At 41.3% G+C, this 106,992-nt stretch overlaps 2 protein-coding genes and 1 long non-coding RNA gene across 3 annotated transcripts; 2 read left to right on the forward strand and 1 right to left on the reverse strand.

Annotated features, from left to right (window-relative positions):
* Positions 1-1,027: 1,027 nt before the first annotated feature.
* Positions 1,028-66,288, forward strand: BAZ1A (bromodomain adjacent to zinc finger domain 1A). The gene is made up of 27 exons (XM_055797768.1): positions 1,028-1,180; positions 1,872-2,021; positions 9,282-9,560; positions 21,351-21,494; positions 27,582-27,680; positions 28,880-28,967; positions 30,704-30,838; positions 31,505-31,607; positions 34,255-34,421; positions 35,217-35,312; positions 37,145-37,283; positions 37,723-37,869; positions 40,297-40,392; positions 40,522-40,746; positions 41,412-41,577; positions 41,849-41,962; positions 43,148-43,272; positions 44,849-45,457; positions 48,271-48,434; positions 48,620-48,774; positions 51,119-51,267; positions 59,068-59,315; positions 59,435-59,661; positions 60,813-61,285; positions 62,399-62,544; positions 64,665-64,752; positions 65,297-66,288. The coding sequence occupies exons 2-27, from the start codon at positions 1,909-1,911 to the stop codon at positions 65,485-65,487; spliced, it is 4,686 nt and encodes a 1,561-aa protein (XP_055653743.1). The 5' UTR covers positions 1,028-1,180; positions 1,872-1,908; the 3' UTR covers positions 65,488-66,288.
* Positions 66,289-76,365: 10,077 nt separating this feature from the next.
* LOC114013977 (uncharacterized) lies at positions 76,366-79,851 on the reverse strand. Its single transcript, XR_003557293.2, has 2 exons — positions 78,991-79,851; positions 76,366-78,734 (listed from the first exon to the last, which is right to left on the reverse strand). It is a non-coding gene; the product is annotated as an uncharacterized LOC114013977 (long non-coding RNA).
* A 104-nt stretch (positions 79,852-79,955) lies between these two features.
* On the forward strand, positions 79,956-85,655 carry CFL2 (cofilin 2). The gene is made up of 4 exons (XM_055817530.1): positions 79,956-80,099; positions 81,503-81,810; positions 81,911-81,987; positions 82,079-85,655. Exons 1-4 carry the CDS (start codon positions 80,097-80,099, stop codon positions 82,189-82,191), a joined length of 501 nt encoding a protein of 166 aa, XP_055673505.1. The 5' UTR covers positions 79,956-80,096; the 3' UTR covers positions 82,192-85,655.
* Positions 85,656-106,992: the final 21,337 nt, after the last annotated feature.

A 106,992-nucleotide genomic window follows, 5' to 3' on the forward strand; every position in this document is an offset into this window, starting at 1 on the left:
CAACCTAATGCACAGGTGCAGGAAACAGCCCGGGACCTTCATTTGCAGGAGCAGCATTTTACATTGTAAACTTAAACTGTTTAGGTATCAGCCTTCAGATATTTTTCACCTCAGTAGTTGTGTGGAGTTTCTACAATTATTCTGTGGATTTTTCAACCAAGTGCTGGACCTCGTGGTGATGAACTCTAATGGATGTAGGCTTTCTGTGGTTTTATGTCTTCAAGCTGGCTAGCACTCTTAAGAACACAATTAAATTAACACCCCAGTTTTAATTACCAATGGCGCTGTAAAGGCATTAGTGTAAAAAAAAAAAAAAGTGGTGAAAAATTAATATAGTAGCAAAACTGTGTAGTGACATTTTCGGTGAACTGGGAAAAAATGAGGCGGTGCTAAGGGGCCCAGGTACAACTCTTACGCTCATCTTAATTGTGTGTCTAATCGCACTTTCAGCAAAATAGATCCGTGTGCCCCTGTTGTTCTGGTAGCTCCTCGGCTTCGGGGCTGTAACTGAGAGGGAAGCGTCCCCGGCACCACACTGTCAAACGGAGCGGCCGGGGGGAAGCGCCCCGCAGGAGCCGCGCCGGCCGCACCGCAGGGCAGGTACCGAGGGCAGCGATCGCTCCGGGATGGGGCTGCGGCTCTCCCAGGGGCTGGGGCGGGGGGGTCTCCCAGCTGGCTCGACGGCTGCTCGGCGCCGGTTTCGGAAGCGCCGGTAATGCCGCTGGCAGGAGGCGCGGGCGGGCAGCGCCGCACGCTGCAGGCTCGGCCGCCGTGCCGTGCCCTGCCCTGCCGTGCCGCCCGCACCCCGGCCCGGCCGGCAGCGCCGAGCGGAAAGAGCCGCCTTCCCGGCCGCGGCCAGCCGGCCTGGGCCCACCCCCCGCACCGGAGATCTCTTGCTGATAATTCAAAAATGGAGGATGCGCCCTCTCAGCCATTAATTAATAATGTAGCTCGCTGTCTTCCTGTGTGACACACGCTGGAAGGCACCGAGCGGCCAATAAAGATGTAGGGGAGAGCGGGGAAAGGCTCCTCCCCGCAGCTCTTCCTGATTGAGGGCTTGAAGAAGTAGATCAAAAACTTCCCAGGAGCCGGGGGGGGGCAGAGGAAAGGGAATAAACGCGGCGAGGGGGACCGCGCTGCGCACCGGCCCAGCGGCGAGGGCAGCCTGCGGCCGCACCAGGTGGGCAGGAGGGGAGGGAGCCCCCGCAGCGGCAGGCCGGAGGGCCGGCAGCCCCCGCGCCGCGGCCGCGCTGTCCCGCGGCGGCCGGGCCGGGCCGGGCCGGGGGGCGGCGCGGGGCGGGAAGGGCAGGGCGAGGACCCCCATTAGGCAGCGTCCCGGCAGGAAGGGAAGCAGGGAGGGAAGTGGTCGGCGCTGCCCCTCCTGGGTGTTTGCTTTGCGGGGAGGAGAAGGAGGAGGAGGAGGCGGGGGAGTGGAAGTTGCTGTCCGGCCCGGCGTGTGTGGGTCAGAGGCGGGGGAAGGGGGTGACCCGGGGGCAGGGGAGCCTGAGCAGACAAAGCGCGGCGGCGGCCGGGGTATCCCCGAGCGGAGCACGTTGCGCGGCTGGGGCGGGGGGGCGCCGCCCCCGCCCGGCGCTCGGCGTCATGGCCCCATTGTGAGGCAGAGGGAGGCGGAGGCGGGAGGAAGGATCCGCCGCTCGCTCCGCGCGCAGTTCCAGGCAGGCAGCGGCGCGTCAGCCACACAAAAGGCCGCCGCCGCTTTCTCCCGCTCCTTCTCCGGCTCCCCGGGAGGAGGGACACGCCGGGCCCGCTCCCTCCTCCCCGGCCCGGGGAGGGGGGGCGCTGCCCGCACTCGCTTACTCCCTCCCTCCGTATTTTTTTTTTTTTTTAATTTTTTTCCCTCCCCCTCGAAGCTGGTCCTGGGGCAGGAAGAGAGCGCGGAGCGGGGCGATGCCGCTGCTGCACCGAAAGCCCTTCGTGAGGGAGAAGCCCCCCGCCGACCTTCGGCCGGACGAGCGCGTTTTCTACTGCAGGGTCACTAACGAGATCTTCAGGGACTACGAGTAAGAGACAACCCCCGTGTCCGCGTCCCTCTGTCCGCCCTGACCCCCCCTCGCCTTCCGGCAGCGGGCAGCAGCGGTTTAACCCCCGAACGGCTGACACCTGGGCGGGCGGCAGGGGAGGGGATTCCCCGGCAGCACCGCGGGGAGCCCGGCCGGGGGGGGGGGGTGGCGCTGGCGCCGAGCCCGTGCCCTCCCGAGGGGGTGGGGGGAGAGGGCGGATCTCTCGCCCGGGGCAGGGGGAATCCCTGCCCCTCCTCGGCCAGGGTATCCCGCGGCCCCTCGCTTCGCGGTGGGAGCGGGGGGCCGGCTCCTTCCTCACACATACCCCCCCCCGCTCCCTCCGCTGTGTCGCCCCCGTCGGGGAAGTGAAAGTTGCCCGTGTGGGAGGCGGCGGGCGGTATTGAGCGGCTGCCGGGGCCCGGCTCTCCCCCCGCCCCCGTCGGCAGCCGCGTGTCGGCGGCGGACGGCACTAGGCCGCCCCGCGGAAGGGGCCGCGCCGGGCCCTGGTTGAGCCGGCGCCGCTGGGCAGCGGGGCCGCCCGGCTCGGCATGTGCCGGCCGCCCTTTTGTTGTGGTACCGGCCAGGCAGGGGGCGCCGCCGGCGCAGCCCGCCGGGCTCGGCCCGGCTCCCCGGCCGGCTCCCGCCGCCGTTAACCCCTTGTTGCCGGGCCGAGCGGCCGCGCCGCCCAGGGCCGCGCTCGCCCCGCCTCCGCGGGGAGCCGCCGGCTGACCCGGTTGGAAATGGCCGGCGGGCCCTGCCGCCCGGTAGCTCGGCCTGCGGCGGGGGGAAGCGCGGCCCCGGCGCGGGGGTCGCTGCACCTGTCCGGCGGGGTCCCGCCGCCCGGTCATCCCCTCCCCTCCCCGCCGGGCGGCACCACCGGCCGGTACACCCGAGGGGCACACCTGTGTCCGCAGGGTCTCCCTCTCCAGTGAGGTTTTTTCTCTCTCTTGCCGTCCCTTCCTTTTTTCTATATTTTTTTCCTTCTCCGTGTGTAAAAAGACCAGTGGAAATTACGAAATTGCCGTTAACCGTTGATAACGTATTGTACGGGTAGGTCCGAACTTGCTGCCGCGTACTTTATCACCGGTAAGAACAATGGACCGACGGTGCCGTTTTTCAAAAGCCGGTAACCGTCCGTGCTTGCACCCCCGGTCCCATCCAGCACCCCCCCGCCTGCAGGATGGCCCCACAGCCAAGCGGTCATTTTGGTTTGGGGGTTTTTTTTGTGTTCTTTTTTTTTTTTTTTTTTTTAAGACGTGCAGACTGGTGAGATTAAATCTGAAATAGTTTTCGTTTGCAGCATATGAAATTAGAGCACACCTTAATCTTTTTCGTGTTTAGACTTGTTTTTCTTACTCAAATGCACTTCACCTAATAAAATTGTAGAGAAGCTGGATTAGGTAACTTTGAAGGGTAATGCTTTGCGTTTCCTGGACGATCGGTTCTGGGGGAGAAGGGGGGGTGTTGAATATGTTGTTGGAAGTTTTGTAAGGAGTGTTTTCATTATAGGGTGTATAAGAACCTAACAAGCAAGAGCTGACAGCCTTCTGTTTCTATAGGAATTAAGTCACCCTCCCCCAGCTTCCAGTATTTTAAAAGCTGCTTTTCTGGTTACAATTATTATTATCACGTAATTAGATGACTCTCATGTATTTGTTGACACTGCACTGAAATACATTTCGGGTACGTGTACTCTTGCTAGAATTTCAGCATGAAAAGCATCCTTTTAAAACATCTTTTGCTCTCAAAGGTGAATATTTTGAGTACTCTGACAGGCTTATTTACACTGCAATGATGTTGACAGTAAGAAAAAGTATGAAAGACCAAATTCTGTATTTAACCAAAGGTGACAAATTAAGGGATAAATTTAGACTTGCATTCACACAGGCGATCCCTAGAAATGTCAGGGGGTGGTTACCTCAGAGGTCAGGGAATGTGGTATTTGGGAAGACTGCAGAAAACTCTCCTGTGCTTGTTTCTTGTGTATGTCGGGTGGGCTTTTTTGGGGGTTCGTTTTTTTTCTCTGTTTTCTAATTCTCAAAATTATTCTCAAATATGTTAATTTTAATTCAAAACCAGAAGTCTCTTTTTTGTTAGGTTGGGTAAAATTGATGCTTTGGATTGAAAAGTTTAGTATTTTTGTACTTAGCAAGGTGTTCTGGCACAGATGAGTAAGTTTAGATTAATGTTAGTTGTTTGTGGCATAATCTAATGGAGAACATAGGGTTGTCTTTAAGCAAGTTTTAAAGGTGCTCATTCTTGTCTCTCCTGGTGGCAAAGTGATTCTTCAAATGGCTAATGTCTTCTGAAAACATCATTTCTCATTTCTTTGCCTAAGCAAGGACAGTTAGATTAGTAGGGATAGGGAGGGCCCACTTTTTTAAAAAAAAAACTGTATTAGCTGTTTCATGAAAGAAAACCATTGTCTAAATCAGACTTCTCTGAATCTGCTTTTGCAATAGCAACTTAAATTTTTTGAGGGGAGAATTTGAAAATTAGTCTGAGTAGATAAGTGGGTTGTATAGATATGGTAACCTGAATTCACCCTCTTCCTCAACTATATGGACAACAAAGGGTTGAGACTTAAGTTGTTTGGCTTTTTTCTTGTTTTTTTTTGTAGGTTTCTTTGTTTGTTGTTGGTTTGTTTTTTTTTTTTTACAGAGCACAAACTTCGTGTTGAAAAGTTTCTTTCATGCCCATGGCAGCTTTAGCAGAGATTAATACAAACAGTACATTAGTAGTATTCTTCTCTATGTAAGAAGTCATTACGCTAACACAAGGAGAATTTGGCAAGACTAGTATTTTGTAAAGTGACTTTCTCGTTAAGGACGTATTTCCTCTTTAATCTGAAATACCATCACACAATTTTGTAACCCTTTAAGAAGGGGTGCAGTGAGGTGGCAGTGTTTGATTGTATTTATCAGGAGTAACAGGGACTGGGGGAACTGATGTTCTTCATGCTTGGCTGTACTTCTAGTTAGAGGGACAGACCAACAGTAAGAGTCTCTGGAGACATAGTAGGAGCAGGAAGAGCAAGTGCGAGGGTGCACAAGATGCATGGGATGCATGAGAAACACATTAAACCGGTGGGATGTTACCACCAGTTTTTGACACCTTGTCTGTGAAAGTTAATAGCTGATATAGATGTGCAGTGAAAGCTGCTATTAAAGTATGGGAAGTCTTGCTTGTGGAGACAGCTTGAAAAAGAAAATGATGAGTAGTATAGATACAGTGGTAGGAATGTTCCTCTTTCTAAGACACAGTGGGGGAAGAGTCAGTTTTGCATCTTCAAAACTTACTGAAACTTCTTTATAGATTGGCCTGTCTTGGTTTCAGTCAAAGAGAGGTCTGTTCAAAAGGCTTTTTAAAGTGTCCTTAGTTAAATATGTTTTGTTGAAGAGAAACTCATTACTTGAAATACATTGCTTAATGCGTAATTAGCCTGTAAATATTAAGGAATAGATGTCTCAGTTTTGTTTCTTTTGTGCATTATTTTTTAATATGTATTCTTGACCTCTTCTGGAGATGAGGTAGAGTATAAAAACACTTTTGTGATCCAGAATGGCAGAGTTGGTCTTCTGTGATTACCCTCCTACCATAGACTAAATAGATTATGTATTAGAGGCTCATAACGGCTTCAGGATTAAAAATGAGTTATTAAAAAATTAGCCATTCCATAGATTTGTTTTTTCATTTTTCCTCTCAAATTTTACTTACTTGTAAAATATGAGAAAGTAATGTCATTCTCCAATATAGAATTCTTCTATTTAAAAAACCACACACACCCAACCTGTTTTTAATATATGCTAAGAAGATGAATGAAAGTAAATAGTGTGAAATAAGCATGTTCCTGGAACACAATAAAAATACAGTAGCTCTTGGACTCGATGGGAATACTCGGTTAGTTCAAAAAAAAAGGCATCTGTCACTTCTAGTCTGGATTTTTATATCCATTACAAGTGCAGTCAGCGCAGAGATTGCAAGTAATTTATTTCTAGCTTCTGTTAATGAACTGCCTCTGATCACATACCTACCAAGTAGCCATATTAAACTACTTCTCAATGATTTGCTGATAATTTATTTAGCTGTTTACCTTACCTTGCATGGAAAACTAACTATATGATGTAAATGAAGAAAGACATCCAGCTGAGAAGTCATCATTAACGAGCTCCTTTTTTTAGTCCCTGCTGCTCAAGTAGCTGACCTGATGTGGACATCTTCACCAGAGTGCTGCAGTCCTGTTTGACTTCTCGCAGGCAGATTGGGACCATGCGAGTGAGCTCTGTGGATGTGTTTTGTATGAACTTCCTTCTCAATGTTGTCAAGAGTTACAGAGATCTTGAACCAGCGAGGAAGCCCCAGAGACTGTCATACCCTAGCCTAGATAAAGATGTGGATAAGATTTCATATGTAACTTAGCAGCAGATACACTTACTGTTGTGAATTTAAGTTGAATGTAGAATATGATCAAGTGCATTACTTAAAGAGAAGGGGTGTCGCTGCTGCTGCCATTCTCTAGGTTTGGTAGCTGTTGTGTCTGCTCTTTGTAAACCTTTTTGTGATAACTGATGTGTACCAGAGAGATACAGGGATGGAGAGTCCTACAAATAACATGTATTGCTATACTGTTGGGATTTTGTTTTCTCCTCCCTCTAAACCAAGTTAAAGTGAGATCGTTAAAACATCGCAATAAAACTGTGTTAACAGACTAAGCCACAGATGGTTTTGATGTGCTATAGGTAATGGCTAGCTAAAGACAAATAATGCTTTCAAACGCAAATGTAAATTTTTTCACGTAAATTTTTTTTCTTCCCTCGTAAGTTCATGGGGGGAAAATCCGCACAAAACAAAAGAAGAAATGAGGGAGAATGAAACTAGATACACAAACTACTCTTGTATGTAAATTGAAACATGTTTTCCTCAAACATGTTTCAGTTAAAGTAATCTTAGAAATTTGCATTTGTAATAATCATGGATTAAAAAATTTTAGAGAGGGTTTTGTGTTTGGTGGGTTGGTTTTGGGTTTTTTTGTTTTGTTCCTGTAAGTTCAATGCTGTTGCTTTAAATAGTATGACTGCCTGGTGTCCCCTCACAAAGAATAACAGCAGCTCTTAAAGGGACACTGTCAGCATCAACCTCAGCCTTTTCCTCCCTGTCTGCTCCCCCTGCCCCCCATTTTTTTCCTTTTTACTTTCATAATTTTTGAAAATTATTTTCTTGTACGTTTTACAATAACTCTTAGGGTGGTTTTCTCTTTCCTAGCTAAAGATGATTATCGAGAACCTCTTCGGTAAGTGAGACACAAAAATACATGTAGAGACACAGCTGCATGAAGATTTGAGTAAACATTTCTTTATCCATTGAAGTCAGTAAGACTGCTAAAAATTCTTGTGAATCTAATACAGAAGTATTGAAATGTAGGGCAGGAAGAGACCTGAAGAGATAATGTTTTATGTATTCCATCACCTTAAAAAAAACCCAAAACAAACAAAAACCCCCACAGATTTGTCTAATATATTCTTTAAAATGCTTAAGTAACTATTTTACACCTTAAAGATAGTGTTTCACTATGGTTGACAGCAAAAAAAAAAATACTGTCCTATGCACAAAGAATGACTGACAGCCATCCGTTCTTCATATATTGAATTAATTTCTGTCATTCTCTCTTTTGTTCTTCTCCTTTTCTTGTTTAGAGTAAGCAAACCCACATTATTGCTTATTACTTATGAGTGTTAGACCCATGTACTATCAAATATTTTAAGTAGATGCAGGTAACTTAAAAATCTGAATTTTTGTAGCCATTAAATATTATTCAGATAATATGTTTCTTCCTCTTCTGTCCTTTTCCCCTTCTTACAACTGATGTTCTTCCTAGAGCATCTCTCTCACACTCGGAGGAATCTTGTGGTCATACAGAAAGGATTATATGAGCCAGGACTCTCCATTGTCCTCAGTCTGGAATTTTCATTTACAAAATATTGTGGTTCATCTGTCCATCTGCAGTGAACATTGTCACCTGGATCAGTCTCTGATGCACATTTACCAACCTGAGTTTCCAGGGAGCCTGCAAAAAAAACCCTCTCAGAAGTGTGAACTGTCCAATTCTCTAACACCATTACTAGAAATTATTTGAATAGTTGTATCCTTTTGAAAATGGGAACACTGTGCAGTGTAAGGGGTTTTTTTTAAAGGCTGAAACTTCAGGTTTCTGGTGTAGCGTGCAGTGTTCAGAAAGTACTGTGTCTGCTTTGAAATAGCTATGTTGAACTGATACAAGGCAAAATAAAACTCAAGTTGTTGTGTTGTGTGTTCCATACTCATCAATACTACTCTTTTAAGATTTTTAAAGGAAAGAAAATAAAAATCCTTATCTGAAGTGGGGCATATTGAGAGATTGCTCTGCTGTCCAATCACTGCCCATAGTATATGATATGTTTTAACATGGTTTTGTGAGTAGCTACATAATCTACTTCATCTAGAAAGTGTTTTAACAAACCACTGTTTTTCTGATACCTGTCAAAAATTGACACATACTAGTGAAAGTGCTGCTTTCTTGATTCCAATGTAATAACTAGTAAGCAAGCAATAACAATGTGATTTTATCATTAATAGGAAATACAGGGAAGGAGGAGAATCGGTATTTACTAGCGGATCAAGGGAGGAGAAGAATCTGTAGGAAAAAATAGTTTAATGCTTTTACTGAGAGCAATGCAAACAGTGAAGGAATAAAAACTATTTAGAGATGTACTTGACATTAATTCTTTACCTCTCCCATCTTTTCATTTGTGAGCTAGGGCACTCAAATGCTGAAACTTACTCAAGTTGCAACATGTTTCTGTGATCTTAGGGTTATTTTATGTTTGTACAGTTTTTACACCCTCCTCTTGGCAAATATTTGTGGAAACGTGGGGGATGTGAGGAGGATATGACACCTATTAAACTCAGTGTGATTGTTCTTATGTATAAGGCTTCTTATATGTGAATATTTGTTTGCAGGACTTTTAGGTCTTGATGCTGTTACTGTAGTCTGTAGTGAGAGGAAACTTTGGTTTTACAATAGCTATGGCATGGTAAATTGCTAAAAGTTTTAAATAACCCTTGATTATCTATAGCCTGTATGGGAGTAGAGCTGCTTCTGCATTTCAGGCTTGTAAAAGGAATTCACTGCTGTACTAATTGTGAGCAAACTGAAAAAGTTAGTCAGAACTCAACCATTTTCTTTCTCTCCCCCCCCCCCCCGCCTCCCGCCTTCCTTTTCAGTGATTTTTTTGAACGCACCATTCTGTGCAACAGCCTTGTGTGGAGCTGTGCTGTCACAGGGAAACCAGGACTGACATATCAGGAAGCACTGGAATCGGAGAAGAAAGCCAGACATAATCTTCAAAGTTTTCCAGAGGCACTCATCATTCCAGTTCTCTACTTGGCCACCCTTACCCATCGCTCCCGACTTCATGAAATCTGTGATGAAATCTTTGCTTATGTCAAGGATCGGTATTTTGTTGGTGAAACAGTGGAAGTAGTTAGAAGTAATGGTGCAAGGTAAGTATATTTAAAAACAAATTATGTATTTGTTTGTTTGGTGTGAATGGTTTTTGTGTCTGCTTTTTTAAACTAAAAATCGGGAAAATAAACTCCATCAAACACAACTGAAGTGAGTTGTGATGCTTAAGCTAGTGATACTGTTACTGCTCCTTCCTACTTTAGTTAAGAGAGGGATTGTATTGCTGGGCTTGGTATCTCTTTCCTTAGTTTAGAAGCGGCTGTGGAGGCAGGACAGCTCTCTTGAGTCTTGACACTACAGTTTTTTTTGTGGATTTGCAAAGGCATGTCAGCCCCCTGGTGTGAGAAAGGCTGGTGGTTTGTAGAATGCGATTTAATGAGAAACTAGGGGAAGCTGTGACTTAAAAATCATATGAAAGTTTTGAGGAATCACGTAGAATGTAATTCATCACATGGTGTTTTGTGTACTTAGAATGGGTGAAGTGTTGAAAGCTTAAAGAATCAATGTAAGTTGGATTTTTGCTTTTTAGGTAGTTGGAAAAATTGTGACTTCATTCTTGGAGAAATTGGGAATTGTAAAATGTTTGCAATAGTTAATTATCTGGGGTTTAGTGTGATGGGTTTTTTCCCCACTGAGTTAGTGTCATGCTTATTCATACTGATGTATGCATGTTGCAAGTGTTTTTACCGTTATCTTAGACTGATTAAAAACTTGGAAGAGTTTTGAGCTTCAGATGCTTTCTTTCTCATATTATTGGTACATATGCTCTGTAGTATAAATAAGCTGGTTTACAACACATAGCTAGCTTGAGTCTGTCTTTAAAGCAGCTTGTGGGAGAGAACTGGGAAAGGTCTGTGTTTTGTCTAAGTAAGTTTGCCATTTCACCTAACTGAGGTTTAAAATGGGAACGTGTGCAGAATGTGCGCTACAGCCCTTGTGGGGTCGGTCACCTGTTGGGTTTTTTGTTGTTAGTTTGTGGGTTTGCTTTATTTTGTTTATTCAGAAGGAAGGTGCCAGCTTACACTGCAGAGTAGACAGGGCTTCTGTGGGTAGCCTGAGGTGTCTGTGCATAATCTGGTGTATGTTGCATGATGGGAGTGGGCTGGTTCAAAACTGTCATTGGAGAGCATAGTTACTTGGTGTGAGGTGTTTCTTTAGTGGCTGATCCAGACCTTATTTAAGGCAAACTTTGTACTACACCAGGAAGAAACATCTGTTTATGTGCTGCAGGAGATAAGTTGTAAGGAAATCTGTATGGGTATGTATATAAGGTCAGTGCTTAATAAAAAAGCTTTCCATCTCCTCCCTACTCTATTCCTTTCAACCAGCAAAGTCCCAGTCACAAAGCCAGGACAAGAACAACTTCAGTAGAGTTGCTGCTTTCTCTATAGAAAACCTATATCCAAAGTTCGTTTTCCATGTTTCTCATTTTTATACTTGTCTAATGACTAGACTCAGGTTGCAATTAGTATTATGGTCACTTTGCTTAAAGAATAAGATGTGGGGTTTTCTTCCTCTGCTTTGACTAGAAACCTTAATATTATGAATTGTCAGTGCAGTTCAGGTGTTGGTTTTCATTTACTGGATGAAATGCCTTTGTTTTCTGCCTTTGAAAGATACTGTCAGTTTCCAAACTAACAGCAAAAAGAATACTTCAGAAGAATGTTTCCCCCCCCCCCCCCCCCCCCCCAAGAACAACTTTCCTGCCTTTGTTACTTTTCTAAAACCTTTGCTAAAATATTTATGTATGTGCATGCTACATTGTCAAAGCTTAAATGAAATGTAGGCTTATATATGTGATAAATGCAAGTCTGTCTTGTTTCTTTTTCTTTTGAAATTCAGAATCCTTTTCACTCGTCTTTTTAGACGGTCATAAATCTGTTTTAAGTTTGCCCTAACAATTATTTCTACTTACCATGTAAGCTAAATTCTGTTCAGATAAAGTTGTGATATGATTCTACCTCATGAAGATAGCACTATCATTTTTTTTACCAGCATTTAATTCAGTCGTCTTGGTTATTCAGAGTTGTGTTGAGATACATATCTAACAATTTTGTGTTTCTTTCACAGATCAGTATATTAATAGGATATAAGCTAAACTTCTTAAGCATTTGGGGCGGGCTAGATACCATTCAAAAGGTTCAGATAAAATCTATTTCCATAAAAAAATAACCTGCTAGAGATAGTATGTTTGCAACTACGTAAGTATAACCTTGTGTCTGGTAAAATGAAGCATGAAAATTTTGCCTTAGCTGATTGTATGCTATTGATATTCTAGACAAATTTATAGCAGAGAGATAGCTCAGACTTCTAATACTAAAACAGTGCAAATAACATGGTAATGCAGGGGGATTTTAATACTTAGAGATACATAATTAAAGCATACAAAGTGGAAGGAGGTGAAGTATAGTTACTCTTCTGCCCAATTTACAGCTGACTTTGACCTGTATTTTGAAGTACTCTATTGGGGATTAAGTATACCCGCTCATGTTACTTGTAAATAACACAGCTGTTCAACAGAGCGATTTGCACGTTTGTCACGTGCAGCTACATTTTTGTGATCTTTTCTAGCAAAAATGATTACCGTCCACCTATAGTGTAATAGCATTCAATGAGACCAACAGAATTTGGCAGAGCATGATAACCCAGTTGTGTTGTGGTGGTGTGAAGTGTAAACTCTTCCACTGCATTTATGTATGAAGTTTTTGTACGTGCTATGTCAGCAGGATCATTTGTTATCTGAGCTCCATGCATTATTTAATGGGAAGCCTACAACTTAATGCATGTGTAACTGAGGGTTGCTCAAGCAATTTAAATATTGATATTTTGTAACACCTAACCTTGCACATGTAATATTCTTGTAGGATAGATTGCTTTGGTGCAGCTTTCTAGCTTTTGCACAAAGTAAATGGAAGGGAAGCCAAACACTAGAAAGATTAGCATGTAAACATGTAAATGTTTTTTATCTTGAGCACGTGAAGTAGTCTATAGTACTGTAAGCAATGGGAAGATGATCTAGAAAGAGTAAGAGGGCAAGTGATTTGTGCAGAGGCTAGGCAGAAGGTGATTTTTTTGAGATGGGTGGTTCTTGTATCCCAACCAGTCTGTTCTGATTGTTGCAGAATCTGATGCCCAGTTGCTTTTTCTGGTCTTATGTCCCTGTCAGGCTCTTCTGATTGCTAGTCTTTTGTTGTGCTGCTCAGTTTTGAATTTGGCTGCTTCCACCTTGTTGCTGAGGTCTGGTAGGAGGAACTCCAAGAGTTTGGGAGATACTCTTGTCTTTCTGTTGTTTTGGTATGTCTGTTGTCTTAACAGCCCTTATCAACCAGAAAGAAATTGCAGAGAAAGCCCCGCAGTGCCATGAAGTGGCTTTTTCAGGCACACTCTGAAAATTATGTGTGCAGTTTGGTAATCTAGTAGAAGCAACAAGGAGATAATTCTGCTTGCTCTTTAATTCATTTCAGATGATGTATTGATTAAAAATAGTCAGCTTTTTTTGGTTTGTATGTGTCCAGCTTTTCTGGCCAAACTGGGGCTGACTTTTCTCCAAAGTGGTAGCTTTGAAACATGAGGTGCTTGAATTCCCAGTTAAAGAACAGTTAAATTTACTTGTGTAAAAACATTTTCCTAGTACTGCCTTCATAGAAGACAATGTTAATTGAAACACTGGTCAAAAACATGATATAGACAGCAAACCTAATCTCAAATTAAGTTTAAGTTTGAATTGCCAAGGAATTGAAAACAGCCGATGCTGTAAGTACTGTTGTTTAGAATGTCACATTGCTATTTATGGAAAGTAATTTATTGAAAAAAGCATGGAAATGTTTTGAGATTTTGTTGGGGGAAAAAATCAGAGCAATATTTCACGTTAACCATGGTCAGTTAAGATGTAAAATAAGCAGCTAATGTTTTAGCTCACACTTTATGGAAGCACAGGAAAAGATGTTGGCCACATCACTGGAATTACTTCCTATATTTGCATTTCAGAACTGAAAGTTTAAAAACTGTAATGTACTGCTTGGCCTTTTGTTTTTCTGCAAGGAATAGCATCTTTTGCAGTAGCCTGTCCATTTGTTGCTGGTTTAGTACTGTGTTGTATTATTGGTATTTAAAACTTGTGAAATGGTTGGACTTGATGATCTTTTCCAACCTAAACAATTCTATGATCTTGGAATCTGAAGTCAGTTACCTGAAAAATAAAACTGTGTGGTGTGAAAGCTTACCTGGAATAACCTCAGTGAATGCCTCAGACACACCAAATAAAACTATCATCAGCCTAACTTGTTCAGCTGTTGGACTTGTGCTTTTCTGCTTGAGGTCAGCAGTGTGCTTTTTTTTTTAACAAAAAAAAAAAATCTAGTTTTTTCTTCCAACAAATTAAATTAAAGCACGTGTAAACAACCAATTGTGGTTTATCATCAGTGTTCTGAGTCTGGGTGCTATCACAAGTAATAATGGCTGTCTTTATTGGGGTATACAAGGGAGCAATCTGATAATTAGTTAATTTGTAAGCTTGCAGTATGACTTGAGGGAAGAGATCTGAGATTTTAGGTTGGACAACTCTACTAGCTCTTCAGCTCTTCCTCCTCTGCCCTTAAAAATAGCTTGTGTGATGATGCATCCCCTTCCCCATGGAGGATGGAGGGCAACCAGTTGTCAATCAGTTGGTACAAAACCTAATTAAAAAGTCAACAACCTGCAGAATAAAATAGGTTGCTTAAAGGCAACCTTCTTATAAGGAAGAAATCATACAGAATATGGCAGATATAAACAATGATTATCTTTTTTCATTTGATTTGACCACTAGATGACACCACTGCAAAAGAATACTTCCCTAATGTCTGTGAGCAAGCAATGCCAGAATGCTTTAAGAGAACATAGTGTTTCTAAAATGAACCTACTTGCAGAAGTAGTAGATGAAATTCTCTGTTAGGAAGATTGCTGCATCTGGTCATACATTAGGTATAGGTTAACATCCATTCTCCACTCTGAATATTGATGTTGACCATTGCCAGGTTGTAGGAAACATAAATAATCACAAAACAACCTTGTCTGTAAGTGAAACATCTTTTTTTAACTCACCAATTGTTTGGCTGGTGTCCCAGTGCTTTAGGATTGTTTGTAGTGGATTAACGACTGCATTAGGCCAATTAAAAGATTTGTATACTGTTTTCATCTCTGTAAGTCTTAACTGGGGCACAGGAAGTGTGTTGCTGGTCATGACTATGTATAGCTGATATGGAGTTAGGATGGCAGAAGATGATCCTTGTAAGAGATAAGGTTATAGCTAGTTTTCCAACATTTTCATTCAAACTGACAACAGGGTGTTACTTGCTTATTTATATAGTTGTCTTCTGAGCGCTAGGATAACTTAATGTAAGACCACTGGGTGCTAAAAGGTGAAGTGTCTTCCATGTTTAGATTTTAACGAGTTACAGTGAGTTTAAATTATTTTCTAGTCCACCAGTTTTCCCCTTTGATATATAGGCTTCAAAGCTGAATGGATGCAGAGGCACTGGAGCCAATGTCTATATAATCAAAAAGTTATAGTGTAGTGGGGTTTTTTTGTTTTGTTGTTTTTTGGTTGTGTGGTGGTCTGTTTTTTTTTGTTTGTAGTGGTAAGGCTTAAGCATAAGTTCCTGCATACAAAGAAAGTTTCCTATTTTATTTCACAAAGTGTATTTGAATTCCAGTAGCGAAGTTAGTGTGGTGCATATGAAATAGCATAGCTGACAGTACTGGAGAGTTTACCTATTCATAGAGCAAGTACAGTTTGCATTCTCCCAGCATTGCTGTTTAAGGATCAGTCTGCTCCTGGACTGGAAGAATCATGTTTAAGGAATTCGCTTTCCACTGCCCTGAAGTCCTTTGGGATATATTTGTATTTGTTGACTAATAAATATATTTGTATTTGTTTAATGGAATGATATGAGATGATGATAATCTGGGAGAGAACCTCCAACTCCTTTCTTATAGATTGTTGAACAGCTGTTACAACTATTTTTGGATGCTGCCAATCTCTGTTAGCTCTCATTTCTGTGTGAACTTTCTTCTTTTATAACCACAAATTTAAAGGTACAGGTTTTAGTTGGTTTGTTTTATAATTATATATTTCTTTAAAAATCAGTAAAATACTATGAACCGAAGGCTGGGCAATCAAAATTATGCTTATATTGCTGTTACTGTTAGTGCTGTCCTTAATTCCGCAGGAGACAGCTGATGCAGCTACTGTATATGTAGGGTTCTCTTGTCCTTAGCAAAGGACTGTAACTTGACAGACAAATGAAGATGTTAAAACTCAAAACCAGCAGCTCTTGCTGTAGTTAGGAAGCCATTACTTATGTGAAATTTTGTCTCCTTGTCGTGTGCTTTTGTTTTGTGTATACATTAAATTGTACTAGTTAGCTTAGTAAAAGATGTCATTTATTCCTTCAGATCTTGTCTTGCTTATACCTCGCTGATTACTTTCAAGTGTATGAGAACTGTTAGGGCAGGGATATGAGTTGCTGCACTCTACCTGACATTTACTTCTTAAAAACTTCGTAAAAGCTGACAAAACAGAATGAGGCTGTAGCATTTTGGTGGTACTTGGTACATGCTACTATAGCCTCTTGTATTACTCTTTTTGGGGTTTTCTGTATTCAACTAACTTTACATACTGTTAGAAAAGATGTGCTTTTTTAATTTTGGCATTTGAAAAACTTTGATTTGCACGTCTTTTAAAAACTAGATTTCCTTTTGCTTCTGACTCATTGATCATTGTTTTCTTTATGTTAAAGGTTGGCCTCAAAGTATTGCAATAGTCCTCCACTGCCCCATTTGAAACAGCCTTCTGTGTCCAAGGGATGTTTTTTTGCTTGTTTATTATAAAGCATACAGAGGCACATTTATAACTCATCTGGGCCTTCAAGGGATATTTTTTTTTTAACTTGAAATGAGGACATAGCAGAGTGCCAGACTATTATTTCTATCACAGTAGTTAGCACCAGCCAGATCAAAAGCTGTTGTGCAGAATGCTCAATCTAAGGGCAGTATAGAAGTGGTCTCTCCTCTCACAGCTTGTAACTCCAGCCTTGGTTGGATGGAAAGGCCTACTCAGTGTTTGGGAAGAACTTCTCCATGTAAGTGTAGGTGCCAATAATTGCAGGGTCGAGGTTTCTGCTTGGCATCCTGTGATGGCTGGTTTTGGTCTATCATGTAGTGGAGTGCAGCTTCTCTTTCTCTTCCTCAAATCGTGTTCTGCTTCAGCAGAGGTAGGTGGAGATAACCCGCTTGTCATGCAACTCGTAATAGTTTGTGTGCATGCCTTTGAGTTGCTGAGCTGAATGAAGGAGAAATTTGGCAAGTAAGTTGTACTAGCCTTTGTTCTGGGTTTTCCTGAATCATGCTGGTCTTGGGCAAGACTTGGTACATGCTTCAAACTCGCCAGCACTCCAACTTCCTTGTTAGTTGTGTGATTTCCCTGTAACAGACTTTCCTAGTATCCCAGTGTTCACTTGCCTAGATGTCACTTTTCAGTTAGGAAGGGTAAACTGCTGAAATCACTGGGCTACTCAAGAAATTGTAGTGTCTCAGGGACTCTAAATGAGGGAGGTCTTAGTACTTCTCCTTCCTTCTCTGCTTTAGTCTGTGGCCAGTATTTGCCTCTTGCACATGCTTTAGTTGTCACCAGATCCTTCAGTGCACTGTCTGAAGTAGCTGGTGTGACACGAACTTACCCAGCTTTTGTCGTGTTAATTTGTCTGGGGTTTTTTTTCTTTGTGTGTGTGTGTCAGGTAGTTGAATTCAATTTAATGGCAATCAATATAAAAAGTACTGAGTGCCAGATCTACAAAAGGCAAGCGCTGCACCAAGTATGTGGCTGGAAGGAGGAACGCAAGGGAAGATTTCCCCCTTTGGTGGTGTTGAACTGTTAAGACATCTCTGCATCTCATGGAACAGCAGCCTGAGGCTGCAGGTGCAGTTTGCTTTTGTATACCTTCAGCCTCCTGCTTCCTTACTGTTCTTCTGGAAGTGGCAAGGTTCAGGCTGACCTTTAAAAGTTTTCTGATAGGTGTGTTTAGCTGCTTTTGAAAGCACAGCCTAGAATCATTCTTCTAGAGAGAGAGAGACTGATGGAATTGGGTTTCTGGAGAAACTATGTCCTGTGCCACAGTCTCCAGTCGGTGTCTCTTGCCCTTAGATTGCTGGAATCAGTTATGTTCTTTCACCGGTGCAATTGATAGGCCCTACTCAAAATTCATGGAAATTAGTGGGAGATCTCAAGTGGTTGGGTTTTTTCATTTGAGATATTTGATAATATGCACTGGTATTTTAAAAAAATTACATTGGTAATATCTCCTATGGCTTTGTTTAGAACTTTTGGGTCCTGTGTTGTAGTTCTCTTTCTTCAAACCATCCCCTATTTAATCATACAGGCCATGCACCACTTCTTGGAATGTTTCACATAACATATGAGACCTCAGAGAGCTTGGTTTCTGAGCATAGCAGAAAATAAAGGTCTAAGCATAAAGGCCTTCCTTGAGACAGGTCAGAGGACCTGTACCCTGTTGTTGGTAGCAGCCTGTTGTGCAGAAAGTTTCGCAAAACTGTTAGTTATAGGGTAATCCCCTTGTAGGTTTACTGTTCTAGCTTTTGGCTGTCTGTGTCAGAGCTAGAGTTGCTGGGACGATTGTGTAAAAGTTCATGATGGCTCTGTTCTCAATGTCTGATCCTTTTCCGAATACTTTTGGGATTCACTTTGTGTGGCTGTAAGCTTTTCCGTAATGTTTGTTGTTGTTACTTGAAGAAAGTGTTTCCTGACTGACAGGGATATTAGGATACACATTTGTTTACTTCCTTGGTGCTGTCTTTTTAGACTGAGGTGCCCCCAGTTCTTCCTTCATGGGAAATGGTGAGTGCGCAAGGTATCCTTTTTAGAAAGTATTTCAAGTAGTGTGCTTCATTTGGGTATCTTGCTTCAGCTTTCACCTCTGCTGTTATGATATCTGCCTTATGATACAAAATAAGAGTTGTAATAAGTGAAACTCAGGGAATGATGAGGTTACTGAGAAGAGCAGATCTTCATTCGTGCTAGAAGCAGAGTCTTTGCCTCTCTTAGCCCAGGGAATTGGCTGTGACTAGCCATGACTTGACTGTAGTGGGGCTAAAAAAGGTCTTCATTCGTAGATTATTGGGTTTTTTTAATGCCAGAAGGAATGGTTGCATTGCTTTTAATCTCCTGTCAGTCAGTAATCATTGCATTTCATTGGATTATGCTTTTATTGAGCCAGGTAGTGCGTGTTTCACTTGATTACTTCCCCAAAGATTTCTGGTAATGATTTGAATGAAGAAATGGAGGATGGAGAATCACTTGCTTTCTGTGATAGCTTATTCCGTTAGTTATTCTAAAAAGGGAAAACAAACCCCAGGCAGCTGTATTGGGGATTTTACTACTTACTGAATTGAGTGTGTAGAATACATAATGCCTGTTCTTACAGCAGATGCGATACCCCGTTAATTACAGGGCTGTCTGATGGATAAACAGGTAAATTAAATGTTGGAAAAATACTCGGTAACTAAATATCCGAATCCTTTTGTCCAGGCAGATTGATTCGTGTGTGTGTGTTGGTCTGTTTTTTCAGGGCGTTGGGTGGTGTAGGTTGCGGTGTAGGCGTTGTGTGGCCGTCTCACTGCGATTACAAATACAGTGTGTATGTGCTCCCTCTAGTGGTCTGCAAATAGCAGATAAATCCTCGGTAAACAAGTGTCAGTAGCCCTAATCATTGGTGCTTTTGATTATTTTCCGTTAGAAATTAATTTTAAAGTGGTTTTTTAAATTGATTTGAACTTGTTTCAGATTATGAAATATATTTTCTAGCAAGAATTGGTATACTAAGAAGCCTGTCTTAGCAGGTGATCTTTGTTGGATTTAAACAGCCTAATCACACACATTTTGCCATGCAGTCAGCTCCGTATTATTTAGTATGAAGGGGAGGCTGTGATGTTCTGAATACTGGAAAATGAAGATACTGTAATGACAGTATCTTAGGACTCAGCTGGAGTCTGGGGCTGGGCCAGACCTTAATAAGCCTTGTTGGCCTTGGACTTAGTTTATGAACAGCCATTAGGCTCTGTCGCCATTACATACTTGGGTGCTCTTGGTTCTTTACATGGGGTCTGTTTAGGTTTGCACAGTTAATTAGCTTGGGCTCCACTGGCCAGGAAAATGTGTCTTCCTGCTCCAGACCAGCCAGCTTTGGGAACGAGGGCTGGCTGCACTGGAATGGCAGCTTGCCTGCAGTCAGTGAGTCCATTGGACTCAGACTGCCTCTGCATGCAGGCAGCTGGTGTCCCTGTGGACAATTAAGCATTAGTCATATTGTTTTCTTTAGGAATATATAAGGATGTTAATAAGTTTTTGGGGTTTTTTTAAATTTTCCTTTTTTTTTTGGTTTTCAAATAACATATCCTGTTGGAGCATCCTAGAGCGCTGTTCCTGTTGGAGAGAGACTTGCAGAGGACAGCTATGGGCACTAACTGGGTTACTGGTCCTAGCTAAATTCACAAGTGAATATGGCCTAGGATATTTTGTTCTCAACTTTTCTTCCTGTGCGCCCTAGTTTTTTACTACACACACACACACCCTCCTCAGTGTGTGCAAGTTTTGGATAGTACTGTCTGCTTGCAGAAAGCAGTGTGTGAGAGATATTTTGATATTGTTTCTTTTTTGCCAATGTTCAGTTCAGATAGAAGAACACTTAGAATTTGTCCTAAGAGAAAAGCTGTCGTTACAGTATCTTGGTTTTCCAATATTTGGAACATCACAGCCTCCCCTTCATACAAAATAATACGGAGCTGACTGCATGGCAGAATAGATTTGTTGGGGATTGTTTGTTTGTTTTTCTCTTAGGTGTGATGCCACACTAATACAAGTCCTGTGCTTCATGTATTCTCCAATTTATTCCTTTCAAGTGACAGCATTTGGTGTCCAGAGGAGAGAATTATTATGTGTTCTTTCTCCCCTGACCCTTTGAGCTTTTAATGGTAGTATGTGACAGCATCCATTGACTGCAATAGTTAATTTTCATGAAGCAGACAAGGCTTTAGGAGATCAAACTAAAAAATATGAACCACGGAATTCCAGAAAGGGGTGAAAGTGGTTAAGAACCAGCTACAATACAGTTACCCAGCATGAAGTGTTGATTAATTATACTTTTTAATATGTAGTTAATTCTGCCTTTTATAACTAGCATTCAGGATGGCACAGGGATAGACTTGTTTTGTCAATTGTGTGCATGCCAGATGGAGCGTTAATACGTGTCAGCAGATAAATGGGCCATTATTAAGATTAGATGCATAATGATCATTTCAGCCTTGTTTATTTAGGTCATTGACGGCAGTAGAAGATGATCTCTTATAAGTAAAAATACTTTTGGATCTGAAATTTTTTTTGCTTTTCCTAGACTGCTGTCAAATGTAAAGGGTTTGGTATCTAGTTAACTTAATATATTACTTTAACTTATTAGTTTACTTAAGTGGGAAATGAGAAAAAAAATTGACAACCACAAATAATTCTACCAGTGAGTTCATTTAGTGAATGTAGTGAATAGAGTCCTTAGTAGTGAAGCTGGTAGCTGCGTAAGCAGATTAATTTGTTTATTAGATAGAACTCATGAAATTAGTATTTTACCTTCTATTTCAGCGCAATGTGCTTAGGTATTTACTTATTTAGTAGGCAATACAATGTTCAGTTATAGATGTATTCTTAAAATAACATCAGCTACAACTTTAGACTCCAGGCGCTAGTGAAAGACTTTGACTATAATAAATGTCTGTGTTTTTTTCAGGTTGCCATGTAAGATTTTGGAAGTCATAGCTCCAGCGCATCACAACGGAATGGCAAACGGCCATGGTAGCGGTGCTGACGGAGACACAATTGTCATCAGTGACAGTGACGACTCAGAAACGCACAATAGCTCTGCACAAAATGGGTAAATGATACTTTTACAGTATAAAGCATTTGGGCTGAGTGGAAATGAAACTAAAGCAGACATGGCAGGGTCTGACCGAAACAAATGATTTGTATGGATTGTGAGTGTTCAGCCAGCTGAAGGTGACAAGCTGAATATTCACAGGTGCCAGTTACGCTATGTGTAAACCACCAGAGAACTGTGTGTTATGAGAAATGGAGTACCTACAGAATAATCATTGTTAATCTGTTTGGAATGACAGTGTTTCTGTTGAGAGATGGTGGAAGAGCAGGTATGCCTATCATTAGTCCTCTCTCTGCTGCAGAACCTGTGCTGCTATAGCTTGGAAAAGGCAGTCATATTCTGCATTTCTACAGTCTGGTACTACTTAGCATGATGTATTACTTCCATCATGGGACTCTGAGTTGAGAATGTTTTATAAGAGGACAAGCTCTTACAGGAACTCTCTGAAAAGTCGTTCTAGAGACATAATGTGTTTGTGTCCAAAATATAAAAATATACAAAGCTTTCTCATTGTGCCATGTGTCCATATAAATACATAGCATTGTATTTTATGGATTTGATTATGGTTTTAGGTGCGGTGAAATGTGTGTGTCTTGGTCTTAAGGAACTGTCTATAGGCTGGAGTAGCTTAATAATGTTGAATAAGAGAGCTTCTTGGCTATAATTGTGGTATTTAATTTGGAATATCCCTTTACCAACCAGTAACTGAGCTTATATATGCAGCTTATCTTAGCAGTATAATGAGAAGACAGATTTCTGTGCTTCACAAGCACAATGCTGATGGAAGAAAAGGTTTTGAAGATGGCCTGAATTTTGTATCTAGCAACATACAGGCTTTATGTGAACTGTTACTGAGTTGGAGATGTCACGTGGATGCAGAAGTTATTCTCATTGACTGCTTCATGAGATCTCCCATGTCCTGACATGCCTTCAATAACTAGGGTGGAGCTCCTCACTTGGCTAAGAAAAGAACAGGGGATAAATAATTTCTACAGTTCTCTGCTGTCTTTTGAAGGCAACGTCCAAGTTCTTCATGGAGAGTTCCTACATCTTTGAGAAAACAAACGCATTTTCTGTGTACGATGAGGCATATGGCATTTGAAAGGAGGTTATTCCTGGAATTATGCAAGTATGCACAAAGCTTGACTGTGGGATTGATCCTTTTATATTGCTGTCACTTCCATGTATGCAGAGCTGGTAGTAAGACTGAATCTTACACTCCCAGTCTGTGTTTTTTCCCAGCTGATTACTTATTTTGACAATGCAGAGAAGGGAGGGAAAATAATTTCTTTCTCTTAGAGAGATCTTGTGAGAATATAAAAATTTTTGAAGCACTGTTCTAGAGCATACCTAACTAAAACTTATGCTTGAATTGCAAACCTCTTACAGCTTTAAAATGCTTACTGAAAGTTTCAAGTCAGTCTTTTTATAGCAAGTGCAAGAGTGTAATACCATTTTGGTTAGTTTCTGGATGTATTCTGGGTATATGCAAACTTGGAAAGTATTACTTGCGGTACCTGTAAAACCTATCTGAAAGTAGAGCATTTTAATCATTTTTTTGTATTTTGGCATCTAAGATTCTTTATAGCCTTACTCATAACAATAAGAAACCCCACTGAACCGAATGACATTGTTTTGCAGCCCTAATCCTTCAGGGACTATATTTTGTTGTTTATGGAGAAACTTGAATGTGGAGAGTATGGATGTTATTCACCTTGGGACCAATGTCAAGTTGATATGCACAGAACTGCAGTTCTGCCTCCGTCTGCACACAAATCTCCAGGTTTTGAGACCCAGCCTTTGTGCAAAGCTGTAGTGCCGTTAAACAATGGTACAGCAGATGCTCAGTGTGCTTGTGAGAGAGGGGGAGGGGAGCACAGCACAGATTGATGGGCCATCTGCAAATATTTTTCCTAAAGAATCTGTAAGGCTAGAGAATCTTAACTGAAAATAGATGTCATTAGAGATCCCAACCTTTCTCTGACCCTACTCCTGTCTGTGTGAGGCAGAAATAGCCACGCGTTCTGTACAAGTGTTCCTGCTGACCTTTTTTATTGTATTCTGCAGTAAAAGCTGAGGTGGTACAGGGAGAAGGAGGCCAGCACACTCTTGCTCCTGCACTCCCTCAGAAAAACAGGCTGCCTTGTATAAGGCCTGGGTTACAACGTAAAAGGTAGCAATCTTCTGAGATCTTAAATTGTTGATGCTATGCCCTGGGACCCTCTGGTACTGGAGGATAGTGGTCATCATAGAACAGCAGTGTGCTAGACTTAGGGATTTGCACTAGCACTCAGCAGCAGATTGAAGATTGAGGGGCTTCTACTGCCAAATATATACAATATTAGCTGCAACTTAATTAATGGCATTCCTTCTGCCAGGGCTATGTGTAATGTGAACTATCAATGCTAGAAAAATTTTTTTGGGCTTGTTGGCTGGTTTGTGGCAGTAAATTTGGGTGCTTATTCAGTGTGAAGTATCATCTTTATTTTGGGGAAGGATTGATTGTTTCTGCAAATTTTGGGATGCAAGCAGAGCTAATAAAGCTTTTGGAAACAATGCCAGTAATACCTTACCATCCATATTTTTTGCTATCTTCAACCTAATTTTCTGCCTGTAGTTGGAGAAGAAATTATGAACAGGATATGTCAGAAAGTGTGGTCGTAGCTTGTCCTTAAAGCTATACTGTATGTTCAGTAGAACAAATCTTTCCTCATCTTTAATTCTTCTCTTTTGTTCTCTTCTTTCTTCCCCTCTCATCCCTCCGTCCCCTGAAGGTAATAACAATGATGGTAGGTCTTAGTCTACTTTGTATTGTAAGGAAAGACCAAAGTCCCGGATCAAAGGCAGCCTAAAATCTTCATCAAAAGGCTCAAAGTCAGGATTTTGTTGCAAAGTGCCATTGTCTTGTCCCTACAGCAGTATAACCAGTATGCTGTCAACAGTCTTGAGGTTGCTGTGTTTCCCTGTTGAAGTTCTAGATTGCAGAAAACATTTGCGGCTCCAAATGGGCAGTTTTAATTGTTTAGTATAGAGTAGCTTGTCAGTGGCCACCTTCAAAGGTGTGAAGAGGCCAGCTTTTCTATCAGGGTCAATATACCGACAGGTGACCTCTGAGTAAGGCTTGCACTGGAGCATGAGGCCAGAAGTGATTGTGTTACTTGGCTAGTATTCTTCAAGGGAGCTTTTTTCATTGCCAAACTTAGTCAAAGAGAAGAAGAAGCCACCGTCTCTTTTCTTGAAAAGCGGTACAGCATTCATTTTAGATGCATTCCTGATCCTCTTACCCTCGGTATTTTTTGTGAGATTTTTCTAGTTCTATTAGTCCCACAAGATATAAGTAGTTCCAGCAAGACTCAGACTAGATAGTTGTATCCTGGACAAGGTAACTCAAAAGGACACGATCTCAGAAGTTTTTCGGTAAAGCTACCTGAAGACCTTGTTGTCTGAATATAACACAGCAGGACTGTAAGCAGAAATTTATATCCAGGTCATGTGGTCACCATCTTGAAGTAATTGAAGGGCTGATGGAAGTAGTGTCTGTTGATGGTTCAGAATAACGTCGTTCAAAAAAATGCAAGACTCCGTCAGGTGCTAGGCACGTTTACCTGAGTGCAGTAGCAAGCAGTACAATATGGGTGAGTCAGTTCCAGTTTTCATCTGTTACAAGGTATTTTATATTCTTTCCTCTGGATCTGGGGTTCCGTTAGGGCTGTCCTGTGAAGGCTTGCTGTAGGAGATCTCTGCTGCACAATGGGTCTAACCTTTGCTAACTCTTCTGTGTTTTATATAATGCTTTATAAAGTGAAACATAAAAATTTACTACTTTTATGCCAAAGCAACTAGATAATGATATAATTTTTCAAGCCTTCTATGTGTACCAAATGACCTTTTTCTTCCTTTTCTGCACTAAGCAAAATTTTTAATTTAAATTTGGATTTATAGGGGAAGATTTCAGTAATATATTAACTTGGTTTCTGAGTTTCCAGTGAGTATCTTAAACAGAAGAAACTTCGTATGTTTGGAAATTAGATTGGGGCTATTACATGTGCTCCAGTGAAGGTGAGAGAAAGGTTTACTCAAACTGAAAAGTAAAGGTTAATGACAGAGGAGTGGATCATTTGATTATTCTTTGGACCCTGCTTTTAATTACAGACAGTATTGGAGCTTAGAATCTATTCAGAACGTATAAATAAGCTATCTGTGACCTTCTTCAGCTTGTTAGACTAAAGGGCTGGAAACACAGGGGTGTATGGTGAGGGAACAAGTCTGATTTGATACAGTGCAGAAATTCCTAGTGACAACCTTTATTACTTTAGCTTTCCTACCCCGAGACTGAAGATGAACATGGAAGACCAAGTCATGGTATGACCAAAACACAAAGCTGCTTTTAACAAACTTAAAATTGTAGGCAGAGATGTTAAAGTCTTTCCAGTGGGTATATGAATTCCTTTATCAAGTTTCTCTGTTTTGCTAATGTAATAAAAAGAACCCCACCCAGCTAGTCACATTTTTTTAATTAGTCTGAGTGACTCAGCTTGATACTTTAACTTGGATAGCATCATACAATGCAGAAAGTATATATATATATCATAGTGCATATCTGTAAGTCCAGTAGCTGTGTTGCTGTTTCCAAGTCTAAATCTTCTTTTCTGTCCCCTCATTTCTTTAACTACGTTGTAGGTAATTGTAAACTATTAATCATTGTAAACTATTTTTCTTCAGGAATTATTCTCATCTAAAATGACACTAACTGTGGATAAGTACTGTTTCTTTTACGCTTCACTTGTATTTGTTAATGTATGTATTATCGGACATCTGAACGGTGCATTTCTTATGGACTTCTATTTCACAGAGTTAGTAGGAAAAAATAAGAACCGGAGCAAATTTCACAGTCAGCAACCTTGCAAAGTACAGTCACTACATCTTGTGTGTGTTTTTCATAGGAGCAAAGAATAACAAGTGGTGTATTGATTTACTTTGTTCTGTCTCGGACTCCACCTTCAAGCATCGTGTAAATGCCAGAACGACTGACAATGATGATGAAAAAGTTATGAGTGAACTAGGAGATTTAGAGCTATGCATTTCATCTTCCCCTACTGATGAAACAAGACGACGGTTGAATTTTTTTCTGATAAAGCAATATAGCTTTTGATTACAAATTACCACTCTAGGAGAAGTTCTGTTGTTTAATAGCAAAATGCAACATTATTTAAAGAAAGTGTCGGTAGTTTAACTCTGTTCATGAACCCTGTCCAAAAATACACCACACTATTTAAAGTATATTGTCTGTAGCAGAAAGCCTCTCTTTTGTTTTTTAAAGGAGTTTTGGTAGCACACCAGACCTGGGTGGTTGTTCTCCTAGGAAAAGGTGTAAGAAAACAGTTACTGCTATGTTAAAATGGAAGAAATATTTGCTGTGGGGGGAAAAAAAATAATCTAGTTCTCTGTAGCTGATAGCTGTAAAAGGAAAGTACACTTTGGGAGGGAAGAACCCAGGTAACTCGATAAGCATTTATTTTAAAGTGTAGGTGCATTGCCTTACGATTCCTGTTATTTTAAGAATGTTGTTGGTGAAGATGCTCTTTCTAAACTGATAGTTGAAAGATATTCTGCCTGTCTTTTATTCATTTTGAGATGTGATCTGTAGCTCTGTGGCTACTATTTTTATTCATTCTATTTAACTTTTTTTACTCCATCCTCATCATATTTTCTCCTTTTTTCCTGCCTTCCTGTTGCCATCACTAGTACTGAGTATTAAGGTGATGTTTTTCTGAGGGAGAGAGATGTATCGTACTTGTCTCCCTCTTTGTTCTTCCTTCCCTTCTCATCTCCCATCTCCCTGCTAATAAAACCAACAGCCTTGATCCCTTGGAATTAGCTTTGATGCAGATTTAAATCTAGTGGCGGAAGATTTGGCAGAAGTTAATGGGTTCTCTTTGGTCCAATGGAAGTTACAGCCTGTATTAAGTATGGCTGGATATTTTCAAGAGGTCCATTGTGTATGCCTATAAATACATTAAGCATGTACAGTATAAGACTGTTTTGTGAATGCAGTTAACTCTTAAATTTTAAAAAAATTTTCAGGGAGAAGAAAGCCATAATTGATCCTTCTTTGTTCAAATACAAAGTCCAACCTGTTAAAGAACTGTATGAGACCGTTATCGTTAAAGCATCTCAACTAAGGTAAAAATGTGTATATGAAAGGTAAAATTGTACTTCATAACTGTGTGAGTCACTGTAAGATGTTTTTGATGTAAAATGACATTTTAAAATAGCAGAACTACTAATGAGAGGCACTGGAGCAAGATGCTGTATGCGGCAGGCTTTCTGTAGCGAGGGTTCCAAGCCTTACTACTGTTAACACAGATAACTCCTTACAAGTCTCTGCTTTCATTGGCATGCAGGTGAGACCTGCTGTTGCTTCTGATACCTGTGCCTACTGCTGTGACTGATGGAGTAGGTGGAAAAAAAGTTTGGGAACCCTATTCTATAATATTAATGAACTATTGGCATTGTGAGTGCTCCCTCTGTGTGGCAGCATTGCTGGTTTGAAAAGTTGGAGCAGACATTGGCAGTCAAACTGCTTGACTGCTTTAAAATGGAAAGCTGCAAAGAATTTTTGCTTCTTAAATAATGTAACTTTGTCTTGAATTTAGTTAAAACTTTTTTTTTTAGAGTAGATTTTGCATCAAAACTTCTTAAACTGGATACTTTGGGGAAAAAAAACACAACCCTTCAGTGATTTCAAGTCATTTAGTTCCAGCATGAATGGAGATTAGATTTTTCATTAACTACTCTTAGTCATTTTCTTCTTCCCATGAAGTGGTGCAGGTTCCCTGGGATGCCAGGAAGCATTTAGGGCCCACTGTCCTGCAGCGAGGAGTGCTGCAGCCTGACCAATCAGTGTGTGAATTCACCCCTCTCGCTTGTTCAGTGCCTTACCTCCCCATTTAGAGACGTGAATGCTGCTTTCCTGCTGTCCTTGTTTGCTTGTTTGTTTTTACCCTTCTCTGAAACAATCAGATTTCAGTTTTGTTCGGGGATTTTAAAAGCTACTGTGATAGAAAGGAACGTTTGGAGGATTTAGTGAGGATGAATAGGTTGTGGAGTTTGTGTGTGTATAGAAGAGGGCATACCAGGATCTTCAACACAAAAAATACAGGTGCATAAAACGACCGTTGGGGTTTCTTGTTCATAAGGAAACTTTTAATTGAATTGAGATTGCAAAGAACAGCTGCTCATTACAGTAGTAAGGGTGTAACTTACAACTGAGAAAATGGTCGAATCATATGATCTGTTACATGTGTTCTTGCACATATTGTCAGCTGTACTTAATTATTAAATATGTTAGTTGATAATGCTACCTTTCTTTCCTGATACAGCCGGAGGAAACATCTCTTTTCTCGTGATAGACTTAAACTTTTTCTGAAACAACACTGTGAACCACATGATGGAGTCATTAAAACTAAGGTAAATAAGAAGGAATAATTTGTGGGATAGAATTACTGACCCTACTCAGTCTTTTTTTTGCTGCTTTTTACTAGCTGCTCGGAGCTTCTTTTAAACTACTTGAAGATTAGCTTTTTGTAAGTATAGTATATTGAGTTAGTATTCGACTTTTCCAAAACAAAATGATGAATACTGCAACTTTTTCTTGTAAAAATAAGATTTTGTTAATTTGTAAACAAAATGGTAGTTTTTCTGTACGTGAAGCAGAATTAAATTCACTGAATTTCCCTTTAGCTACCAGTTTACAGAAGTCCCCAAAACAAAAATGGGAGCTTTTACCTAGAAAAATGTTAAAAATATACTGTGTTTTAATAATTGCTTAGTCTAATGCGAGTTGTTTTCATTCTTGAAGGTGTGTAGCTGGTATTTCAAAGACAAACTATTTTGTTTTGGTACAGTAAGTTAATATTATTCAGTTGTAATGCTTTTAGCTGGAAAATATTTTACTGTAGATTGAATTCAGTATCCTGTTCGTAAGTGGAACAGAGGTACTGAAGAGTTCATGTGGCTAGAATGGGCTTTTGATGAGGCCGTAGATGTTGAATATGTTTGTTTTTTTTTTTTTTCATCTTATGTGGAAAGATATGGTGATACTTCGTACAAGTTCAGACTAAAGTTCACATCTTAATCTGTGCAGGATAACTGAGAATTTCTGTTTCCTTGTGCTGAAGGAATTGAGCAGCTTTTCCCACACTGACCAAGTGGGCAGCAATTTCCCCTGCCTTGCTGTGCTGCAGGAAATCCTTGACTCTTCCACTGCCTGTTGCAGTCTTGACCCTGAAATCCTGCTTATCTTCATCTTGTTTTCAGAAAGTAGTGTGCTTGTTTATTATATTTTGTGTGTAAGGGGAATCCTGGTACAGCTGTGTAAAGGCTCTGAGAGAGGACAGTCTGGTCTCTGGAAGTTGTGGAAAATGACAAAGACAACTAATATCTCTATAAGTTCGTAACTTTCAAGTTTGTCTCTTTTAAAGAAATAGAAGAAAATAGAGCTGAAAGGGATAAACCACCTCCTTCCTTGGGCTTGTTAGCAATCATACCCTTGATGTGATGCGTGACACATGGGTCCAGTGTTTATTAGCAATGCGTCCTGGTACCTCAGGAAGATTGTTACAGTCTGTATATGCGTGCGTTGTCATTGTCTCTTTGGACTTTTTGTGGAGTGTCTCCTTGTTCCCTTGCTGATTGCATTTCAGTGGTTGTGTGAATATGTCCTGTTTGGGGTGTCTCCTTTGCATCCTCACCTGTATCACCTGGTAGGGCAGGCTTCCTTAAGTCACCAGACTGAGAGAGTCAACTTGCAAAGAAACTTTGACAATTCAGAATGAGAAAAGTCACAAATTTTCTCCTCTTCCAAAAGTGCTTAAATATGATAGAGAATTATATGATTCTTCAGTAAATTAATTTTCTGACTGACTTTCTGCCAAAAGTCCTTCTCGGCACATTTCACCAACTTGCTAGGAAGACTGTGTCCAGCTGTGTTTGCTAAAAGGCATCTAAAGAAATAAAATCTTGCCAAATGAGACCAAATTCTATTTTCAGATGTGTGACTTAGAGTATTTCAGAGTTCTCCTAAGCCAACCAGTTGTGGATGTACTTACTTTTATTGTCTTTTGTGAATTAATGATTAATTAGCTTATATTTATGAAGAGATAAGAATTTCACAATGAATATCTGTTTTCATCTTTCTTACTAAGGCAACATCAATTGCAAAATATAATCTAGCAGAACAAAATTTCTCCTACTTCTTTCCTGATGAGCCACCCACGTTTATCTTCAGTCCTGCAAGCAGACGGCGAGGGAGACCTCCAAAGAGGGCATCTACTAGTCTTGTAAGTAATAACATTTCTAATTTCAGATAAAGGCACATCAGTGTAGTCTTCTGTTTTCACTGAACTTTCAGAACAGTTGGAACACATAGTTGATGTGCTTTTTTTTTTTTCCTTAAGGATGAATTGGGGTATATTACATAACTATAAAGCAATCTAACAGCAATTAAGCTGGTAAAAGGGACCATACTTGATATGTTATCTTCCTATTTTTATCTATCTTATTTCTGTGATCCCACCAAGAAACTAGCTTTTTATTGTGTTGTGAAGGCATGCTTGTCCCTTCTGGGAATGATTAATAAATAACTTGCTGAAAAACTTTTTGATCTGTGCTCTTAGATATAATTACGTCACTTGCCCTCAGATACAGTTATATCATTTGCCTCTATTTAAACACAGCAAAGCTTAGTGCTCTAAACTACTTCATTTAAAAAGAAAACTGGAAGAAAAAGGTTTGTTTTTTCTACACCACACCACTGCTCAAAAATATTAGGCAGGATCTCTGAGTAATTACTATGTTTGTGGGAAACCCTTATAGCCTGTTTTTATTATTGTTTTAGGGAACAGTTGAAAAATTGGGACTATCTATTGCTGGTCATTTCATCATAGATATTATGTTCTTTTTTTTTTCTTTTCTTTTTTCCCCTCCGTCTCCAAATTGTGTATCAGGAGGATGATGTTACTACTAAACAAAATACCCAAGGAAGCAAAAGTAAAGTAGCAAAGGAAAAGACAAGGTTCCAGAAGCAAAAAGAAGATATGCAGGCTATGGGTAAGTTGAAGTTTAGTCCTGTTGACTAGTAGAACCAGTTTTTGCAGGTCTGAGTGCAGGCCATAATTAGAGTATTTTTGGGGTTGTACCTTTCAAAAGGAAAAGGTAATAAGAGTGCCCTGCCACCGCTGTACTGCAAAGTGCTCCTTTCAGTGGTTAGAACGGTTGTTTTCTCTTTATTTTTTCTTATTTTAAACTGGGGAAATATAGGAAGCTTGCAGTCCAGCTGTGTTGATTTCTCTTGGATAAGTAAAATCAAAATACATTTTTGCAGAAGTTTGGAGTGTAGGGTTATATTTAAATTTTACCAGCTGAAGGTATATCAGAACAAACATTTAACACAAATCAATCTATTGTATGATGGAAATCTGTAAATGGAAAAACTACCTCAAAACTTAAGAGAACTGCAATGCTTTCTAAACTGGTAATAATACCTAAGGAAATCTTGGGTCTTTCTGAAGATCTCTGTGTGTAGATATTTAGGGTACATCTAAATGTTCTGCAAGATTACTTACAGTATGTTTAACAAATTTTTCTAATTAAAAGAGAACAAATTACTTAAGAGGTCTTTATTTTTGATTGATTGAATTATTTTGGCTTAGTTTTGACCTGTTTCTGATCTATTTAAACTTGATTTCAAATGAAGTAAGGCAACCCACATGCCTTTTGTATGGGTTTAACTAGGTATGTTGTTGCTTCTTTTGAGGAGGCAAAGCTCAGACAAGGGTTGTAAGCACTGATAAGGAAAGGCTTTCATCTGTGGGAACATTTCAGTGAACTTTTGGTTTCTACCTCATTTCTATTATCGTAGAATGTTTGGGGATGGCAGGGACATCTGGAAATTACCTAGTCCAACATGTGCTTAAATAACTGCAAAGTTGTCTGAGGCTGCTAAGAACCTTTTCCTCCTAGGACATGGGGACACTGGAGTTTAACAGGCTCCATTGAACTTTTGTGTCCACTTTTCTGCACAACTAGCATTTATTTATGTGCTGGAAATTATGGCGCAGAACAAGGCAACAGAAGCTTTGATGTTGATCAGCTTCCTTTCTTGTGTGGTGTTAACTACAGCCTTTAGAAGGCTAGTTAAAACACATTATGGCTTAATTCTATCTTTGTGTTATCTTATTGCTCCCCAAAACCCAATGCCCTTGAAACATACAGTTACAAACAATGGAAGAACAATCAGCCTTGAGATAAGCTGTGTGACATGGAGATCCAAATGTGTTTATATTTTCTGCCACCTCATTAAAAAGCTGTCACAATGTGTTGATATTCAGAGTTTGTAAATGCTTTCTGTTCTTTCTGTTGAGGGGACAAAATGATGGTGAATGCATCAAATAAGTAAGAGTAACAATAAAAAAATACGGTGATGTCACACTTGTTCTGTGTGCTTGTTTGTGGCCCAGTGTTTGCCCATGATGATAAACTTTTTTAAAGATGCAGTTCTTTAATTTAATACCAGCAACATGTTATACTAGTTGTTTGAAAAGTATGATCCCATCCATATGACACTTAAAATTATACTCTCAAATATACTAATTAATGTAATCCAGTATGAATTTTACCTGTAAATAACGTTTGTTTAAATTGTCAATTACTGACTTTTGGAAAATCTCTTATGAAGAGCTGCAATAGTACTTTACTAATGATGTGAAAAGGTAGCAAAATACCAAGTACCTTGAAAAATCAACTTTCTCAGTATGTAGAATACTGGAGATCAGCTTCACTGCTTTTGTTTGCTGGGTGAGAGGCATTGCTGATATGTGTAGTAGCTATCTGTAAAAGCAATCTAGCCCATTTTCTGAATTTTATAGGAAATCGTAATCAAAATCTTTGAGTGCTATTCACTTGGTAATAAAAGTAAGGATCTTTTTTTCATTTTCTGCAGTTGTGATTCTAGCTTTCTTGTTTATTCAATTGAAATGGTAAGCCCCCGACCCCCTTCTATTTGTTAGCCTGTGTGTGGGTTGGCAGACATTGTCTGTCCACAGAAACTGGAACTCTGTATCCTGCTGTTTCTCTGCAGACAACTACAAAGAAATCTGGAACTCCTCAGGCAATAACATTTATTATCAATTAAAGTTCAGCTTAAACTGTGTAACAGAAGTAAAACTTGCACAAAACCCAATGAAATACTAAGTAGGTTTCCAATGTATTGACTTTTCTGTAATTCAGTAATAATTAAATATTTAAAGATCACTTACTTAAAGGCTTTTACTTCTACAAATATTTCATGATTATATGCCACACCTAGTTGTGACATGCTTTTATTAAGCAGTCATTATTAAATCTGTTGCTGTAATTATATGTGGTTGGAAGCAGTTCTCATCTTTGTATGTCACTTGATAGAAGCCAATAAACAAGTAATAAACATCTGTATACTCATAAAAACAGAGAAATCTGACTTTATTACAGTGATGACAACCTAATAAAACATGTATAATACTTAGGCTTAAAATTCTGATACTCTAAAGAACTTTCAAGTGATTGAATTTCTGGTTGGCATAGAAGCAATTCAGTCTTCATAACAATATCTTTTTCATATGGTAATTATAAAAAGATCAGTCTATTTAGCACAGTTTTCTTTCACAAAAAATTAATTTTATTTAAAATGACTTAGTTTTGTTTGTTTTTTCCTTTGTAGCTTTTGAAAAGGCTAAATTAAAACGAGAGAAGGCAAATGCTATAGAAGCCAAGAAAAAGGAGAAAGAAGATAAGGAAAAAAAGAGAGAAGAATTAAAGAAGATTGTGGAAGAAGAAAGAATGAAGAAGAAAGAAGAGAAAGAGAGACTCAAGATAGAAAAGGAAAAAGTAATGCATTTGCAGTATAGGGTTTCGTATAAATGGCTTTCTAGTTTACTTGTTTCTTAGTTGCTGTCTGCTTCAAGTTATTTTCCATTAACTGTTTTCATTCATAGAAATGCACTTTAGAAGAATAGGTAGTTAGTTACAGGGTATGATTATGGAATTGTATTTCTGGATAACGTTCTCTATATTATAATTTTAGTTCACAAAAAGTTCACTTTGAACTTACTTCTGAGGTAATGTGGTGGGTTTGGGGGTTTTTAGGTTTTTTTGTTTGTTTCTTTTTCCCAAAAATGCATGACAGTATTTGATTCGATAGTTGTCTTCTACTGAAGTGTTAAAGACGGTGTACTGCATCAGATTCACAGCATGTTAAATGGTTCTGGGTTTCCTGGTGGCTTCTCTTTGGATGGAAATTGCTAAATAACTTTTTGTCACTTTGATTTTATTCCAGTGTATTTTAGCACATCCACATCCACTATCTGTTTTGATGATCATCTTTTGTGGCTACCTTCATAAATACTCTTATTTTTAGATATTTTTTTCCTTGGCAACTTCCATTTAAAAAAACCACCACAACAAACAGAAAAAAGTGTCTAATCCAACAAAGTATCACCACAGTTTACTTCTAAACAATGTTGCCAATATCATCTAGTAATTTTTGTTTTGTACAAGATTATTTCATTCTAATAAGTATGTTTTATTTTTCAGTGTGATTGAAATAGGAAGTGGTGCAGTTCTAGAAAATAGAACAGGGTGATCTGACCATATCTTATATACAATTGTCACACCCTTTTTCAGGAAAGAGAGAAGCTGCGTGAAGAAAAAAGAAAATATGTGGAATACCTTAAACAATGGAGTAAACCTAGAGAAGACATGGAATGTGATGACCTTAAGGTATGGTTGAATTTGGACTAGTTCATGCTCTTAGTTTACAGGGTCGCCAAGCTAGGTTCCCTAACGCAGAGACAGATCTAGATCTGATCTAAATGCTAGGGGTTGTGATCGCCTGCGGTCATGTAATACTTCCCAGTGGTGATGCTAATAGGAACATCTGCATCTGCATTTTTTCACTCTCTAGAAAAACTTCACAGGCTGTTCGCAGTCTTAATGTGGAACAGATGTCTTTTTAAAGCACAGGCCTCACTGAATAGAGGGTATTGAGTATGCCTGAATTTTCTGTTAAATATGCAAGATGAGCTCACCTAGAATAAACCTGAGTTACTTAAAAGATCTGAGTACTGAGGAAACCAAATTTTTGGCTGCAAAAGGTAGAACGGACATTAGCTGCTTACTCCCTGTGGCATTCTTTTGATTTAAACTCTAGCAGTATCCTTGCTTAATGAGCATCTATCTTCCTGGATGATCCTGGAAACCTACAGAAATTAACTAGAGTTTACCTCCCAAAGAACGTAAATATTCTGAACAGCAATATAATGTGGCTGTACATAATGGAAGATTGTCTAGTGTTATACACTTATGTACACCTTATTATGATTGATTTTGGCAGGGGATAGTGAAAGAAGGCAAAATTGTCAGAAACACAAGGATGTGGGTTTATTTGAGGTACACTGAAACATGACAGACTCAAAGAGGACAAGCAGGAATAGAGGAGAGCGTTAAATGAATTGAAATGATAGCACCAGTTGGGAGGAATATGAGAATTGAATGTATTTGCAAGGAGAGCTGTATAGGCCATTGAAGATAGGAGTGAGAACTTAGCTGTGTATAGAAAGAGGGAAGAAACTCAAGAAAGGGAAGAGCATTGTCAAAACAAGAGGAAGCTAAGCAAAACAGTGCTGCTGTGTTTCAGCTGGAAAAGAAAAAGGGGAGGGGGAAGTGGTATCATCACTACAGTGAAAATTACCAAGAATATGAATAAAGACGAGTTTAGGTGAGGACTGCTTTTTAAAAGATGCCTTTAGAGGAAATGCATGAAATAACTTACTCTTTTCTTCTGAAAGCATAATATTTGGCATTCTTGTTAATGTGTTTGAACTACTGCCTTTGCGGTAAGGAGCCATCTTTCTCAAAATTGTTTGACTCCGCTATGAAACATGAAATGAAAGCAAATATTGAAGAGTTACATCAAGATACTAATTTGAAAGTCAAACTCAGTGTTAGATAGTGTCATCTGTGATTTGGAGGTGGTGTCTCTGTTAAGTGGTCTTGTTACATAGTTAGATCAGCTCCCCGTAACATGTCTTACAGCTATCATAACTGCCTTACCAATGCAAAAAACCAAATACCTGAGCGCTCACTCATTAGACGTGATCTTGCATATCCTAATATTAGATGGGTGTGTGTGAATGTGTTGGGGTTTTGTTTGCTTGTCTTAGCAAGCAATAATGAGTAACTTTTAAAAAATATGTTTATTTTTGCTTGTCTGGACAGTTCCAGCTTAAATTCAAAGCTCTTGTGAAATAATACAGGTTTAAAGGAAAAATCCTGACAATTGGTGGAACAAAGATACAAAATCATTCAACTTCATGAACATAAATAAACTTACCTAAAAAGACATGTCCAAGTTGTGTGCTTTTCCATTTTTAAAGTTAGTACTGCTGCAGTTACTACCATGAGAACTGATCGTGTCTTGCAGAACTATTTTCAGTAAAATGTAAAGAAACCAAATAGATGTACTCCTTAGAATCACAGACTGTTTGGTTTTAATCACTTGTGTACTCTGTAGAGACCAAATACAGTGTTAAGTTGTCCCATTTGTATTGCAGGAACTTCCTGTTCCAATGCCAGTGAAGACAAGACTTCCCCCTGAGATCTTTGGTGATGCTCTGATGGTTTTGGAGTTTTTATATGCTTTTGGAGAACTTTTTGATCTTCAAGATGAATTTCCTGAAGGAGTGACTTTAGGCAAGTTGTCATTTATGTGGCAAGGGGCCTCAATTTTGTGATGTCCCTTGTCCTAACAAACATCTTAAGTGCACCCAAGTACCAGTGTTACAAAATTTTCTGTGCAGCTTTAATATGTCAGTACTTACAAGTGCATATAAATCCAGTTTTCTTAGTCAACTCCTGCAGTGTTTATAAAATCAAAATTAATTTCAATGTAGAAGCTGTTAATCTGTTTGTTAAAATGTCTACTTGTACTTCACTGTTGCAGTTATATAGTAAATAACGTTCTTTTGTCAGCACTCTCTCTGATACAATCACCTTAGGAATATTTGCAGTAAATTATGGAAAAGTAACTTGATTATAATACCTGAAGGGAAAAAAAATGTTTTCATTCTTCAGTACATAATCGTTTTCCAGCTTTGCGGCAAAAGTGACGCTTCTTAAACTTTATTCACAGAAGTTTTAGAGGAAGCTCTTGTAGGAAATGACACTGAAGGCCCACTGTGTGAATTGCTGTTTTTCTTCCTGACTGCCATCTTTCAGGCAATGGCCGAAGAGGAAGAGGAAGTGGCCAAAGATCAAATAGCTGATGCTGAGACCAAAGGTCAGATCCTTAATTTTACTGCTGAAAAACTGAAATTCCACTGGAATTAACTTTAAACTGCATGATTTATGGCATTCCTTTGTTTAAACTTGTCTTATTATGTGTGGATATTGTATGTAAATGGACTTGCTTTTTCTCTTTTATCTGAAATTAAAGCTTTAAACTGAGCAGAGAGGGTGGGATCTGGGGGAAATGGAGAAAAAGCAAGCTCATTCTTACTACAATTGTATCCAGTGAAGCATAATAAGCTTTTAACAGCGCTGCTTATGTTTTGGAGGCAAGGGGAACTTGTCTTCACCTTCCTCCTCTTCCTTCAGCATGGTTAGATGTTTCTCCTGAGGGTCAGGAAAAGGCATTTTCTTAAGTCTTCTCAAAGGTCTTTAACTGTAGCTGTAAAAAAAGAATTCTGGACCTAACAAGATGAAAAACTAAAACTCCCCAGCATAGCTGTAACAGAGAACTCGGTATTCGTTGTCCTTGAAGACTTGGAAGTATGCATCCACAGCTCCTAGATACTACAATGTCTCTTTTTCCAGTAAAGGATCTCAAAGTCACTCTGCTTTTGGTCTTCACTCTAAGGCTGAAGTTGCCCATGTTTTCAAAGGCATTTGGTACACGCTAACCACTGATCAGAAGGAGGTGCCAGCTTTGTTCCAAACTTACGTGGTCCTGCGTTTGTGGACTGCCAAACTTGCTAACTAGTTAAAGGAGAAGCTTTGACTCTTCCTGCTAGTCTTTATTTCATTAGAGGTAGATAGGAACTTAAGAGCACTCCCTGTTTGAGGTCAAATGAATCTGTGAATCCTGTGGTGCCCCCTTAAGACCACCATGTGTGAGGTGTAGGAAGGTTCCGTTAAATCCTTCCTTGAAGACTGTGCCTATACTTATGATTAAGGTTAATGTCCAATCTATAAAATGTCTTTTATATAAACATGTGTGTTATCTTCAGCAATAGAGGCTGCTCTTGTTAGCTGAATAAAGTTACAGATTTGATACTGTGTTAACAAATTTAGACTGTATTTTAATCACTGTTGAAATTAGCCATTAGCTGTATCTTCTTAACTACTGAGAGCATTGCTTCGGCAATGTGCGCAAGGACTCCATTATCAGGTAATCATAGAAAAGTTGATTAGATTCTTTATTATTCATAGGACTGGTCAGAAAAAAGGTAATAAACTTTCACATTTTAATTTGACGATGTGGGGCTGGCAACTGCAAAAAACCCTGCCATTTCATTTCTGGTTTAGCAGAGCTGTGGGAAAGGCACTTCATCTATTATCTTTTACTTGCCTTGCGACTTCAGTTTCTTGTCACTCTTGTTTAGACATCTTCATTCCCATGAAATAATTACGTGATCTCAGCTTTGTAATCCTGACTAACCAAACTAGTAGTAGTCAGCACATTTGCTCACTTGAATTCTGTACAGGCAGTGTTCCTGCAACAGAAAACACCATGGGTGTGAGATTTTTCTGTGTCAAGTTCTTTCTCAAACAGTGTTACACAGATTACAGCAAGAGGGGAGGTACAGAGGTGAATTTTTGTAATGTCCAGGTGACAGTTTTTAAATGTCAGTTATCATGCAAGACTCTGTTGTGGATTTGCTTTTTATGTAGTCTTAGTTTGGATTTGTGGCTCTTTATTGACTTGGTGACTCTGTAACTGCTTAATGATTTGGACTTGAACAAAGTGGAATTGTTGAAACAGCATACAACGCTGAAAAAAATTCGACCAACCCTCTGGAGAAATACCTGTAAGTGCTAAGGAAACTTTTGGCTAAGAAATAGGAATTTTGCTGTTTCTGCCTCTCGCTGCCTTGCTTTCCTGGTCAGTTTGCTAATGTGTGATGTTCCTTATTAAGTGCAGATGCTTGTTTTGGTGAAATATGGTTTCTCTGTAATGCCTTAGTAATTGTATTTGTGCAGAACAGTAAGGCTATATCCAAGTTACAGATCAAAAGTATATGCTGAATGGTGATAACCAGTATCAAAATGTGTGATTGGTTCAGATGGTCTTTCCTAAAAGCAAAGTTATGATAGGAAATAACAGCTCATTTGAGGGAACAAAATATAAGTGTTCTTGCATTGTTACTTGTTTTCGCTTTCAAGCGTGTTTATGGATTTGGTTTTGCTGCCTCTCATGTTGCCGTTGTGCATGTTTTGTGCCTTGTGGTTGCTGTAACAGCTTATAGGGAGAACAGTGTATAGCATGTGGTGCATGTCCTTAGCTTTTAGTTGGATTTTTAGTTGCATTTAAAGTTATGTAAACTTCTAATTTGGATGTTGAATTGAGTTTTGAGTATATTGATGCTTTTGTAACTATCGGCCCTCTTTTTGCTTTGACTGCAGCTTTTGAAAAATAGCTTGCTTTCCTCCCCTCCACAGTACAAGTTTTAATTTGCACTAGAATAAAGTGTTTATTTCCTTAAAGATTTAACAGAGGCTTTGGATGAAGATGCAGACCCCACAAAATCTGCACTGTCTGCAGTTGCAACTTTGGCAGCTGCATGGCCCCAGTTACATCAGGGTATGTGTGGGTTTCACTTCTTTGTTTTGTTACTGTTCTTATTTTACTTGGTATTTTAAAGCAAATTTTTGATATTTATGTATGTTTAAATGTCTACATAAAATAACTGTTCATTCTTCTCAACTGTAGGCTGCAATTTGAAAAACTTGGATCTTGATAGCTGCACTCTTTCTGAGATTCTCAGACTTCACATTCTAGCGTCAGGTGCTGATGTAACATCAGCGAATGCAAAATACCGTTACCAGAAACGAGGAGGGTTTGATGCTACTGATGATGCTTGCATGGAGCTGAGATTAAGTAACCCTGGTCTCTTGAAGAAACTTTCAAGTACCTCAGTCTATGATTTGTTGCCAGGTAATAAAAGACAATAAATGTATGGGATGATTAGATTGCTCAAGTGATCAGTTTTGTAACCGCTTCAGATCAATTATGGTCAAAATTCACCGTATCATAGGATAATTTAGGTTGGAAAGGACCTTTGGAGATCAGCTATACCAACGCCCACCCCCTGTGCTTAGGCCCCCACAAGCAGGTCCCACCAGATAATGCCTAGCTCTGCAATCTCTTGTCATTACTTCTGAGTAGCTTTTTCCCATACGTTCCATTTTAAAAAATGCTAGTTTTACTTGCAAAAGGGGATCACTCGGAGAAGCATCTGAGTGTTTGATTTGGCCCCTGATTTTGTTGTTGTTGTGGTTTGGGTCTTTTGGTTGTTATTTGGAAATGGAGGAAAAAAAATTACTAAATGACTATCTACTGTTCCTTTATCTCTCTTTTGACTATAATATTGCATTTCAGTTCTTCCTGTGGTGCTAAATGTTAATACATTATAAATAAAGGTTCATGTCTCAGATCAAAGCAGGAATTACAGGAAATGCCTCTTTGTGAGTGCAGCTGGTGTACTACAAATGTTTGACTTTCACTTTTTCTCGAGTGAGTCTTCAGTCTGGACCGTTTAAGAGTAAGGATTATTTATCAGTTGTATAATGAAATCTAAATATTGGTCTGAATTTTATTAGGAGAAAAGATGAAGATCCTTCATGCCCTCTGTGGGAAACTTCTTACTCTCGTCTCCACTCGAGACTTCATTGAGGACTCCGTTGATGTGTTACGACAGGCAAAACAGGAGTTCAGAGAATTAAAGGCAGAACAGCATCGCAAAGAACGAGAGGCGGCAGCGGCAAGGTAAAACTAGGATATGGAAGGCTAAATTTTGTTGCTACAAATTATATTAATTCCTCAGTTGCAAAAGGCATGAGAGAAACAATAGTAATGCTTGTGTTGTATGCTGGTTTCTTGAGACCCTAGACAGGAGTGAAATTCACTGGGCTAAACGTTGTGCTTTCCTACGTTACTGTTCATTTTAGATGATGCAATAGTATAAAAGAGAAAAGATGTGTCTAGGTCAGATACTAGACTAATTGCAACTGGTTTTCTGTATCTCTCTCACTATTAGGATACGTAAGAGAAAAGAAGAAAGGTTAAAAGAACAAGAGTTAAAAATGAAAGAGAAACAAGAAAAGCTGAAGGAAGAGGAGCAAAGAAATCCTGCTGTAGAAGTATCTGTTGGGTATGATACCTGGTATTACTGTGATACATATGATACTGTGATGCATACTTTTAATTTATGTGGCCAGCCCTTATCTGTGTATTTTTTTCATTGACTGGACTATAATGTACGAAGGTATATTTTAAGTATATAGCCCTTAATGTTGATTTTATTTTTCTTCCTAGTGTTCTAGAATTACTTTATGAAAGTGATTTTTATTTTTGAAATCAATTTTTATTATATTCAGAATTCTGTTGAAAGCTTGACACTTTTACCTACTGACAAGAGAAACTTGCAACGTCTAGTTTGGGGTTTTCTGCCTTACTTTTTGTTGTGCATTGATTTCATATCTATGAACGTCTTCATAATAGACCATTCCAGTTTTTCTAATTTGAGGAATTAGCCTGATGTGAGGTAGATAATACTGGCCTCATATAACAGATCGTGAATCAAACTTAATAACAATTTTTAAAATTTTGTTCTATCCCAGGTGATTTCCATAAAATCAAGGTTTTTTTGTTTTATTAATAAAACTGTATGGTTTTAGGTGGTAAGGGTCATGCACATGTAGCTCTGTGTGATTCCAGGGAAAAAAAAAAAGGCAAAGAGTATATACAAACACTGTATCTTTACCTGCTTGAGGAAGGGAGTTAAACAAATCTGCTTGCAAAAGGTGAGCATGAGCCAAAGACAGATCTGTGCTATGTTTTTGAAACTATAATTGTGGGGAAAAAAAAGTTACACTGTAGTGGTTGCATGTAGTTCTGTAGGTTTTTAATTTACATTTTCTAGGTGAGGGAAAAAATGTGTAATAAGCATTTTATAAAGTGGCATACATTATGATGAGGAAACATTTTTATTTTTTGTCATGAAAAAAAATACAGGTCAGTAGAACTACCCTAAGATGTCTCCAAAAAGAATCTGATGATAGTAATGCTACTCAAATGAAGGAGTGAATTCCAAAGACCAGGTTTCAATCTTTAATATGGAACTTCCCATTTACGGTTTCTTCTGGGTTTTAATATATTCTGCAACTTATCTTTTTATTTGTAAAAAGCCTTACAGGTCTTTTACTAGCTTAAGTACTCCTGAGAGGAAAATACTGTTTGTGTTGAAGATGCCATATTCCAATGTGTATTTTTTTCATTCCATTCAGCTCTTAATACATGGTTGGTCAGTCACCTCTTGTTTATTTTATTGTGTTAGGGAGGAGGAACGGGAGGACCTTGATACTAGTACGGAGAGCAAAGAAATTGAACGTAAAGAGCAAGACATGGACACAGTGACAGAGGATGAAGAAGAGCTGGGACCAAACAAAAAGCGAGGAAGAGGTAATGCTGCAATTGTTTGTTCATTTGTGTACATATGTGCACACACACAAGCCTGCATGCACCCAGGAAGTTACTGGGGTTTACAGTAAATTTTCATGAAGTATCGATCTTTCCTGTAGTTTTCTTAAAGGAGAAGGGAAGAAAAACATTCCATACCCGAACATGATCATAATGGGCTACTCAGCACATTGAGCTGGCCTGGTGCAGTTGTAGTGGTCAGCTGTACATTCTTTCACACCGTTTCTTCTTGTCTTCCATGCTTGCTGTTTAGATTCCTCTTTTGTCTAAAAAAACCCAGGTTGTTGCCTGACAAACCATTGCATTTACGAGTAGTGTGTTCATGGAGTTGTAGGAGTCTCATCTACAAGGGTATATTGTGGGTTTGCTTCCTTTTATTAGGAAGCTGCAAAAACAGCATGTTTTTTTAAAAGAAAACGTTACATTGAGTGGTTGGGTTTAGTTTGGCTTTGTTAAAGCAGCAGCATGCCTTCTATACAAGAATGCAACCAGACAGCCTCAGAGTTAGTTCCCTCAGCTATGTGCTTGTAGGAGCTGTGGCGCAATAAATGGCATAGCCTGCTCTTAGTAACTAAACGTAGATACCACCACAGGAGGATGAATTGCTGATGGCTTTGGGCTGCTAGCTCATCTGTGCCTTTTTCCGGTGAAGGCTTTGTGCTAGCATCCGTGCCAATGGAAGTCCTGGATCGTTGTGGGCTTAAGGTTGCACACGGGTACAAAACTTGTAAACTTGTTCACTGTAGCTCTGTGATGGCAAAGCAATGAGATTTTAAACAGAATTTCAAGTTTCTCAGATGCCCATGTTTGAGACATGGTGACTGGAGGGCACACAATTCCTATAATTGGAGAAACTGAAGGTCATGCTGGATATCAGTAGAAATTGAGTGCTGACAGCATCTTGCACTGTTGTGTGTGTCAGCGACAGGTTGTACTTTTCTAGATGACTATCAGGACCTGATTCTTTAGTAAACTTAAGATGTGAACGGGAGTAGTTTCAGTTGGTACAAGTTGAGGGGAAAAAAAGTAGTGTATATATATTTAAAATAAACAGTAATTGATAACGTAACTAAGTTTGCAATAAAAGCTCTTACATAGGGATTCTGGTCTTGCTGGAGGTCTTTGAGGGGTTTAAGTTGATCATTTTGAGTATGATAAATTAAGCTGAAAACATAGTTTGTATTCAATAATGAATTTGCTAGATTTTTACTTTAGCAGGGTAAGGTACTTCCGTAACATACTTCTAAGTTCGTAAAATTTTGGTTTGTTTTTAGTGGTGTTAAAAATGACAGTGTCAGCAAATGAGACTTGCTCTAGTTTCTGCAAAGTGAAGGTACACTGAAGATGGCTACCCCTTTATCGAGGGAAGGGTGTTAATCACTTGAGTTTTTCTTTAATAAAACTCGTGTTGTTTCTTGACTGAGCTGATAGTCTTTGACAGTGTAAGTCGAGATAATTGGAAAAGGACAGAACCAAAACCTGCCCTTTACCCGAGTTTTTTGGTTAAAGAAAGAATTTATAAACATATTGCTATCATACTTCTTCCTTTAACTTTTAGGAAGGAGAGGGCAAAATGGATATAAAGAATTTACAAGACAAGAAGAAACTACTTGTGAAAAGAGCGAACCTCTTACTGCTGAAGACGAAGAAGCTTTAAAACAGGAGCAACAAAAGAAAGAGAAGGAACTGTTAGAAAAAATTCAGAATGCAACAGCCTGCACAAATATCACCCCGTTAGGTCGTGACCGTCTGTACCGACGCTACTGGATTTTCCCCTCTGTTCCTGGATTGTTTATAGAAGAGGACTATTCTGGTCTTACAGAAGACATGTTGTTGCCTCGAACCTCTTCCTTTCAGAATAGTGTACAGTCTTGCACAAATGAACCTCAGGTATTCAGTAAAACTGGAGAGTCTTTGAAATCTTCTGAATCTACCTCCAATATTGACCAAGATTCACATACCAGTGTTGTTGTAGAGGTGCCAAGGCCAGTATATAAACCAAACCGTTGGTGCTTTTACAATTCTCGGGAACAACTGGACCAACTTCTGGAGGCTCTCAATTCCCGAGGACATAGGGAGAGTGCCTTAAAAGAAACTCTTTTACAAGAGAAGAGTAGAATATATGAACAACTAAGCAGTTTTCCTGTGGAAAAATTCCATATTCCAGGTAAATGAAAGGTTCCTGGTCTTAGTTTGCTTCCACATCTGTTAACACTATATAATATTCTAGAAAGCTCTAGGTCTCACTTAATTCTAATTCCAAAGAAATAAGAATTTTTCTGAAGCATTGTTTCACTCTATGGAAAATAGGTTTGGTCTTTTCCTTTCTTCTTTTTTTTTTACCTTTGTTTTTTCTTGATGGATTTTTTGCTATTTTCTTGTGGTTTATGCTAAAAAAAGCAGTAATTTTTGTGTTATCTCACTGCTTAGTAAAAAGGGATTGGCTTTTAAACAAACGTCTTCAGGAAGTAATTTGAGCTTTGGGAGAAGATTAACTGGAGAATAAAGATTAGTATCTGCTGAAGGTAAATCATAGTATTGATCATCTGATGTCCTCATTTCCCGTATGATAAAAGCAAACACAAATTATGACACTGGAGACAGAAACATTGCAAAGGGAGGCAATTGCTAATACCTTGATTTCTGAGTAGGATGTATTTGTTCATAATGTTATAATGCATGAAATTGTTCAGAAGCCTTTACTGGGCTATTGTGAACAAAGGAATGATGGCATATTGCAGGGTCACACTAAAACCTTTGGGAGGAAAAAAGTAGTGTAGCTGTGTTGGTTGTTACGTGGCTTAACATCGGTGCAGTGGATTCTGTGATATCACTTTTTTTTTTTTTTTTTTCCTTTTTCTTCCTCTTTTGGCAGATGCTTGTTAGAGGAGGAGGAGACACCTGCAGAGCAGTATTGTTTTTTTATGGGTTTAAAATGTAGGAGTGTACTTAAAACCATCATAGACCTAGGATTTAGGGGGTTTCCCCTGTTCTCCTAGCTAAATATTTTGCCATTTATTGGCAATGTGTTAGCTCAAATCACTGATAATGTTCTGCTTACATAAGCTTGCATTCGGCTGTTTGTGGTGCGTTGGTGGGCAGAGGATGTTAACAGAATGAAACTCCCTAGGGTAATGTTTAAGAAATTGCATTTTGTTTTTAATTATGCCAAATTATCATAAGGATTTCAGCTTATCTGTATTGGGACAAGGGAGAATTATTCACAGCAGAGCTGTTTTACTGGAGAGAGTAGGCCAGGACATGCAGCAAACACATCAGATACTACTAAATTCATAACTGATCTATCATTTCTTTTGGTGGAAACTAGCACAGGACACAATTTCTGTATACTAATTACTTCTTTTGGAGGCCTTATGGCTATGTTTATGGTTTTTTGGTGAGAAAATACCACTTCCTGATATGTTAGTGTGTATGGTTCCTTATTTTCCTAGTTGCTGCACCTTTATCTGCGTTTTGTGTGTTGCTTTCTGTCCCGAAGCAACTTGATTTCCACAGTCGGAGATCTTTTTTTCTGTTAGAATTGTAGAATAACATCGATTTAATTTTTTTTAACAAAAAAAGCTTTGAACTTTACTTTAATAGAGACCAAGAAAATTCAAATGCAGTGGTTCAATACCAGTGCTGCCACCTCTGTGTGACACGCAGTGCGAAGTGGCCATGTGTAGCTGTACTTCGGAGGGAGCTGTACCGCTGTGGACTCCAGCGGCTGCCCTGCTGCCTTCACTCATATGACTTGTAGTACAAGTGCTCTGTGATTCTCTTGTACTATAGACCACCCCTCTCCCTTTTTCCAATTCCACTCAGAAGAGCGTGGAAATAAAATCATATGTGCTATTACTTGATTTTTATTCCAGTATCCATTCCCTCATCAATTATTTGCAAGGCAGTTGCTGCTCTTTCAGTTCTGCGAAAGAAGAAAATCTCATTCCTTCTTTTAAGTCGGAAAGTGTGTTTCCCACATCCAGACATCACAGTATGCTAGTATACGTTTTGAGAATATTTGCATAGTTACTTTTAGTTAGAGGGAGTTGTTCCTGCAATTGAGAGTGTCTTAGAAATTCATCCTGTGCTTCCTTAACAATAGCTTTATGGTAGTTTTTGAGTATCTCTGAGCTCTTGCATCTACCTTTTCGTCACTGTACTCATAGGATTTAAGTTAAATCCTGGGAACAGAAACATTTACCACCTATACAGATTTGCAAGCAGTAATTTAGGATCTGGGCGTACTTTCAGTTCTTTCCTGTGGCTTTTGAGCTTTTGTATGATTTTTGAGTTCTCTTATGAAGAGGTTTTTGCTTGACAGCCCATTGTCAGGTCTTCCCTTCTTTTTCATAAATCAACTTGCTGTCTTTTTCCTTTTTTCCCTGCCTTTAATTAGAGGACACAGTCGTCTAGTTTGTGCCTGTGTCATCTTATCTTTATCTGTGTTTTTTGTTTTGAAGTAAGATTTTTTTAAAAGGGATTATATCTTGTTAGGTTAGTTTATGTGATTGTTAGTTTCACATGCTTGTTTTCAGTGTTGCCATGATAAAGATCCATGCAGGAAAGAAAACTGAGGAGTTCTGTAGTGTCAGGGACATATTAAGTATGAAAAATACTAGAAATGTGACTCTTCTTTTTCTCCATGCACTTGTAGCAGAGAGTTGTTGAGTATCTACTACTTTAGAAAGCACTTTAAGACAAAATAATGATTTCTGAATTAGCAAGGATTTCTCATAGTGTGCGTTGGGATGAGTGGATTCTAGTCTATAGGTCTTGCCTTAAAAGTATGCTCCACTTGGTTGGATCAGATGTCTGAGTTGGCGTGGAGGTACTGGTGTTGGCACCTGTCACTACAGGGAGTTTTGCACCTCCCTGTGTGTGTAGCTTGTTATGCCCTGTACTAATTTTGTTCCCTCCACCAGCGGCTACTTTAAGGAACAAAGTCCACTAACACAAAGTTACTTGGTGTTCTTGCAGACAAACCTCAAAGTGACATCAGACCTCCTTCAGGACGGGGAAGGATGCAGAACGCCCACGATGGATCTCACGTATCTGCAGAGAAGCAGCTTGAACTGAGACTTAGAGACTTTCTTTTGGACATTGAAGACAGGATCTACCAAGGAACATTGGGGGCTATTAAGGTATTTGTGAATTGTAGAATACCTAAGAGCGTGGTGGTGCCGTCAAGTCTGTAACTTAAATGAGAACTCTTGCATGCTATGCGTGTTACTGAAAGCATAATTAAATTAAGTGTAGACAGTAATGGGCACTAAAAGTTTGTGGCCTTTGTTTCTTTAGAAACTTCAGATTTCTATGTTTGCTTCAGGTTACAGACAGACAGTCTTGGAGAGCAGCTTTAGAACATGGGCGGTATGAGTTTCTGAATGATGAAAACAAAGAAAATGGTATAATCAAAACTGTGAATGAAGAATCTGAAGAAATGGAAACAGATGATCAGGAGAAGTTTATTGTGAAAGACAGGTAAGAACTATGGTTTAAATAATGGCTCTTTCCAGTGAGTTTTATAGCAGTGCTCTGGTTTTTTAACCTTCAAAATTTTTTTTACTGTCAAATTCTTTGCAATAGTATTTAAGATCTGAGTTATAAAAAGTGAGATTTTTGCATTGGTTTATATTTTCTAAACTATTCTATTACCATACAAGACTTAAGACACCAATTTTTACAACTACTACTGTTCAGATAATGTTCACTTTGAGCAGTGTAGTTAATTATCAAATAAGGAATATGTGAATGCATTTTAAAATCATTTAAAACTCTGAGAAAAGTTAATCTGGCAATTTCTGTTTTGTTTTCCAGAAGGGCAAAAAAAAAATCCAAAACCAAAACACCCCACAAAACACATGTTGTGGAAAGAGTAGGAGTGCTTAAAAGGGAAAATGGTAATAGTAACAAATTGCTGGTTGAACTGGCCAGTGTGCCTCTTTATGAGTCACAGTAAGAACCATCAGTGCAACAGGCTGTGGTCTGGATTAACCTTTAGCAGTGCAGCAAAACACAGATATAATTTTGTAACTTTATGAAATCCTTCTGTAAAGCAAGCTGTGATGTCGTAGAAGAGAGGAAATGTCAAATCATATGCTGTTGCAGCTTTAATTGTTGGGTTTTGGATTTTTTTTAAAACAAATGTTTGCACAGATGTGGGATTCTGCAGGATATCAGTGTTTGTTCTAAGTCAGACTAGAAACTGAAGATTTCTAATAAGTAATTCTCAGAAGTTACGTTCTTTTCAGTGTATATAAAGACTTACCTTTAATAAATATTATATGTCTTCATAGGATGTGAATGTTGAAATATCACAGGAAAAAATTTCATTGGAAGTGATCATTGTACTGTCAGACTGCTTATGCATTCTGTGAGGTTTTGTACAATTAAGACTTATATGAAAGGGTGGACTCTTGAATGCTGTGTTAGATGTAGGAATTCAAAGTTCTTCAAGGTTTTTTCCCTTTTTATTTTAGTTTGCTGAATTAGTATTTTCATGTAAGACTGCTTTTTGGATCAGAGTTACTTAGTTGTGTGCAAAATGGATAAGGTCGTCCTTCTTTATGTTAATGACACAATTTAGAGACATTTGCTCTCTGAAAACCACAACATAGAAATATTCTGCTGTTTTAATTAAGCTAAAATTTATCTGTCTCCAGTTACCTTGGGCACTTGCTCCGTTGCCAGCTCTTAGTTCAACGGCAGAAGCTTGTTGCTTCATTATTATTTTTTTCCATTTGATACTGACTCCATCACAGTTTCTGAATAAAGTCTACTCTAATAAAGTCTTGCATATTAAAACAGACTATGGGATTCTGAAATCATGTGACAGATTGCTTTTGATGCTGGGCTTTTTATCCACCTCAGAGCGAGTGACATCTCATTAAGACCTTGGAGTCTGACTAGTGAAATGTAAATAACTATGCAGCTTTTTTCTGTTTGCTTTCAGGCTCTCAAAATGTGTGTGACTGCAAAATGTAATGAACACCTTTTAAGTGTGGAAAAAAAAGAACAGGGACAACCAAAAGCATTGCTCATTCACCAGAATAAAGCAGAATCCAGACAGTCTTAATTAGTTTTTTTTATACATATATATATATGTATACTCCAAGTAGAAATTGAATTTTATTTTCATTAGTGTGAGTTGCTTTCCTACACTATACTTAATGTTTGTGGTTCAGGAAGATGCACTGCACTGAAATGATTACTTAGTCTTCGGTCAAAGGCAGCTGTTTTATTGGAAACCTACCCTTCTCCGCCCGCCCCCCTTTCACAGGAAGAGTTAGTATTTTAGAAAAACCCTTCAAGGATGAGAACATACAAGTTAACAATTCTTGATTTAACATTAAAAAATTATTTTCTGGTTTTATTTCATTTATTTTCTTCTAAAAAAATCTTATTAAATATGGAGATAGTTGTAGTTGAACTTCTGCAGATGGAAGTATCCTAAAAGGCTACACCACCACTGGAAGTGTTCTCACTGAAGAGTTATTGGGACTATACTTTTCACAGAAATCTCTTCATAAACTTGCTGACAGGTGTTCCATCAAATCTTCTGGAAATCTTAATAATTGCATTGAAATTTGTCATCCACACTTCTTGAAGTTTAGATAACTGTGTTACCTAAAGATGATTTATCTAGATTAAGAAGAACTGGGATAACTAATCACACCTGTGCAGTATTTGTTCATGTCCATAGTCCATGCATATAAATAAAGTGAAAATAAAAAGATACTGTGGATGCAGACCTGTACAAATATCTATGGTGTTAAATTCTAAGTATGTTTTAAAAAAATAAAAATTTAATACATTTCTATTCTAGACTCGTTGGGTTAAAAACTGAAGCTCCAAGTGCTGCATCAACGAGTACAAGTACTCCTCAGCCAGTCAATAATGTGGTCCACTACTTGGCATCCGCACTGCTTCAAATAGAGCAAGGAATTGAGCGCAGGTTTCTCAAAGCACCTCTTGGTAAGCTTTCAGAATTGAAACTGTATGTCTCTTAATTTTGTGTAAGATTTTTGTAACAGACAAACACACACACACCCCAGAAAACCCTTACCCCAAACCCACTTGCTTCTTTTGTAAGGCTGGGTGGTTTTAGGGGGATGTGTTGAGGAAAAGGACAAATAACTAACCTCTTGCTATGTACCACTGTAAAATTAAAAAAAAATTAGATAGTCAGTTCACAAGGCCATGGATCGTGAGGAAATACTAATTTTTCTTATTCTGCATGCCCTCAATTGCATGTGTTAATTAGGTAACAGCATATTTAACTCTTAAATACATGCCTATTTAACCTGGATCATTGCAGTGCTCTTGTTTATGTGGCCCTACTAAGCACAGGGAGACAGGTTGTACTCTTAGGCAGAAATGAGTGAGCTTTCTGGGGAAATAACTCTGTAATTCAGCATTACTGTTGAGGCCAAGATATCATGCAACTATACAATAAGTTTTTTTCTGCTTGTTTAAGTTGTAAAAATGTATCCTCTTTTTTTATACTGTTCCTGTGAAAGCAATATAGGCCTGATTGATGCGGATCACCTTGTTCGCAAATAACAATATTTACAGTAAAGTATAGTAAAGATTTACGTTGGAAATTTTCAGATCCTCGGGTTTTGCATTTATGCTGTAAAACTTGGAAACAAAAGGTTACAAGAAAAATCTATACCAAAGCACGGTTATAGCTTGACTTTATCACATGTTTCTTCCTTGAATTCCTCTGACATGCTCCAAGGGTGAGAGGGGATCCAGAGTGCATTAAGTCTCACCTTGTTTTCTAGTGCTCCCTCAGATGTGGATTCCTTAGGATCCTTTTGCAATTCAAAACTGGCATTTTGTCTTGGGAGAACTGGGTGAAGGTGGTTCCTCCTTCCCTAGGCAGTTGTCTCGGCAGCTTGTCTCAGCCAAGCTTCCCTTCTGGGTGCTGCACTGAGGGCAAACCATGCTCAGCCAGACTGCTTTACTTCTCACCCGCAGGAGTGCAGCATGGCTTACCAGCGCAGCACGTGCTGGGGTCCTCCAGAGCATGAACTGCTATGCTATACGTCCTATTCAGTCCATATGCTTCACTGATAATGACTGCATACGAAATCCTTAGGCTCTGGCAGATTTTACTCAGTAGTTTAATATGGAAGTACAGGGTTTGGTGTATTAACACTAGATGTTAGTGCCCCATGGCACAGTCAGACTAAAACTGTTTCTGCATTTTGGCTGCTCCTGCGTGGAGTCTGGTGGCTGGATATCAGTTGCCACTGAAGATGAGTTTGAACTAGATTTTTGCCAGACTGACACGCAGGCACGGGTTCCCTTCCGCAATCGTTGTCAGTGCAATGACCTCTGGAAGAGGGAAGTGCAGCAAATGATTGAGATGAAAGGGGAGAACACAGGAGTAGCTTAAACTGCAGCTGTTTAAAAGCTTTACTCGGCTAAGTGTCTGATCAACAAAAGCATGTCTGCCTTTTCCACACCAAGCTTGTAATGGCTTATTTCTTGCTATATGGCTAGATTTACAACATGTGCATGGGACTAGCATTTGTCATATTTACTCTGCATGTGCAGGTTGTAAATACGTTGTGCAGTATAGGCCTCGGTTTCCAAATTTTCTCTGAGAGTATTTTGGCAAGAGCATCTCGCTGACAGCTGTGAGTTTACCATGGTGTGCCCATGTGCCCCTAAGGGTAAAAACATGCCTATTAGTAGGTTATGGCCATAGATCGGGTACCCTGACTGAAGTGAAAAGGACTAAAAGAAGAAAAGTATCCCTGAAGTACTGGAAAGAAAGTTTTTTAGCAATCCTCCTGTGTCTTTTTCCAGTGGTCCCAACTTTGCCGTAATCTAAGGATGGTTCGTGTTTTTCACTGATCTTTTGAATGATGGTGGAGTTTCTTGTTTGTTTTTAACTTGGGAATCCTGTTTTCCTTCAGATACTTTTTGTCACACAGCCTAAGCATATAGGGAAAGCAAAGTGATTCGCATGTCTTAAATTGCTTATGTTTGTTTACCATGCTGTGCCTGTGTGTATCTTCTGCTCTGAAAAATGGTACTGCTGTAAGATTAATGTACAGAATAACCTACATAGCTGAGGGAGTAGGAAGGATCCCAGGTGTCTCCGCTCTGGCTTAAAGCCCTAACCATTAAGCAACAGTGTCAGGTTCCCTCTTCCTTGCTTTACCTTTGGTGCCAAGTGTCTCGTGTTTTCAGTTACGTAATGGGCTGCTTTTAGCAGGAGACAAGTCTGAATGAAGGCAAGGTTTTAGTTTTGTCACTAGAGAGCTCTTGGAGAAGCCACAACTTTGAGTGGCTGCGTAGTAAAGAAAGCTTAAAACACATGCCTATTCACTGATGATTTTCTGACCAGTAGGCAATTAGTTATATGAAAGGTGCTCCAACTTTGCACCTTCCGATCATGTCCAGAAGTTCCTACTGCAAAGTGTCAAGGAAACCTGTGTATTTGAGAGGCATCTGGCAAACTCAGGCAGTTGAGAGGTCAAGCAGCAATTCTGGACGCAGCCCTTTCTGCATATAACTTTTCAGTGTTTCAGAAATGTTTAAGAAAACAGAGTGTAAAGTTTGCATAATCTTATATTCAGCATAAGCTCCCAGTCGGAAACTTGGGGATGCCTTTGCATACTATCGCACACAGCAAGTTCTGTTTCTTAGTTTGCAACCTGCATAGATACAACAGGCAAAGTTCTTTCCTTAGCTTGACAAGGAGGTGTTAGTAATGTTAATAAACCTTTTTAGTAAAACGTGGACACTGCTTCTTTCTTGGAGACTGCCTTGCATACAGAACTGATGTCCTCTTGGACTGACCCCTCTAGAAAGTGGTCTACAGTACTCTGATGATAGAAATTAGCTTTTGGGTTGTAACTACTGGGCTTTGGTTTGTGGGTTTTTTGTTTGCCTGTTCTTTTATAGATCATTGTATCTGTACACTCGGGTTTTTTCTAGCAGGAGTTTTTTTAATAGCTGCTCCAACTTTTTCATAGAACCATTCCCTAGACAAAATGCCTGCAATCTATTTCCAGTGTTAAACCTGAAAAACCCAACTTTTTAGGCTGATTTATTTACCACTGAAGTAAAAACACTGAAAGTTGAGCAAGTGCTTGGAATTCTGTTTTGGTAGCAGTACAGGGGAACGCTTTCAGTAAAAAAAGAGTACCCCTGCATTTCTGCTTTAAACCAAACTGAATGTGCTTTGTCATTATTTCAGTTGCTGCCTCCACTAGAGAGAGGTGTTTTTTCCCTCTCCTCTGCCCCCTCCCTGTGCTCTATTCCTATTATGGAATGGAGCCATACTTAACAATTTTTAGTTTTCACTCTATTTACAGCTTCTAGTGCTAAAGACAGCGCTGTGAAATTCACTGTAGTCACTGGCAAGTTTATCCCGGTGGCCTCCAGGGTGCAGAGCAGACAAAGGGGACCCAGCACAGCAATAAAAAGACCAGCTGCTCCTCTGCTCTGTTTTTGTTCCAGGGCTCTATCAGGCTGCCAAGAGCTTTGCTGGTGATTCTGATAAGTTTAGAGTTGAGGTGCATACCAAATATTCAAGTGGAAGAGCAAGAAAGGACTGACACAGAAGATAGCAATGCAAAAGATCTAGAAACCCCAGAAACAGCACCCTCTGCCTTGCGGAGTTGCTAGATGGTTGCTGATCTTCTGTGGTCTGGTGATTAAATGTAACATGACTTGAATTGTATGCACTTCTTAATTATTATTTGTTGTTAGAAATCCTTCCATTATACTCTAGTTATGAAAATTTGTTTTTTCTTGTTTCAGTCCACAGTCCAGTCCAAGGTAATATTTAGAGAGCATCACAAAAAGAGGGGGTGCAGCTTGCAGTACACGTTTTTCCTGCAAAAATTCTGAGTTAAGATGTCAAAAAGCTTCACACACACACCCCCCCCCGTGTTTTTTTAAATAGCTGTTTGATGGAAACTCTGAAGTGCTGCTTCTCAAATATGAGTAATATGTTTGAGGGGAAAGAAATGCAAGCAATTTTTATTTTTTAATTTTTCTTCTTTTTGGTATAATTTACTTTTCCTTAAGTTTCAAAACACTTTGCAAATGAGAAGTAGGTCTCATCATTCCTATTTCGTAGATGTCAAAACTGAGGTATAAAATGAAGTGATTTGGTTGCCCTGGAGTTCAGTGAAGCAGCCACAAAACCCTTGCCTTCTGCACTGTTAAGTATCCTTCAGATTTCTATACGAAAGGTTAGCTTCTAATTCATGGGAGCACCTTTGTGACTAATACAGGGAACCATTTACCTCGTTTTTAACTTGTGCAAAAAATCCAGCCTTTTCACGCCTTTTTGTTTGTCTTTATTCTATTCCTTTCTTTCTAGATTTTTATTATTTTTGTTTCTTTTGCTCCCAAAGTTATTTCCTTCTCTACTTAAAATTGTCCTCCTCATAATAGCAGTGAACATCTTCTAGCAGTGGACTGGGATAGCATTAGTATATATGCATGCTTTGTTCTTGTGCTTTTGTTAACTTCCCTGTGGAGTTTCATGAGCAGAGGCAGGAAAGGTGGAAGTGGGCTGTTTTTTTGAGGAAGAATTTTTTACTCTTCAGAGAAGTCAGTCAAAGAAGCTGCCCTGCATTTTGAGCAGATGAGGTTTACTATGGCTTTTGCTTCCTGGGAGAGTAATTTCATCATTTTAATACACAAGAACACTCCTACACAAAAATATCTTTAGTATGTAGTTTCACATCAACAGAGGAGCTAGTTCTCTTGGTCCTTGAGAACCGTGCCCATAAACCGGCTGTATTTCTGAGATGTGAGGAGGTTTGCGGTAGCATAGACCAGACAAGTTGTTTGAGAGAGAAACCCACGGTCAGCAAGCTGCTCCTATAGCCATTTGTACCAGAGGTGGGTGGAAAGGTAAGGGAGGGTTAGGGTTAAGAGCTTTCAGTTTAAGCTACCTGTTTGCAGCGGGAGTCAAAGCAAATCCTGTAATGTGCAATTCCTCAGTGCGTACTATTTTCTTCCCCTTCCCTACCTATATTTTCCACATGCATATGTTGGGGAACTGCTGTTCTAGTTACATTTTTAGACTACACAAGTATGGACTATAAAAATTAATTAAAAAATAATCCACCACGCTTCAAAAAGGTATTTGAAATAACTTTGAGTTTAATGTTAGGCAATGCAGAAAATAATAAAAGGAACCACTGGGTGGATAAAAAGAGGAAGAGTGGAAGGCAGGACTAGGCAGAGAGGTAGTAAATTTTAAATGTTACTTATATTGCGAAGAATTAGGAAGTATTGAATATTTCATAAGGTTTTTTTTGGTTGGTTGGTTTGGATTTGGTTTTTTTGCTTTAATAATTTTCTAGCCAGTTCCTGCGTTGAAAGAATTGCAATATTGAAGCTAAAGGTTTAAACATGGGTAGCAAAACCAAATGCAGCTCAAAGATGTAACAAAAAAAATATTTTTTTTTGTTTGGTAAGCTTTCTGCAACCAGAGATAGAACTGTATTTTCTTTTTATCACTTTGGGACAGAAATCTGCAAGTTCACATAATCCTCCCTGCCTCCCTCCCTCCTTTTAATGCCCCTGGGTTTTTTTGAGACTTTGCAGCATTGTGCAACTGCATATCCTTTCTAGAAATACTAAAATGGAAAACCCTTCCCTGAACTCAATTAGCTATTGATAGATGAGTGCATAGATCTGTCAAACAACTTCATTTGCATTGTAGCAAGGCTTGGAGGGCTTAGCTGACAGAGGGGTATCCCACTGCGCAATGTAGAGCTGCTCAGACACAAAGGAAGAGGCCGTTTCTCTTTCCAAGTTAACAATATAAATGAGAAAGATGACGGAAGAAAAAAGTAGTGTTCTTACTTTACAAATTGGGATCTGAAACAGCAGGTGTCATTTAGCATGTTTCTTTCAGCAGCAGGATGTGCTGAAGCAGGTCGTGGTCAGTAATTTCTATCTCTATATTGCAACTGCAGTTCTGCAGCACAAATGTTTGTTGTGTTGTGTGATGAACTATATTGGTGAACCAATCCAGGCTAAAAATAACCACCAAAAAAAAGCAATAATGCTCAAGCTGCCACTGGGAGCAAAATAAATGCTTGCCAAACTATATATATGCTTAAGATAAAGCATCTTTGCCAGAATTATAGTAGAAATCTGCAGCAGAACTGAAGTGAGTCTCACGTTAGGTTAGTGTCCTGACAAATGGTTTTAACTTTTCTTACTGAATGTTAACAAATACATTTAGAGATGTACTGTGAAAAGACCCTTGTTCACTATCCTTGGTAAGACTGAATTTGAGACAGGAAACCTAAGGACAAAGTAAGGAAATTTTAGGAAATTCAGATTTGTATTTGCAGTTCAGGAGTGGCTGTGTTTTATTTATGAAGCTGTGTTGCCTGTTTATCCTCTGCCTTCTCCCATCCCCTCTCTTAACGCTGCTTGCTGCTAATGCAAATGTATGCAAGATTAGGCAAATTCTGGCAGCCAGCTGATGAGAAGGCACGAAGGCCTTGCCCAGGAGAGCAATTGGTCTCATTTTTGTTCTTTTATATTGTTTGTTACTAGGTATTTTCTCTTCCTATTGCTCAAGAAAAATGATTTGACAGGCAGGTGGACCATAGGCCATTCCTGTGCCCACTGTGACTACTGCAGCAGGCAAGGTGGCATTTTATACCAGAGTGCATCATTAATCAGCTAGAGATTACACAGTAATAACTGGACTGTCCCTTTTAGAAGGGAAATCTGTGGACGTTTCCTTAATCAAAAGTACTACTATAATGTCTCTTCCTCTCCTCCAACCTTGTTTCAGAATGCAAGAAATAGCTTTCAACAGTCATAAAGAAATTCCCTTTCTGCTCAGCAGCAGCAGCGCAGGGTATCATTTATACCTCCTTGTTTCTCCAGCTCCTCAAACAGCCCGTTTGCTTCTGTAATTCCCAGCGGCTCATTCCCGTTCAGTACCACCCCCCTCGCTATTCTGCATCTATATTTGCGCGGCTGCTTTGGTGGCCTGGATTGCAAACCAAACATGTTTGAAAATACAACATAATTTCTCACCCCTGCCCCTGCCATTTATTTCTAACTAAATTAGGATCTCAGGTCTTACTTGGTATGCTATGTTGCTTATAAAATATCATGAAAATAGTTATATTTCAACCAGACCAGTCATCTGCTCTGGTTAACCACCCGGACGTGCAGGTTCTTGTGAAGGCAGAGTGCAGGGCAGGAAAAAAAGGCACTGAGGCGCGGGAAGAGGGCCAAAAGATTGTCTGCTAGGCTACACCGGGGCAAGTGCAGGTGAGAAGAGCCCTTTTAAGTTGTTTTGCCGGCAAGTCTCTGCCTAATGCCAGGTGCTTTCTTTAAATGTAAATAGTTTGAGATTTCAAAATGTACATACAAGGGAAAGTAAATTTGGAGTGTGATATTTCTATTTTTTTATCTTAAGTAATCTCCATTTATACCCTATAAATTGAATCAAATCGTTAGGTTTCCAGGTTGACATCTCGGTGAGACTTTTGTCTTACTCGTGTCCTGTGTATGTGCAAGTTCTAAGTTGAATTGTTATTGAAGAGTAAAATCCTACAGCTTCAGCAGCTTGGAAACTGAGGAGGAAATACTCAAGTGTTGAAGAGATAAGACAAAGGTTACAATATTATCTCAGTTTATTACTGCTATCTGTTTGAAAGTCAAGAGCCTTACCTCATACTCTAGAATAACCTGGATGTTTGAAAAAGAAGCTTGATTTTTTTTTTTTTTTTTTTTAATCCCCTTCTTTAATGGAAGATGCCAGTGATGGTGGACGGTCCTATAAAACAGTTTTGGATCGCTGGAGAGAGTCACTTCTTTCTTCTACCAGCCTGTCCCAAGTCTTCCTTCATCTGTCTACGTTGGATCGAAGTGTCATCTGGTCAAAGTCCATCCTCAATGCTCGCTGTAAAGTTTGTCGAAAGAAAGGCGATGCAGAAAGCATGGTGCTGTGTGACGGCTGCGATCGAGGCTATCATACTTACTGTATCCGGCCCAAGCTGAAGGTACCTGAGGAAGAAAGTGCTTCCTTTTCACACCAAACTTGAGTAGTTCTTATGACTTAATTGCATATTGCTAATGCTTGCTTTGTGGTTGTGTTTTTTTTTCTTTTTTCTGTTCCTAGGTCATTCCTGAGGGAGACTGGTTTTGTCCAGAGTGCCGACCAAAACAGCGCTCTAGACGCCTCTCCTCCAGACAGAGACCTTCTGTGGAAAGTGATGAAGACACTGCTGAACATCTGGGAGAGGGGGAAGGAGAGGCAAACTATGATGAAATGGGACAAAGTGAGGAAGAGCATTATGAAGAAGAGCAAGATGACGAGGATGAATTTCAAGAGGAAGAAGAAATAAGGTAAATAAGCATCTGTTAAAGATGCTTCCTACTGAAATACCATCTTGATATTAGGTACAGTCATTGTTTGCATAATCTTGAAAATCTAGTCTGAAGATGCTTATTTTAAAAATTGGCAGCTTGTTATGAATTTGGCTCTTGCTAATGGGCTTAATACTAACAAAAGTTAGGGCCATGGAACTGAGACTCACTTTTCAGGATGGAAATTCCAGCCTTGGATGTATGGGTGAGAGATGGCCATCAGAATTGCCGTTCTGTACAGCTAGTGTTTAAATATACTGTTTAAAACTCTCTCCACACTAAAAATTTTCTGGAGAAAACCTGGAGTTGGTTTTGGCCAGTTCTGGATTTTGGAGGACTAGCTGCATACAGTAGACACTGGAACATTAGGGAAGACAAGGTCATCCATCAGAGCCTACGTGGCTTGGGAGGGCTTGAGGACTTTGCAGTAACTGTTTAAAACAAAACAAAACAGACACGCCGAGAAACCCCCTGCCAAAACCAAACAAAAAAACCCCAAACCCCAACTACTAAATAATCCAATGTGATAATTTCAGTAAAGTGATGAATTTGATACACATGCCAGGAGCATAAAAGTTGAAGGAAACGTTCCTAATCTCAGAGTATTTTTCTTCCTTTTGGTACCATCTTTTGAATCGACTGAAGCAAGATTATGTGCAGCTCTGATCATTGGGGCTCAGTAGTTAGAGAGAACTCACGTCTCCTTGAGAAGTAAATTTATCTCTGGGATCTTCCTGCTCTCCTATAACAGAAGGACAGTCTTGAGCATTAGTTATAAACAATGACTAGAGCATAACTTCTATAATTAATGTTTTAGAACTGCAGTTTACTTATGTAGCTTATAATACTGTTCAAAAATCCAGTTAATGCATTTGTATTGCACAAGCTGCAAGGGGGAATCAGAATTCTGAGCATTTCTTTTAATGTATTTGCTCCACATAATATTTGATTAAGAGACTTCAGAGCAATCTTTAAGATAACGGTAATTGGATGGCTGCATCAGCTTGAAAGCCAGCTGCTTACCAGCCCAACCCAACGGTTGCGTTTTTAAATGCTGAATTAGAAAACTGAGGGGAAAAGATAGGAGTGGAATTTTGGGATAAATAAACATAATCGTTCACTTTTTATAGCCCATCAAAGCAAGGAAGACCCCAGGTCAAGTTTCCATTAAAAATGAGAGCAGCCAAACTCAACAATCCATTCTCAAGCCAGAACAGCCAGCGTCAGGCAAGATACGCTTCTCGGAGTCAGCAAAACGCGTCTAAGCAAACTGAATCTTCATCTAAGGTTACCAGAAGGGGTTTAAGAAAGGTAAAATCAGCCCCTCCATCAGTGACAAAGCCTTCTTTAAGACTTAACAGCCGGACCACTCGTCAGAGCCAAAGTTCATTACAAGCAGATGTATTTGTGGAATTGCTCAGTCCTCGAAGACGACGAAGAGGAAGAAAGAGTGTTGATAACACACTGGAAAACAGCCCTTCCAATTCGCTTGGATTTAGAATTGTTGATACCACAGACTCGGGTGAACGGCTTAGGAAGTACCCTAAGCTTGCTCTTCCTGTTACTGAGCCCAAGAGAAGAGGCAGGAAACGACAATCCACAGGTCAGAGAAATACATGTGTTTGTCCAGGATGAAAACCGTGTTCTGTTTCTTGCTAAAGTATTTGTGTGGTAGAGCAGGGAGACTAGAAGTGAATGGTTGAAGGCATTTTTACTGCTTCCAGCAAGACAGTTCCCTTCTTTTGCGGTGATAGAAGTGAACCTTAAATATAAAAATAAAAAAATTGTCACCTAAAGAACAAATACTGAATTTGCTGAGGAGATTTAGCCTATCCATATTTGAAGTTTCATATTCACACAAATTATGGAGCAATTGCTAGTAAGTGGATAGAGAATGTGAAAGTGATAATTATGCCTTAACCCATACAAATGCAGATGTTTACTTATAGCTTTTATGGGTTTGTTTTACTGAAGAGTTAAACAGTGAGGAACACAGAAGTAGACAAGGTAGTGAAATTCGGAATATACACGTACAACAAGAAATTACTACCAGAAGAAAAACGTCATTTATCTGGTACAGGGCTAACCGTGTCCTTGCCAGTTAATACCAAGTATGTGATGGTAGGGAAATACTTGGAAAGCTACAATAACCTTTGAAAAACATAAAGGACCCAGTGTGAGACTGAAGAATGTAAAAGAGCTCGCACTCCAGCGTGGCAGCCTTGCATTCTGCACCATTTCTGTCCTTCACCGTTGGGAGTTTCTGGGCTTATCCTCTAACCACCCTGCTGACTACTCTTGAAAGCAGATAAAACCACTGTGAATAGAGGTTTTGTGGAAGTAAAAGTTATGAGCAGGCAGCTTATTCTGGTTTTCTCTAATAGAGCTTTTCTTTTAAGTGTTTAACAAATTGTTTAAAAATTGAAATCGGTGAAAAAATCCTTTCCAAAATTAATGCAATGAAGGAGAATGGAGGAGGAACTCAGCTAAGTCCTGGTACTTAGTATTTTGTGTGGCAAGAGAGACATTTAGTGGTTAATAACAAGGCTGTAGAATAGTCAATACCCGAAGCCAAAGTACATGAGTTGTGCCCTGAAACTGCAATTTTAGTATACAAGAATAATGGTGGTTTGTTTTTTTAATTTTTTTTAATTTTACTTGTCAGGTTTTTATTTTTATCTGGTGGGGTGTTGGGTTTTGGTTTTTTTTCTTCCAGAATCATCTCCTCAAACCTCATTGAACAGGAGAAGTTCAGGACGTCAAGGGGGAGTCCATGAACTCTCAGCTTTCGAACAACTCGTAGTGGAACTGGTGCGACATGATGACAGCTGGCCTTTCATGAAACTGGTTTCCAAAATCCAGGTAACTGATGAACTGTAGAGGGAATGATAATTGTTGAGAATCCTGTTTGCTGCCAGTAAAACTTGGGATTTTATAGCCTTGCCCAGACAGGGCAATAGAGCTAAGCAGTGGGATTTGGGAGAACTCTTGCATTTCAGCTCAGTATTTGGTGCCAGAAATAACTTTTACAATTGACGTGTTATTGGGAAAAATGTTTCCCATCAGACATTTAAAAATGTGAAATGCTTTGATCTGGGGACACACATACACACATGCAAATAGAGCACAACTGCTAAAGGTAAGCTTGTGGTTATTACTTAATTCGTTGAATTAATCTTCAATTTATGCAAAGGTATTTTGAGAACAGACCTGCAATAAAACAACAAGGCAGGAACAACTTGCCTCTGTTAGTTATAATGCAGTAAAAAAATGGTTTCTTAGCTTAGCTTTTTCGCTCTTGTTTAGATATTAAAGTACTTGATGGTAAAGTACATACCCAAAGTGCGTGCTGCTTTAGAGGTTTGTATTACAGTAAAAGCTCCCAAAGCACACCTGCTTTTCTGCAGGCTGCACCGGCTCGTCAGTTGTAAGGCTCTGTTGGAACTGTCCTGCTCTAACAAGGTGCCTGTCCTCTCCAAGCCCTCGGGAGCAACCCTGCACAGACGTTCTTGCAGGATCCAGAGCTCGGTTTATTTTAATTTCTGTTAAAATTAACAGTGATAGCTGTTAAGTGAAGACTTGAAACTGTGAAACCAGTCAAAGGTAGCTGGAAGGATTAATGTATTGGGACAGTAAGAATGATGTACAAAAGTGAACGAAAGATGTAAGCACAGAGGAAGAGAGGAATTTTAAATGGAAAAATAGACTAGTGTCTGCCTACTAGAGTAGAGGACTTAGACTGGAAAGCGCAGGAATCTGGTGAATGCAAGGAAGGATCGAGAATTCAACTTAATTTTGATTCTGGAAAGAACCTGCTAGAATTCAGTGCATTCCAGTTTGTCTGAATCAATCACTGAGGGATTGTCTCTATAGTTTGGAAAGAAAAATCCATACCTGAATGACCTAAATTTTCTTCACCATGATAGAAATTTTGATTTAAACTTTTTGCTGCCTTTAAGACAATGTAAAGAATTCGCTGAATGACCAGTGCCTAGCAGGCCAGAAAGAGAAAATTACCTTCCTTTTTAGTACGTAAATAAACAGCACTCCTAAATGGGAAGGAATGAAAAAACTTGTCAATAGAATTCTATTTCTCTACTAATTCTTTCTCTAGGTTTATTTGCAGGTTGCAATTGATACAGTAAAGTTACAGGCCATAACCAAGAACTTGGTTTTAAAACATAAATAATGTTGCATGTGGGTATCTTTTAGTGTTAAAAGAAAAAAAAAAGTACACATTTGGATCAGATATCTTCTTCTTTCACCTCCCTGCCCAGCTTTGTGAATGACACAGTCACCCTGAGTTGGTCCTTACCTGGAATTCAGAATGTGTGATTCAGATGATCAGCGCTTTTAAGGGTTAGGCAGTCCTTTTCCTCCCCTCGCTTGAATCGCATAAACACCGGTTTGAGGAGCTGTTCATCTCTGCTGCTTGCGTACTGTGTCCTGCTTGCTGCAGAAAGGTTTGCTACCTTCTCTTCAGCACAACTAAATGGAACCTCAGGATTTCATTTCTCTTGCAAGATGGAGAATAGTAGTGAAATAAAAATAGTGATTGCTCATGATTAACAAGCTTTTAATATTGTAATATGTTGCAGGAAAATAAAAGGTTTTACAATCTGGGAAATAATTTTTGTGCTTGACAGATGGGAACAGCTGGAACGCTGTAATGCTAATCGCTCATGCAATTTTCTTACAGTTGTTCACAGGGTATTTAGGATTAGATTTATTCATTGAGTTGCTGACTAATGTTTGTTGTGGTCTGCTGCTTTAATTATATAAAAAATGGAAAAGCAGTACCTGAAAACTAATACTCAGTTCAGGAACTGGAGAAGGTTGCTTGAGATGAGACTCCTCTGTTTATTTTAAAACAAAGCCAAAATGCTTTCTGCTAATACACGATTTGCTTAATTTTTTTACACAGGTGGAATTTTAAGCTTCCATTTGTTTGTCTATGAATCCTCTTTTTTTTTTTTTTAAAGGTACCAGACTACTATGATATCATCAAAAAACCTATTGCCTTAAATATAATCCGTGAAAAAGTGAATAAATGTGAATATAAGTTAGCATGTAAGTATTACTTATTGAAAGAGGTAATGAACTCTGTTCTCTCTCTTTAAAACAAATTCTTGTCCTAAAATAGAGCTGTGCCAGAGGATTAGAAAGTTGAAATTGTTTGGTTTGGGTTTTGTGGTGTTGGTTGTTTTGTTTTGTTTTTAAAGAGCATTTACTGATATTTTTGTAGTAAGATTTGTTGAACACGGCTCTTCTATTACCAAAATACATCCTGTACAGATAGATAAGACATAAGCAGCTGAGAAACTGCTGGTAATTTCTCAAGCCTTTGATGTCAGTGAGTGACACCGGTGAAACATTTAGAAAAGCACTGTTGTTACTGCTTGATTTGTATTTCCTTTATTAATAATCAGAAATTTAAGAATGTTTACATGGCACTTCATTACTATGATGATAGAAACCTGACATATGTAAAGACACTTTTGTGTTGCAACGCTGTGTAGGATCACTGTGCTCATTCAGTGGTGTCATACTGTTTAGCATACTGCTCTCTGCCTTGAGACATGCTGAACCAATTTATTTACTTCTTATTTCCTAGCGGAATTCATTGAAGATGTTGAGCTGATGTTTTCGAACTGCTTCGAATACAACCCTCGCAACACCAGCGAAGCAAAAGCTGGAACTAGACTTCAAGCTTTCTTCCACATTCAGGCTCAAAAGCTTGGACTTCCAATCACATCTGGTAATGTGGACCATGCCGCTCCCGTGGCAAGGAAGTCACGAATCTAACCTCTGCCTTCCAAAGGATTTTTGAGGGAATTTATGTTCATTAAAATGAAATGTTAAATCACGCAGTTGTCATACCTGTATAAAGCAATAACAACTGTTTAACCACCTTGAAGTGTGGCCTGCACTATATTCTCAATGTAATATTAAGCACTCAGGAGAACGTAGGAAAGATTACCTTTGCTACAGTTTTATTCAGTGTCTAATAATTTTGATAGATGTACTGGATACAGTACTGGTTTACAGAGGTTTTGTACATTTTTAATACATTCATGTGTCCAAATATCTTCCAGAAGTACATTGTTTTTTCCTGCACAAAATGACCTTGTTTCATCCTCTAGATTTTGTAGGAGCTGTGGTATTGAGGGCTTTATCAACTCAGATAAAATCTTCTGCTGTAGCACAGTTGGAGAAACTGTGTGTATGTTTAAAACTTGTTTGAGCATATCTTCTCAACACTACACATGAATGAGTACACCTGCATATCTTTAAGTACTGTACCAGTGCTGGCTGGAGGTATTCAGTCTGAGTTTATTAAGTAGATATTTATTTAGCATTCAAAGTAATTTGTGAATTTGTTTTGTATTTATAAAATTTGTACTTGGGGATTAAAAAAAAGAGTCCCATAACTTTTTTAATTTTTTTCCGGGTTTTTATTCCCCTCTAACTTGATGATCAATCAATAAATACCTTCCCATGTCCCTGGCAGTTCTTCTAGCAATGAGTAAATTTACAGGACTGTACTATAAGTTTCTACGTACAACTTTGGAAGTGTACAAATAAAATGACACATTTTTCAAAGTATTTTGAGCTTCTGGCATTTCCTTTTGAGTTATACTGCCACACGGTCATCCCCAGTAACTTACTGGGACACGTTGCTGGAGAGAACATGGCAGAACTGGGTTTCGATGCGAGTACCCCAACCAGTGTTTTCAGCAGTGGCAGCCACTGTGATACTTGGTCTCTGGGTGATGCAAATGTTACTGGTGTGTAAGGAGTAACGTCAGTAGTATGTGTATAAGTTGTATGGTTCTCTAATTAGGATCTTTATTCTAACAGCGTAAAACCTCATAGCTGTTCAGCTGAGCAGCAGCTTCTTTCAGCTGTCCTTACTGTTCCTGATGGTACAGCCCTTGACTTGGTTCGAGTCAATAGCTTTACAACCCTTTTAAAACCAGTTGTGCCCACCTGGAGGTACGCCATACTCTGAGGAAACAGCATGGAGCAGAAGTTGAGGTGGGAGTGAAGAGGGTAGGAAAAACTGAAACACGAGGCTTGCTGCTGCAGCAGCTCCTCTCCCGGTGTTTGTGCTGGCTGATCTTGTACACAAAGTCCTGTGCGTGCTGCAACCTGAACAACTCCTTGCTCTGTAGTGGTGGGGTTTCTCTGCTGCTGTGGTGCTCACCTTGCCTTAGAGGTGGCAGGAAGGGGCATTCCCTTGAGCCTGGGGAACGGCTGGTGGTAGATGGGAGGCTGATCAGTTTGAAGTGTTGGATTTGGGGCTTTTTTCTTTAAAAAAAAACCAACAGCAACAGCCTGAGAGTGAGAGCAGTGGTGGAAATTGTTCAGAAATGTCTTAGTACTTCAGAGTTCCTATGTGAGCTTTTCCTTGTTCAGAGTTGACGTCTCTCTCCTGCCCAGATCAGACTCATTTCTTATTTGCACCACAATGAATGCTAAATTCTGTAAGGAATGCGAGCAGCAGCAGAGTTACTTGCAGGGTGAAGTTTGTGCTTGATATCCCTGCATCTGTCTGGTCCCAGGAGGATGTGAACATCCTGACTAGCAGGTTGCACAAACAGTTGTGCAAGTTCTCATTCACACGAATAGTCCCCATTGACTTAAATGTGAATACTTCCTTTTTTTTTTTTTTTTTTTGCGGTGCGGGGGGTACAGGGAGCTGAACAAGTCCATCTGTGGCCAATGCAATCTACATTGCTACTGTCCCCAACCTACTGCCAGCTGCTCATTCCTGTGGCTCTTTCTCCAAGGTTATTTCCTTCAGTACCTTCCCCTCAGCAGCACAGCCTTGGGAGTGTGGGTAGAGCGGGTGGGAATGGTTTAACCCAAATCCCTGCTGGTGATGGTGCTGTTTGTGTGCTCGTGCTGTGAGCTAGGTTATCGGTTTCACCAAGTTTGCAAGCCTAAGGCCGGCCTTCAATACGTGGCAGGTGAAATACTGAAGAGTGCCCACTGCTTTGAGCAGGTTTGTGCTTAATTGTGCTTCAAATACCCACATACGCTGCTTGTGCAGTGCAGGTCTGACCGGCGCTGGCCTTCGCGGCGCTTGGAGGGCACGGACCAGGGGCTCCAGCCTGGCGGCAGGCTCCCCAGTTGGTGCTTTCATTGCAGCTTTTCCAAACTTCAGCTATGCTTTTTCCGAGTCGTGTCAAGATGTTTTTTCATGGCTGTTCATTTCCCTTACGCATACCCCTTTGGGAAAAGGGCAATCGCTTCATACCTCCCTCCTGGTCCTAGGGGCTGAGCTACATTCATGCTCCTTGTCCACCTTTCCACGCCGTGCCTTGCCGTGACCGGCCATCCCATGTGCTGTTACCACGCAGGGATGGGCAGTATCTGCTGGGGGCTCCAAGCCAAAGTTCCCCAAAGGTGCAGAAGTGGATAAGGGCAACGGCTCCCTCTCGGATTCAGCAGCCCTGGCTAATCAGGCCGTACCAGCCGCTTCGGACAAACGGGCGGTAGGCTTCCCCGAGCTCAGAGGCCGGCGTCTGTCCTCCAAGCAGCACAGTCCTTCCCGTTTTGGTAGCTCCAATATGTCTTAGCCCTGGCAGGTATCCTGAGACTGCTGTTTTTCCTGTTGTGCCAATTCTGCCCCTTTTGTTCATGCCAGGGCTGGGAACTACTGAGGAACCCCCCGCGGCAGTTGCTACTGATGCCTGTTGTACATAACGCTCTCATAATCGTGAGGCCGGTTTCTTTGGAGGACATTGGCTCCACCTCAAAGAGTCTCTTCCAGGAAATCTCGGTGTTTCCTCAAAGACAACTCGCTCACCTCCTGGCCACCACCGGCTGCCACAGATGCAGAATGGAAATCCCTGTGGTGGCTGCTGTTAGTGGAAGCTGCTCTCCCTGCCCGAGCAGGATGAGGCCAGAAGGAGAAGGCCTCTTCAAATGCTGGGTGTAGCCTTGTGTGGTGGTTGCAGTCGAGCCAGTGCTGGTGGCTCGTGCTTGGGTGTCAGCTAGCGGCACCAATGTAGGAAAGCTGTTGTGCCGGGTCCCTCCAGCTGTATTAGGAGGCAGGTGACCACCTTGACTGCCATACCTGGTGTCAGGCTCACCTGCTGGGAGTTTTAACTTCTGGAAACCTTGAATGATGCCGGAAAGCTTGAGTTGCTTTGGGCTGGCATGTGACATGTTGATCCAGCACCCTTCTTTGTGAAGGGTTTGGGCCAGGGCCACCACCCTGCAACCAGTGTTGGATGGCTCTTCTGCGGAGGGTGAGGTTTTAGGTATTGTAGGAGAAATCACATAAATGTTAGTATTAACAGTAAAGGCAGATGACCTTAGCATAATCTTAGCAAATATGGGCATTAGAAACCAGCAAGAAGCAGCTGAAAACCAGCTTGAACGTCCACGTACAATTATAGGGAGGCAGAGACTGGTGGACCCTGAGCAGCCCAACTTGCTGCAGTCACCAGCTGCCCCACAAACAGCCACCCCTGAACTATCGTGGGCCAAAATGGGGGTTCTGCTATGGGCACGCACAGGGAGCAGATCCCTGGGGACACCAGAGTCCTGCCCAACATCATGTTGCTGCTGGACTGGTAATCTAGTACTTTAGGATTGAGGAGATTACATGTGTGGTTTATGATTTTTGAATCAGTGGTGTAACCACTGAATTAACCCTTACCCTGCAATGACCTTGATCATCTAAGTTTTATCTGTTTATATTGAAATAAATAACACCAAACACTGGTCACGTTGTCTGGTGTTGATCACTCTCATAACTGATTAAAACTATTCCAGGCAACGCTTCCCTGAGGCTACCAAGGGCTATTTCTACCCTACGAGTCTTCTCACTCCAAAAATATTGCCAGTGCCCAGCTGACCGCAGGTCGTTTTCTGTACGGTGCTTGGCTCGCCTGCCGTCCCGCGGGAGATCCCCCCCGCACTGAACTGGCGCCGTGCCCCCCGCAGCGGGGCTTGCTGGGCTGGTTCTGCAGAGGTGCTCACTGTACCCTACCCGGCGGCTTTAAGGGGAAATGCTGAGATTTCTCAGCCTACTGCCATCAGACCAAGTGATGCCTTCTGCCTCCCGCCCTTCATCAGCAACCTTAATCCGGTGCTTCCTTAAGCAGCTCTCTATTAAAACTTTGCCTTGAAGCACTTGATTGTGTGTATGTCCAGTGTCACGCCTGTATAACGACCCCTCCTGGAGAATCTCCAGTTACCACTGATAAGTAAGTTTCCCATTTTGGGGTGCTTAGGTTTGAACATTAATTAACACGGATTAAGTCCAATGCAAAAGGTAAACGACAGGTAGTAAAGCCATCACCTTGCTCCCCATCTGTTTCCAAATCAGGATGCTGAAGTGGCACCACCCCTGACACGTGCCTGTGTTTGTGTACGTATGTGTGTGTACTTGCGCAAAGGTTTGGATCTTCACCTGCTGTAAGCCACCGACTATTAAAATACTGGTTATCATTCACGAATGTTTTACTTCTGTGTCTTTACAAGGTTCATCTCCAGTACCTGGGAATGTGCTGGTAAGACTCGTTTACTCAGACCAGGAGTGGTGCTGGCAGTGAAGCCCAGCCTCCTCCTGCCTCCCCCGCACCCGCCAGCCTGAGCTTCACTCACAACATGCAGCTGGGTCTGTCGTTCAACTTGGTTTTATTTTTTAAGTAATCAGACAAATCTGGTCTGCTGTTGAGAAGCACTCCGCCCTTGGCCACGCACCCGCAGCTGCCCTCTGGCAGACGGATACTTTTCCAAACCAATGCTTTTTAGTATTTGGAGTGCATTAAATGCTAAGCATCAATATGAACTACACCTGAAATGTCTTCAGTGGCAGAAGGGCACAAGCTGCGTATGTTTTCCAAAAAGTGCACTGAGGCCAACTTTGGGTTTGTTTCTCTACCGTAATATATCCATTTCCTGGGTTGGTAGCGCTGCTTTTCTGGAAAATCGCTGAAGTTAATTTTAAATATATATTTTTTTAGGTGCAACTCCATGATTGAAATTTTTTAAGTACGAAAGAAGGAAAAAAAAAAGATGTTTTCTGGGCCTCCAAACAGAGGCGTGTATCAGCTGTTGCTTCGTGAGGGGCTGCGGGGTGTGAGGTGCTGGACCCCGCTGAGCTCCTTCGCCCATGGCCGCAGCGGGAGAAGGCAGCCGCCATCTGCGCGCTGCTCCCCACCGCACGCGGCACATCCAGCTGTTCAGGTCACTCGCTTTTGATGATAGAAATGTTTGATAGGGCCAAGTTTCCTACAAGGATGTTCCACGCCAGCATGCTCTCCGGAGCGCTGGCTGCTGCCCACAGGAGATCAGCTTTCACTTATTCTTCTCGGCAGTCCTTTGCCTTGCCTTTCCTCCGTGTGTGTCGAAGAACCACAAAAGAAAGGGGCTTTATTTAAGCAGCAGAGTGGCGCTGCGCTGGCATCGTGTCACAGCACGGAGTTGTTCTGGCACCGTCTACACTTTAAACCTGGTTTAACTGTGCCATGGGGAGGAACTGAAAATGGCAGGCTCGTGCCATGATCCCCCTTGTCACGAAGCTGTCCCGTAGAGGATGTTCCTGCTCTGCTAGGAAAACACACCATCCAGCTTGAGTTTTGTCCATTTGCTATTCTTAGCGTACCAATTTATTCAGGCTTTATATAGGTAGGTATTTCTTAGATTAATAGTCCTATAAGAACAGACATGATAATCCATGTGCTTTCCAATTTTTCTCCTCTGAGAGCCTCCCGGATGAAATTAGTTTGGTGGAGAGGGAAGGACTTGAAAACATGGGCTGTGCTGTGGCTTGGCTGCTGGGAATCACCTGTTGGAAATGGCAAAGTGTGAGCCAGGATGCTGGAACAGTCGGGTTTGGGATGGCAGTTCTGGGATGTTTGATTCTGGGCAGCGTGGGGATTTGCCTGTGGGATCAGGGCTTCATAGTTGCCTTTCGCGAGCATTCCAGTGCAGATCCCACCATCGGTCACATGCTGGGCTCTGCAGTGCTCGCACCACTCGAGAGCACTGCTGTCACCAGAGGACACTTTCGCACTGACCGACGGGTCCCGCGATCCAGCAATGGTTATAAATATTCCTGTGCCCCAGTCATCCTAAAGCCCATCCTCAATCACCAGAAAGTGATCTCAACTCATGTATTTAGCATGTTAGGCTTAGCTAATGTTTTATTTTTAGGTTGCTATCTGAAAAAGAAAAGCTCGGTGGTTTTAAAAGGCAAGATCAACTTTTTGAGCAACATACTTTGTGCGGTGGCTTTGCAATGCTTGGGTAGGTTTAGTCTGTGCGGCTCTTGTTTCCATAGCTGTCCATCTTGCTTCTAAAAGGTTTCTTGGAACCAGTACTTCGGTTCAACCTTCATCAGACAGCATTTCCTTCCATTCAGATGCAATGCTGCTACCTGAGTCCTAGGTCTGTCCAGAGCAATTTTAATAGTATTAAAACTTTAGAACCAACATTTCCTGTCCTGCATTTTGTCTGGCCTTTGCAACTTCCAATCTAAATAGGCCACATGAATTCATCTCCCCTTGTCTTGGCACTTTTGCGACGGCTTCCTCCATCTCCTGCAGAGGATTTGATCCTTTCCTGGGGATTATTTTTTGTATTGCAAAGATGTCTCCTTAAAGCAGACCTACAATGTCATAGAAGTGCTGATCATGATTAGAAACAGCCTGTTTTCCGAGGATCTTATTCCAACGTGATGACACAACCCCAGCAGGAGGGGAAGCACAGAGTGATGGAGGTTAGCAGCAGAACCAGGCCAAAGCTGCAAGACTTGGAATTAGAGCCCGAAATCTGTGTGAAATCTGTGTACAGAGCTGCTCTGCACTTGTCCAGCCACTGCAAAACACAGATTCCTTGTCCCACCAGGAACTCTGGCTGTCACAGGGGGCCCACTTTTGGGAGGTTTTTCTGTAAAAAAGAGCATAACAAAGTTGAATCGTTATATTCCTTACATGCCAGACAGCCACGGCATCTTGAAGGCCTGCATGCATCTATCCAGAAGGGAAAAAGCTTTCTAAAATCACTGCCACCTTCTCCTGGAGGTGCACCAGTTTAAACTGTGTCATCTGCTGAGATGTCTGACCGCTTCCTAACTGTTGGCAGTCGTCCTTCTGTGAACCAGGCTGAAGCCATTTAAGAAATTACCCCTTCCAGCTGTCCCGCTCCTCTGCCGAGAGGAGTCACTGCTCTGGCCGAACAAGTTTTCAGAAACCTGAACAAGATGAAACCACTGTTAGGGAAGTCGTAGATGTGGACTTTATTTTGGTGCCGCTACCGTTGTCCTTACTTCTTCTTTGCATAAGTTTTGTTATATTTATGTACTAAATTTTACATGCTGTGAGTGAGCAAAGAACCAACTGTTGAGCCACAGCACAGAGTAAGAAAACAGACCGTATTTTTATCTCCACTCTGATTTTAAAAAGAAATAAAATCCTGCTTCTGTGCTGTGGCAAGCCTATTGAAATCCTAGCGTAGGAGGCAGCAGAATTTGACTTCCTAAGCTTGGAAGGAAAAACCTGAAGACTGCCAGCATAAGGACTATCACTCAATTTGTAAGACATGGGGGAAAGAGCAAAAATTGCTGAACGCTGCTGAGGCACGTGCATAGCAAAGGGACATTGCAGCAGTAAGAGACACATGGCTCGAGCGAGGCATACAGCAGCGCTGAACACCCACTGTAGTAGCAGACAACTTTCTTCTGGTGGCAAAGGCAGGGAATTTTTGCCATAAACTTGAAGAGGATAGCAAGGGGTGAAATCGCTAATGAAGAAGCACCTCCTGGGACCATCACATTGATTGACGTCCCCGCTAACCTTAGGCATCCCAGTTGTACGGCTCTGCTAGAAATTCCTGACAGAAACCAGCAAAACTACGAACAGCATCTCCTCTGTGTTACTCGTATGCATGTCCTTGAAGAGTGCCAGGAAGAAGCATGATGCTGTTGGATTCGTCTGCAGCTGGGAGTGGATGCCGTGGGCTGCGGGAAAGCGCCTCAATAGGAGCTCCCAGGCGTGACTTCCCATGCACCACCCTCCTCTGTGCAGCAGCAACTCTGCCGCAGACAGTGAGAATAATGTATTTCCAACTGAAAGCGGTGTGCTCCAGCTGGAAACAGGCTGGCAGCACCAGAAAACATTTCGGTTTTTCTTCCTGCTGGTTTCACAACTGGCATGCTTTTAGTGTGAGAGATTTTCACTTTTAGGGAGCTCTGCCATTAACTCATTTTATATGAAAATATTGCATACACGGAACAAGAACACAAAGGGCATGGATTATCCAGAAGAGGTTTTTCCAGGTGACTGATACATCTAGCAAATTACACCATTGCATTTTGGCTGCTTGAAGAACATTTCTGCACTTTAATTTTATTAGAATAGTTAAATAATAAAATCTGTATCTTGTTTAGTGTTACAGCCTATTCTTCCAAAGCACTCTGGCAGCTCTTTCCCCAATCCACTTACCCAGTGTATAGGTCGGCTATATATGCCTGGTTTTCTAAAGGTCACTTTGGCTCCCTTCTTGCCATTTTACTGTAATAAGCACTATTCTGTGATGCACAGCAAGCACCTTGCTCCCAGAAAACGATGCTGCTATTTACACTTCCTCTCTTTAGATGGGATTTACCATATTGCATCCATGTCTGCTATATAGCCGAGGTTCTGCTTCACTGTATGTATAGATATATGCATCCCTCTGGCACATCGGTACTTGGGGGTAACAGCCAACATCAGACTCCTCGAACCTAGTGTTGTCAGAGGATGCTTTTTGAGAAGCAAGGCCTGACTTTGCTGTTTGCTTGAAACAGAGGTACCAAGAAACTAATCATTCTGCCTGACCTACGTTTCCTTCCTTAGGAGGGGTGGTCTGGGGTTTAAAGCAGGGACGGGGACCCAAGCCTCCCTGCCCTGTGCCGGGGCTCACCACAGCCTTCCTGGGTGATCCCAGACAACCCATTAATGGGATAAATAACACTCATCAGGAAGGAAACTTCATTAATAATTTTAAACAAGAGCTTTGCGACCTTGAAATAAAAATGCTACAAGTAGAAGTGAAATAAAAATACTGTCTTTACCATGGAAGTGAAAGTTGTCTGGAAAAAAAAAGGAGTGAATAAATTGAGTAATTAATATAGACAGTGGCTGATCTTACAAATCTTTCCTCACCTGAGGTTATGCCGTAAATTTATCTCAGCTGTAAACATGAAGCAGCAAAAAGAGAGACCGGGGAAGAAACTGCTCATGGGGAAAATGCATTTTGCAGGGCATACGGGAATCTACAAAGGCTAGCAGGGTAAACAGTAGTTAAGTTTTTCTAGTGCTATAAATGTGCAAACCTTTGTGAATGTCAAATATGTGCTAATTACTTAAAAATAATTACTATTTTCTGTTTTTATGAATAAGGCTGAGCAAAGTTTCCCTGTTTTAGCCTTCAGGGGAATTTTTTGTTCTGTGTAGCCATTTTTCTGCCATTAGTTTTCATGTTTCTCTCACTGGAAGAATATTTATTTCCTTTTTTGCTATGTTTGAATACCACCCCTAAAATGATGTCATTACAAGACATAACATTTTAATTAAATCCCTCGTTTATTGTCCGTTGACCAATGGCAGGCCCACGGCTGCACAGCGCTATGATTCACTGGCACGTGTGACTTACCAGCACGGCGCTGGGAGTCACGGGGGGAGAGGGGGGAATTCCACCCTGTCCCGAACGGTTTGTGGCTGCTGCTCCTCGAGCATCCGTGCCCGCTGCGCTGGGCTCACGCTGCTTCCTCCTGCCTCCCTTTGCCTGCTCTCCTGCCGTAAGGTGAACTCAGCCAGCGAATGCGGATGGTTGAAGAGCTTTCCAAGGGAATAAAAAAAAAAATAAATAAATTAAAAAAAAAAAAAAAAAAGTGGATTTTCATCAGCGGCTGGGCCGCACCGTCAGAAAAGCAGCTCTTCTTGGCAGGGGAAGGAAGGGGCTGCTTAAACCAACCCAAGTATCACAGCTCCCAAGCCGGCACCGCAGCTGGAGGGAATCGTGCCCCAGCTCCCGGAGCCCTGTCCCCCCACGGCACGAGGGGCGGCGGGGGGACCCCGGGGCCTGGCTGGGGCTGGCAGGGCGGCAGGCAGCCTGGCAGCCCGGGTACCCACGCCGGGGCAGCGGCTGGCGGGCCGGCAGCACCCCGTGGCCGCGCTGGGGCTGCCGAGCGTGGCGGGAGCCTGGAGCGTGACTCAGCCGGAGGAATGTCCTGGCACCGGGAGAGGGTGACGCAACGGGCACGGCTCACCCGTCCCCGCGGTGGGCAGAGGCCAGCAGGCACGGCCTGGCTCCTCGGGCACCGCGCTGGTCCTCAGCCCTGCCCGAGCCATGAGGAAGCTGGCTGGTAGCTCGGAGCCGCAGAGGGCCTTTGGGACCACACCGGTGGAAGAAGGGGAAGAAGTCGCTTCAGCCGGCAGAAGTGACCCTGCCAAGGCACCTCCTGGGCTGGCAGCGGGGCTCGCTGGGGAGCTGAGCTCCACACCAGCACACGCACTCTGCCCCTCGCTGCAGGCTCCCAGGGGCAGCGCGTGGGAGCCCACGCAGGTCTCACCAGCTTGCAGCAAAACCCTGGTAGGCTCCCCCGCTTACAGTCAGATACATCTACCACCTGATTTTTTAAAAAAAAGGTACCCGCAATGTAAGGAAAGGCATAAAACCTCAGCGTTTGCCTTTCACTGAGGTTTTCTCTAATACTCTCTTACACTACAAGAGGTTAGATTTTATCCAGCATTCTTTGCACTCCCACTGAAAATACAGAATTGCTGGAGGGAAACTGGACATTTTCCAGAGGTACAACAGGAGAGCAAAGGGGGAAGGGAAGTGCCCTGAGCAACAGATCTCATTGAATGCAGTTTCCTAGGGATTTCCCTCTCCGAACAGATTGATTTTTTTGACTGAATGGTGTTAAGACTTTCTGTTATTTCAGCATACACCTACACGCAGGTTCTTCTGCTTTCCCTTTGGAGTCCTCTTCCTGAAGGTAATCTGGCCACACCATAAGAGATCTGATGTCTCCTAGCAAAAACCAACAAGTTCCCGAGTTGAACTGGTAAGGCATACAGCCCCACTTTCTTCTATCTCAAATGAATTATTTTATGAAACTTAATTACTTAATTAAGGATCTTAATTACTTTTGTGACCTCTGTCCTTCTGCCAAATTTAACTCAAATAAGCTAACAGGTTAAAAAGTCACTGGGACAAGGAATAGCCCCCGTGAGAGAGGGGATGCCCGAGGAGGGCAAGCAGTAGCCTTGCTTCCATGGGAAACGTGGCGGAAATGGCAGCACTGAGTTTAGTGACGTTGACAGAGAAGCAAAGAGGATGCACGGCACACAGAAGGAAAGGACTATGATTCCAGAGAGCTTCAGTGCATAAGGCAACTTAGTCCATTATAGTCACTTCACACTAATGAGCATCCAGGAGTTGAATCCAAACAAACAGTGCCTTCTGCTTCACGGTGAGTCATAGCTTCCATCCCCGGAGGGTGAGGGGAGGCTTGGAGGGCTTCCTCAGAGGCATGTGCTCCACACAGGGTATCATTCACAAAGCTTTTAGTGCTGCTGCTGCTGCTGCTGCTGCTGCTGGGCCCTCTGAATCATAGGGCTATTTCAGTGGTGCCTGGTGGGATGCAGGTCTTGTGGCACAAGGGTAGTGAAACTCAATGCTTCTGGAGTTCAGCGAGATGCCACGGTGAGGAACCAGCTTTGTCTTAGTGTGCTCCAGCAGTAAGATTTGCTTGGTCATTATTGCTCCTGGCTGGATGCTGGCCATTTCTGTGGCCTCTGAGGTCACCCCTGGGCTCTATCACAAGTTCCTTCTGTGATTGCTGCAGTCACCGGGAGTCCATCGTTCATTTTCTTGAAAATGAGGGCCCCTTTCTGTTTACCTATGACCTCTTTTTCACCCCTGAGAAATGCTCTCAGATTCTGGATAAATCATTTCTTTCTTGGAGATTTCCATGAAGTCACAGAATAGTCCTTCTTCAGCCCTTGCTTCTTCTGTACCCTGACAACTGCCAGGTACCCGTCAGCGATGCGCAGCAGCAGCCCTGTGTGCCTGGGTGCCTCAGGTACGCAACTTGCAAGGTGAAGAGAATAATAAGCACTTCTGATTCATTATTCAGTTTCCATGGAAGTAAAGACAGAGGGTGAGTCATGCACAGTTTTGGAGTTGTCATCCCTGGAGCATCTACCCATGCAACTCCGGAGCTGGTAACTCCTTCGCCACCTTTCCTTTTACAAGCTTGGGATGTGCGGTGCAGAGGCCCTGCACGGGCGGCTGAGGAGCACTGCAAGGGCACAAGATCAGGGCACTCAAACACAGCAGTTTCATGGTAGTGTACAAGCATTAGAAGAAGCCTGCTGAGCCCATGGTGGTGGCTGTGGTCTCAGGCTCCAGAGGATGTATCGCACATGTGCACAGCTACATCTGCTATCAAAGGTGAAGGAACCCTCATGCCACTATTTGCCACAGTGGTGTCCTGACATTGCATATGGCTGAAAAGATGCAGACCTGCGTTTGGGACACTGAGAAGGGCATGTGTCACACAGGCAGCATGCCATGCCATGCTGCAGTGTCATGGAGGCTGTTTTGGGATGCATTAAACCATCCTGACAATGAGGATCTGAAACCACTTAGGTCCACCCCAGTCCATGAAGTTGTAAAAGAGCAGCAGATGCGCAGAAATGGGGCTGTCAAGACATTCCCATGGACTTCTGTTGGTTTAAGCCAACCATAAAACTGTGTCTTGAGGGTCAACCGGTTTAGGATTTATGCTATTCATTCCCATAACAATTTTCACCGATCCTAACTAGTTACTTGTCTGATCAAAAAGCAGCACATATTGTATTTGAAAACTGAATTGGGTAACTCTTCAAATGCAAATACGCAATAAAGGTACCCCTTCCAGGGTCCCACAGTGCTGGCACAGAACAGGCAGAAAAGTAAACAAGTGGCCATCAGCTGGAAAATAGTTGAGTCTAATGCTGTTTTCAGCTCAGAGGTGGTAGGGAGTCCCAAACGCCTACCTGTAAGGAGCAGAGGGGTAACACAGCTGCAGGTTAGTGATTTCAGGGCTGACGGGCCAAACTTTAGATATCGAGAATGCAATTTGGTGTGGACTTCTGCATATGGAGAGGGCAAGATGTAACTCATCATGGTGATGGCAAACATCATTGCTCATCTGGCCAACGTGGCGGCGTATAGTAATGGAGAAACAGGAAAAAATCCCACATCCCTCACACAATGCATTGTGAACGTGTGCGTATATATCTATGTATATACCTGTAGGCTGACAAACACTAGTTTGCTGGTTTCCACCAAGGTACTGGTAACAACTGGGGTGTTTTGGGGAGAGGCGGCTGCGTGGCCATGCACACACCAGGCGCTCACACGTGCAGTGCTCGAGGCCCAGCGTGTGTCGGGTCTCTGGGCTTTCAGCCCCGGAGGCGCACAGCGCTGCCAGCCCTCTGGTCCACTCGGCCGGACAGACGGTAAAACGCTCCGTGTCTGGTGTCCCGCGCCCCACGCAGCGTCCAGCTCGGCAGGGGCAGGCGGCACACGCTCCGCAGGCTGATCCGTACCCTTGCCTGTCTTCTGGCCAGCCACCCCATCCTCCTTCCCACCCGCTGATGCTGCCCCTTCCGTGTCCGGCCCCACGGCCCGGGCAGCTGCCCCGCACCCTGCGCTCGGCCCGGCCCTTCCCCCGCACGGCTCCGCCGCCACAGAACGTCCCTCAGCCGGCGGCCCGGGCGACGCCCGGCCACCGAGGGCATCCGGGGGGGCGACGCCGAAATCGCGACGTCAGAGCGGCGGCGAGCGCCTCGGCCGGGCCCAGCCGCGCCCCGGGCAGGCGAGGCCGGCCCCCGCCGCCGTACCGTGCCCGACCTTGAGGCGGCTGCTACCGGCTGCCCGCGCCCCGCGCCGGGGCGCACCGGCCCCTCGGCAGCCAGGCGGGGCAGGCCCGCGGCGGGCCGGGGGAGCTGCCCGGGGAGCCAGCAGGAGCCGCCCGCCCCGCCGCCGCCAGCCGCACCCGCGGGGCCGCGCCGGCGCCTGGCCTCGCCTCCCCGCGGCGCGGGCGGCCGAGCCCCGGGCCCGGGCGGTGGGAGGGCGGCCGGTGCCCGCAGGCCAGGCCAGGCCAGGCCAGGCCCGGCCCGGCCCGGCCCGGCCCTGCCCCGCGGGGGGCGGCCCGGCGCGGCGCGGCCCGGCGGCACGTGGTGGCGGCGCGGCCCATGTGACCGGCCCTCCCCGGCCGCCGCGGCTCATCCCCCGCCCGGGCCGAGTCCCCGCCCGCCTCGCCCCCAGCGCAGCGCAGCGCAGCGCCGCGTTCTCCTGCGCGCAGCAGCCCCGCACCGCAGGCAGCCGCCGCCGCCGCCCCGGGACCCGGCGCCATGGTAAGGGCGGCGCGGCGCGGCCGAGCGGGGGAGGGCGGCGGGGGCGGCTCGCAGGGGCGGCGGCGGCGGCGGCGGGGCCCGGCGGGGCCGAGCCGAGCCGAGCAGGCCCGGCGCGGCGCGGCCTCCGGCGGCCATTTTAGTCTAATTTTAGCCGGGTGCGGGGGGAAGGGGCGGTGGGAGCGGCCGCGGGGCAAGAGCGGGTGGCGGGGCGGGCCGCGGCGGGGCCGGGGGCCGGCGGGCGGGCTCGGGCGGGCGGCGCAGCGCTCCCTGCGGCATCGCCCGGCCGTGCGAGAGAGGGGCGGGCGCGGGCAGAGGGGCTGCCGGCGCCCTCCGGGGGAGCCGCCGCTGCGGCCCGCCCGGGGCCCGGGCCCGCGGCGTGTCCCGGGGCGGCCGGCTGGAAGCGCTGGGGCCGGAGCGGGGGTGGACGCGGGGCGGCGGGACGCCGGCTGCCCGGAGGCGAGCGCCGTCCCCTCGAACAAAGCGGGGAAAGGGGGCAGGCGGGCTCCCCCGGGACAAAGCCGCCGGCTCCGGCGAGCCGCGCACCTGCCCGCCCGCCCCGCCCCGGGCCGCCGCCGCCGCGGGGGTTGTTGCCGGGCCCGGAGCGCGGGCGCTGCGGGCGGGTGCCGCTCGCTTGCGGTGGGCTTTGCGGAACGGCTTTCCTTGTGCCGTGAGCGCCTCGTTTGCCCTGTCGGTGTTTGGTTTTCTCGCTGCTTTTAGGCTCGCGGTTTGAACGGCGTAGCGAGCCCTGCGGGGAGCTGTGCGCGTTGTAGCTGTGTTTTTGTGTGAAGGAAGCGCGATCGAATAATACTGGTGCGGCAGCGTGAAGGGAGACCCGGGAGCTCTTGAAGCGCGGGGTTGAAGCTGACACAATGCAGAAAACATTTCTGCTGCTTGTAGAGCCTTACATCACCCAACAAAATGAGAGTCATGACAGTGCTGGATGTGAGCTGCTGCTGTAGCATTTGTTCCACTAAAAAAAAAAAATAACAAAAAATCCACCCCCACCCCACCCCATCCTAAACCAAAAGGACACTCTTCTCCTCTCTTCCATTCCCACTCTTCCCCCACCCCTCTCCTCCTCCCCCCATTTGGGCCAAGTGCATAAGAGGGTAATGGGAAGCTGCTTTAGTCCAGTGGTGCGCTTAGTTGTATAAAGCTACTGTCCAGAATCACAGCTGAAGATGCTGAGATCTGCAGCAAGACAGTACAGGATCTATGCCTCCTTCGTGCCTTCTGCACCAGTCCTGCAAAGATCACCAAACTCATAGTGTGTGCTCAGGTTGGGTATAGTACTTTTGTTCTTACAGGGCAGGCAGACTTCTTTATCTAGCACTGTGGGCTACCATCTTTTCTAGCGAGTTAATTTTTGCTGTTTAAACTATTCCTTTGATCTTGTTTTACAGGCTTCTGGAGTAACAGTGAATGATGAAGTCATAAAGGTTTTTAATGATATGAAAGTAAGGAAATCTTCAACCCCAGAAGAGATTAAAAAAAGAAAGAAAGCCGTTCTTTTCTGCTTAAGTGATGACAAAAAACAAATAATTGTAGAGGAGTCAAAGCAGATATTGGTTGGTGACATTGGAGATACTGTGGAGGACCCCTATACAGCTTTTGTGAAGTTGCTACCTTTGAACGATTGCCGATACGCTTTGTATGATGCCACGTACGAGACAAAGGAATCTAAGAAAGAAGACCTGGTATTTATATTCTGGTGTGTAAAAGCAGAGCTTGCTGATAAAATTGAATATTCTGGAGTTGACACTGGGTGACTGAATAACTGTTTTGTTGTGGTTTTCTTCTTTCCTTTAAAGGGCTCCTGAAAGTGCACCTTTAAAAAGCAAGATGATCTACGCAAGCTCTAAAGATGCCATTAAAAAGAAATTTACAGGTGCGGACCTAAAAATGTTTTGCTCGTTAATTATAATGCCTTGTAGATGTTGAGGTTCTCACAAGTACATTGTCGTCCATTTCTCTTTCAGGTATTAAACATGAGTGGCAAGTAAATGGTTTGGATGATATTAAGGACCGTTCAACACTTGGAGAGAAATTGGGAGGCAACGTGGTAGTTTCACTTGAAGGAAAACCCTTATAAAAAGACAGACAAGTGCCATCTGGATCTAAGGAGCTTCCATTTCTGCAGCTCGTTCAATTGGAATAGTATTAGTCTCCCTGTCCCATTCCCTCCTCAAAAAATAAGTCCCTTCCGTAATGCCCCTGAAGGAGATGTCATTGTTAAGCAGTCTACCAGTGATTGCCATTAGACTGTTTAATCCTGGTAGTTTTATGTAGGATCCAAGGAATGCTTTCACGTCACACTTTTAGCCAAAACTGACGTTGCAGGCATTCCTTGCAACATGTACAATGAATGTGATAGTTAATGTGAATAGTCTAGCAGACAGCAAAGGGTAAGCTAATTGAATGCCTTGAAAGTATTGTCCACTGGTCGGATGGTAGACTCTATACAGTATTACTTACAGTTGCACTTGATTGCAGTTCCATGAGGCTCTTGTGCATTCATACACCTCACCTGCCTTGACAAGCCTATTTTTGTGACATGGCAGCACACAACACTATGCATTTAAAGCACTTTTTTGTAATATGTTTGACCCGCCCCTGCCCCTGCCCCAAAGGAATGCCAATTAAGTTGCTGTAACTGTGTCATCAAATTATTGTAGTACCTCAGTTTCATTCCTGTTACATGCATATCTTTATAAATGAAGTAGCTGTTACGATGCCTTTTGTTTTCCATTGAATGTACACTACTGAACAGAAGTAGAAGTTATCTGTTTACCATGTGAGTCTTGAAACACTAAAAGTTTTGTACAACATCAGTCATGGTGGCAATTTCTGTATTAAAAAGAGCCTTAAATGGAACATTGTTTTTTTGAGATCAAAACCTGGCCACGTTGCAATAAAACTTGTGGCTTATTACAGAACGTTGCCTTGTTTTCATTGGAAAATATAGTTTTTAAGTATGTTTAAATTAAGCATATTTCAAATAACTTCTGTGAAAAGTATTGTAAAGATAAACAATCGTTAATCGCATCTTAAATATTGCAAATTTTTCATTCCTAACTGTGATTTGGGCACTGCTTTACAATACTTTGTGGCTCTGTTCTGGTCATTCGATAAAGGACCTGCTCCTAGTTTACCGTTAAAGAAGATACCACTATCGGAGACCATTAGTTCCATGAAATGTGTCAGAAACGTAAAAATATGAAGTAATTAACCACGCAGTGTGTTTCATACCTGAAGGTTCTTAAAGTTCTACACGTCAGAGTAAAACCCTGCACGAAATCTTACAGCTCACCGTCTTTTTTTTGGTAAGATAATGTGTAATGACAATTCTATGCAGAATTTGAATCCAGTAAATAATTGTTGTGTCTTGAGTATCGCAGTTAAGATGGACTTGGTACAAGAAATAGCCTAAATGAACCGTTCTCCTTGTTAGCTTCTATGTAAATAGAACTGGAAAGTGTTTGCCACTACTGAGGCTTGCACTGGGGACATGTTTTGGCTGGGAGCCAAATAATGCTCTCCTTATAGAGAATTTGATCTGCTCTGTGTGAGCAATCCTCCGTTAGCCAGAGCTATTTATGGCAAACACATGCTTTTGTATCTTGTCATCGTTATCCACAAATGGCAAAACTGGACATGATTCTCCTGGTATGCGTAAAGGAGCGCTGTTAGGCAGCCACTGGCAGCTGAACTGTACACGCTGCTAGAAGGAATGCTCTTTATCATTACCTTGTTTTAAAAAGTTGGTAGAGTAGAACTGTGGAGCTTTTAAATATGGGCCCTTTATGTTCAGTCCACAGCCTTTTTCAACAAGGAAGCAGATAATAAGCAAAATCTTCTTTTTGTGTTTGGGTGTTTTTTTTAAATTATTTTATAAATAGTTTAAATGACCTAGTGGTACTGTGTTTAGGCTCTCTTGTCCTGTAGAACTTTAAGACTTTGTTTCAGGCTTCTGGCTATCCCTATGACTTGCACACCTCATTGTGTTAGCTGTTCTATGTAGACTAAACTTCAGTAGAATTTAACTAAAAAGGCATGATGACCACTGACTTAACTAAGTGTATTAATGAGTCTTGGTTTTGTTCTACAAAACTCTCCTTTCAGGTACCTTTTAAGGTTGAGAAGTAACTGATGGTATGCATGTTGTCTAGATAAAAAAACCCACATTTTATTCCTCAGAATAGTCTATTTCTGCTTATTCGCGTTGTGTGCAAAGCCCAGTTTAATGTAAAGATCTACTTTGTGCTTTATGTTTGACTTGAGTTCAGTACAGTATAATGAAATGATCTTTTAACTGATTTTTCACAAGGTACAAATGATTTCTTTAGAAAAAGCCAAAACTGAAAAAGTTAGATTTTAATAAACCAATTGAATTTCATTTTAGACAGTATACTTTTTAAAGCAGTACTGTGTTTAAATTTATCGTTTGTCTCTGCTGCAAACAGTCTGGAAAGATGTCTGTGGCTTCCAAGTTGAATATTAAAGGTTACTTCTTTTTTTTTAAACTAGCTTAGGTGTATATTCACTCAGTCCAAGTAGATATAAAATCGAAGCACAAACTGTATTTATGTAAAGATTCCTACCAAAACAAGTTTTGGATCCAAAAGGATCAGCTTGCCTTCAGTTTGTTGTTGAAATGACTGACTGATGCGAGATCCAATTTAGATGGCTTGCTTTTTTAAAAAAAAACAAAACAATAAAGTGCTACAGAACTGTTACTGTTTGAATTATAAAACAAATGAGAGACAGCTGGCATCTGTTCCAAAATGGTTTGTCAGCTGTTGTTTTCTGTCATTATGCAAAATGGTGAGGGCCTCATTGTGATCGAGGAGTGGAGGAAAATCCTCTCGAGTATCTTCTGTGTATCTCCGTGTAGACGTGACTTTTGGGTATCTTGGCTTCAGTTATTTTATTGATAAAGAAATGTCAAATTTTTCATGGGAGTAGCTTGTGCAGAAATGGCATTTTTCTTCTAAAAAAATACTTCCAAAACCAGCAGTTGTTTTGATTTGGTAAATCCTGGAAGAGGTATAGATGTGAGGGTTTGATTTTTCCAAAAAAGGGAAATCGGTCCAAGATCAGGGTGAGGAGATGAGGTTTGTGCTTGTGGCGATTTTAGAAATGCAAAGTTTAAATTTATATGGAGTGGAGTTCAAGAATCCCTCCTAGTCAGCTCTTCAAATGGATTTTGCGTATGTTCAGTTAAAACCCAAAGTGTTTCCTTTAATTGGAAGAGTCTTCTGCTGCTGTACCATTCCCTCAGAACGAGTGATGGAATACAGTAATTGCCACAATTTGATAATAAGCTTTACTCTCTTATGCCAATTCCAGTATAAACCAAGTTTCCATGTCTGCCTATTTTATAAAGTTCTGTAAGTTCCCCTTAGTTTGTGGTGGCGAGTTAATGATTGTAGAATGAAAACACGGCACTTAACGGTGGATCAAAGATCATCAATGTAGCACCTGTCTATAAGTATTGAGTTTCTTTGAAATATTTGATTTTGAAAACCTGGTATAAATAAACTTAATTTAAATGTCTTCAGATGTTGAGTGAGTTTGTGTGCTAGGGCAGCACCTACACCAGTCACTTCGCTATTGTCTTTGGACTGGGAGCAGCCCAGATACTGTGGAGGGAGAGATCATGGAGTAAATGCGTGGAATACGTGCATTTTTGTGATGGGGTTCACCTACAGCCCATTCAGTTCTATACCCAGCTCTAGCAAAAGCCAGCCCCAGTGGCTCTGGAGGTAGGTATGAAAAATTTTTTAGTGGTTTGGTGCTGGATAACGTTTTTGTTGTGTTGGGTCCTAGCTCGTACGTTCAGAAAATTAGCTGGTTTGTGGTTTTTTTAAAGGTAGTTTACACTGGCAAGTCATTTTTAATATTCAGAAGAAAGCGAGCTAATGCAGTGTGAAAAAGGTGACACCGTGAAGAATGATAAAAAAGTATTTTTGGTATCAGTGGTACCTCTCAACGTAAAATTTCTTGGATCTAGGAATAGCTTAACTGGAAGACGGCTGATTTCATAAACAAACCTGTCAAGAAAGAGCTTCACTGGATTCTCTGGGGAAGACAGGCTTTTACACTAGAATAACAACCTTTTTAGTGTTCGCCTGACAAGCTTTTTGTAGCTGTAGGAGACATATATGAGAATATGCATTAAAAATGAGTGAAAGGTCTCTATGAAATGAAGTATTTTTATATAAATTACTACTCAGTTTAAAAATACTCTGTTCTTACTATATTTGTATTCAGTGCTTGATACCCTGTTGAATTCGGGCATTTTCCTGTTTCGCCTCCCATACTGTTAAATCTGTAATAGCCCCCATACATCTTACTATTCCTTGCATTGCTTTATCTATGCAATCTATTAGTAACGTCTGAAAAAAAATACTGATGTGAAAAATCAAAGCCCTTCATAGGAAATTCAAACAAATAACAATTTCTGTTGTTTATTCGATGATTTGATGTAATTGTCTTTTTATAATTGAAAGGTTTACAGCAAAAATGTGTGCTGTTTAGAGGCACTGGAAATAATTATGACATTGTCTTTTTAGTATCTCGTAGTAGGTTAGTGCTTTTGTAGTCACCTTTACTTTGTAGTTATAGAAGACTGATGATTGGAAAAGAAACTTGAAGGTGCCACTGATTATTCTAAAATGTTTCTACATGTCAACTCAGATTATTTAAAAAAAAATAATTTCCCAGTGCTAGCTTAATTTTTGTTCTTGCGTGAACAGGCTTAGGAATGTGTCTGTAGCTGTAATCGTGCCTCTCCTCTTCCACCTCTTTATTTTTAAAAACAGCTGTGTCACTGCAAATCCCCACCATCTGCCCGCCATCTTCTGTAAAGCTTTACGGACAATCTCCACTTGTACCTTTTAGTATCTATTTTCCCCCTTCTCTTGTTTGTGATTGTAGGGGTTTGATTTAGAAAAACTAAACGCTGTAATATTATGCTCTTCAAAAAGCTTTTCTATTATGCAGGAAGTTAAAAGCATCAGTTACTCTCTGCTGAGCACAGCTGCAGGGTATACATTGGCTTGAAAAAAGAGATGTGATTTTGAGAACCAGTTTAGAGAGCCTTATCTGTGTCTGCTGCCTTTAGTGGCAGCACTGCTTTCATCTGTGACCTTCTATTAAGGCTAATGTGAGAGCTAAGCTTTTCTTCCATTTTGGCTGTTTCACCAGAAAATTGAACGTGCATGTAGCAAACAAGGTGCAGAGAAGCAGAGGAAGGTTTAGAAGAAGCAGTTTTTCACAGAGACCTGTACATCTGGGCGGGCGAGGAGGAGGCGGGGAGGGGGTTACAGCAGAGGATTTGTTTCCTTTTTAATTTCAGCATGAGCTTGCAGCTGTAAAGACTGAGCTCATGTTATCTTTTGCTCTGCCTGGACATACCGATTCCAGAGCCTCAACTGTCTCAATGGTTTTAAGCAATGAAATGTGAACGTACAGCTCTGTACTGGTGAAATCTGTTGTACCCCCACAAACATGAAGCTGTGCTATAGTGGGGCTCTTGGTTAGCAGTATCATGCAGGTGATGCACCTAAGCTGCATTTGAACAACCTTTTAAAAATGTGTAGTTTCTGATGACACCAAATACAATAATTAAGCCATTACATTGGGAGTAAGGATGAAGAGGTGTAGTTCTTAGTTAGGTGACTGCAAGTGACAAATATAATTTATGGTCATATTTTAGAATCTTAGCCCTGTGTTTTAAGCATGACTTGGAGATGAAACACTTCCTGGTCCACGGAATGCATTGCCTGCATAAATTCTTTTAAGAAGCAGTAGCATAATTTTAGCTCTTTGTTGACTATACTGATGCAGAATCTGTCACCTGAAGGTTTTTTTTCTTCTACGTTGGTGAGTTCCCTTTGTAGTGCTGCATTATTTCTCTGCATCCACACTTCAAAATCAGTTCCCAGAGCTTTCCTTCCAAGTAACCCGAATTCCTAAACAATATTTATTCTGTGTGACTAAAGTAGAAAGGCATCTTGCAGAACACCCATAGGAAACAAATGCATGGCATTAGCCTACATGGCCACTGAACACGTTTCGCCCTGCATGCCATCTTGGTTATTCTGATGAGAATGTCAGCCTGTTCAGGTTTGTGCACAGCAGCCCAACCCAGAAAATTTGTGGAAACAGAAAATAACATCATAATTTTTCTCAGATAAAGACTTTACAAGCTGGCTGAATGCCTTGTTCACTGGTAAGGCTGAGTGAAACAGCTCTCAGGGTCACAGTGATAACCACTGTTAAATTTATTTTTTTTTTACCTGCTCTGACAAAACCACCTGGCTTTGATTCTAGCCAGTTTTATAGATCTACTTTCACAGGTGCAATGGTTGGAAGTATCTTCAGGGCAAACGGTATTTAGACATATAACCTTTTGATAATTCTGGTAGTTGCTTTGGTCTCATTATTATTTTAATTCAGTCATTTCAACTCCATTACAATTTCAACTGCCTGGAGTTCAGTATTGCCAATATAATGCTCAGAACACAGCATAAACAACATTTAGAAGTCATCACTGTCAAAACTAGTAATAATTTAAATTAATTTTATTTCTATAGCCTGGTCTCAGTTTTGCCAGGAGGATGACAACTCAAAGTGGTCTTCCAGTGAGCTCCTGACTGACCACCTGCCACAGACTTTTGTGATAGGGTTGAAGAAGTGTTGGAGCATTCACATCAGAGCAGCTTGCTTTGCTTTCTTACATAGCTAGATAAATTTACTATCCTGGGATATGTTGAAGTTACTGTGGTATATCAACGTCTAAAGCATTTTAACTCCTTTTTTATTGTGAGTAAAATGGACAGACTGTGATTATAGGTTTTTCTTATGGTAATACAGTTGGCCATCTCAAGTATGAATTTTAATTTTTCCTAATTACCAGAAGGGAGAAAAGAAAGCTTCTCGTAGCACTGTGGAGCATAAGGCCAAAATACCACACTGGAATTATAAGTGGGCATCATAATTGTTTTCAGCTACCTGTCATAGCACGTACAAAGCGTGGTCTTGTCAAACTTGAGTTGTGCATGTACCTTTGTAGACTCCAGAAAAGAGCTGTGGTGAGAGCCTGAGTATGTGGCACTCTGGCTCTGTCCCTGCTACGTCTCTGTAACATCATGAGGCTATGCCTACTCTAGAATTGGTCTTTCAGGAATCATGCATTGCTGCTTTGCCCTACCTCAGAAGTCAGTGACTGAAAGCTCAAGACATCCCCAGGAACCCTAGGACTGCTGTTGCTCTAACAGTGAAATACAAAGTCAAGGTATTCCCAGTAACAGCTCTGTGCACACCAGGTTCAAGAAGCACATGGCTCCGTCTGTCTGCAGTTATCCTGTGAACAAAGTAATAATGACACACAAAAGTATATTTAATACCAATAGTAATTCAGATTCTTACTTTAATTAACAGCTGTTTTCTTTGGAAAACAGTGAGGATAAGATTTTTTCAGATGTTTACTAACTAATATCCAGGAAACAGAATAATACACTTTTGTGTTTGTGCTTTAAATATTATTTGTCTAGATATTTAAGGAACCTGGAATTTCCTGCTTTTACTTCTTATTTTTTTAGAAATGGTGTTAATAACCAGTCTTTCTGCTTAATAGCAAACTGTGGGAAGATGAGAAGAGTTATTTCTCTTTGCAGCAGCATCTTATGTTGTGTGCAAATACAGATCCTCCCAGTTTCTTCTTAAAATAGTGTTTGGATCACATTCAGTGGTTATCAGACAAGAACACAGGATTTTTGTAAGTCACATTTTACAGTATTAATATGAACATGCACATATTTTTGAGCTATGAGATAAAAACTGCATTATCGAAGGGCATATTTTTGGCAAAAATATCAGTAATTTTTTAAAGCTTTTATTTTTCTCTGCTAACAAGATTTTATGCTGTAAATTGCCCATGAAGATCTGTTCTTTCTGTTTTGTTAGTTACTTGGGTTTGGTGTTCTCACTTTCACTACACAGCATCGTGTTTCAGTCTAATACTGATTGGATTAAACTGTTACCAAAGGAAGGAGGTAATAGGTATATGAAATATACAGTCACTATAGGAAAGAGTAAACTGCTTGACCCAGTTTTATGGAGCTATTTCTTTCTACAGGGATGGGATCACAGTTAAGGAAAAGGGACAAATGGGTTTGCTGAGAGTATTTAAGAGCACTCAGTGGGAATGAGATTATTATTGTAGTGCTTAATCCTGAAATAATCGTAGACCATCTCATCAACCTTGCACCAGCATTTGAGAGAGACGAATATTCTACTTACTTTATGATATTGTTCTGAGATAATTTTCTATTGTTATAAACCTGGAGCTCTTCAGATAAATATAGAATAGAAATTTTATACCTGTGATGAATGTTTCAATGCTTTCACATATGTTGTTTTTAAAAAGGTGATTCATAATTAGTGGAAATGTAGTTCTTCAATGTCTTTTACAAGGCTGAAAATTAAAGTGAAGGTTACAGAAGCAACCAGCTCATTTAATCTAATTTGGGGAATTGCTATAATGTTTTCAGGCTCGCTTTTCCATCTGTTGGGCACAGTGTGAAAGAGTGCAAGGAAATGTTGTTGTGGTGACATAGTGTCTGTTATCACTGATGTTAAATGCATTTAATGGTAGTGAAGCTACAAGTCATGCTGTAGGCAAAAGGAATAAAATAATATTTTCAGATCAGAATTTGTCATTTTCATAGACAATAACATTTAGTACCCTTTGAATAGGTGTAAGTGTCTCACTGTCTTTATTTCCTTAAAGAGGAAAATTACAAAATTGAGCCTTTCCACTCCCTTTGAGTTGCTTTCTGTGTCCCTTCTCCTCCAAAGTATTCCCCGCTCCCGCTCTGCCCTCACCTACATGTAGACATCGCTCACCTGCTCCCTCCAATCCTCCCATTTATCTCAGTTACCTCAGTTTCACCTCCTCTCCTCACCACGAGAGCTCTCTGCTAGCTCCAATTCTCCTCTGGTCCTGTTCCCTCATATTAGCAGTGTGCTTTAGTCTTTAACATAAACATAAAGCAAACAAGGAAAAAAAAAACCCACTTTTGATCTGTTTACTGGTTTCTCTTGTTAAAAATATGTAACCCTATGAAGAAATTGTTGAAAGAGTAAACTTGGTTACAGTTTACCAAAGTGGCAAACAGTTTAAAATAATCTCTTGAGATGCTTGAACAGTTCCATTCTGTCCATGGGCTTTAACTCTGAAATCCAGACTCCACCATTTAGATGAGGAACTGGGTTATTTTATGCTTTCCTCAGTGCCAGAAGCCTGAATTGTCCATTTCTGCAATCATTAAAGTATCTGGTTTCAGCTGTAAACTTCCACAAAAGTGTTAAGTACTTAAAGTGTGGGGAGATGCTATGGATGCATGAATTTATGGTATATTGAAAAACTGAAGCTATAGAAATAGTGTGAAAAAACCTGTGTATCAGCACAGAAACCTGAAAGTTAATTGCATTGCTTCATAGTCAAGAAAATCTCAAAACTATAAAATGTATAGAAAACAGCTACAACGATTAAAGGCTCTAATACAACCTTACACATTCAAACAATAAAAAAAAGGTTCAATAAATAATGAAGTAGCCTTTTGTATAATCAGAAGTTATATTAATACAGTATCTTTTAAGAGTTTTCATCTGCTTTCTTTTCTGAGACCTTTATTATGCTTATTCATCTCCTTGGGCTTTCTTCTGCAGTCACAAACACTAGAAACTGACAGCATTGCAGTGAGGACTTATTTCCTTTTCCTGATCTTAAAAAGAGAAGTCTGATGAAGAGATATATGAAGTAGGGCCATCTGAGGGTGCTGTTCGACAACACAGTGAAGGCAATGTAATGATGTGCGGGATGGGAGTGGGATTCCTGCAGAAGCTGGGCTGAACGCTCCCTCTCTTTTGTACTTGTGCTTATACCTGCCTAACCAGGGAGGGAATTCAGGGATCTACAATTCTCACATATTTTGGAAAGCTGTTTGTTTGGGGTTTTTTGCTTGTTGTCATGGCTTAACCCAGCAGGTAGCTAAACACCACACAGCCACTTGCTTACTCCCTCAGTGGGATGGGGAGAGAACTGGGGAAAAAACGTAAAATTCGTGGGATGAGAATAAGACCGTTTCATAGGACAGAAACAGAAGGAAAAATAACAATAATGACAACGATGACGACGACGATGATAATACAATTAGAATATACAAAACAAGTGATGCACAATGCAGTTGCTCACCACCCAGTGACCTATGCCCAGCCAGTCCCCGAGCAGCTTTCCCCCTGGCTTACATCCTGAGCATGATGGCATATGGTATGGAATATCCCTTTGGCCAGTTTGGGTCAGCAGCCCTGGCTGTGTCTTCTCCTAACTTCTTGTGCCCTTCAGCCTACTCACTGGTGGGGTGGTGAGAGAAGCTGAGAAGTCCTTGACTTAGTATAAACACAACTTAGCACCAACTGAAACATCAGTGTGTTATCAACATTGTTCTCATCCTAAATCCAAAACACGGCACTGGGAAGCTACTGGGAAGAAAATTAACTCTGTCCCAGCCAAAACCAGGACACTTGTTTAGGAAGGCTCAATGCCTGAAATGTTTCAGATGTTCCTGAGAATTGCCTCAGTCTTGTAGTTCAGTATACGGTATGCAGGGTGTCTGTGGAGGAGCTAAAGGCGGTGTTCAGGACCCCCACCATGCTCCTGCATGTTGCTCTGTGCATTTCCAGGCAATGCCGGGCTATTGTATTACATACGTCTTGTACAGTAAGTCCAGCTCTTCCAGGAAGAATTGGACATTCTCTGTGTATTACACAGCAGATGTGTACACTCACAATGTATTTAACATAGATCAAAAGCATTGGCTGTTTGGGTCTCTGGTAGGTAGTGAATGATTCTGACAGAGGCATATGTGTCTCTGTTGGCAAATCTCAGGCCAAAATCTGGAAAACCTGACGATCACTTGAATCTAAGCTTCTTGTGATGTACATACATTAAACTGCCTATTTTTCAGTACTCTGATCCCTGTACAGCACTGGTGAAATTTAGTCCATCAAATCTCAGCTGCTGATAATGCCACACAAGACATGTAAGGGTATTTTAATGTTTAACCTAAGGTGAAACTTGGAGTTACACTACATCAGACATATGCATGACTGACTCCAGCTCTTGCTTCCACTATTCAGTCCTTTTAACAGTGTTCTGGCCACCCTTCCCCCATGAAGATCCGCGATATGAATTAACTGGATTCCTCAGATTCTGAAGTCCTGACTACAAGCTTTTCAGAGACTGGGAGTCCTGCCATGCCATGGTATTCCTAAGGGTGTAGGCAAGCATGATCCATCCACAACACATCCCAGAGCTTTGAATATCCAAGCGCCAGCACTTCTAGAAAGTTTCGGTTTTGCTTTGTTTGTTTAATTAGGGAGACAAACTTTGTTTGCTCAAATTCTGTTAGCATTCCAGGTGAATTATATCTAGTAGTGTTTTGAGTGGAAAAGTAGATGATGAGTTTACTACATACTAGTTAGAAAACAAGACTAATAGGCAAAATAGCTCACCTGATGTGTATTTGGGATTCAACCAGTACATGAGTGCTCTAATATGAAGTTGGGGTTTTTTTTGTCAGGGCTGCTGTAATCCAGGGATAATCAGAGGTAGCTCCATTAAAATCAATGGAAGTTAGGAATGCTTATTACAAGTTCATTAGTGTCTAGAATCATTAGAACAGTATGGAGTGATGTTAATAGCAGCAGGGGAGTGCTCTGGGTATACAGTAGATGAAGACAAATACTTTACCAGCATATGCATATTTCAGAGCATGCGTCACAGATCTGCAGCTTTAGACAACAAAGGTAATATAGTCCAGACTGAAATGTGATGGGTCCTAATATATATTATATTGAATACAAGAAGTTCAGCCATGATTCTTTTAATAATCTAACAAATAACCCTCTTAAAAGATTATTTTAAGTATGCATTACTAATTTAACCTAGTAGTGCTCACTTTTTAAATGTACAGAATGCAATCATAAATGCTGTTGTTTTATCATGTGGCCATTTTTATCTACAATGACCTTTTTGGATCAGCACCATGTACTGTCTCCTTGTGTTCTGTATGTGCACAGAAGCGCAGCTCATTTTTGTGACTTTAAGTTCAGAATCCAGCATTGACATCAAAGCTCATTTGTAAGGCAAAAGCTGGGCTCTCCTGCCTCAGTGTCCCCGGTGGCCCAGTGCAGTAAGGGTACTCTAAATGTGACTAGCATACTCTGACAGCACTGGATTCAGCACAAACACTGCACAGCCCAGTCTTACTGTCATATTATTTAGAAAATGGGTGAGTCCCCTCCATTTTTTATACAAAACCACAAGAAAAAACATTAGAAAATGCACCGATTATGGAAGAAGCCTGAATTCACCTGTCTTGACTAGTTATGGTTCTAATTCACATGTCAGTGCCCTAACCAGATCTGTGGACTCCAGTCTCTGGACTGCAGGTTAGGGGTTTCACTGGTGTTCCTGTCTGTCAGCCTGGCCTAATGGCCAAGACTCATCCTTTGATGCTGCCAAGGTTCAAATGTCACCCTCTCAAGTGCTTTAACACAGTCACCCTCAGATGGAATGCAGCAGAACTTTACATCTTGAAGGACACTGATTACTCGTTAGGGTCTTGTTTGCCTGGTTTCTTCCTTCAGAACAGTACAAACGTTTTGTATGAAGAAGTCACTAGTCGGTGATTAGGGAGCAGGCATCTAGAAATCAGACATGGTAGTGTCTGTAGCATCGTGGTGATGTATCATCACATCCAGCTCCCTTCGCACTTTGTAGATTGAGCTTTTAGAGATTGTCTCCATGTTTAACATCTGCCTTACCCATGTTATTTGTCTATTTAGTACTTCTCTTTAGTAAGCCTGGTGGGTTTTTTTTGAAGGATGAGATTCAGTTGTCAGAAGAGTTCTTTATTTATTTTTACGGCGTAACATCACTGTGTGTTTAATTTGCTTCCTCCAGAAACCATCTCTCCATCACTGTCTTTGATCAGAGGTGAACATGTTTTTCTCAGCTTAAGCTCCAATTATAAGATGCCAAGAAATATTTGCACACACTCACAGCCTGGGAAGTGAGAGAGGTGTTCCTGTAAGCTACCTCTATAAAAATAAATTCCTGCTGCAAATATGGCACTACCCATGTTGCCAGGGCTTGCAGAGTGGACTCGCTGAACTTGCTGAACAAAGCTATTTTGTTCACTTCTTCCCATGTGGGAATTGTTTGGCCTTGTGCATTGCTGAAGCATAGGGCTGCCGCAGCCAAGGGAACACAGACTTTCCCTACCCATACCCTGGCTATATGATGTTCCACAGCACCCAAAATGCCTGCGAGTCTGATCGCAGAGCTCCAAACCTGCAGTAAGCATATGAGGTACAGGTCAGGACTCCATGCTGTGCATGTGAAAGTTTGCACGTCATTTTTCTATGCAAATCTGGCTGACAGGGAATGGAGAGCCTGATGCCACCCAATGGGGCTTTAATTCCAACCATTTGTTATTGCCCCCCCCCCCCCCTTTTTTTTTTAATTTAGCAAGTTCACCTTAAAAAGATTTTTTTCTTTCTACTACTATGATGGAGATGATGTTCCAAAATCCTGCTTTGATGTTCTGAAGCCTTATTTTAATTCCAGCCTAAATATATTCTTGGGCATTTTATTTTGTATCTGTGTTGTTCTTTACTTTGAATAGCCTTCCCTTTCCCTTCCTTTATCCCCTGATATATTCTCTTCTTTTATTTGTTCACACCAAGATATTTCCAGTAAGATAGCCTTCTTCACCCCCTTAATTGTCCCAGCAGCACCTCTTGGTACCTGGTTCCATTTGAATCTATCTTTCCTGAACATGTTTGACCAGGCCTTATCACTATGTTTTATGAAGATATAAATGCACTGCTGTCTCCGCATTGCAGGATCCTATGCCTTCTTCCATTAAGTCAGATATATACCACGTGGCTGATACATCTGCTTCTTTCTCCTCCTCTGCTCTTTCCTCATGCTTACAGAAATTTCTTTTGGCCCCTTAAGATCATCATTTTGCATTACTCACTACAGAATTCCATCCTATTTCTGTTACTGCAGTCTTCAAGGTCATGAAGATCTTCCTGCATGATACTCCAGTCCTCTTCTGTATCAGTAGTACCTTCCAGTTTTGTCTTGTCATCAGATTTCATTAGCTCATTTCCTTCCTATTTTTTATTTTTTATTAAAAAATCCTATATTTTATTCTTTAATGAGAAGATTAAATAAGATTGTTCCCAGAGTGAATCTATGAAGCTCTATGAACTATGAAAGGGAAATAATTCCCTCTTCTTCTGAAAGAAGACTCCTCTTCAGTCAGTTTCTTATATACTTTACAGTTCATATGTTAGTCTTGATTTTAATCTTAATTAATGTTATGCAAAAATGCATTCAGGAGTCCAGCAAGATCAGGTCTAGTGTCTACCTCTGTAAAGAACAGGCAATCATTTTATAAAATAAATATATCAAATGAGTCTAGAATAATTTAGCAATGATAAGTAGGTATTTTTATCCCACTTCCATAACCCTCTTTATCTTTTATTACATTTCCCTTCCAAGTGTGTCATAAAATCCTAATCATATTCAGCTCAGTTGTGCATGCTTTGGCAGCTGCCTGGTTCACTTATTCTCTTTCTTGACTATATCTAAAAAACAATATTAAGAGATCAATATTTCACTTCTATTTTAATAAATTCAGCTACAAATATTTGGTAATTCGTGAAAAACAAAACTGCCAAGAATTAGAACAAATCAAGTGATTTTCTAATATTCCATTAATAATTGTAAAATAGCGTCTCAGAAATGTACAAAAGAGGGGAAATATGAAAACAATGAAACAGCTATAAATTTTATTGTGGGTGGCATTTACAAATTTTATAAGCATCATTTAGCCAACTTTCAACTATGGGGCATGCTGTTACCTTACTCTGGAGCCCTACACGATAGCCTTGCTGCCTGACATGAATCAATAGCTGGCAGCACTTCAGACTAAGCTGTGACATTGCACATCCTTGAAATAAATTTCAGCATTGATGTGTTTTAGATCCAGAACCAGATGTGAACTGCAAGTGACCCAAAGAGGAGGGGGTTAGAAGAATTGCTGGAATGCTACAAGGGGACTTGAGCTGCAAGTGTGTAGATGTAGCGATGAGTGAGCCTTACTGAACCTGAGTGAACCTTACTCTTACTTGCTTTAGCTCATCACAAAGATTATGCACATCACACACAATCGCATCTCAAGCAGCCAAAATATTTTATGAATCATGTGGAAGTCAGAGCCCCATGTACCTTAGGGCATTGATTCAAAATCGTCATAGTGGGAAGAGTGTCACCTAATGAATGACCAGTATGACACTTTTTGTTGTCCTTTCCCGTAAGTTTGTCCCACAGGTACCAACTTGGTGTAACTCCCTTCTGTTGTGCTTACAGGATTTGATACAGTATCATACCATTACAGCACACTGGGGAGTTTTATGGGGCAGAAATTAATGTATATTCTAAGATAAAGTAGTCATGATTAAGCAAAAGGCTTAGCTTTTAGTGGCTCAGAGCTGATTTTGTGACTGTATGACTGGGAGACAAGATTACAGGAAGTCCAGAGCTAAGAAGGGTCAGCCCAGACTGGAGGGGAAATGCATTGCTAGGACTTACTACTGGAACTCCTCAGTTTTCAGTGCTACAGTTGGGTGATTATATGGAGATATAAAATCAGAAATACAGCAAAGAAACTATTTTTCTATGAGATGTGAAAGGCAAAATTTTACCTAAACCTTTTATTTGGTGCATTTGCAATTTGGCTTTACACTGGTGCCTACCTTTGTCCTACAGCACTGATTCTCTGGGTGGGGAGATTTCAAAGTGCAAATTCCAAGAATAGCATTGCCTTAAATGGTGGGAAATGAGATGCATTGCAGCTTTGGTAAATCTGAAGGTTTTGTTCAGCCACTTAGTCATAGCTGCCCCCTCAAGTGAGAAATAACAAAAGGAATTTTTTTGAGAAGGTGGGACTAGAGCAAAATACAATAATCAGAAACTGTATGAGTCCTTTGTGTTTTATAAAAGCAGCAGAGGTAAAAGATTTCCCATTGTAGAGTATGATCAAATGACTGGAGCCAATAAATTGTACATAATGATCTTGACTTCATGTAATCAGCAAAGCTCCATTGACTTTAATGGAAAAACATTGATTTGCACTAGCAGAAGAGCTGAGTGGAAGGAGGTGCATTCCTGACTGTCTTGCTCATGTGGGTAATCTCCCTAAAATAATTCTCAAAAATAAAGATTATTAAGGGTCTGTGTTTCTTTTGTAGCTCCATTCTGCGGGTCCTTTCAGTGCCAAAGCTGTCTTTAAAAGCCCTATTGCACAAAGTGCAAGGAAACCACTCCAGAGCAGGGTTTGAATTTATCATTTTTTTTTGTCCTGCCATGGATGAGGGTGCCTTACCAGTCCTGAGGCACAGCTCCCTGCTCCGTTCCTGGAATGTGTTGCTTTGTAAACTGGTACAATGTCTACCACAGGGGCACAGAGCTAACAGGGAGGCCTGGGAACTCAGCAGCAATGGACAGGACACTGAACCTCCTGCCTTTTGTGTGGAATCAAACACTGCCCTGGAAGAAGAAGTTCTGGTGCTCATGTTACTCCATGTATCAGCAAGATTTGGCCCTACATGTCACAGTTGCCTTCTGTGGACAGATCTGAACACAGAAGTTATGATCTTCACAACTGATACAGCTGACCTTCCCAAACCCAAACTAATGTTCTGGATTTGTTTTTGTACCTTGCGAAGAAGAGAGTCTACTCCCAGTAGGAGGACTGGAAGCATTTCCTAGGCTGGCTCCCATTGCTCAGTTCCCATTCACAGAGCCACCCATGTGGCCCAGCATTCCCTTTGGACACTTAAAATTCTCAGTGAGGGTGGTTTACCTGTTCACCATCAGATCCATCCACTCAGATGCAAAAATCCCTAAGTCAAAAGGCATGAGTGTGGAACAAGAAAAAACAAAGTCAAAGCACCAGTGGTTTCCTTTCCTCTCTCCACCATAACTTGACCAGCTGAGACGAAACCATCTGTAACAGAGCTTGACTCTTCTGATCCTGTAACAGAGCTCAGGTCTTCTCTGAAGAGCTGATCCTGGATCTGCTCAAGAACATCACAAGTATCTCTCTTTTGGAGCACATGCAGTACAGGTCTGTCTCAAATACCAAATGCTTCAGTTCCCTATGTTGCAACACAAGGCTTGTTTGCTCTCAAATACAGAATTACAGTTCTAATTTCAGCCTACAAGGATATAACCTCTCATAGCGTCATACTACCTTGGCCTTGACTGTGGGACTGTTGCAACTCAATACGGTGCTAATGGAGATCCAAATGCTATTCCATTAGCCTTCATTCCAGATTATAGCCTGGCCAGTCAACATCATAATGTTGTGCTGGCTAGAGGCTGATGGACAAGTGCTTCCATTATCTGTAGCCACGCATGCTTTGTGCAGACCTCCGTTGTGATGCAAGCTATTGCAACTGAATTTGTGCTGAGACAGCCTCAGTGTGTTTGCCCAATGGTGTGTCCTGTCCATCAGTGAAACCCACCACACTACTCTAAAACACCAAAGCAGGAGCCACATGAATTTTTCCTGGTGCACTTACTTGGTTTTCACAGCAGGGTACTTTATAGTAATGTACCTGTGGGCTCATCTTTGCTGAAGCACAGGTTGAAATAATCCATTAGTAATGCCACAAGAGGTTTCTTGATGCGTTTAAGCCAATCTAAAACTGCAGCATTGCTGAAAAGTTGAGTGCTACCCTTCATACTCTCTCTACGGTCCTATCATGCTGGCTCAAGTGAGGGGGCTGGAAACTGATCCTGCAAGAAAAGCAGGTAAATTGGGTCAGCTCCCTCAACTGCTGGCCCCTGGGGCGGCACTGAGGGAGCACTGGGGCACAGAGGGATTAGGGGCATAAGGAAGGTGTGACTTCCCCTCCAGCAGCAGCACAGCCTTTGATGGGCTTAATCAAACTGTGCTCTACAGTTGTTTCATGTTAAGCATCTCCAGATCCAGAGAGATGGTGCGATCAGAACGAGCCTGTCTGGAAGCATGGGCTGCAGCTCAAGCTCTGGCAGTCACACTGTGGGAATCAGCTATTCAGTGCAGCCATTACAATTGCCCTGCACATCCTGGCTGTTTTGCAGTGAGCACCATCAGTCAAACTAAGCTGCCTCAGGAGATGTTAACTCAAAAGCAGACAGCTGGAAGCAAAATTGCAGTGAAGCCTAACAGTGAGTGCTCTGTGTGGCTGCATCTTAACCCATGGCTCTTATCTGCATCTCCATAGCGGTTGAGTCAGGAAAAGAGAATCGAGAGGGTGATATGCTTGGCCCGCCAGTGTCTATGTGGCCTAAATTTTTTTTTTTCCTGACTGCCCCTCAAGTCAATCCTAAGGTCTTTGGCTCTGAAGATACTACAGGGAAAGCAACACATTTGGATGCAGCATAGAATTCCTTTTGGCTGGACCGCTGGGCAAACAGGTATTTGAGGCGGTGAATGAAACACAGGATGTGTCTTAGGCTGGCTGCTGCCATGCAGCTATGCTGTAATGTGAGTATCACGATGTATTTCACCAGGAGATGGAAGCAGCTTTGTTTTTGAGTCAGTCATCAGCATGTTTGCAGAGCTGCCCATGCCATTAAATAATGCCTCAGCTGATTGTTGTTTTAATGCTGATTGATGGCACCTATTGAACTCAGCTTTTTCTCTAGTAAACCTATCAGAAAGAGCGTGTTTTGTGGTTGTTTATTTTTTCTTGCTTATATTTGATCATTTTGAATGGGACCTGTTTGGTCAGAAATTCTTCAGGATGCTGGTCAGGTAATGCTCACCTGGTAAGTGTAGGAAAACAAAGGACACCCAGTTATTTTTTTGGTAACCCTTTGAAAGTTAGTCTTAGGCAGACCAGGTTAACAGTCATCACATTCTTTCATGCTGCAAGTGATGCTCCAGTACTACTGGCGTTCACAGGATATGCCAGGAGACATCCAAGTTTTTCAGGGGAGAACTTAGAAGAGTGTAGCTACCTGCCAGATATGAAGGAGGGCAACAATGAAATTCAAGTCAGCAAGAAGCCAGTGAGGAACATGTTAGGAGAGCAGAAGACTGAATTTAAGACTGAGTGTAAGGGGCAAAAATGGAAGGAGCTGGGAGTGATTACAGAGAGGAATTTGAAGGCTTGGGAGTGAGGGGAGAGGTGTCATTTTGCCACTAGCTGGAGAAAACAGTTGCCCTCAGGCAAGACCAAAGGAAATTGGGGCATGGAACAGAGTGGTCAACAAAGAGAATGGAAAAGACAGATTGGAAGGGGAATGAGAGATTAGGAAGGAAAAACACTAAATATTAAAAAAGAAGGAAAAATAATTGAAAAGAAAACAAAAAGTATTAGGAGAAAAAGAAATAAGGTAACAGGGAGCAAAAGACAAAGAATAATGACTAATAGTCCCCAACAATAGGTATCTACTGAATTAGGCAGAAAGTGTCATTCAGTCTGTTCTGGCAAAATAAGCAGCGTTGTGCAGTCCTTCCTGATACCCATTATTGTACCAGTGACAAGACATGACAAGAGCTGCTTTGTCTGCCCTGCCTGGTGCTGCCCTGCTGGAGCAGAGTTGGCCTTTGAGGAATGACGTGTATGAGGTCAGTGTTACCAAATCTGCTTTTTATGCTTCTTGCTCACACTTTCATCAACAAAGCCTTATTTATACTTAAGCTTTTTTCCTGAATGTATTTTACTCTTCCCTAGCCCTGACAAGAATCATCAGTGGTAGCCTTGATGAAAACACTACTGTAAATGGACTTCTGGTATTTTTACCTCAGACTCGTCAAGATCTGATGTGAAAAGAGTAATAAAACTGCTTTGGAGAAGTCTCCCATAATGCTCCTACCATTGCAGTTACTGATTGGTAAGAGTTAAGACTCTGCTGTTAGGCTGATATACCAAAGCATTCCTACTGCCCTCCACAACCCAGGTATTAAACCAGGCAGCTCTAAAATTAAAAACCTTAGAAGCATTGTGGCAAAAGAATTCTCCCTTGTTTCAGCTATGACGTCAACAAAAAGTTTTTTCTGTTGCTGCTATAATAATAAATTCTGTTATAGTAACTTAAAGGATTTTGTGCCAGTACTTGGTGTAAGTAAACCCCTTAGACTGGAGCAACGGCCAGGCCAGAAATTCTGGCTTTCTCTTACAGAAAGACATATTAAGAATTGAGAAAGAATGATAAAAAAGGATTATCTCAGAATATTCTCTGAAGTTCTACATATTTCAGCTGGCTTATAAAGGAGAAGGATCTGGAGTTTAGGAAAAGAGATAAGTTCAATGGCTTTAAATCTGGAGTAGGCAGCTGAAAAGCTGATCTGTCTGTGATTTTATTTATAAACATTTATATGCATCCCCATGTGCCAGGGAAGGAGAGGGCTTCTTCACAGATTCTTTCCTAGACGATCCTATAGGAGCTATGGGAGATGCAGTCTCCTTGTGCACCCATTTACAATGAAGTATTTGTGTAGAATGATTGCCTACAATCTGTTATAGAAATATAATGATTAGGTTAACAACAGTATGCAATCCAAAGAAGAAAAAAACCCTCAGAAGGTTCAGAGCTCAGAAGAAGTGATTTTTATCTCTATTTACTTTATAACATATTCTTTCCCTTACAGTTTCTTGGCATTAGTTCATGGCACTGGTGAAAAACGAGGCTTTGGATAGTTCAACTTTCTGCATCAGTGTAGCTGTGTATGGGCATTAAGTCATTCAAGGCAGGCAAGGACAGAATGCGTCTAGAATGTCACGTAAATGAATTTTAAAAAGGCAAAAAAAAAAAAAAAAAATTCTAGTTCTTTCCTAGGGAAGAAGTGTGCTAAATTGCATTACAATGTATGTGCATACATATAGTCAGCATCTGGTACAAGGAGGCCAGGATTTTTAAAACTGCAGAGTGAGGCTTTTCAGGGTCCCTGCAGTCTGAATAGAAACCCACACATCCTTATTATTTGCATGTGGCCCCATTATGCTTTGGAATTCACAGAAGTCTACTCCACAGTGAGAAACAGATAATTTTTTTTCTGATGGAAATTATTGCTGTTCGGAGTGGCTAAAAGTTACTAGGCGCATACTGTACTGAGCTATATTTCACTTTCTTTTCTAGAATATTATACCTTTTTTCCCTCTTTGTTCTTTTAATCCTACAGCTCACATCCTCTTTGTGTTCCTAAAGGAATATGATCACCGTGATAGTATTTTGTGCTGTAAAGTGATCTGTCTCCATAACAAGTAAAAAGCCTCTATTGCTGAGGGTTTCAGACTGATTTTATAATAAAGTTTTGAAGCCTTTTTCTCCTTCGGACTTAATCATCTGAAAACATTGCACTTAAAAGCTCTAGTTTCCCACATAAATAAAAGGTAAATATTATTTCATTTTTTAAAAATGTAATTATCTGCTTTGCCGCAAAAAAAGCCTTGCAATATAGCTTGCATGATATTGTTCCTTGATACAGATTCAGTTAGCAGCAGTACAGAAAATTTAAATGAAGTATGTAAAGGAATATAAAATATTTTCATCTCAAAGATGAAACAAAAGGGAATCAGTCTGGCGCTGATATGGGAAAGCTGGTCCTCGTGAGCAGAGTTTGTCTGCAAGATGTTGTATTTCAGCTCCACACGAACAATATATGAGGTTGAAGGAAACTGAGAGTAATTAGGTTTACAGAAGGAAGTCAAGAGACTTCTCAAAAATGAAAAGTGGGTGAAGAATAGTTCTTCACACTTTTTAAAAATACGTATCAGCTAACAAAATATCAGAACTACAGCACTTGCATACATTAAGTGCTTGCATTCATTGAATCATTCCATTAGTCACACAGTATAGGTAGTACTATATGACATGATGCCTTGGAGTGGAAAGTCTTTAGATCTCGGCAGTGATTCCCTGATAAAAGACAAATATTTCTTAAATTGTGTGGCTTCTACATTTCCAGGGCTATCACACCCAAACACAAAGAAAATGTGACTGGTTGGGTAAACCTCAGCCGAAACGCGTTCCTAAAAATACGTATACAGCACCATCTACTGCCATTATGAGTTTTTGCAGGGGAATGTTAAAAAATCTGAAGACCTGTGGGTGACAATAGTGCAGCAGTTTTCCCATAATTAATTTATACATACGGCTCTGTAAACTCAGAATAACGATGACCCTTGCCTCAAGAGTTTAGCAGCTAGGAATGAGATAGAATAAAGCACGGTAGCTGAAAAGATGATAAGGAGGAAAAAAATGAGTGAAAAAATGAGTAGCTCAGTGACTTGGAGTATATCCTCAAGCAAAAATGAGCTGTCATTGGTAAACGGAATAATTTCTCAAGATGTCATTTCAGAGCCCCAAGACTTTCCTTTCTTCTGGCTTCAGACTCCTGCATCCTCCTCTGGGCTACAGCTTATCGGAGACAATGCAACTCACCCATCCCAGCAGTTTTCCCTCTCTTTATCCCACATAATTTTTCTGCTGGTGAAGCAGGTTGACTGGGATCAAGGTCTGCTAAAGACCTGATTTTTTAATATATATACATATATAAAATATATAAAAATATATTTATATTTATATATATAAAGTGCCTATCACCATATTGATAAACATTCTTTGGAACCGCCCTTGACAACAAGAGTGTCTTGTCTACTCGAGCTGGTGTCAAGTAGACAGCCAGGTGTGTGGAGGAGGGGAGGAATGTGATGGTACCAAAGGGCTTCAGATTGCCCCAGTGATGACGTGTAATTTCATTCTTGCTGGGTTATATTTAGTTCATTGACCTCATTTATTATTGTTATGCAGACATAAAGGACAGTGTGCAAACACTGTGCAAAAAAACTCGTAGGTAGGGTGAGCTCAGCTGTCAAAGGAAGCTGAATGCGATCCTGCAGCCTCTCAGCCAGGTTATTAAACTGAGTCTTGACAGAAGAGCACTAAGAGGTAGTGCTCTTCTCCCACCTACTAGCTAGGATGTCCCCATGGCATATATGATCCATCTCTCACTTGCTGAGGCAGAAACAGTGTGCAGCAAGCTTTGGTCTGCCAGTGGGGAGGGGCATGGGATGAAAGTAGGGCAAGATGTGGAGCTGGGATAAGTTGATCAGGGCAGGACAAAAGATGAGTATTGTGGATAGTATTGGTTTTTAATGATTTGGTATCATTTGGTACAGACCACCTTTACGGCCACAGTACTGCTGTTGTGTTGCGATATGTCCCTCATCAGCCTCCATGTCAACTAAAACATGACCAAATTGCTCCCAGAGCCACACTGGAAAACAATATAACCTCACTTTTTGTAGATGCACCTGAGACAGTCATCCTGACAGATTCATGCCAGTCAGCTGGACTGCTTAGCTGTCTCTTGGAAAAGGGAATTAATTATCTTTTTATTACTTGTGAAGCCTTTTCTCAACTCTTTGACTTGGGATCTTTGGTCCTACAAAAATGTACTAACAATAAACATTAAAAAAGCGTGCTTGTTCTGTCACTGATTTTAGTTTTTCCAGAAAAAAAAGATGTTTGCCAGATGAAGTGATAGTATGGTACTGAGCCCAGACTGTGAGCAGAACAGGATGCTAACACATGCAGGTGAACACCAGGAAATCAGTTCCCTGTGCGACTTTGTCTTTACCCCTTCAGCATGACAAGATCAGTGCTTAAACAGAGGCCACATACACTTCCTCAGTACCTTTTAAAATATTTTTACTTCTCTTGACCTGAGTAGTAGGTCAGTACTTTGGATGATGTTGCATGCGTCTGTATCAAGACAGAAACAGACAGCGTATGTGAAAACGGTTTAGAGAACAGGTTTTTTAGTTGTTTACAGTTTGCATATTCAAAGGATTCTCTCTGCACCTGTACTAAGAGCAGTTTCCAAGAGGCAATTTCCATTTCCAAATTGCAAAGCACACTGAAGCAGTACAGAGCCCACAAAGCTTTCTCTTCACTTACCTTGAGGCTGCGTGAGTACCGTTTCTCAGCGTATAGTTTCCTGATCGGCTGAGCCCTGTCTAAATCCACAATGCTATTGTGGCAAGTGGTGGTCCTGTCCCAATAGCGGTTGTGTAACTATGGGCTTGGCTGGATTATGGAGTGGACTCTGATGGAAACCAATAATTTGTTACAGGATTAATTTGCAGCTGGATCAACATCCTCATCTGTCTGACTGTATGCCCATGGGAGCGCTAATGTCCACACCTGCCACCATCTCTTGGCAATGGCACACACTTAGATCAGTTTACAATGATCATGAAACCCCACCCTGAGGCTGTTTCTTGGCTGTTCTAGCTCTGATCCAAACCAAAACGCAGTCCCAGGCACGGACTCCCCACCCTCCACGCGTATGTTCAGTTTAGCTTGTAGATGCTGGTGTTTTCTGCTGTCATTAGACAAAAGGGCCTCTAATGCCTCCATTTCTTGGTCTGAGTGAAAGGCAGTCATCAATCTGAGTCAGGTAGCTGCCCATAAATCAAAGGCACATTAGAAACCACTTAATTTCTAGCACTGTGTGATTGCGTAGTGTCTTTCACACACGCTTGGCGAAGGGCTGGTGCTGCGAAGTGCGTCTCTGACAGGAACGACGGGACGAGGCACAGGCCAGCACGGAAGCCATCGGTTGTGATTAAGGCCCAGGGCCGGCAGAGCATCTGTCCCCGTTACGCGCATTTTCGGAGGTTTTGCACACTCGCTCTCGGCGTGCCAGGCGCCCGAGCTCTGCTTGTGCAAAGCTCTCGCTTG

The sequence above is a fragment of the Falco peregrinus genome, chromosome 1 (assembly GCF_023634155.1).
Source record: "Falco peregrinus isolate bFalPer1 chromosome 1, bFalPer1.pri, whole genome shotgun sequence".
NCBI classification, from domain to species: domain Eukaryota; kingdom Metazoa; phylum Chordata; class Aves; order Falconiformes; family Falconidae; genus Falco; species Falco peregrinus.

Bases quoted from the DNA above. Each gene is read 5' to 3' on its own strand.
- BAZ1A (XM_055797768.1), top strand. From the start codon at position 1,909: ATGCCGCTGCTGCACCGAAAGCCCTTCGTGAGGGAGAAGCCCCCCGCC. The intron at 30,839-31,504 runs GTAAGTAATAAC...ATTGTGTATCAG, and splicing joins AGAGGGCATCTACTAGTCTT to GAGGATGATGTTACTACTAA. The intron at 62,545-64,664 runs GTAACTGATGAA...TTTTTTTTAAAG, and splicing joins AACTGGTTTCCAAAATCCAG to GTACCAGACTACTATGATAT.
- CFL2 (XM_055817530.1), top strand. The intron at 81,811-81,910 runs GTGTGTAAAAGC...TTTCCTTTAAAG, and splicing joins GACCTGGTATTTATATTCTG to GGCTCCTGAAAGTGCACCTT. The intron at 81,988-82,078 runs GTGCGGACCTAA...TTTCTCTTTCAG, and splicing joins CATTAAAAAGAAATTTACAG to GTATTAAACATGAGTGGCAA.